This window comes from Notamacropus eugenii, chromosome 7, assembly GCF_028372415.1.
Source record: "Notamacropus eugenii isolate mMacEug1 chromosome 7, mMacEug1.pri_v2, whole genome shotgun sequence".
Classification (NCBI taxonomy): domain Eukaryota; kingdom Metazoa; phylum Chordata; class Mammalia; order Diprotodontia; family Macropodidae; genus Notamacropus; species Notamacropus eugenii.
In genome coordinates this window covers 154,989,651-155,133,829 of record NC_092878.1, presented here as the reverse complement: position 1 = coordinate 155,133,829, position 144,179 = coordinate 154,989,651, and the positions used below count along the sequence as shown (strand labels likewise).

General features: G+C 40.3%; 2 protein-coding genes across 3 annotated transcripts; both read left to right on the top strand.

Annotated features, from left to right (window-relative positions):
- Positions 1-33,166: 33,166 nt before the first annotated feature.
- On the top strand, positions 33,167-86,847 carry MOB1B (MOB kinase activator 1B). Its single transcript, XM_072624449.1, has 6 exons — positions 33,167-33,299; positions 72,664-72,830; positions 76,652-76,745; positions 84,217-84,350; positions 85,220-85,383; positions 86,618-86,847. The coding sequence occupies exons 1-6, from the start codon at positions 33,286-33,288 to the stop codon at positions 86,693-86,695; spliced, it is 651 nt and encodes a 216-aa protein (XP_072480550.1). The 5' UTR covers positions 33,167-33,285; the 3' UTR covers positions 86,696-86,847.
- Positions 86,848-100,552: 13,705 nt separating this feature from the next.
- DCK (deoxycytidine kinase) lies at positions 100,553-128,977 on the top strand. Of its 2 annotated transcripts, none has more exons than XM_072624448.1 (7): positions 100,553-100,739; positions 112,439-112,554; positions 117,986-118,179; positions 118,693-118,840; positions 121,008-121,123; positions 124,466-124,556; positions 127,419-128,977. In XM_072624448.1, exons 1-7 carry the CDS (start codon positions 100,649-100,651, stop codon positions 127,443-127,445), a joined length of 783 nt encoding a protein of 260 aa, XP_072480549.1. In that variant the 5' UTR covers positions 100,553-100,648; the 3' UTR covers positions 127,446-128,977. The 2 variants fall into 2 exon arrangements, with proteins under 2 accessions (XP_072480549.1, XP_072480548.1); XM_072624447.1 differs by lacking the exon at positions 100,553-100,739 and adding an exon at positions 101,663-101,782.
- The last annotated feature ends 15,202 nt before the right edge of the window (positions 128,978-144,179 follow it).

The following is a 144,179-nucleotide window of genomic DNA, read 5'->3' as shown; positions in this document are numbered from 1 at the left end:
CATTATTTTGCTTTAAGGAAAATGTTTTACAAATCTGATTTTTTAACCACTTCATTTTGCTTTGTTTATTTTAGTTTTTAAATTCTTTTCCTCCCAAAGATCCTTCTCTCCCTCCCACTCCCTCCTCCTCCCCCGTTGAAAAAATAAGAAAAAATAAAATCCTCTTTTACAAACATAGAGTCAAACAAAACAAATGCCCACAGTGGGCACTTCCAAAAATATGTCACAATCAGAACAGTGAGTCCATACCTCTCTTGTCAGGAGGCAGGCGGCCTGTTTCATCATGAGTCCTCTGGAATCATGGTTAGTCATTTTGTCGATCAGTGTTCCTAGGTCTTTCAAAGTTGATTGCTTTCCCAATATTATTGTTATGGTATAGACTGTTCTTTTGGTTGCGTTCTCTTCACTCTGCATCAGTTCCTGATGGGCAGCTCCTTACTTTCCAGTTCTTCTCCTCTAAACAGACCTGCTGTAAATATTTTTGTACATGTGTCACTTTCCTTTTTCTTTGCTCTCCTTGGGGTATAGACCCAGCAGTGGAATCTCTAGATCAAAAGGCATGCACAATTTAAAAGTGTTTTGGTGGGAGTATTTCCAAACTGCTTTCTACAATGGCTAGAGCCAAACTATTTTCCATGGTTTTTCTATGGTCAGGTATCTATAAGCAAAGAAAACATCTGTATTTTAAAAAGCAAAGGAAAGGTTTTTTTGGTCACCTTTTTTTACTTTTCCTTGGTGGTAAATACTCCTCAGGACCAGAGCTGTTCCTCCCTTAGGTATCTATTAATAGTTTCTTGCCTTCAACCCAGAGGCAAGTTACTGTTTATGGTGGATCAACAATAAAGTAGAGTCTTACACTCAAAGATTTCCTTTTCCTTAATTATAACTTGATGTAATTTTCTTTATCTCTTTCTTCATCAGAGTTAACCTTTTAGCACATAGTATGGAGTCATGTCTGCAGTGGGAACTTGGTAGATTTTCAGGTCAAGTCTTTATCCCAAAGGTCAGAGAGAGAGAGATGTCATAAATCTGTGACTGTCTTTCTGGAAGGATGTAGCAGTGGGATGGGAAAATGAATTTCCCCGGAAGGAATGGCCCAAAGAAGCCTCCAGAAAACATGAAGTTACATCCTGCAGAGTTAGACATGTATAGACATTTTTGATGATTCATGAATGATCATGATAACATGTAAATTATTTTTTCCATAGTATATTTTGGAGAAATGCATAGAACCACTCTGTTCTTTGATAGATCAAGCTATCCTAAAAGGTTTCAGGTCCTACCAGCTGGTCTGCATTTGAAAGAAACTGAAAAACATAAACCCTCCCTGTCAACACAAGAGTGGGATGGCAAAAGAAAAGGGGGAACTGAAGTGCTGGTACCATAAAGAAATGGTAATGAATCCCTGTGCGCCCTAAAGGTGTCTACAGTACTATTCATCAGCCAAGATCAAAGGGAGAAGATGTTTAGGCTGAAGAAAATTAGGAGACCAATAGTGGTCGGGTAAGACAAAGAGCTGAATTTTACTGCTTGGTTACAGCCTCGTTCTTTTTATCTGATAACAAATGGACCCAGCAAAACTGCAAGCTCAAGTATTTTGTTTCAAACCTCTGTGGTCTGCCTCGTGTTCAAGCCCTCCCCTCTATGCCTGTGCTAGTGAACAGCTCCCTTCCTTCTCAGCACTAGTTGATACCAGCCAGCTTTCTCCGACAAATCACAATTTAACTCTATTCAGATGAAGTGCACCTATATATTCATTCTGTCTCTCTTTAAAAACATATAATAAAATGTTCATTTGGGGAAAATATTATGAAATCTTTTTATTTTGCCTAGCGGATTTCTAAAGTCCCTTACTAGCCCTAAATGAATGATGCTGTAGGTTTGTGATTAAATCATCCAGGCTATAGGAGCACATCATTAAAAGAGTTTATCTCTTATTGTCTTGGTAATACCCAGAGATGGAGCAAACGCTGTTAGACCCCTTTAACAAATAAAGACATTCAGGCCCAGACCTTGATGGCTGATACTCTCTGCATCAGAACTTGAAGCAAGCAGAGAAGACTTACTTTGTGGAGTAAATTTTGTGGAGGATTAAACCTAACTGACTTCACAATCTCCAAATACAGGATCATAGATTTAGAGGCAAAAGGGACCTCAGGCAGGGATCATTTGGCCTAATCCCTTCTTTTTACACAAGAAGAAACTGAAGCCAAGAGAGGTTTTTAAGGACTCCACAGTCACCAAGGTAGTAAAGTAGTAGTAAAGGTAGTTTTAAAAAAATGACAGAGGTAGGCTCCTAAGCCAGGTCTTCAGCATCAAGTTTGACATGGCTCCCAAACTTTAACGTAGTGGAAATGACAAGGCTTAGGGTGCTGGGGACCCTAAAACACCGACAGTCCGGGTCCTGCTCGAATGAATTCTACTCAATCCTTCTTAAAGTCAAAGAAAACAAAGTTTATTAAAGAGTCACCAAATTGGGTTAGCTCTTAAGGAGCCTAAGCATTTGTAATGCTTGTATTCACAAGTGGGCCAGATAGAATCTCAACTAGACAGAGTCTGAGCTGGATTGCATCTGAACACCTTCATGGAGGGGAGATGGAACTAAATACAGAAAAGACTATAGGAGGGATCTGGGGGGTGGTCTGGTAGTCCAAGGGTAATGGGAGGAGGGGTTTAGGGAGGGTCTTGAGGAGAAGTCCAAGGAGGGAATCCAAGGAGAGTCAAAGTCTGGAAACAGCTGGAGGCAATCAGGAGATATCAGACAATGAAGGGTTTGGGTGGGAAGCAGGTGGGGCAATCTAAAAATCTTGATGGGGTAGTCTGGGAATGAATACAGATCTTGATGGGAGTGGTCAGCAGCCTGGGGAATGGGATTTTGATGGGATCAAAGGTGGGGGGGTGCCATGGCGACCTGAGCGGAATGAAAAGCTGATGGGCTTCCTGAGACTGCCGGAACAAATGGGAAGATTAGATTTGAGTAAGCAAGGCCAGATTAAGTGGGAAGATTCAAGGAGGCTCCCAGAGTCTGAACTCCATCAGAAAGAAGGCCTAATTTGGAATGAGGAGGTAGCTGTTGTTGAGTCGTTTCAGTTGTGTCCAACTCTTTGTGACCCATTTGAGGTTTTCTTGGCAAAGACACTGGAGTGGCTTGCCATTTCCTTCTCCATCTCATTTTTACAGATGAGGAAACTGAGACAAATAAGGTGAAGTGACTTGCCCAGGGTCACACATGTAGTGAGTGTCTGAAGCCAGATTCGAACTCATGAGGATGAGTCTTCCTCATTCCAAGCCCAGTGCTCTACCCAGTGTACCACCTAGAAGATTTCAGTTCAAATCCTGCCTCAAACGCTATTCTACATGTCTCTGAGCAAGTAATTTAATCTCTTCCATCCATAATACTCTCCCATGATAATAATAGCACCTACCTTCCGGGGTTGTAGTGAGGATAAAGTGATACAGTAGCTGTAAAGTGTTTTCTAAAACCTTTAAGTGCTATGTAAATACTAGCTATTCTTATTAATATATGTTTCTGAATACTTAGAATTGGATGGATATTCATGTATTTATTATGGTTTAGATTCTTTTGATTTCATGCCTTTTATTTCGAATTTTATCATCTTCCCATTTAGATTGTAAGTTTCTCAAGAGTAACGAAGGACCTCTTACTTGTAGCATCCAAACCACAGACTCTGTTGGGGAGAGAGGGGCTTAGGTCCATGTTATCCCAGAGTTTACTCTTCAGTGAGTCATTTGGAACTTGGATTTCTGTGACTGTTTTTAGAAGGTTTCTGGAAGAGAGGAGACAGGATGAAATAGCTTTTTGATTCTTCATTACACAGGAGGAAGGTGAACAGGATTGAGCAGAGTACCTAAATTCTTGGGGTTGGCTCTCCTCCCTTCTTCATCTACAACTCATTGTACTCCAGTCATAAACTGGAAATTCGAATCTGGGGATCAAAGGCCACTCTCCTCCCACCCTGGAGACTGAGAATTCATCCTGCTGGTGAGACCATAACATTTGGTAGGGGGAATGTTCATGTGCCTGTTAGAAGGATATTGGCTCAAAGTTCATGTGTTTGGTAGCTAGTGAAGGAATTCTCCCTTTGGGAGAAGGTTTAGCTCAGACAGAAAAGATGACTCCTCTAGACCTGCCAGCAGCATTAGCACCCGCTTGTTCACATCCAAATGAACCATTCCCCTTATTGCTCACTGTCCTGTCACTGCTGTCATTTCATTCCCTTCTTTATTTAAAAGAAAATCTGGCAATTGTGCATTTTTATCTGTGTGACTAATGCTAGTATGGGCAGAGATCTGGGGAAAGGTTTAGCTCTTCAGAGGGAGAAGTGTAACTGGGGCTTCAAATTCAGCCTCAGACAAACTGACCCTGGACAAAACCACAACTTCTGTCAACTCTGAAGTGGAGATCTTACTATCTTCTGCTTCCCAGGGTTGTTGTGAAAATCAAATGAGAAATTTGTTCTTAGCATGCTAGCTGGCACATAGTAGGTGCTTAATTAATTCTTGTTCCCCCTATTGTGTCTGAAAACTGTCCCTTTGTGCAAACATTTTATGTTTTTAATGTGGAAAAGCTCTTTTCCTGCTCTTTTCAACCACTTCCTCCAAATTACTCATATATAAAATGGCCATCAACTTACATACTTTAGGAGGAATTTCAAGCTTTTAAACCCTGTCTCAGCTTTGCTTTTAGGAATTCTTCAGGGGTGGGAAAGAAGGAAAGACAGAAAACATTTCCTTGTCTTTGACTTTGCCTGGTTCAATGTGCTGGCAATGTGTTGTGTGGAAGTTTAATGAACAGGCCTTGGTTTTTATACTAATCTTAGCATCTAGCCCTCTGTAGATGGGACCCCAAACACTTTGCATATTTCATCTCCTGGATACCTGTTTAGGGAAGTAACCATCAAAGAAGAAAATCTTTTACCTCTGGGGAAAAAAAAGAAAACCAGATAATCTTATTTGAAAAGGATTTATGGATGTTGAATAGTCATTAAGATGTGCTACCTTTAATGTGGAGGCATGAGAAGTAGAAAAATTGACAGTGGTATCTCCTGACCATGAGGATGGATAGGGTTCCATTTATAAAATTAAAAATTAGTTCTAATTCTATTTTTAAAACTTAATCAAGATGGCCCAGGTTAATACTCTCCCATGCAATACAAATCTAAACTCTAGCCTTGTAACTTACATTCTGAAGAAGCTTGCCTAAAGGGTAAGCTTTTGTCTTATAATTACCTCCACTAAGGACAGCTGTGAACAAAGCAGACCTGGAGTCAGCAACGCTCATTTTCCCAAATCCAAATGAGGTTCCTCCAGAGTTACTAGCTGTGTGACCCTGGGCAAGTCACTTCACCCTGTTTGCCTCAGTTTCCTCATCTGTAAAATGAGCTGGAGAAGGAAATGGCAAACCACTCTAGTATCTTTACCAAAAGAACCCCAAATGGGGTCAAGAAGAGTCTGAATTAGCAACTACAATTTCTACCTTTGTAGCTTCACCCCTCACTCATGTGCCTCAAATTCAGGTTGATTCAATCAAAGCCATTGCAGACTATATTCATGTTACCTGAGAATTAGTCCCATCTCCTAACAAAAAAGTAATGGGGCAGAGCTGGGATGACTCAGCCCATCTCCCCATTAAAATGTCTGCTAATTGGAATTGTCATAATGTAATATCAGAGATCAAAGAAAAAAGGAAAAGGGCCCATCTGTATAAAAATACTTGTAGTAGCTCTTTCTGATTTATAAACAGACAGTTACCAATGAGGAATGATTGAACAAATGATGGTATATGAATAGAATGGAATACTATTGACAAAAGGATTGCCTTCAGAGAAACCTGGGAAGATTTGTATGAACTGATACAGAGTGAAGTGGATGGAGCTAGGAAAACACTTTATATATAATAACAACACTATTCATATGAACAACTTCAAAAGTCTTAAGAATTCTGATCAATGCAGGGACCAATCACAATTCCAGAGGACTTTCCCACGTCCTGACAGAGAGAGAATGGACTCAGGGTGCAGAAGGAGACATGTTTTTTGACAAGGCGTGTGTGTGTGTGTAACTATTTCTTTTGTGATGAGGATTTCATTTTTCTGTTTCATTGCTGGGAGAGTGGGAAGCCAGAAACATTCTTGAACTTGAACAGTGATTCAAGGGTGGTCAGGTTTCATTTTTTTTTTTTAATAGATTGTTCTGGGGCATTGAGGACATTTTTAGTGATAGTCTCTTCTTGGAAATGAGAACTCAGCCAGTCATTAACTGACTTTGTTTTGCAAATACAATCATATTTGGGAAGCTGGATTGTTTTGTGAATTCCACCCTCGTTTCAAACAAGTAGTGGTTTTACTTTGTTGTGAAATGAATAATGTTTTTCTTATGAATTCTCCAACTGGCTTGGAGACTTACTGTTTGTTGCATGAAAGGAAATGGAAAAGTAACCAGACCTTTCTTATTTTTGCATCTAATTCACTTAACATGGAAATAGACTGTCTAATTTCTAAGGAGAAATATCCATTGAGATGATAGCTTTTTATCCTGAGGTTCTCAGAGTGTGTAATGTTTATTGGAGAAGTCATGCCTGGAGACAAGGAAAGTACTACTTGAGAGACAGTTATTATTTTCATTCAGAGCAACAACTATTAAGAAATCATTGATTCGTTTCCTTCAGGATTCTAATATTTGAAAGAGATAATAAACCCATCTGACAGATTCTTGTCTACTGTCAGTCAGTGATAATGAATGATCATTTATGATGATTAATGATCAATAATAATATTCAACGATAATTGGCCAATGAGTATAAAACATGAGCAGAGCCTCCATTTTCTCGTGGTTCCCCATTGACTATTGAGTACAGCCCAGATCCTCCTGATCTTTTAATAACTACAAAAGAATGGTCTATCCCAAATACTCCAGTTTAGAAGTCCTGGTGATAAAAATGGGACAGATTTGGAATCCATTATGATTTACAAGATCAGAGAATATGAAAGTTGGAAGGCACCTTAATGATCCTCTAGTTCATCACACAGGACTGGAAGCCCCACTATAACATATCCAAAAAGTGGCCATCTTGCCTCTGTTTGAAGACAAACAAGTCCACTTCTCTAGGTAGTCCAGTTCACTTTCAGACAACTCTAATCATTAGGAAGTTCTTGCCATTGACCCCAAATTAGCTTTTTTCCAACTTTATCTGTTGCTTTCTTCTTCCCACTGAAGCACAATGGAACAAGTCCTGTTCTTATTCCACATGACCACCCTTTGACTACTTGGGGACAGTCATTACATGTCCCCTCTCCTCAATAGCCCCCCTCTCCCAGCCCCTCCAAGTTTTCTCTTTCCCGGGCTAAACAAGCCTAATACCTTCAACTAATATATATGTAGTTATATAACATGGACTTTGCCATCTTGGTGGCCTTCTCTGGACATTCTCCAGCTCGTCATTGTCATGCCACTAGTCCCTTCCAAGTCCAGACCTTCCTCTACTCAGCAGTCAAAGTGATCTTCCTAAAGCACAATTTGGACCACATCATTCCCCCACTCAAAAAATTCCAGTGGTCCCCTGTCACTTCCAGAACCTAATACAAAATCATCTGTTTGATGGTCAAAGCCCTTCAGAACTTGTCCTTCCATCCCATCTTTTCAGTCTCTTATAATTCTCCTTTCACCCAAGCTATTCAAAGATCCAGTGAGACCAACCTCCTTGCAGTCCCTTGAACAAGACTATATATCTCTCACCTCCAGACATTTCCCTCAGAAAGGTAAATTTGAATGGCCAGAGGCTACCCGGTTAACTTGGGGTTTACTGGCTAAATTTCTTTTCCTTCCTTCTTTCCTTCCTCTTCTTTCCTTCCTTCCTTTCTTTTTTATTTTCCCTAAAACCTTAAACTCAGTGCACTCTGAAACCCATAGATTGGACAATAGGTCCCCAAGCTCCACTTAATGGTTGTTTTCTGAACCCTCCTGGCTTACAGTTATTATCAATAGTAACTGTTTCTCTTTCCCTCCCAGCTTGATTTTGTTGCTTTTTCTTTTTCTCATTAAAGGGGCCATTCCCTGACTACCTCTTAAAAAGGCCTATTCACTGAATGGATGTTACCTCACCCTAAGTGAGTTCCTGAGTAGACCTCAGCCTAAAGGGGCCAAGGTCTCTTGTTGCATCCTGGTCATCTCCAGTCATCTTGATGAATATCTGGTCACTGGATTCAGATGGCTCTGGAGGAGAAGTGAGGCTGGTGACCTGCACAGCCCTCCCCCACTCAAAACAAAGTCAAGTGCAAGTCATGTCATCATTTCTCTGATGGCATGGTCTTCTTTGAAAATGAAGGATGAACACAACAGCCCCCATCCATACAATGCTCTTCCTCCTCATCTCAAATTCCTGATCCTTTCGTTTCTTTGAGTCTTCATTTTTATCCCAACATAGACCCCCAAATCCATTGTAGCTTCTCTCACCAGCCTCAGTGTATTCTGACCTTTGGCATTCCTCAAACTATTTTAAAAGTATGGCATGCTTTTATACATATTCATCTTCTCTTACCTGCCTTTGCTTCCATTTTCTGAACATTTCATTTAAAAATTGAAATTGGTTGGTGAGTTTCCTGTGTATCTATATTGTTTCTTTTTTGACTAATCCCATTTTTTCCTCCTCATTAAAATTGTTTCCCTTTGTGTATTCTGAATTTCATTCTTGAGCACCTTCTATCCCTTCTAGGCTGATTTCCCCCGAAGCCTCTCACTCCATGAGATCCTACCTCTTTCTTCTGAACACTTTGAAATTCCATGCCCAAATTTCCTATCCTTTCTCACAAACTGGAGGATAGAGTGGTCGTTCCCTCTACGTCCCCATTCTTCTTACTCCCAGCAATCATTTCCTGCAATGGTATCATTCTCATTAATAGTGGATAGAGGGTAGAAAAAGATACATTTAGACTGTATGCCAGGAAAAAAGCTTCTTAATAACTAGGACCGTCCCAAAGTGCAGTGGAGATGTTGTGGGAGGTGTTGGGTTGTCCCTCCTGGAAGTCTGTCTGCAGGGGCTGGACAACCACTTGCCAGGCAGGTTATAGTGGGTACACCTTTCAGGTAAGATAAGTTGAGGCCAGACTGTGAAGAGGTTCCACAATAAAGTAGAGGAGGCAGTAGAATACAGTGTAATAACGATAATAACTAACATATTTTATATATGTGTGTATAGGTATATACATACACATATATGTACACATCTATGTATCTATGTATGCATGCATGTATCTAGGTATGTATCTATCCATCCTACTTTGGTGTAGCTAGATGGCACAGTATATAGAGTGCCAGGCCTGGAGTCAGGAAGATGAATCTTCCTGAGTTCAAATCTGGTCTTGGACACTTATTAGCTGTATGACCTTGGACAAGTCACTTAACCCTGTTTGCTTCAGTTTCCTCATCTGTAAAATGAACTGGAGAAGGAAATGGCAAATCACTCCAGTATCTCTGTCAAGAAAACTCTGAATGGGGTCATGGAGGATCAGACAGGACTGAAAACAACATAACACTTTAGGTTGGCAAGTGCTTTCCATGGGTTGTCTTGTTTGATCCCCACTGCAGACCTGAGAGGTAGATGCTATTACTTTTCTGACTTTATAGATGAGGAAATTGAGGCAGATGGAGGTCACATGACTTGTTCAGCATTGCCCAGCTGATGGGGGACTCATCAAACCGATCAAAGTTCTCCTCATCTGCTACCCCTATATGAGAGACCACTTACCAACATCATCTTGAGTAAAAGAAAAAAAGCAAAGAACATGGAGTGTAGAGTCAGAGGATGTGCATACTGTGCTACAACAACAACCTACTCCTTATGCATCCATGGACAAGTTACTGACCTTCTCTGAGACTTAGCTTCCCCATCTGTAAAATAGAGGACTTGGGCTGGATGACCTCTAATGGTTCTTCCAGCTCTAAGTCCTGTGACCTCCTAGGACAGATGTCCTCTCTAAGGTACGAAATGAGCTCCACAAGCCAGGGATTGGAACACAAAGCAAAACACAAACAAAACCATGTTTTGGGCAAAAACTAGCTTTTTAGTTTTTCTTTTTCAGCCCAACAGTCTCATTTTCTTTTTTTTTTAATTCAATTTTATTTTATCTTCCTATCTCATTATCCCCCTCTCTCCTTCTTCCCCCAAAGAGAAAGCAAGGGTGGGGGGGAGCATTGCAAATATGTTTAATCACACAAAACAAATTCTAATATTGGCCTTATCAAAAAAAAAAAGTCCCAACTTTCACCCTATCTGGGGACTGACAGCAGGTTTCATCATTTGTTCACCAGAATTGCGGCTGAGCCATTGTGTTGATCAGTTCCTAAGTCTTTCAAAGTTTATAATGTAATCCTATAAGTTAATTCTCCTCATCAGGCTTCTATGATACCATCTCTTTAATCATTTTTATAGCATAATAGCTCATCATAAACATATACTATAACTTGTTCAGCCATTCTCTAATTAATGGGAACTCTCTCAATTTCCAAATCTTTGCCATTATAGAAATCACAAAAAGAGAGCTTTCTCTCTTTCTCTCTCTTTCTCTCTCTCTCTCTCTCTCTCTCTCTCTCTCTCTCTCTCTCTCTCTCTCTCTCTCTCTCTCTCACACACACACAGACACACACACACACACGTATTTGTATGTATGTACATATGTGTGTTTATGTCATTTTATTCTTTGATCTTTTTGGGGTGTAGACCCAATAGCAGTATTTGTGGGTCAAAGGGTGGGTGTGCCCAGATGAGTAGCTTTTGGGGCACAGTTCCAAATTGCTTTCTAGAATGGCTGGATTAGTTCATACCTCCACCAATAATGCATTAATGTACTTGTTTCCCCACAGCCCCTCCAAATTTGCCATTTTCCTTTTTAGTCAACTTTGTCAATTTGATGAGTGTGAGGTGGAACCTTAGAGCTATTTTAATTTGCATTTCTCTAATTATTAGTGATTTAGAGTAATTTTATATGGATATTGATAGCCTGGATTTCTTCCTTTAAAAACTGCATATTCAGATCCTTTGGAGAATGACTCTTATTCTTATAAATTTGATTTGGTTCCCCATATATCTTAGAAATGAGATCTTTATCAGAAAACCTTGTTGCAAAGATTTTTTTTCACAGTTTTCTGCTTCTCTTCTAATATTAGCTTTATTGGTTTTACTTGTGCATAAACTCTTAAATTTTATGTAATTAAGTGTCCATTTTATATTTTCTATCTCCTTGTTTCAATTGCTTCATTTTACAGATTGGGAAACTGAGGCCCAGGGAGGTTGTGATTGCTTAAGGCCATACAAGAATTTAGTACCAGAGATGAAATTTGAACTCATGTCCTCATCTCCAAAGCTACTGCTCTTTTCAATATACCACACTTTTCAAAACCGAGACCCTGAAAAGTAAAACACTTTGTTCCCAGGTTATTATGATTAAAAGTTGGAGCTGCTATAGGATTTGTCATGTTCAGACTATTACTATTCTGGATCGATTCCTTTTCAAGTATTTTATAGTCAATTTCCAGTTATAAATTTGGCCAACCCACTTTAGGTGACCACATTTATTGAGAAGTCACTATTGGACAACTTCCATTATCCACAACATTGTTGAAAACTCGTAACAATAATAATAGCTAGCTTTTAGCAATAGCATGCTTTACTTATATTATTGTATTTGATCTCCATGACAACTCTAGGGGATAGGTGCTACTGTTATTCCCATTTTACAGATGAGAAAATAGGCAAGCAGAGGTTTGGGGTGGCTTCTAGGTCCTTCAGTGTGGCCCTTTGACTGAGTCCAAGTTTTACAGCACAAATTCTTTTATGAAGACGATTTGTTCCGTGAAGTCTGGATTCAGTCAAAGGGTGGAACTTGAGGACTTAGAGGGCCACATGTGGCCTCGAGGCTGCTGGTTCCCTATCCCTGGGTTTAGTATTTGGTCACTGTCATACTGCCAATAAGTGCTGAGGTAAGAGTAGAACTCAGCTCTTTCAGCCTCCAAATCCAGTGCCCTCCTCACCCAGCTAGTAAGTACTGAGGCAAGATTAGAACTCAGGTCTTCCCCACCCCAGCACTCTATCCACAATACTATCTAGCTGCCCAAGTAAAGTAAGTAGAAAAGTGGTCAAAATTGAGGTCATAAAGTTCATACATGAACACTTCAGGATCTCAGAGTCTACTTCCTCTTTTTAGAGACTACATTAATGTAACTCTCTTGCCAGAAACTCTTAGGTGTGAGCATAACTTGGGGGATTTTTTTTCCATACTGCCTTGGCTCGTAGCTTCTACCCAGAGTAATGAGACTGACTCTCCACTTGTTAGTACACACTTTGTACTGTTACAGAAAAAAAGATTTACTAAAAGGAGGAGGAAAACAAAACGAGCATTGCTCCTTAAGATGTACACATATACATAGCGTCACTCCTAGTCCTGGATGGAGATGCCTCCTTCTATGCAGTCCTGTCTTGACCAGCAGGGAAGTGCCTGTCATTTGGGGCAGGGGTGGGAGGATTCCTAGGGTTTTTCTCTGACTTGAGGCTATTTTTCACAACCTGCACTTACATAGTAGAACAGTGGCACAGGCCACTGTACCTGTGTTGGGATCCCAGGTGACCCCTGAGTCTCTGCTTCGGTAGCAGTAGCAGCCCACACCTACCTTGTATCCTGCTTTCTGCCAGCCTGTAGAAAATCAGGCTGTCAATGAATTATCCAGCAAAGAAGCGTCCGATATAATATGGTCAACACGTGGTGTTTCACTCAAGCCCTGGACTCCTTAAATCAGCTCTAGCGCATCCTCTCTGGAGTTCTACAAAGGCTGCAGTATCCCCACTGCTCACCAGAGGGCACTCCGCCTCCAAACTTTGCTCCTATGCCTGGATGTATGGTTTCTGAATTGATATTACCTAGGATTATGAAAACGTGCAGATTATAGTTTTAAAACATTAAAAACAAGGACATCTCAATACAGCTTAATCTTCCAGTTTTTCTATGAAATATTATCCCCAAACACCCAACTCATGCATAAAGCTCAGATAATTGGCTTTTTCAGTTACCATGTAGTTTATTAAAATAAAATACAGTAAAATCAAACCTATAAAGGAACTCTCAAGGCTGACTGTCCACCCCAGCTCTCCTCACAGACAGGTTTTGTGGGAAAGACTGGAGAGAAGGGATTGTACATTTGGAACCTTTCAAGATCAGCCCTGCAAAGGAGGATGGGATCAGTTTTCCAGCATGATCTCTCTAACCAAGGGCTTGAGTTCCAGGCAACTGCCACTTATGTCCAGCCCTGCACTGTTCCTGACTCCTTCATAGATCAGTCTCACCACCCAACACTTTGTTCCCGTCTCCAACCTCAGCCATGAAAGATCTCCAGGGTCTTAGTGGTGGCCATAGCAGCCACACATAGTTAGCCAGTAACCATAGTGGTCTGCTCTAACACTCCCCTCTTCTCTCCATTTCTGCTCCCAGTGGCATGGAAAGTGGGATGGTGAGCCTTCCCATGGCCCAAACTGTAAAAAGCCAAAGGGAGAGGGGGCTGATTTTTCTGACCAGATGCAAAGTTTTTCCTTCTTTTTAGACTTCTCATTGGCTTCATCCCTATCCTAAACCCACAGTCAGGCAGCACCACATAATATATTCTGTGGATTTGGACTCCCTGGGGAGCACTCAGGATCCTTTAAGATCCTACAGACAGGAAACTGTAATGTGAGGGCCATGGAACATGGAACATGGAACATAGGAAGTGGTAACCCACTTGGAACAGGAGCTCAGTCTACAGGTCAGGGAGACTAGGTTCCAGCTTTGTGGAGAGTAGAATGTTTGTAAGGATTGGGAAATTACTTCCTTGATGCCTATTCAAGGGAGTATCAAGCTTGGAATAATATCTATTATACATCAGATACTTGTAGTCGAAAGGTATAATTCTGTTTTGGAGTTCAAGTTCAAAGCTACTTTCTCCAGTCGTTGGGGGCAGGGGAAATAGTTTCACCTCAAATCTGAAGGGTAACAGCATAATCTCATCTAGCTTTGTTCTCCTTCCACCAAACACTTCTTAGACCAAAGACAATGACAAATAGTAAGCAAACATTTATTTAATCAAATAAGAGGGAAGTAGTAGTTTTAGGGAATAGAATATATAAAAATAAAGGGTGGTGGGGAAGGGCCATGCGAACTGGGAGGAAGATGAAATTTTGACTAGGGAGAGAACAATCTTACCCAAGGTTTGCTTTCAGAAGCCTCTAGGTGTGCAGATGCAAGATACAGACTCAAAGGATATTATTGGAGAACTAGTCCCCTCCCACATGCCTACAGCTCCAGGATCTTCCCATCTACCATTCCAAGTCCACACCTTCTCTCCTTTCTCCTTTAGCTCTGCTTCTCTTTCCCAAAGTCTCTTAGTCAATCTGGAGTCACATATCCTTTCACATAAGAAACACCAAAGGGTGGTACTTCAAAAGGTTGACAAGCCTCCCTTTCCCAGGGTGGGGTGCCACAGAAGCATCACAGACTATGACACATATAGAATGTGACACTTTATATATATATGTATATATTTTTAGAGGATTGATCATTTCTATTAAACATGAAGGTATTCCTGATTTTCATTTAATTTTCAGTTGACAGTTTTCCCCCCTATAGAAATCATTTTGGAGCTTCTTACAGATATATTCTTTGTAGTTCAAGGCTTCATGAGGGCCCTGAAGATTTCTGCTGACAATTTTTTAAAGACATAGGTCCAAGTGAATGAAATACAAACAGCATGCTAATAACAAGTATTGCTATGATATCTTAAAAATTGTAGGCACTTGGTATAGATATCATTTGAGGAAGTTAAATTTATATTTAATTATATTATCTCAATTTATTCCAATTTTATTTTATTTTACATTGTTTAACAGGCATTTATTTTCTTTTCCTTCTACCTTCTTCCATTGAAAAAGAAAAAGAAATACTGTAACAAATATTCATAGTAAGTAAAAACAAATTTCTTAATTAGCTATATCCAAAAATGTGCCTCATTCTGCATCTTGAGTCCATCACATCTCTGAAAGTAGAGTGTTTATATATATACTATATATATAAACATATGTGTGTATATATACATATAAATATATATTTAATCTTTTTTTCTGGAATTATGGCTAGCTATTACATTTATCAGAGTTCTGAAGTCTTTAGAAGTTTTCCTTACAATGCTGTTGTTATTGGATAAAATGTTCTGGTTCTGCTTAATTCGTTCTGAATCAGTTCATAACAGGATTCCAAGATTTCTCTAAAACCATCCTTCTCATCATTTCCATTACATTTATATACAATAATTTGTTCAGTCATTCCCTATTTAATGGCCATCACATTAGTGTCCAGGTGGGGTTTTTTTGCCAGTACAAAAAAGAACTGCTACAAGTATTTTTGTACATAGAGATTCTTTTTCTTTGATTGCCTTTTAGAATAAAAGTTTTTCCCCAATAGGTATTTGGTTGAAAGATATAAAAACGTAGTCTTCAAAGGAAGAAATCCAAACTTGCAACAGCCAAGTAAAAAAATGCTTCAAATCACTGATAATTAGGGAAATAGAAACTTAAAGTAATCCTGAGATTCTACCTCCCATGTATCAGACTGGCAAAGCTGATTTAAAAACAAAAAGAAAAACAGGATGTTAATAAGTATTGCTACAATATCTTAAGTTGTAGGCACTAGAAATAGGCCTAATGATATTATCTTTGGGGACTTTTATATTTTGGTGACTTCGATCGTTCCAAATTGCTTTCTACAATGTTTGGACAAATTCACAGCTCCACCAACAGTGCATTCGTGAATCTGTTTTCTTGAAGCTCCTCCAACATCTGTCATTTTCCTTTCTTTTTTAAAAATCAAACTATAGTTGTTTTCATATAATTCCTGAGTGTGTCTTGGGTAGACTCCTAAGTATTTTGTATATTTTGTGGATATTTTACATAGAATTTCTCTCCCTATCTCTTCTTGCTGGGTTTTGTTGGTACTACACAAAGATGTGGATATTTATATCCTAAAAGTTTGCTGAAGTTAGTAATTTTTCAATTAATATTAATTGACTCAATAGGGTTTTCTAAGTAAAACATCATGACACCTGCCAAAAATGATAATTTTGTTTCATCTTTGCCTATGTTTATTCATTAAATTTCTTTCTCTTGTCTTATGCTATGGCAACCATTTCTATCATACTAACAAACAGGATTATAATGGACATCCTTACTTTACTCTTGATCTTATTGGAAAGGTTTTTACTGTGAAGCTAAACTCTCAAACCTGACAATGACTATTTTTTTTTCAAAGTTAGGGGTGATTTTTCCCATCTGTGGTTTAATTCTAAATCCTAAGGGCTTGGGGGTAAAGTCAAGATGGTTGAGTGAGTGTGAGTATTTTTGGCTTTCTTTCCCAACACATCTCTACAACAGCCTAGAAATCATACCAGACAGAATTCTGATTAGGAAAGTCAAGGAAAAGTCACGGTGAGGTGTTTTTCCAGCCAGGGCAGGTTGGGAAAACAAACTGAGAGGTCTGTGGACATTCAGGTGGGTGTTGGCCAGGAGTGCAGAGTGATAGAAGAAGCAGTAGTTGCTTGGAGGCAGCAGTGGGGAAAAAAGCATTCCAGTGTCCAGGGACAGACAAGGAACAGAGAAAGAGCAGCAGAGCATAAAGAGATCCCAGAGGACCCCTGAACTAGTGCTGGGAGCAGGAATGAGTACCATCCATTACCCAGTTCTGAACCACAGAGAGGAGTATTCATGACCCAGAGAAGGGACCATGCTAAGTATTGAGGACAAAACAAATTGCAGAAGCTTAACTGTGTGGCTCCGAGCCCAGGAGTGGGATGGTGACTTAGTTCTAGCCTTTAGCCCAGCACATAAACCTGTAGTGGGAAAAACAGGGCAGAAGACCAAGGTCAACAGGAAGCCAGTATTTCAGTGACTCTGAAGTTGCAGAAATTTGCAGCAGACTAACAGTGACTGAGTCTAACAATAGTTTACTGAGATTCAGCTGACATAAACTAACAGACCCAAACTTGGTATAGGAACTTGCAAGGATCAGACCAAGAGGACAGTGAATATACCTCTCTCTGAATCATACAACTGTTGAAGCACTGAAAACTCGTAGGCCCCAAGACTGAGCTGTGAAAGCAGTTGAAGCTCAAGTCAAACATTTCTCCTTCTTCTCAAAGTGAGCAGAGTTCAACATTAACATAAAGTACAAAATCAAGAAGTAGGCTGGAAGAATGGTCAAACAAAAAAAGAAACTGACCATGAAAACTATTATGATAACAAAGAAGCTCAAAACACAAACACAGAAGAAGAGAATGACTTGAAAACATCTATAAGCACAGCCTCAAAGAAAAATGCAAATTGGATACAAGTCCAAGAAGAATTTTTAGAAGGGTTAAGGAACAAATGATTTTAAATGACTTTAAAAGCTAAATTAGAGCAGTAGAGGAAAAAATGGGGAAGGATCAGAGAAATTTTACCAGACATATAAAGAACAATTAATTCCAATACTACATAAATTGAAAAAATAGTTAATCAGTCTTACTAAATTCCTTCTATGACACAAATATGATCCTGATACCCAAACCAGAGAAATCCAAAACAGAAAAAGAAAACCATAGACCAATTTCCCTTATGAACACTTATGCAAAAGTTTTAAAGAAAGTATTGACAAGGAGATTACAGCAATATAATACAATGATCATGCACTATGACCAGTTTAGATTGATGCTAGAAATGCAAGATGGTTCAGTATTAGGAAATCTACAAGCGTAGTTGACCAGGTTAATGTCAATCAACAAAAATCACATGATTATTTCAATAGATGCAGAAAAAATTTTGACAAAAAAACTACTTCTCTTAAAGACATTGAAAAGCACAGGAATAAATGGATCTTTCCTTAAAATGACAAACAGCACCTGTCTAAACCCAAAAGTAAGCATTATCTGTAAAAGGAACAAGCTAGAAGCTTTTCCAATAAGATCAAGGGTGAAGCAAGGATGCTCATTATCACCATTACTATTCAACAGTATACTAGAAATGCTAGCTGTAGCAAAAACAGAAGAAAAAGATATTTAAGGAATAAGCATAGGCAATGAGAAAACTAAGCTATCACTCTGCAGATGACATAAAGGTTTGCTTAGGAAATCCTAGAGAGTCAACTGAAAAACGAATTGAAACAACTAACATCAAAGTTGCAAGATATAAAATAAACCCACACAAATCATCAACATTTCTTTATATTACTAACAAATCCCAGCAGGAAGAGATAGAAAAAGAAATTCCCCCTAAATAACTGCAGACTGTATGAAATACTTTGGAGTCTACCTGCCAAGAAACACAAACAAGAATTATATGAATACAACTACAAAACACTGTTCACACAAATAAAGACAGATATAAATATTAGAGAAATGTTAATTGCTCATGGGTAGGCCAAGCCAATATAATACAAAATTACAATACTATTTAAATTATTTTAACTATTCAGTTCCATATCAATTAAATTACCAAAGAGCTACTTTATAGATCTAGAAAAATTATAACAAAAGGTCAAGAATATTAAGAGAATTAATGAAAAAACAGGAAGGAACTGGGATTAGTAGTACCAGATTTCAAACTTTACCACAAATCGGTAATTGTTTTTTAAATTATTTATTTTCTCAGTAGTATTTTATTTTTTCCCAATTACATATAAGCAGTTTTCAAAATTCATTTTTGTAAAATTTTGAGTTCCAAATTTTTCTCCCCCCTCCCCAAGAGAGCAATTAATCTGATATAGGGTTACACGTATAAGCATGTTAAGTATATTTCTACATTAGTCATGTTGTGAAAGAAGAGTCAGAACAAAGAGAAAAACCACAAGAAAGGAAAAACAAAAAAAGTGAAAACAGTATACTTCGATCTGCATTCAGACTCCAGAGTTCTTTCTCTGGATGTGGTTAACATTTTCCACGAGTCTTTTGGAATTGTTTTGAATCATTGTATTTCTGAGAAGAGCAGTCTATCAGAGTTAATCATCGCACAATGGTGCCATTATTGTATATAATGTCCTTCTGGTTCTGCTTACTTCACTTAGCATCAGTTCATTTAAAACTTTCCAGGTTTTTATGAAATCCACCTGCTTATCATTTCTCACATATACCACAATTTGTTCAGTCATTCCCCAACTGATGGGCATCTTCTTAGTTTCCAACTCCTTGCCACCACAAAAAAAATTCTGCTATAAATATTTTAGTACATGTGGGTCCTTTTCCCATTTTTATGATCTCTTTGGAATAGAGCCCTAGGATTGGTATTGCTAGGTCAAAGGGTATGCACAGTTCTATAACCCTTTGGGCATAGTTCCAAATTGCTCTCTAGACAACTGAATCAAAGCTATAATTGTTAAAAAACAATTTGGCATTGGGTAAGAAATAGAAATCTTGATCAGTTGAACAGATTAGGCACATAATCTACAGAAGTAAATATAAATCCAAAGATCTTAGTTAATTTGGGGAAGTCTGGGGGCTATTGTAGTCTCTGGACACACACACAAACACACACAGTGTAAGGAGGTAACACATTCCTTGGAATGCATCCAGCACAGATGGCTTACTTTGTACACATACAACATGAATACTGTCTCCTTCTTAAGGGGCCTCCTTTGATCTGTCTCCAAAGTCATCATATAACACATATAGAGTAAAATTATATGGGACATCACCAGCTGTTTCCTGGTACCCAGTGTGGGCTAATTGGCTGATTTACCAGTTATGAATGGAGTGTTATAAAAGTTTCATTCTTTCTTAGAGCATAATAATATTCCATTAAGTACACATCCCACAATTATTCACCTTTTCCCAATTGATGAACATGCCTTTAGATTCTAGTTTTTTGGTATTTTTTTTCCTTTCTTTTCCCTTTTTTCTCCTCTTTTAATCCAGGAGCAGGAAGTTCAGTAGCTTGTGGCTGTTCCTTCCCTGGGTATTCCCAACGTGAAGGGAGCCTTCATTCTTGCTACCTTCAGACTACATATCTCTGACTTGTCACTGGTCCTGGAAACATTTTTCAGCCTTTGGGCATTTGTTCTTGCTGGCCTATACACCTGTCAGGTGTGACTGCTTCCTAGAAGAAGGTGTTAGCATCTGTCAAACTGGGCAGCTAGGGGTTCCTTGGGATAGGGTATGGAGTATCAGTCAGTCTTTCCACTCTTGCCCTTCCAGTTACATTGATCACAAATCTGGAGCAGACTGATAGCAGGAAGGTGGTCTGGGGGACAGTGCCAGGAGGATAGGCATCTCTGGATTGGATCGGGGAGGATTGGATTTGTAAGTATTAAGCAGTCATCTAAAGATCCCAGTCAGTTTCACCTAGCTGCAGACTAGGAGGGGATGACTGGTCTCCTTACATGCAAAGAGAGAGGGAGCTGGAATATAGTGAGACTCTTTTCCAATCTCTCAGAGATGTTAATATGGCGTATGTTTATATTTCATATACAGGAGTCATCTGCTTCCTCTTCCCTGAAAAAGCAGAGCCATGACACAGAAGGGAGTTGACATCATTCCCCAACTGATAAATGGTCAAAGGACATGAACAGGAAGTTCTCAGACAAAGAAATCAAAGCTATCTATAGTCATATAAAAAATGTTCTAAGTCACTATTGATCAAAAATGAAAATTAAATAATTCTAAGTTCTACCTCATACTTATCAGATTGGGTAACATGACATGAAAGGAAAATGATAAATGTTGCAGGGGATGTGGGAAAACTGGAACACCAATGCACTGTTAGTGGAATTGTGAACTGATCCAACCATGTTGGAGAGGAAATTGGAACTATGCCCAAAGGGCTATAAAACTATAAAACATCCTTTGATCCAGCAATACCACTACTAGGTCTGTGTCCCAAAGAGATTTTTTTTGAGGGGGGAGAGGCAATTGGGGTTAAGTGATTTGTCCAGGGTCACACAACTAGTAAGTGTTGGGTGCCGAATTTGAATTCAGGTCCTTCTGACTCCAGGGGTGGTGCTCTGTTCACTGTGCCACCTAACTGTCCCTCTCTCAATCCCAAAGCCATTTTTTTTTAAAGTGAAAAGAACCTATTTATACAAAAAAAGAACTGTTTTTGTGGTAACTAAGATTTGGATATTGAAGGGATGCCTATCAATTGGGGATGGCTGAACAAATTGTGTTATAAGATTATAAGGAATATTATTGTGCCATAAGAATTGATAAGCAGGAAAATTTTAGGAAAATTTGGAAAGACATATCAACTGATACAAAGTGAAGTAGAACCAGGAGAACACTGTACACAGTAACAGCAATATTATCCAGTGAAGAATTTAGCTATTCTCAGAATACAATAACCCAAAATAATCCCAAAGGATTCATGAGGAAAAATGCTATCCATCTCCAGAAAAAGAACTGATGTTGTCTGAATACAAACTAAAGCGTGCTATTTTTCCTTTCCTTCCTTTCTTCCTTCTTCCTTCCTTCCTTCTTTTCTTTTTCAGTCTTCTTGAACAAAATAACTAATATGGAAATGTTTTACATGATTGCATATGTATAATCTATATCAGATTGTTGACCATCTCAGAAAGGAAAGAAGGGAGGGACAGATAGAATTTGGAACTTAAAACTTAAAAAAAAACAATGAATGCTTAAAAATTGTTTTTACACATAATTTCAGGGGAAATAAAATATTATTTTGAAAAAAAGGAGTTGAAATTTCAATTGTATTCAGAGAGGATCAATCACTTTGGACCTTACTATTTTTACATTTTACTTTGTTGATTATAGTAGACACATTTTACTCTATGTGTTGAGTGAATTCTTTGGGTTCATTCTGAGAAGGATCTGAGAGATTCCAAGACACTGGGATCCAGTTGGTGAAAACAGTGACTTGTGAGAGATTTATGAGCTATTTTTGAAATATCCTTTTCCTTAGAGTAGGGGTTCTTAAAATTTTTTTGTATTACTCCCTTTGGCAGTATGGTAAAACATATGGGCCCTGTCTCAGAATAATATCTTTAAATTCATACAATAAAATACATAGGATTAAAAAAACCCAACCGATTATATCGAAATAAAGATGTAATTTTGTCCCTATCCAAGTTCATGGACCTCCTGAACTATCTCTTTCTCTGTCTCTTTCCCTTTATCTATCTCTGTGTGTGTGTATGTGTGGACTCCAGATGAAGAACCTTTGTCTTAGACTTTAAACAGTGTCCAAGAAAGTTGGGTCAGCTGGTGTTACCTGCACGTGCACAGAATATGTGAGTTAGTTACTTAAGACAGGGATAGCCAGATACACTTGGGCAGGTCCAGCGAGTGAGCTGGTATAGCTCGAGCTTGCATTGCCACCTGGTGGCATGCCTAGTTGTCGTACCTTATGAAGATGCTCCAACCCCACTCAGCACTGGGGAGATGAAAGGACATGGCAACCAGTGCTTCAATAATGTCATAATATATGAGATGGCCAATCAATTTAGTACTCTCACTTGTACTGAAAATTATGATGCTTCATAGATATAAGGAAAAGAGATTTTCAAACTATCACCTCTTTCTAAGTACTTAAAAATCATGCAAGACAGACTAGGACATACTGGCATAAGTTTCTACATGTGCTCTTGGTCCTGCCCATCTTGTGTGTGAGTAGCCAGATAATTCTTTTTTTTTTTTTATTAATCATACTTTTTATTGCACTCTTACAATAGGAATTAAAATTTATTTTAAAAAGAAGCATATAACAACAATATTGTTAGAGCAATAGAACAGTGTTCTTTTACTAATTGTTATAATATCTGAAAAGTTTGCTTCTACCCATTTCACATTCACTAGTGCCCTCCTCCAAGAAATCATTGTGAAAGGGAGAAGGAACTTGAGAATTTTCAATGTCTATGTACCAACAGAATACCAGTCCTGACCAATTTTACCTCGATGGACAATATTTGAATATAATGACAGTGATGAGCTACGTATCTATTGTCATTCAATCTAAACTCAGAGAAAGTGATCATCATCATCATCATATTCTCTATAGCAACTTGTGAAGGCCATCTGAGGAAGGCAATATGGTACAGTGGAAGGAATCCTAGCTTTGAAGTCAGAGCAGGTGGGTTCAAATCTCTCATTTGATTTGGGACAAATCACCCGATTTTTCTTGGCCTTAGTTTCCTCACCTATATAACAAGGGTTTAGACTAGACAGTCTTTTAAGTCCTTTCAGATTTAAATCAACTATCTAGATCTTATGATCAAATAAGGAAAAAAAAAATGAATTGTTTGATGTAAGGTATACCCACACTAACAAAATCACACATTCCCAAAATATTGAAGTATTGCAAAGTATATAGAGAAATTTTTAATGCTTTAGTAACTAGAAGCTTGAGAAGTTCTTAGTCCTTTACTGACTTTACTTCACCAATTCCATTCTGGCATCATTTCCTGCAGTATCTGAATAAGATACCAACTAGTCATTTAAATACTTCCTTCTCTAGTACTTGTTCCACTGATCTTTTATCTTGCTTACTTTGCCAGCCAGGGAGGTTACCTCTGCCATGATGTTTTTGCTTTTATTTTTGTTTTTTGCTTAGCCAGATAATTCTTGCTCAAACTGATCCTCAATGGTATTTAAGGAAAAATTAGACTCAGGAGTCTGAGGCCAAAGTGGAAGTGAATAGAAATATACCCTGATAAATGGAAGGAGAAGGTTTAAGCACAAGGAGAGGAGTTTGCACCACTGGTCGTTATGAGCTGTGACTGTCTAGTTTTAGGCTGGAGTATGGGGGGGCTATTTACTCCTTTCCTGCTCTTCCAGCTAAGCTTTGGATTGAGATAGTTCTCACAAGCTACTGCTGTGTCCTGAATGGAAGGCAGGTATATCACTGCAGCAGGAGATTCCTCATTTCATATTTCTTTATAATTCTGCAGGCTTTATTGCTATGGGTCAATTTTTCCTCCTGCCTCTCTACTTGCTCCTTCTCTGCTTCCCCTTGCTCTTCTCACTACCTCTGCCTGGTAATATAGGCCATTTGCAACGTCCTGGCCACAGCTCTCTTCTCTCTCTCTCTCTCAAATCATTCCCCTATAAATCTCATTTACCTTCTCAACTTCAATATTTACTTCTCCCAGATGATTCCCAAATCTTGGAATCACAAACTCCCTCACTTCCACAACGGCATTTCATTCACTGAACAAGAATTTAGTAAGCCCTTTCTAAGAATACAAAGACAAAAATGAAACTACCCCGTCTTCAAGGAACTTATACTCTACTGAGTGTAAACAACATGGATACCCAAATTCAAAACATATACAAGGGATATGGGAAATAATTTCAGAGGGAAGGAAATCCATTGACCATTGAATCTTGTTTAGGCTGAGGCACATGAATTGAGCCTTGAAGAAAGATAGGAATTCTTAGAAGTGAAGGCAAGGAGGGAGTGGATTCCAGATATCAGGACACACAGCCTAGGCAAAAGCCTGGAGATAGGAGATGGAATGTTGAGTGTAAACAAGGGAAAAAAGGTTGATTTGGCTGAACTCAAGAGGGTGAGATGGATTAAGGTCCTGGAAAAGAAGGTTAAAGGCCATGTTACAAAGGACTTGAAAGACCAGAGAAATGGACTCCTATTTTATCTTAGGCAATAGAGAGGAAATGAAATTCCTTGAGCAGGGGAAGGACAGGGTCTTAACAGTTTGCCAGCCATATGGAGGATGGATTGGAGAGGGGAGAAAATAAAGGCAGGGGGGTTAATTCAGAGATTCTTGCAATAAACAAGGTGAGAGATGATCAGGGCAGAGAGTATGTGAATGGAGAAAAAGGTACGAATGTGAGAGATGGAAAGAGGGAATTGACAAAGCTTGGTAACTATTTGGCATTGGGACTGAGGGACATCAAAGAGTAAGAACGCCTCTGAAGTTACATACCTGAATGACTGGAAGGGTGGTGATGCCTTCAACAGAAATAAGGAAGTTAGGGAGGTAGACCTTGTGTCTGTACGGGGGAAGGGAACAAGCTTTTATCAGTGCCTATTGTGTGTCAGGCACTGTGCTAAATGACTTCAATTATTATCTCATTTGATCTTCACCACAACCCTGGGAGCCAGGTGCTCTTATCCCCATTTCACAGTTGAAGGAACTGAGGCAGGCCAAGGTTAAATGACTTGCCCAGGGTCACACAGCTTAGAAGCATGTGAGGCTGGATTTGAACCTGAGTCTTCCTGACTCCAGGTCCAGAGCTCTATCCATTGTGCCACCCATCTGCCTCTTGTAGATGAAGGCAATGACTTGCTTAAATACATTAAGTTTAAGGTGCCTAAAAGGCATCTAGCTGGAAATGCTATGGATATTAAGAGGGTGACGAGAGCCAGACATATAGATGCAGAGGCCATGTGTATGAGGATGATTGTTGTAGCCATGGGAGCTGCTCAGGACTGGGCCTGACTCAGGCTGGTCTGGTGGTTCAGCTCCAGACTGGAGAGAAACGAGATATCTGCCGACTGTTTTATAACAAAAGGCAATGTGTTCAGTGGCAGCCTGGAGACAATAATCAGCAAAGACACAGCATTTATTCACTTGGGTGTAGTTCTCTCAGCCTCCATACTTGTCATGATAGGACTCAGGTCAAAAGGTATCTTGAATTCGGTGGTAACTGCAGACGTACAAAGTCCATTTCTTGTTATTTAAAGTAACTTAACAGAAAAGGGAATGACTTAACCAAATCTTTTCACATAGTATTCACCTCTCTAAAGAAATAAGCTATTATTATGAAACTAAGCTTAAATAAAAAGGAGGTTGATTTTTACAGAAATGGGAGGTCTGTCAAGCCTAAGGAATACCACCTACTCACATACTGAGCTTTATTCTTTAGGCGAGCAGAAAGCTATGTCAGTGGTTCAAACCTGGACCAGTTAAGTCTGGAAAATGATCTCATTGTCTTTTCAGGGAAAAGCTAGGGCTTTCCCAACTTATTTCCATGGGTATAATCCACATTAGATGTTGTTCCTACCACATTCCACCCCATCCTGGCAAAGTCCTAAAGGTCTTGTAAGGTAGACGCATCAAAACATGGTGGCCTACAGGACCTGAATCAGATTCAAATGTAATTCAGAAATATTTAACAAAAACTACAATAAAGCGGAGATAACATAGTTTAAAACTAAATCAATATGCAGCCTGCAGGGATTCTTATGCAGGGTTAGTGACCCCTATTTCTATCTGCGTTGGATTCTACTGTTCCCTGGCACGTATAGAGTCCTTGGAGGGGGCATGAATTTAAAAGCCTTGGGGAACTTTGAATACAGGATGAAACAAGGAAGGGTTGGGAGTTGTTCAAAAAATGACTCATCCTGGACAGTTAAGTTTTTGTGGAGTCTGAATCCCACAAACTGTTGTCCCAGAGGGCCCACTCCTTTCCTATGGTGTCACTAATTCATTGTGGACATGGTTCCTGGGCTGGGGGACCTCCAATGTTGACAGCCAAGGGCATAATAACAAAGCAATTGTTCCAGAGTTCATTCCAAAGTTTGTCCATATTCTACCTCCTCATCTGCCTAAGGGTAGAGAGCAATCGTGGGTTTGACCACTAGGAACTGTACTGGCAGCAACATGGCAAAGCTCAGGCACGCCTGGCCTGCTTCCTGTGCTGGTGCCCACTCTTACAGGGCTCCCACTGCTGCTGGGACTTATAAGACTGCCCACTTTGTGGAGTCTGCCCATTTTACTGACTTTTACTTCTGCTGCTGCTTTTGGAGGTATCTGTGGCCTTGATGCTTTCCTCCTGTTAGGGACTGCACTGGCCCTGGCTGATCACTTTTACCTGCCAGGTCAGGAATGGTCCCAGTAACTGGCATGATGACTTAATGTAGTTTGCCATAAGCTGTCACATGCTACCTTCCTTCCTCATTGGCCACAGAGTAATCATGAGAGAAGCTAGTGTATCAAAGCCCTCCAAACCTCCTTCACCTCCATCATGTAGAGTGGAAAGTTTTCACTCCTCCAGGGCCACAGTATTACTTGGTGGTAACTACATGGAATGACCTGACCCAAAGGTTTCTATTTGGCCCTACCCACGACATATGGCATAGAAGTTGTCTTATGTGCTTGGTATAAGAAACAACTTTTTTGTGTGACCAGCATCACAACCAGTTAGTAGTTGGGCTGGAAAGTTGGGCTCAACTGAATCAACTGTATCCTCAGCGAAGATTCTTTCCTTGTTTTGAATGGCTTTCCTTCTTTTGTTAACTTTTTGATCCATTTCCAAACCCGAGGTGCCCAAACAGCCCAGTTAAGCCTGGTTCTCTTTTATCAGTCTTGGTCTCTAACAGGAGCCTTCTACCCTTTTTCACCTGAACAAGGATATTTGTTACCTCAGTAAAAAAAACAACAACCTGACAGACCCATCATGGGTCCTGTGGTCTAATGATCACTTGGCTTCCTGTGTTCCAGACACCCTCTTATATTTGGCGAGCCTCCTTTCTTCAGGTCAGTGTGACTTGGACATATGATCTCATGTGTCCATCTCACACCCGTCTAGAATTAGCATGTCCTGAACCACAGAGAAACTTCAGGCTTCACCCTAGGGAGATTCATTGCAGAAGTTCCTTGAGATTACATACAATGCTTGCATATCTTTTGACCACCAGGTGGAGTCAGGGCCTTAGAGGATGGGTGCCTTATGCTTGTGTGGGGGGCTTAGTTACAGGGGTCCCTACATGGCCCCTGATCCTGGATGATGTGGTACAATTTCATTAGCACCCCTGTAGGTTAGCCATTGATCTCCTTATCAATCCCATGTTTCAGGAGCCATGCCCAGAGATCCTCCTTTCAAGACAGAGTAACTTTACTCACTGCCTCCTGAATGTGATGATTGGAGTTGCACCCCATGTAGCAGCTGCAGCTACCACTCTATCTCCAGCTCCAATTTCACCAATTGGTCTGTCCATGCCTGTGTGATGGTGTGGTAGGGGAGGCCTGGGGTTAAGCCTTGACCATCCTAGTGGGGCTCCTCCCAGCAAGTGGAATCCAATTGCTCCTGAGGCCTGCTGGGAAAAGCTAGGGTGGGGTGGAGTAAAGCCAATCCAGTAAAGCCAATTCAGGAATTTCACTCCTTCCCTTAGAGATCCCCAGTAGGAAACTGGTTGGGCCAGGTATGAACAACTCCTGATCTTCGACACCTGAAAAGGAACAGAGGATGGATCCTTTCTGGGTCCTATAACTGATTTAGCTAGTTGGGCAAAAGCAAGCCTTCCGTGAGATCTCCAAACTTTTGTTCTAGTGACTTAATGTGGTTGTTATTTAAACTGGTTCTTCAACCTCCCAAGTTCCCTGGTGGTGAAAGATCAGACCTGACTCAGTCCAACCAGGCTCAGGATTGGTATGAAATGAGACACTGGTAGATCATTAAACCTTTAACAAAAGGAAGTTGGTAAAATGATACCAAAAGATATTCTGCAGAAGGACATGGTTGGTACAGTTGGCCACAGATCCCCTCACCTCCACCTTTGTCAAGATGGCAATCTTGGTCAGTAAGGCATGTTGACTAATATGACAGTAAGCCAGTAAAAAAAAAATAACAAAACCAAACAAACTTTTCCTTAAATGCTTACTATGTGCCAGGTACCATGTTAAGCACTAGAGATTTAAAAAAAGAGAGAGGCAAAACCACAGTTCCTGTTCTCAAGAAGCTCATACTGTAACAGGGGAGACATGTCAGTAAATAACTGGGAACATATAAGAAAGTCATCTCAGAATCTAAGAACAAGAGTTCTTAGACTAGGGTATGTCACCTTGTTTTTAAAATATTTGATAATTATATTTCAATATAATTGGTTTCTTTGGATAACTGTATTTTATTTTATGCATTTAGAACCATTATTCTGAGAAAGAGTCCATAGGCTTCACCAACTGCCAAAGAAGCATAGGACACAAAAAATGAGTTAAGAATATCTGCCCTGGAAGCTGGAGAGCCTCCTCCAGAAGGTGAGCTATAAGCTGAGTCTTGAAGGAAGACAGGGAAACTAAGAGACAAAAGTGAAGAGAAAGAGCATTCCCAGCATGAGGGACAGTCAGGGCAAAAGTAGAGAAATGGGGGATTAAGCTATATAACCTGGGACCATCTTCCTTCTAATATAGCACAGGAGATTGGGCACTATGTTGCTGCAATTAAGGAAATCCCTATTACAGCAGTGACCACGGATGTCCCTCATTAATGAGTCTCCCAATGAACTGGATAAGATTACAAGCTATGCACCTTTGTGAGTGGGGTACCCTTCACAGAGGTAGATGTGTCCTAGCCCTTTACTGAGAGAACATAGGGAACTTCTCTTATTGGTTCCCAAGCAGTTGGGGCTAGCTCTTGATTTGCAGACTGAGGTTCACAAGGATGGACTCATGTCAGAGTAACCATCCCCTTCCTTCATCCTTTCCCCATGTTTTCTCTTTCTTGGGCTTCTAGACTGGAACACAGCATGGGAGGGTGGGGGCCTGATATCAGTTGTCCTCTCCTGATCTAGGTGGGACTAAGAGGGGAATTCTGGACCTTTAGGTCCTAAATGTCTTCTACCCTTTTTCCCTTTTCTGAACATAGGACAGGGATAGAAAATAGTCAGAATGAATGTTTCTGACCTTACAGGTTATCTCATAGGCAATTGTGAGTTTAAGAGTACCACAGCTCTAGATCTGCCAAGAGATCTAGAATCCCTGAGTTTAAGAGTAGGGCACTGGCCTCTCAGAGGGAGATTTCTTTAGCAGTGTGCTTCTCAGAGCATTGCCCTATAGCTGAAGATCTACGCCATGCCATGAGGAGGTCTGGACCTTGCCAACCCTCTGTGATTTTGCTGTGAATTGCTCAGAGGGTTTGGGAAAAAAAGAAGGGGGGCAGCATTTTTGCCTAGCAGTTCCATAACTTGTCTGTCCCTTCCAGAGACGGGGAGAGCCTAAAGAATGTAATGAGTTGTCATTTGAATTTGTGTTGCTGAATTTGTTCACGAGTTCTTATACGTATTCTACTATGGAGGAAATAAATACCCAATATGCACATTGTACATCAAATTGCACGTGTAGGAGAGGACCCTGTTTACCTATGTTGAGGAAATTCTAGTAAGATGCCATACCTAAACTTTATTTTAGAGGATCCTCTGGAGTCCTGTGCTAAAGGGAGAGCAATGAACCAGAGAAATGAGAACTATAGATCTTTAAGATAACATACTGTTTAGAAGCTGGATGGGGAACAATTTCCAAGAAAAGAATTTTTTGTTTCACTTCCATTCTGCCCTCTGTAGGAGAAGGTTATGCAACAAGGAACAGAGAAGAGGGAAGGTCTAATGCTTTAAAAGATGAAGGATATCACCTAGGTGATTTGGAGGGACTGGAAAAAAGTTGAATTTGGGGAGGAGAAATGGAGGACAATTGGGGGAAATTTGATAGATAACAGTCTTTAGGTCCAGATTCTCCTTCAGTTTCTTGGAGATTAAAATAAAAAGAGAAGAGCAAGATTAAGAAGTATGTTCCTGCAGAAGACTCATGGACAAGGTAGTTGGTAAGAAAAGAGGCAAATGGAATAAACTAGTAGGTACAATAAGCTGGTAGAGGGTGTTGGTGAGTGGGCAAACTGGTGAAGGGGGGGCAGAGGGAAGTGAGAGTGAAAGTGTGGTGGGCACTGTGGAATCTTAGATTAAACAAAGGAAGTTAGGGGAGGTGGTCAATTGACTGAGAGGTGATTAGAGTCTGTCAAGGTCTTAATGTCCTGCTTAGGAGTGAATTATAAACACCTGCAGTTAGTTAAAAAATACACAAGGCTAAAGATCTAAATCAGCAGAGGACAGATTTTGAAGAGGTTTGTATTTCCATCAAAACCAAGTGATTGCTGTGCTCCAGGTGTAAGAGGTTAAAAAAGGGGGGAAATACCAATCAAAGGAGGTGGGAAAGGAAGAGGCCACATGTAGATTTATGAGTTAAAAAACACAATTCAAGCATCTTCCTAAAGAGGAAGGCACTGGATCCTCAGAGGAAGAAGCAACTGCTTGTCCTGCAAGACATGAACTAATAGCAGCCCAGAAACTGTGGAGGAAAGAGGGTATCTAGGAAGGTTCAGAGGAGGAGGTAAAGGATAGTGGGGACTGACAAGACTGCTCTTTGCCCACCTGATGACAGCTGAGAGGTCTATTCTCAAGTCAGGGCATGTATGGAAGATATAATAGAGATCCTTATCAAAACAGATCACTTTATTTGGACATGAATGATACTGCTAGAGAGAGCCCCAAATGTACTGCTGTTGATGACAAAATCTTGGACAAGAAAGTGAAGACCATAGGGGTATAGGTTGTTTTCCTCACTGATGCCAACTAAAGGCAGAGAATTCAAAAGAAAAGATTGGTTAGGGAAATGTCTCACTGGCTAAGAATGGAATTTACATTTTGGGACCATAGTTATCCAATGATGACAGACAACAGACCAAGCATGGAGTGCAGGCAGATGAGAATGTACTTGTTGGATGTCTGGAAACCTAACTTTAAAATAAAAAGGCAAGTAGGAAATTCAGTGCCAAGGGTGGTGAGTTGGGTGGTGAGTTCTTACTTATCTGGGTCTTTAAAAGCTGTGGCTACTAAGAAGGTACGGTGTCAGTACCTAGAGAGGCAGTCCTATTTCTACAGGGGTAGATATAAATATTCCAGTGTTCTGGAGAGGTTGCTTCTCCACAGGGGTTGATTCCCTAGATGGTGGCTAGGCTGGAAGCAGGGCCAGTGCTGTGGGGGAGAGGGAGGCGGTATTGCACTTCCTGGGGTTCTTGGGCCCAGGGTCTTGAGATGTCTCCATTGCCATGTGAGGGGAGAAGGCAGTAGTGGTGATGATTTATCCGCCCATACCTATCCTTCCCTCAGGGTACCTTGCTGCCTTAGCTAGGCTGGCTCACCCCTCCCAAAGGAGGCAGTTGCTGGGTATGGCCAACCCATTCTCCGCAGTGGCTTCTCCTCTGGATGATGACTGGAGGGGCAGGGGCAGTGGTCTAGGGGGACTCTACTAAGTCCAGCGCTCCTGGTCTTCCCCTGTCTATTGTCCTCAGCAATTAGTGTTGATGTTGTCAAGGATCTTGGGGGCAGAATTCAGAGCATGGGAAGGCATGTGAACCAATGCAGAGAGAAGTAAGCAGGACCAGAAAACAATATTCGCAATGATTAGCCAACGCAAACCACACTGCGCAGTGTAACTGTAACAAGACCAAGACCAAGCCCAACCCTGCAGAAGAATTGAGACAATGTATCTCCCTTGGTCCAGAGGGTGCAGTCGGGCTTTGAAACAGTTACACTGCGTCTTTCTTTGCTTTCTTCTTCATGTTACCAGGCAGACCGGTAGAATAGATGGGGGGGATACAGTTGGAAACAAAGATGAAATAAAACACAAGACAGTAATAAAACTAGGGTGTTAGGATTTCAGTCCCAGAACCCCTGAGCCATCCACGGTAATGAAGGGGGAGGGGGCACAGAAACATTGCCCTTGGCTTGATTTTTTTCTTTGAATACCGGCTATTATTCTTCATGCCCAGGATCCTGGGGTGCGCTCCCTGAAAAATAAAATGCACTTTTAAGGAGGATCTGCACCATTTTCTCCATCACTTTAAGTCGGGACAATCAATAAAACAAACCAAGACCCGATCTGCGGCCTTGGCAGGATTTCCGAGAGGTTAATACTCACACTGAACATTTAACGAGAGGCTCTCCATGAGCTAGCTCCGGCACACCACTTTCGGACCTGGGCTTGAACTTTCCCAGCACTTCTCACCACCACCTTCCCCCTAGAAAGTTCCCTGGGCCAATGGGATCACGGGGAGGGTCCTTCCTTCTTTTCTAACCACGCCCTCCTTCCCATTGGGCTCTGAGTCTGCGCACTCAGCTGGCCTCCACGCCAAACCCTCTTCTCACCCCGCCCTCCGGGAAGAAGAGGGGCGGAGCCTCGGGGAGGTCAGGGTGACGGGAGCGCGCGGCCGCTCGCGGATCTCGCGAGAGCTTTCGAGGAGGCGGGACCGGCCAGCTGCGGCCGGGAAGGAAGCCGGGAAGGACAGAAGGAGGCGGCGGCGGCAGCGATTGGAGTCCACGGCCGCTCCTCCTCCTCGGCCTCCGCCTCCGCCCCCTCCCCAGAGGGACCCGGGCCGCGCTCTCCCCGCTCCCCGCCCCGGGAACGAGCCGAGCCCGAGCCCCGGCCCGGAGCTGCCGCCCCCGCCCCGCCCCGCTGCCGGTACCGCCGCTCCCCCGCCGCGTCCGACATGAGCTTCCTGTTGTGAGTAGCAGCCCCGCCCCGCCCCCGCTCCGGCCGCCCGCCGAGCCTTTGTCCGACGGCCCCTCTCCTCCCCTCCGTTACTGCCCCGCCCCCAGCCCCTCCCGGCGGGCCAGGGACGTCCCCGCCTGCTACACGTGTGTGTGTATGTGTGTATGTGTGTATGTATGTAAGACACCTGGACCGGGGACGTCACCGCCTGCTACACACGTGTGTGTGTGTGTGTGTGTGTGTGTGTGTGAGTGTGTGTGTGTGAGTGTGAGAGAGACACCCGGACCGGGGACGTCACCGCCTGCTACACACGTGTGTATGTGCACCCATGCACCCATCAGTCACTGTGAGCGCTGGTTCATCATCTGTATGCGTGTATATGCATATAACGTGTCCATACGTGGTCTGGGAGGATGTAGATACATTAATAGATGCATGCACATTTATACAGAGAGACACGTGTGCATGTGTATAGATCATACATCTACATGCATGTATAGGGATGTGCATAGCCTTCGAACACCCCGAGCCAGGGCTACAAAGGAAGGCAAAGACCATCCCCTGCCCTCGCGGACCTCACAGCATGCAGACAGTGACCTTCAAAGTAGACATGGATGGGGATAAACTGGAGAAATAAACAGACTAGTTTGGGGGGGTAGTGTTGGAAAAACCTGCTTGTTAGTCAGGAAGCCAGGCCACTCTCATTTTTAACATGGTTCGTTAGTAGAAGTAGGACTCTAAGACACGTCCCTGGACTCAAGAAGCTCAAGTCTAACAGGAGAGTCCAGGCAGACAACCAAGTACATAGGTAATCCACTGCGTGGAAATGGCCCCTCAGGAACCATAAGTTGTCCAAGGTCGCTGGGTTGGAGGGTGACTTCAGGACTGGAAGCCATCTCTGTTTTCGGTTGAAAACACCCAAGAAGGTGGGCCAGTTTGCTCAGCCCACCAAGATCACAGGGTTTCCTGATACAACTTTTCTGTGCTATTTGCAGGCTCTCTGTCATCAAGGCAGCCTTCCTATTTTGGTTGTTGCTGCTCATTACTTCTTGCTTATTTTTTTCCTCTTAGAATTTGGCTAAAAGTTTGTATGCTACAAGTATAGGGAAGGGAATATGCTTTTTGCTTAGAGTGCAGAGTGGGCTGTTCTTGTTCAGTTGTGTCTGACTCTTTGTGACCCTGTGCACCATTGCATGCTAGTTCTGTCCTACTTGCTTTTCAAACAAACAAACAAAAACTGTTCTGGGATTGAGGCAAGGACCTTTAGAAAATTTTTCAGGCTCTCAATTTGAAAGCCATTGGCTTTGATGAATGAATTCCAGTTTGCCCATGATTAGTCTGTGGTTTTGAAGTGCTAATAGAAAATAAAAAATTGAAACCCTTCCTCTTGTGCCTAAGTGCTCAGAGAAGGACTTGGGGGAGAGTAGCTGAGAAGAGTAGTTTCTGTTACAGTCTCTTCCTTTTCCCAGTTTTCAGTAGATTGGCATCACGTAACCCAAAGATAGTTTCACTTCTCTTAACCTACAGCATTCCTATCTAGGGTATAATTTTAGGGGACATCCAGGCAAAATTTTAAGTGTGAACCCTTGCTACTACTTAGTATTGTGAAACAAACATAAAAGTGATAAACATTTCTAGTGAACAAAACTTCACTAACCTCTCTGGGTTTCCCCCAGTTTTTTTTCATCTGTCAAATGAGTGGTGTTGGACCCAATGACTTCTGAAGTCCCTTTTAGTATTAAATCCACATATAATCTTCATGCATGGCTCTGCTTCCTTAATTTTGTGAAGATGTGTTTGGCGTCCTTGATTGTTGGGCTCTTAAAACCTTTCTTTAAGTGTATTTCCTATTCAGGCTTCTCAAGTAGAAACTGCTCAGTCACAGAATAGCACTGGATTTTAACTTTATATAAAAAGTTTGCTGACTCCAGATGTGATCAATATAGCCATGCCTCTTACCTTAGAGGCTACTTGCTAAAGTAGAAATTTGGAGTCCTGATTGCTTTAGGAGCTGGAAGGTTCTAAAGCTGGGTGGCTGATGTGACGGTGACCATTATAAGTTATAAAAGCTTAATAGGCTGAAACAGTAAACAGTTTTTTGGCTGAAAGTAACAGTGAAGGTGATGTTGTTGCCATTTTCCAAATGCAGATAGTCAAGTAAGCAATCATTGATTACATGCTGGGGATACAAAGATAGGCCCCGCTCTCAGGGGGCTCACAGTCTAAAGGGAGAGACAAAGTTCAAACAAGTCCTTGTAAAGAAGCTATGCCCTGGTAACCTGGTGATCCTCTGAGGGGAAAGGCTTCATCCAGAAGGGGGGATTGTAGCTGGGATCAAAAGGAAAGCAGGGAAGCCAGTACAATCTCATTTTAAGGTGGCTCATTTATTCATAGGATTATGGAGCTAGGAGAGACTTGGGGAATTCCCTAGTCTTAATTTAGCAAACACTCCCCCAAATGATCACTTCCACATACAAAGTAGAGCACAAAAAGAGGATTGCATGAGAAGAATGTCTGTGAAAGAACACCTGATTCCACTCACGACTTTTCAAACTTCCAGACTAGTCTCTACTTCCTTCTGATCTGCCTCCTCTCGTTTTTCTTTTCTTTTTTTTTTTTTTTTTTTTTTTTTAGCATCTTTGCCATTCTTCTTCCCCCAATTCAAAACAGGAGGAAAGCGCCTTATGAACAAGTAAGCACAGTCAGGTAGAACATCCAGAGTCACCATGTCTGGCAGTGTGTGTCTCCAGAGAGAGAAGGGCTTGCTTGCAGCCTCGGGTGCACTTGGTCTTTGCTTGGTCTTAAACCTTTCCGGGTTTTTTTTTACAGTGTTGTCATTGTGTAAATTATTTTCTGGGATTTGTTCCTTTCACTCGGTATCAGTTCTTGCTTTCCAGGATTTTCTGAAATCATCTTTCCTCATTTCTCACAACACTATTTAATTACATTCACATACTGCAGTTTATTTAGTTGCTCTACAATTGAGTGGATTTAGAGATCTCCGACTTTCTGTTATTGATGCAGAGAGGCCTTGGGAAAAGTCATGACTTGCCCAAGGTCATACAGTCAGTGCCTGAGCTGGGAATGGAATTCTCTTCCCTTGACTTCTGGTCCAGCAGTCCTACTCCACTTTGGTCCTTAAAATGCCAGAGATCAAATCCAGGCCTCATAAATCCTCCCAGCTACCCATAGTAAATAGCATTATAGGACATATTTCGTTTCTAACATAGTATTAGTCTTGGACCGTATGCCACCATTACGGTCAGTCAGCTACAGTTTTACTTGGCTCTTCATATTTACAGCTAGGTAAAAGGAAATATATAAAAACAAATCCCAAATAATTGCCTTTGTTTTTCCTCAGCCTCCTAATGCTTTATTGTCTAGTGTTAAGACAACATAGAGGCCCCTGAAGTGTGGTAGCACCTTTGAAATCCTGTAGTTAAAAACTCTCTTCATGACCCTTGGCCCTGCTGTGCTCTCAGTGACTTGCCCAGAGGTACTGAGGAGCACCAGACCTGGGTCTTGTTCTTGGGTCTGTACTCATTCCATTCTTGCTGATACTTGATAAAGAGTGGTGCTAACTTCAGTTGGGAGTGGGGGATGTGGGGGAAGAGGGGCATTGGAAGAGGAAAGGTTTTCCACATTTTTGTTGGCCCTTTTAAGTACCATTTCTTATATATTACTACTTCCGGCCTAAGAACTGGGCAGAAAAGAAGAGTCTTCAGTTAGGTTTTCGAACGTTAATTTATTACTAAGCAAGGTTAAATCCTTTAAGTATTCTACAGCAAAGATGAAAAGCTTCTAACCAAGTCAGTCCTGTGCTTATAAATCCCAGTGGCTCCTTATCACCTTTAAAATCCAACATAAGCTCCTCTTTTTGACTTTCCATGCCCTTCGCAGCTTGGCCCCAACCCACCTTCCAGCCTTATTGCACATTTCTCCCCTTCCTTTACTCAGTGATTGTCTTGGTGGTGTTCAGACATCTCCCACCACCTGCCTTTGCCCTATCTAGTTCCCATGGTGTGTCGTCCTCGCCCCTGCTTCTGAGAATCTTTTATTGTGGTTAAAATCCAGAAGCCTTTCCCGATTCCTCCCCCATTGTCCTATGTTTATTGTGTATGTGTTTTGTACACACTTCTCTACGTATGCGCTTCCTGTTGTATTCCCTCCACTCCATGAGTGCTGAAGTCGTTTCATTTTTGTCTTTCGTTTTGTCTTGTACCTGGAACAGGGCGTGGCACATAGTAGGTGTTTAATCAATGCTTGCTAACTGAATACGAATACATTCTGACCCCTGGGAGTGTATAACAGGCTGTTCTGAAAATTTTAGTGCAATTTAAAGCTTTAACAGGGTATTAAAATTTGTTTCCTAATTCATGTCAAAGGGTGAATCCATGGGAAAATGGCCGAGAGGGTCTGAGAGTGCTGGAGGGAGTCACAGAGGGAGGGCTCTTCACTAATACATCTCCTTACAAGTGTGCTCTGCTGACAGAGGAGCATTCCTGCCAGTAAGCTGCCTAGTTGGGGTATGAGGCCCAGGAGGAGGAAGGGAGAAGCTGCTGAAGGAACTGATGCTTCGTGACCTGAGAGGCTTCCAAGGCCCAGGGAGACACTTGGCTCTTGAGTCAGAGTCCTGTGGGGAGTGGGCAGCAGGAGCTGGGGAGATGAGAGTAAAGTGATTTCGAGGGGGGCCCAACTTGCAGGGTGGGATCTGCATCATTTCTTGTATCATTGGAAGGAAACAAGCAGAAGAAAGAAATGGTGAATGCGCAGGTAGCAGAGGTGGAATTTTAGGAAAACCTTATTTATTGAGCCTTTACCAGGTAGGTCTTGTGCTTTTTATTCATCTCTGCAGAGACCCTGTAAGGCTCTAAAATGTTTTGTAAAGAATTAGTGGTGGCAGAAAAACTTGACTTCAAAAAGATTTGTTATTTATGCCACAAAGAGAAAATGTCTGGTGCCATCGAAGCCCAAACAAACTGATCTGGTGACCCTCCCGTTTGCCAAGATAGAATAGGGAGGAGCTTAAAACTCAAGCAGTTGTTTCACCTGTAACTGGCAGAATGGGGCATTATATTAGGAAACCAACCTCTGCTTTTATGTGTTTGAGGAAACTGAGGCCTCAGGGGTTAAAATGATTTGTCCAAGGTTACCTACGTAACATAAGTAGGTACGTAAGTAATAGCTGAGATTTTAACCCAAGGCCTCTCAAGCCAAATTCAGTGTTTTTTCCATAGCAGTGTGTGGGTGTGTGCGTATGTGTGCGTGCTTGAGTATCCATATGTGTCCACATGTCCTCACTTAGAGGGTGAGGGCAGCAGTAGCCAGGGCATGAAAGTTTGAGAAGGCAGATGAAAGCTAAAGCCATAAGTCCAATACGTTCTTATTGGGCAGTGTGGGTTAGTGGAACAAGCTTGAGGATCCAAGGTGGGGAGGTCGAATTCTCCCTGTCCACAGTTTCTGAGCTGGGTCTGTGCCTTTGGGCACGTGGCCCCTCTGGCTGTAAGTCTGTGCCGGTGAGGCAGGAAATGTGAGAACAGAAGGAAACAGCAACCCCTGGAGGAGCCCAGGGTGACCCCAGAGATCGCATTTTGGGCCCAAGATCGCATCCTGGGCCATCGAGCCATGACGCCAGGGCAGCCTCTACATCAGCTCAGCCTGCGGGGCAGCTTTTGGGGATGGTGGGCATTGAAGAAAGACTGTGATTTTTCAGGAATTTATGTAACTTTCCCCCTCTTTACCTTCTCAGTGGTGTTAGGGGCTCTCCCTGTTGTGACTTGAGCATTCGTTGAGTGCCTGCTGTGTGCCAACTGCTGTGCTGATTGTTGGGGATACAAAGACAGCAGTAAAAGAGCACCTGCCTTCAAGGACCTTACATTCTAATGGCAGAAACAACAAGCCTGTGTGCAGGTATATCCAAGGCATATGCAAGATTGCCTTGTGGGTGAAGTCTCTAGCAGCTGGGGATGAAAAAAGGGAAATTGGGAAAGACTCAAGTAGAAGGTGTCATTTAAGCTGAGTTTTGGAGGGAATCAGGAATTCCAAAAGAGAAAAATGAGGGAGTACCTTTCAGGAAGGGAGGACAAAGGCATGGAGAGAGGAAATGGAGTGCTGTGTGAAAGTGACCGAGAAAAGCTGGTTTGGATGGACCACAGAGTGAGGAAAGAGGAGTAATGTATAATAGGATGGGAAAGAAGGCTAGGGCCAAGTTGTGAAGCGGCTTTAAAAGCTAAATAGGATTTGTGTTTGATCCTAGGAGCAATAAGGAGCACTGGAGTTTTTGAGGAGGGGAGTGACATGGTCACTTCTATTTGCTTTGGCAGCACTGTGGAGGATGGAGTGGAGTGGGGAGAGACTTGAAGCAGGGAGACCATTTAGGAAGCTGCTGTAATAGGCCAGGCAAGAGGTGGTAAGAGCCAAAACGGGGACACCATCTCTGCGGGTGCAGAGGAGGGGGCCCAAAGAGAAGATGTGGCAGTGTATTGAATGTATGAGACGAATGAGAAACCAAGAGTGAGACCAACGTTTCCAACATGGGTGACTGGAAAGCTGGGGACAGATAGTGAGTTCTCTTTTGCTTGTGTGGGCCGAGTTGTGTATGGGATGTCCACTTCAGAACAGCTGCATTCGGAAGTTGAGGCCTATAGGAGAGATCAGGGCTGGGTGTAGAGATCTGGGAGTCATCCTCCTGCAGAGTTCAATTAAATTCATGTCAGTTGATGAGATCACCAAGGAAGACCCATGTCTGGGGTTTCATAGGCCCTTAAAATATAAATACTTGTTGATTGCTTCTAGAGTTGAGTGGGTCAGAGTTGACTCTTGAGTTTGAACCCGGTTTGTCCTTGATAGACACATGGGTCTATCTGTAAGAGACTGTCCTCCCTCCCCCCTCTTTCACATGGGGCAGCTGGGAACCTGACCCTGATCTGTGACGGATTGTGGGGGTCTGGAGTCTGACCACTCACTGGTAGCTTGTCACTCAGCCTCAGCCTGCAGTTTGACTTGTTGCTATGTATTTAATTTATGAATCCCCACCTTTAGAACAAACTAGGGATATGTTTGGACAATTTATTTCTTAGGTAATTAGCTTGAACTTTTACCCATTTCATTAAATATTATTTAATGAAATGGAGAGCTCTCCTTTCTCAATTTGCTTGCTCAGTCCTCAGTTGCTCTATTTGTCTATTATTAAATATTAAAATTATTGAATATGTAATTTTATTTTACAGAGTCAATAAATATAGACATGCAAATAGTATGTGTATGCATATATTGTTTCTTCTTAGAGTCACTTCAGACAATTAAAATATCAATAGTTGTCTTCGCTTGTCTATTCAGTGTTTTCCCATTTAGTGTCTTAAGATTTTAAATGAAATCTCTTCCACATCCTCTTTGAGAGATAAAGTTGAAAAATCTTCCCCAGCAAAGATCCTCCTCCATCTCCTTCCTCTTTGTCCCACCTTCAGCTACTTTGTATTATCTCTTTCCACAATTCATTAAGGAAATCTTTTGAGATAAAGTAAAAAAAAAAAGCAGGCCCCAATGCTGGAGGAAGAGATGGTCCCCGTCAGGCCACTGAGCAGGTGGCACCTTGACAGTGTCACACCTCCCCAAATTTCATCTCCACTCTTAAAGCCATGGGCATATCTGCTTATCTGACACTTAAAGAAGAGTAGTAATATCTTAGTCTCTGTAACTTAGATTCAAGGGAGATCTGTCTGTCTGTCTTTCTTTCTCTCGTTAAAAATATGATAAATATACAAGAGAGGGCCAAAGGGCTAGGAGAGATTCAAAGAAAGATTACTTCTATCTTGGAGGATCAGAAAAGGTTTCATAGAGTGGATAACATCTGAATTCGACCTTGTATTTATTTTGTATAGATTTGTCTATATATATGTTGTCTCCCCTAATAAAAGGTAAGCTCCTTGATGTCAGAAACTTTAGTTTATGTTTTTGTGTCCCCAATATTGAATGGAGGGGTTTGGAGTGGGGCGGTTAGTGATTTGGTCAGAACTGTCCCTTAAAGAAATCAGTTTGTCAGCTGCAGTTACTTTTGATGCTTTCCACAAGGGGATCTACCTGAATGGACCTCTTTGGAGTGACTCTTGGCCTTCTCATTGAGGAAGGGGGTATCTTAACCTCTGGTCTAATCATAATCATGGAATCCTGTAACATCAAAAGTGGTTAATTTTAACCTGTACCAGAGGAGGATTGTCCTTTATAGCATCTTTAAGTGTTCTTCCAGTCCCTATTTGAAGACCTTCAGTGATGGAGAACTCATTACTTTTTGAGGCAGTACATCTCTGTTTTCGGTGGAAAGAGCATCACTGGAGTCAGACAACCTGGTTTCAAATCTCACCCATCCACTTGCTGCTTGGTGGGAGTAACCTTGGGCTTTATGAGGCCTTGGACTGAGTCTGTCTCTTACATGGAAAATCAAATACCTATTAGGAAATATTTTCTTTTATGGAGCTCTAACTTCTTCCTGTTTATTGTTCTAGTTCTGTGTTCCACTTTTTATGTTAAAGTATTCATTGTAGGTAACTTGCAATATTGAGTTATCTGGAATATTTTAACAATACATTTTGGTTGTGATCCTTGTGGAGGAGATAACTTTCTGGAGCATTAGCTTTTTGGCTCAAGCCCTGGCCTAGAAATATCTAGATTGTGCTGGATGACTCGGTTCCCCCCACAAAAGAAGTCATTAAAGAAGCTGAGGCAAAAGTAATTAGTAAAGGAAGACCTTTGAATTCAAAGTATGACATCTCAAAAGGCACCAAGTATGAGAAGCATACGTATATACGTGTCTGTTTTTTAATTTGATTTTAGGACTTACTCTTTTTTACTCTATTCTTTTTTTCTAATAAATTTAAATTAGAAAGCTAAGCTTAGCTTTTATTTTTTTTCATAATTGCCATTTTAACTTCTGGGAGTCATTAGTAACTGCTTGGTTTCTCCAGCGTTGATTTATAGGCCAGTCCCTTCTTAGTGCCTTATGTAATTGTGTGATAATATTCAACATGTGATTAGTCAGTCTTCCACTGACCAACACAAAAGTTTGCAAACATGGTTGCAAAGTTTTTCTATCTGCAGGGTCTTGGTAACTAAGCAACCCCTTGTTCCAAGTGCTGCTCCTGGCTTTATTGCTTTGCCCCTAGATCTATGCTGGGGAGAAATACTCATTCATTATTCCTCAGAAAACTTAGTGCTTTCCAGATGTCACACTGGGCTGTAGAGAGTGCCTCCCACCTGTCACACAGGAGTGGGGATCCCTACGTGCTCCAGTGCCTGACTTGACTCAAAGCTCTGGATTTCAGCTTCTGGTATCATTGGCGTCTTTTTCGATGGCTGCACCCCACGACACTCCTCTGTCTCCCACTTTGGCTGCAGGGCCTTGCTCTTTTCTAACTGTGCAAGTCCTTTTCTGCTTATTAACTGAAGAAGCATTTAGAAGCTCTTTCAACTTAGAATCACCCTGAAAAAACATTGTAAATTCAACATTATTGAATTATCTTAAATTAGTTATATGCATATTAGCAGAGGGACCACAGTGCCATGCAGCTCCAGCACATTCTGTACCCTTGAAAACTGTGTTTTTAAAACTTGTATTTTATCAGTTTTTAATAAAGTTTGTTTTACCTCCTTTAAATCATTAAATTGTTCACATACAAATGAAACATCTCCCTCAATCTTTTTTTACGAACCGACTCTTTATGTTTATGCATTTCTCTGTGACCCAGAAGGCTCAAATTCCATCTGAAAACTATGTCTTTACAAATATGTTCTAATACAAATATGTTCAAATATGTTCTATATTCTTCTCATGAATTGAAATATTCATCCCTGAAAGACATTATATTACATCCTTTACCAGTTGATGGAATTTTTTTCCTTTTTCATGAGTGTTTTTCTGCCCTTTTCAGCACAAAATTGTTCCCTATGAAAATGAAGTACATGAGAGAGACAGCATGTACTCACATAGAAATATCAAAATACCTTGATAGTTTTCCTTTTTTCTTTTTTTGTAGGGGTAGGGGGTTAGTAATTGTACCTGTGTGCACCTTCCACAATTTTCCTCTGCTTATTTCCTGATGTTTTATATTAACTCACGGCCCTCTTTCAAGAATAGGTTTAATTAAGGGTACTAAAATTTATTTGGTACACCATATGGCAGCGAGCGTTCAAATGCTTGTGTCCGCAGGGAGAATTTGATTTTGTCTTGGGTAATTTAGCAGTGATCTGACATGTTATCAAATACAGTGGCAGTTTTAGTTTGGGGTTATATTGATGAAGAGGCATGTCTGAACAAAGGCAGCTATGTATGTATAACTCTTACATTTGAGTATCGAGTGGAAATTACCCCCTCTAATAATGATAATAACTGATAATTATATAGTGCGTTAAAGTTGAAAAAATCCTTTACGTGACATTATCTGATTTGGGCCTTATGACATTGTAAGGTTGGTTTTTCTCATAATACTGAGTCATAATATTTCTATTTTACAGATGAGGAAACTGAGGCTTAGCAATATTAGGTGGCATAGTGACTCACAGGGCTGGTAAATATTGGGAACCACAGCTGGTTTATGTAGATAATAACGTGAAGCCTTATATCAATGCCCTGTTGATTTGCTAAGGCCTGAAGCAAAACTTGTGATGACCTCGAAAGTAACTGGATGTGTCTGACAATCCGGTTAATGGTCCCCAGCTGCTTGAGAAGTGTAACAATACAGTCAGCTGACTGACTTACACAAACGCTGAAAGATCAGTTGGGGCAACATTTTTGGGGGTCATAAAGTGAATTGGTCGGATTTTCTCTCCATCTGACCCTTTGTGATGCTCTCTGTGAAATTTGATGAAAAGTAAGCAGGCAGGTCTTTCAAGGATAAATAGAGACTTGGAATTGAAAGAAGTTTGGTGGTGGAGGGGAACAGGAATAGACAACTGTCTTACTTTCCTATTTCTTCTTAAACATTTATTTCTTTCTAGAGTTCCTGTTTTCAAACTTTTTGGTCTCAAGTCTCCTTTACACTCTTAAAAATTATTGAGAATCACACGTCCCCTCACCGCCCCAAGAATCTTTGTTTATATTGGTTATACGTATTTGCAGTTGATGTAGTAGAAATGAAAATGTTTTAGTATTATTAGGAAAATCATTTTGACCTTGGAGACACTGGCTTTGAGAATCTGTGCTTTAGAACAAGGAGTATCATGGACCCCTCTGGCTATTGTCTGGTGAGGATTCTGGACCCTGTCTCAGAAGAATAGCTAGAAACCATTCATATTAAAATGCACTTATTAAAATATTTTTTAAAACAAGTTGGCTTAGGGTTAAGACACTCTGTTCCTACAAAGTGTTTTAAATAGAGACCGACAATAGAAGTTCAGGGGAAAAACGTTTCCTGGCGGTGAGTTGAATCTCTTCCGATATTTTTGGTGAATAGGCTTTAACTTCTTCACTAGCTGAAAAGAAGCTCCTTATGGCTAGAATTTTTCTGTATGCTTGCTGTCTCCCCGCCACCCCCAATTTCTTCTTTCTTTTTTGGCAAATTCAGCTAGCTCTCTCTTCATCTCTTGGATATCACGCTTTTGCTTATGGATCATGGCATACTAATTGGCCAAAGCTGATTTGTGTAGTCTAAGCATAGCATTGTGCTGAGACATTCTGTGTGTCGAGAACTCACACTGGAAGTCTAGGAGAAGACAGTTTTCAGAACTGATTTTTAGATTGGGGAAAGGCAAGCTGTCAGGGCTAGAAGCTGTAAAGCAAGGTACTTGTGGGTGGGATAGAACCCAGAACTGGCAGAAAGTAGTCTGTGTGACCCAAGGAATGCTTTCAGAACTTGATCCCTGGCCTTGTCCTCTCCTGGCTGTGACTGGTGCTTTCTTCTGTGTGGCTAAAGGTGGTGTGGAAGTTTGGGTGGAATTATATAGTTCTGGCCAGTCAGTAGTTAGTTGGTATATTCAGGCAACACGCAATAAATGAAATAGCCTTTCAGTTGAATACAGTTTGTTGTTGTTTTAAATTAAGGAAAGGGGAGAGTGATCTTTATCATACTTCTTATGATATATCACACAGTGTTTGGCACATAGTAGGTGCTTACTAATTGCTTTTTGACTGATGATTGAACTATTTTCTGTACTTCATTATTTTGTATCAGATTTCTTGTAAGGGTTTGGTATTCAAGCTGTATAGACAGCACACACACACGCGCACACGCTGCTAGACTATGTGATTATGCCGTTCACTAGTTGTTCTGAAGAAAGCTGCCAAAATCTTCCTAAGCTGGTTCTTGACAAAGTAAGATATCAGTTGTACTTTGTGGGTTGTTTCTGAGCACAGTCCACATTCCCACTGGTGGTGCATTGAGAGCATATCTGTATTGATCTCAATATTGATGTCTATAGATATGTCTCTTCTTGTCCTGAGCTTTCATTTCCACCCACACTGCCGTTCTCATGGTACTAGAGAGTCACTTGTTGAGCTTGTTATGCTGGACCTATGAACAATCACCGATGAGGCCATGCTGCTTTGGGGTTCTGGGATCATCTCCATTTCTGATTCTGTTTCATTTTTTTCTTTGGGATCCTTTGAGATTTAGCTTCTCCCATCAGGAGACCTCTTTTTGGGAGACACTTAGAACTGTATCCTGTATCCTTCCAGACAGAATGTAATCCTGCTTCTTTGCCTGTACTGAGCCAGAGGTGTATCTTGATGTAACATGTAACGCAGTGGGTAGTGTTCTAGACAGCTCATCTGGCCTCACATGCTGCCTTCCTGGGGTGACCCTGGCCAAGTCTCTGGGCTACTCTTAGCCTTAGTTTCCACACTGTAAAATGGGGATGAGAAGAGCACCTATGTCCCATGGTAGTCACAAGGATCCAATCCAGTAAGATATGGGAAGCACTCAACTAAACTTAAAGCCGTCTATAAATGCTACCCAACTGTTCTGACCTTGGTTTTTGTCACCTTTCCTCCTTGCAAACTGGACCATTCAGTCAGTCTTTCCACTCCAGATATTTTGTGGTCTTTGGACCTCAAATCTATGCCCACATGGATAGGTGGGGCTTCCCAATAGGAATCCTTAGCAGTTTTGTGGTTGTTTTCATTTACTTGTAATAATTCTACAAACTCTTTAAAACTTGCTAGCTTCTAAAGGAGCTCTCAGTTGCCGTACTGAGCACATAGTCCAGCCTACCATTGTTCACTTCAGGTCTTTCTGATCCTTCTATCAGTCTTTATAATATGAACTTAACACAAATTATAAAGGTAGAAGAATTTTCCCCTTTATTTTTTATTTGAGGAATAAAACAAGCATTTCCATAACATAGAATGATAAAAAAATATAATTGTACATGAAAGTGCAAATCTGTTATGTACAATTTGTGATTCCTTTTAAATAATTTATAAAGTTATGTAAATTTCTTTTTCTTTTCTCTTTTTTCTCCCCCCACACTCTAGAGATGGCTGTCATTATACACAAATAGGTGTATATATACACATGTGTGTGTGTATATATATATATATATATATATATATATATATATATATATATATATATATATATACACACATACATTATATACATGTAAAATTATTCTATGTAAACTTCTGTTTACCAGTTCTTTCTCTGGATTCAGATAGTGTCTTTCTTAATATGTCCTTTTAGTTAATTTGGATATTTATAATAATCAAAATGACTTATTTGCTCAAAGTTGTTCTTAAAACAACATTGCTGTTACTATTCTCTTGGTTCTGGTCATTATACTGTTCATTGTTTTGTGAAAGAAAAACATGGAATTTTCTTCTTTATGTTACAGTGTAGATTCAGTGCCTATAGCACATGCTTGCTCTGCTATTTCCTCACTGCCAATTTCCGTCCTTTGTACAAAAAATGGAAAACCTCTCTGGATAGGATGTGTATGATGCTGGAAAGAAACCTGTTCTAAGCTTTACCCTAGAAATACTAGGGTGGCGTGGTCTTCTTTGGCAACGAAAGATGAACACAACAACATTGCTGTCCACAGTTTTGCAGTGTTTGTGATACCACGGATGGTAGACTCAGACTCCCTGCGAGTCCCTGCCTCAGCTGATTCTCTGAGGCTGGCCGTGACTATATAGGTTCCATGTGTGGCTTTCTAGAATGCTCCTGACACATTCATCTAAGTTTTCCCTGTGCTTTTTGTTTTGTTTTGTTTTGTTTTCGCTATTACCAAACACATGGCTGTGAATATCTTGGTTTACATGGAACCTTTTTGTTACTGACCTTAGGATAATATGCCAGGTAGTAAGACCATATACCCTGGAATCAAAGGATATGAACTGTTTAGAGATTTTTCTCACATAATTCCAAATTGTTTTTTGGAAGAGTTGGAAAGCTTCAGGCGCCAATAAAAATGTGTAAGGTTCCTGTTTTCCCATAGCCCTCCGACACGATTTTTATTTTTGCCACTTTGATGGGTATGTGGGGAAACCTCAGAATTGTTTTAATTTTCTCCTGTTAGTAATATGGAGCATTTTTTTTCTTATGGGCTAGTTAGTTCTTTTAAAAACTTTTCCTATCCTTTGACCCCTTATCTTTTGAGAAATATTTATTTATATCATATATTTTGGTAAATTACAGCTATCTATCAAATATGTTGTTACATTAATTTTGTTTGTACAAAGACCTTTTAAATTTTATGTAATTGAGATTGTTTTGCCTTTTACGATACGCTCTGCTCCTTGCTTAGTTAAGAATTACCCCCCTGAGCGTGGTTCCCTTCTCCTTTGCCTCACTGGTTCTGTGTTTTAAGTCACATCCACTTGACGCTTCTTGTGGTACGTGTTGTGAGCTGCTCCTCTAAACCTCGTTCCTGCCACGCTGCTTTCCAGTCTTTCCAGTAATTCTGATTTATGAGTCTAGGGTAGTTTGTGTTCTTGACTTCTTTGGACACTAGGTTTCTCTATTCAATTTCAGCAGCTTAAGTTTAAAACTCTTTAAATGTGTCAGTTTTTTCTGCTAAGAGTGTCAGATGGTATTTTGACTGTACTGATACATTTTTTACAGTTCTTATTTATATTGTAATGTATTTTTATATTTATTTTAAGTAAATTTAATAATTTTATATTTATTTATTTATGACTTATGAGAAAATGTTTTTTTTTAGAAAATATAAAACTATTTGATGTATTATAAATTTGGTTTTTCTGGTCATCCTCATGTACCCTTTTCCTCTCTTTCTGGGTCCATGTTCTCTTTTATATATCTGGTACAATACAGGGTAAGTCCAGGGATAGCAGGTTGATGAAAAGATTTAGGAAAGAGCAAAATTTGAAAAATCTATTTTAGAGAATGCTGCTAATTTTGAAGTTGCCTTCTTAGGCTTGATTGAGCACCATTAACTTTATGTACTCATGTGTAAACAATTAGACATTGTGGTTATGGCCCAGTTACTTCAGAGCATTATTAAATGTTCTATTTTTGAAGACAGTTGATTTGATGTTGCCTGTGTAAATGTTGGACCCTATTCTTCATTCTCCATTTCCTTTTGGAAAAAAAAACCCAAAACAAACCACTTTTTTTTTTGTGTCTAGAAAACAAAGATGTGGTTATTAAATGTTATGAAAAAATGTGCCATATTGGTTGGTGAAGTATGGCCTTTGTCATCTCAGGGGCTGAGGTGGAGGAAATAGAGTAGATGACCATACTCCAAGTATAGTCTGAACAAAGCAGGACGGAGCAGGCTGTGGGTGCTGTAATTATATGAGGGAGGCCTAAGATTGTCGTGGGATTTCTGGCTGCCACATCATACTGCTGCCTCCTCTAGGGCTCACTTTAACCCCTCAGGGCCTTTTTACCCCACCTGCTTTCCTGCCACATCTCATTCTCTTCCTCTTCCCTTGCCCTCATCCTGTACTAATGCAGGTGATTTTTTTAAAAATCCATACGTAGGACTTTGCATTTCTTCCTGTTACGCTTCACTTTGTTAGCTTCATCCTATCATTCTGTTTGTCAGGATCTTTTTACATCTTGTTTCCACTCTGCACACTGTGCACTCTCCCTCCCACATTAAAAATCTACAGATAAATGAGGTGACCTACGTGAGTATGTTCTTAGCTTCTTAGAGGTAAAGTAAAATAACTGTAAATCCATGGAACAAGTGTTTCATACCTTGTGTCCTGGTCCCTCTCTTACTTTGGGCTTTGCAGATCCTGTGCCTTGGAGGAAATGGCCTTACTTCCCTCCTGCAAATAGAGCATTTGTCATTAATCTTTTACTGTGGTTCCCACACTACGTTGTACATGTAGAAGTCCTGTTCTAAGCCATGTGCTAACATTTGTTACTGTTTTCACACAAGGGTCTGGAAGAACAGAAAAACAAAGAAAATCGTGTAACCTGCCATTTTGGTGATGAAATGACATTGAAGACCATGGGCAAACTGGAGTGATACCAACTCAACAGGACTTTCTACCTTTTTCTGATTTGCTTCCTAGTGTTGATTAGATTGTAAACTAGAATAGCTTTCTATCTCAATATAACAAAATGGTTATCAGTATTGAAGGATCTGTGATTTTGTGAGTGTGGGAAGTCCTTTCACCAGTGCGGATTATGGTTGTCCCTAATTTAGCAGGCACACATCTCCTTTATTTAACAGAATCTTAGGGAGCTGCTTGAGTTTGAGAGAGGTTCAGTGACGTGTGGTAACAGGCATCAGAGGCAGGGTTTGGATCTGTCTTCCTGACTCCAGGTCCTGCTGACTGACTTCTTGTACTGGACAGCCTCTCTTAAATGAGATTGTTTTCAACTGGAATACCAACTTTTCATTCTGAGTTCCTAGGTGCTGTCCTCACTGGAAATTGACTCAGGTCAATTTTAGCAAAAATATATAGAAAGCATTACCTTCTCTGCTCATGTGGAATTTATATGCCAGACTCTTAGGGTAATGAATTTCAGTTGTTAATATTGCCCAAAGAGCCAAAAAGAATTAAATGCTAGTGTTTATGAGCTACCTCTGAATGAAATTTACAGCCTCAATAAAAAGTGTAGGTAGCCAGAGGAATTTGATTCTGATTTTTTTTTCTTTTACTTCTTTCAGGCTAAGCTGACTTCTCTCTAAAGCATTGAAATCATAAAACTGCTGTGTCCCTGATTGCAGTATGTGCTTACTCTGTGTCTCTGCATGTTTACCAGCCACACAATTCAGGCTAGAGGATGTGTGGGCCAATCTTTTTCTTAGTGTTGTTTGGAGATTAGAGATTTGTAACTGATTGCAGAGCACTCATCATTGTGCTGGTCTAGGAAGGAAGAGAACCCGGATTTATCTTGGGCTGTGCTGTTCCTAATGGGCTGTGGGTTGGGATTGAATGCCAATTATGAGCTTGTTCTCTTGGCTTTTTAACGACATTGTAAGTAATCAGTGCATTTTAACTGCAAGGAAGTATGCATTAGTTTTAAAGTATGGTTAAATTACTTTAATCTGTGAGAGGAAATTGGATCTTACTTAGTTATGAAGGAAAAACAGCCGTCTCTCATTTTCAGTAGGAGGGAATATAAGCAAGTATTAGAATTGAATGTTGACTTGTAGCTTATAGCAGATTGGTTTGTTCTCAGTTGAGAATTAACAAGTCAGGTCTCCATACAGTCAAAAATTGGAAATTGTATGATGTATTTATGGAGAGATACAGAGCAGATTTAGGAAAACGCCCTTGCTGATCTTCTACTTAACTTCTTGGTTTCCTTTTCCTCCTCCCTATGGCTAATAATGCCAACTGCCATTAAACCATGCAACATCAAACTATAGCTCTGGAGCTAGAGGGGGCCATAGAGCGACATCTAATACAACCCTTTATTTTTACAGATGAAAACAGTTGGACCCAAGGAAGTAAGAGATCTGTCTCTGAATTTGAGTAGTTTCCATGTGGGATTCGGTAGCCTCAGCATCCTTTAAGAATTAAGACTAATATCTAATTATTTCTGTTTTATGAAGGAAGAAGTCAATGAAAAATTCCAGTCCTCTGAAAGGCCTCGTCAAGGTTGTATTTATTGTCAAAGGCTTTGAAAATAAGTAGAATATCATAAAATGCCAAATTATAGTAGACAAGGGCCCTCTCTCACCAGATATCCCAGACTTTCCAAACTTTGACAAAGGAAAAGATTTCTAGTCTCTTCCTATGCTCTTGTGTTGGTTTTCATTTTTTCATATGGTAACAAAGCTATAAGTTTCTTGAGAGCGGGATCCTGTTTCCTGCTGTTGTGAGCACTCAACAGTGCTGAGCACACAGTAACTCTTTAAATACTTGTCTTAATTTTATGGCCTGATGCATCTCTCTGTCCATGGTTTTATCTTACTTGTGTTTAATAGAATGCTTGGGTTAGCAAGCTAGGGATGTTATTTTCTTGTAGTATTTGTTATTAAGTGAGCAGACTTTTTGTGTCAGTGGCTCTATATGCAGAAGACTAATTAGCTAGTGACAGGCATGCCATCAAAGACATTTGACTTTCTAGCAGGTAACTCTCAGGAAATTTCTCCCTACTGGTTCGTCCTTCTCACCTAAAAGGTCAATGAAACATCCTCAAATGCCTGAGGGTATTCTTTGCTCCTGATCTCTCTTGTCCCAACTCAGCCTGCCCTCTCTATCTGTGGGCACTTTATTATTTCCTAGAGGAAACCCCTTAGTGGCAGAGACTGGTTCATTTTTGTCTTTGTAGCTCGAGCGTAGTAGTTAGTGCTTGGGCTTTGTGGTTGGATTTTTTAATTTTCTAGACACAGCCTGTTTATAGAAGGGGTGATAAGTTTAAAAGTTAACATTGAAATGGGTCAAATGGTAGCATGAGTGGCTTAGTATCAACATTTAAATGGTTTCCTACACCAATATGAAGATGTCCAAGGTTCTTTTACGGATTTCAGTTTGATGTAGGGAATATTGGAAACTAGCATTAGAAACCTGTTGTCTTAGTAAAAGTAACATACAGATTGTGTAATAGCTACTCTGTAGCGTTAGAATTGTTGTCTCTGTTGCGAACTGGGGGGAATTTGTGAATAATTTCCAGCCCACTGGTCTAGATTGGTACTATACCTTTTACTAACAAGATTGGTTATACATTTCAGTCACAGTTAATAAATAGCTCACAGACACTTGGCTCTTCGAGCGTCATGGCCAGAAGAGATCCTTAGAGGCTTAAGAGTTCATACTAGCCCCACTATTAAAGATCTGTCCTTAAGAGAGTTATCCGTCCCTGTTAACCCTTCCTGCCTGTACACATTCCCCAGGGCAGTTCTGGGTTATTCTCCCATTTCAGAACAGTAGTATTCTGTATTTTAGGCTTTCACCAGTGTATAAGTATCTTCTACATGAAGATGCCAGGCAACCCTAGCCCAGATGGGACCCCATTTCTGAGGTGATAGACGTTTGCCCTCATATCTCACTGCATTTTGTTAATGTACTTATATCAGATATTATATTATAGTTATCTGTTGCTTAACCCTCTACCAGACTGTAAATTCCATGAAGGAAGGGATTAACTTTCGCCTAAATTAAAGAACTGTCGCAGTTCCTAACAGTGCTGTGCATGTTAGGCATTTGATATTTGTTGGTTGAATAAATGAATTCATCTGGACCTCTTCTCACTAGGTATTATCTGTCTCTCTTAAAAAAACCCAAATAAACCAAAAGCAGGAAGAGAGTTTAGAGCAAATTAATTAGTTTCTGTATTTGTAGGGATTTGTGAGGCAACATTAGACTGTATCATTTGATGCCTTTGAGTACAGGATGATACAATTAATGACGTAATGAGTCAGGTAGTGGACTGAAAGGTGGAGGTTTGATGTGTTTACCCAGAGAACATCTGAGCGGTATTCCCTGGTACTCCTTATTTCATACCTGCACAGAGATTACCACAAGTTGGCTACCAAAAACTCTCTTATTTATGGAGTGTGGTACAGAGCTTATTGTATACATTTGTATCAAGTTCCTATGTATCTTAGATATCTGACTTTTATTAGAGGAATTTGCCACAAATATTTTCCCCTAGTTAACTCTTTCCTTTTTAATTATAATTTGGGTTTTCTTGTACAAAAGCTTCTCAGTTTTATGTATTTAAAGTTGTTCATTTTATTTCCTATGATTGTCTCTATTTCATGTTTAAATTTTCTTACCCTGTTGAGGCAGCTAGGTGGCTCAATGGTTAGAATGTTGGACCTGGAGTCAGGAAGCCCTGAGTTCAAATAATACCTCAAATACTTGCTAGCTTTGTGACTCTGGGCAAGTCATAACCTCTGCCTTAGTTTTCTCTTATGTAAAATGAGCTTAATAGTAACATCTCTTAATGTTGTTAGAATAAAATGAGATGAGACTTGTAAAGCACTTTGCAAAGCTTAAAGGGCTACATAAATGCAATTATTGTTATTATTCGTAGTGGTAGAAGGTATCACCTTCCCGTGATATCTGTAAACCCTTTTATAATGAGTTTACGTGTCTGTTTGGACCTTATTGTGGCATATGTAAGATGTGGGGTTACGCCTAATTTCTTTTAGATGACCGATTCTCGGGTTTCCATCAGCTTTTGTCATATGGGGTGCCCTTAATCCATTAGTGGGTGACCTTGGACTTATCCAACACCTTTGTTATGGACACTTGCTTTGAGGGCTTATTTAATTTCTTCGCTTGGTTGACTAGTCTGTTTTTCACCACTGCCAACACACAATTTCCATTGCTTACAGGTTTGTTGCCTGGGGCAGCCTTGGAATGCACCCACCTGGTCGGGTTCTTTTCAAAGCAGGTATACATGAAGTTGCTCAAAGCTGGACATTACTTAGGGCATTTGAGGCTGGTGGTACTGAAATGTGCTATGAGAGATAGAGGCCTAAAAGTTACATGTGAAACTATGGGGGGGAATTCTGCTTCTGAGTATTAAGGTTAAAGTCAAAACATCTTGTCGTTATTGTGGCTGAGTATTGATAAAGGTATTAATTTTTGTTGTTGTTAAAGTGTCAGCAGATACCAGCCTGGTAACTACTGTTTGAGAACAAAAAGTGCCCCTGTTCATTCTCTGAACTTGCACAGACATTGGCCTGGGAGCTACTTCCTCTTAGTGTCAGCAGTTAAGAGGAGCTGTTTTCCTTCTCTCAGGCACATAGGCAAACCTTGAGGTACTGATTGGTGTTACTGAACCAGAGAAGAAAAGGGAGGAGTCCTGCATTTCAAGCTCTAGGGGAGCCCATGGGAATTCTCCCCTTCCTGCCTGGTTTTGTTTCTAGGGTCTCACAAGTCTCTATACTTACTACTTTTAAATGATAGGTATATAATAATATATCTTGAAGCAAGAAAAAAAATGTGAATCCCTACATCTCTCTTTCCCCTTTTTTATCTACTTCATAAAAGGACATTTTTGTTTATTCTTGGATTGGTGGATTGACTTAATTGGAGGCCTTATATTTTTCCTGGTCCTTTTTATATATGTGTGCGTGTGTGTATTGTATTATGAAAGATTGATTTTTTTTATATGTATGGACATATTCTGTCTTTGTCCTTGAGGACAGGGACCTTTTTATTCATCTTTATAACCTATCATACCTGGAACAGACACAGAAAGTGTGTACAATTATCCCTTCCACATCATGGCTTTCCACATCATGACTTTCCCCATCATTCTTTTGAAATGTTACAGGTTGGTGTAAGAAATTAAAGGGGAATTATGGGGAAGTTTTGGGGAAGCAACAGATGACACATGAAGGCCAGCAGATGACACTGAAAAGTTTAGAAACTCAGAAATGCATAAAGTATATGTATACGAGTGTATAACGTCAACATACTTTATCTTTTATTACCATAGGAATTCCCTGGTATGGGGGGAGGGTCAACAAATTTTACACGGACTTTCGAGATTGCAGGATGCTGCAACCCTGGCCCCCATGATGTGGAAGGGAGAGCTGTACAAGGGTATATATGTATACTTATCCATATATAGGTACACATTCTGAACTGAGGAAAATCGAGTTTCTAGGCCAGATGAGTGAATAAGGGATCTTGTCTGTTTGCCTCAATGCCATAGAAAATGGGACGAAGACCATTTGTATCTGGGCAGCATATTCATTGTAGATGCTGTAAACAACAGATCACATGGCTTTTTCATACGGATGAAGGTCATGTGACATTTAAAACTTTTTATTCAGTTCAGAACTAACTTCATCTGATGTTGGGTTGGCTTTGTTGCACCCCTCAAAATAGCTGATGACATGATAGGAGTGAACAGGAGCTCATGACTTCATCTTCTGAGTGAGACAGATGTTGAGAAATCTTGAACAAGTCTTGTTTATCCAGTGTGTAAATTAATGAGGACAATTACTGCATTTTCTCTGGGTGGTCAGGGGCAGAAAGGTTCGTTCTAATTAGTTAAGTTGACTACGTATTAGCCGAGTTTAAGCCTAGGCTAATGGTATCACAGATTCTGATTTAGGGACCTCAGATGACGCGCAAACCCATCTCTACACACGAACCCATGGTACCAGACGGCCATCCTGCCTTTAGTAGCCCTAATTGTTCGGGCTTGTGCTTTTCCTTATCTCAGATCAAAATATTTATCTCTTTGCAGTTTCTGCCCGTTGTTCTTAATTCTTCCTTCTGGGGTCAAACACAACAGCTCTTCAAGTATATGGAAACAATGGTCACGCTTCCCTTCACCAAGCCAAGTCCTAATTCTTTGAGCCTGTTCTCCTGTGCTGGTGAATCTGAAGCTGTCCACAGCTGAGTTGCTGTCCTCTGGATACTCTCCAAAGTACCGTGAGGGACGTCACTGTCTCCCGCATCCTAGACATCACACCTGTTGAGTTTACTTGTGATTACATTTGCTTTCTTGACTGCTGTAGCACACTCTTAACCGACTTAAACCCCACAGATCTGGATTTTCGTTGTGGGGGTGGGGAATGATGGCTGCCTAATCAATCCTTCCTCATTTGTATTTGCAGAGTGGATTTTTGAAAACTCGGTTATAAGGCTTTCCATTTATGCTTTTTCAATGTCATCTTCTAGGATTTGGCCCAGTGGCCCCACCGGTCAGGGCTGTTCTGAATCTTTTTACCCTGGCCTCCATTGTGTCAGCTATCCCTTCTAGCAGATTTGATAAAAACACTGTGTATACCTTCATCCCAGTCATTGATAAACTAGCCAAACGGAGATACCTGGGGAACTCCTAGAGCGGGTCCTCGAAGTTGGCATGGAGCCCTTCTTAACTTCAGAAGCTTAATAGCTGTGTGACCCTGGGAAAGTCTCTTTGTCTCTGTTTCCTCGCCTGTAAAATGCGGATAATTATAGGGCCTACCTCCCAGGATTGTTGTGAGGATCAGTGAAGTATTTGTCAAGCACTCCGCACAGTGCCAGGCACCTTCCTTCTTAGCTAGTTAGCATTTCTGTAGCACTTTGCATGTGCCTGGCCATGCTGAGCACTTTACAAACATTATCTCATATCTTCACAACCACCCTGGGAGGTAGATGCTGTTATTATCCTTTCTATTACAGTTGCTGGTATAGCCTCTTCTTGATGAAGCGGTACTGCCTTTTTGTGGTTACGTCTTCCTTTTCTAAATGGTCACTTGAATAATGTCTCAGAGCTTTGCATGAAGGGCAGTCCGTCTCTTTGGTATGTAGCTTTCCGACTCCCTTCTCTTCCTTCTTTGAAAATCAGGACCACATTGTATGTTTTGTAATCTTTTGTAATCTGTCGTACTTACCTTGTGCCAGGTGGGCTCTGGGCTAAGCTCTGGGGATTTACATAAGAAAAGGAAAGCCAGTTCCTGCTCTCAGAAACTTTACATTCCGATCAGGGAATTACTTAAAGAAAATGGAAAGGAAGGGGCACAAGAAGATGATGGTGGAGTTGAAACCTAGTAAAGCAGCTGGTAGCAGATGAAGAGGTGACTGGCATTTAGAAGGGAGACTATGGGAAAAGTTTTTGGTTCCCCCCTCTGGGCTTCCAGTCAGAGGCAGAAGTAGCTGAGGGTGCCGATGAGCTGATGAATGTATTGGAGGAAGGGGGGATGTTGAAGATGAAAATGGAGATGAAACCAAGCAGAGCAGCTCGTGGCAGGTGAAGGCTGAAGATCCACTCAGTGGTTGAGTGATCAGTTTTTCATTGCCCTGGAGTGTAGATCTCTGGGCCAGGTGATTTGACCTCTTCAAGTTAACCATCCTGCTTTCTCCATTCTAAATATTAACTTTTGCAGATAAATCAGAAGAAAAATGTGTTAAACAGCTCTGTCCTTTCTCCATCAAATAGTGTTGCTCCATCTGCCTGAGTGAACAGTCCTTTTCCTTTTTTGTCCTTCTTTGAACCTCTTCTTTCCCTCCAGCTTAGTTTTGTTGTCATTGTTAACCATCCACTAACCACAGTTCATTTTGAACTTGACTGCTTATAATGATCTTACAGAACATCACACTTTTGTATTTATCCTCTCTTACCTGTCCCCTTTTGGCATCGAGCTCAGTGTGCTGTACCTGACAGTCTCTTTGGAGGACTCCTTTCTTTTCTTCCTCATCAAAATTGCTTTACATTGTGTCCTTAGAAGTTCACCAAAACTTTCTATTTCTCCTAGGCTGATTTTCACTCTGGATGCTTAGTTCCCAGGAATTCTGCCTCTCTTTTCTCTGAATCCTTGGATGTAGGGGAAAGAGTGCTGCATTTTGGAGGTTGAGAAGCTGGGTCTTGGAATCCCTGCTTATCTAGAACTTATTAACCACATAGCCTTGGACAGGTCGCTTTGGAAGAAAGGAAGCAAGCATTTATATAACAGGGGTGGGGACCCTGTTACTTTGAAGCCACATGTGGCCTTCTAGGTCCTCAGGTGCAACCTTTTGACTGAGTCCAATTCTTTTTAGAACAAATCCTTTGATTAAAGGAATTTGTTTTGTGAAGTTTAGATTCAGTCAAAGGACTGCACTTGAGGACCTTCAGGGCCACTGATTCCCCACCCTGATATAGCACCTTTATATAGTACCAGCACTGTGCTTTGTTTTGTAAGTATCTCATTTAACTCTCACTGCAACTCTGAGAGATAGGTGCTATTACTTTATCCATTTCACAGGTGAGGAAACTAAGCCAGACACAGGTTAAGCAGCTTGCCCAGGGTCCCAGTTGTCTGAGGCTAGATTTGAACCTCCAGATTTCCTGATTTCAAACTCAGAGCCCTATCTACTGTGCTGCTCAGCTTTTCTGAGCCTCAGTTTTCAAATGAGAAGGTTATATTTCCTGAGGTTCTTTCCAGTTCTAAATCTATTTCCCTATACAAAATTCTAGGGTACATGTCAGACTCTTCCAGACTTTCCTGACCTGGTCTGTTTCAAAGTCTGAAATGAATCTGTCCTTTCCCCCTGTAACCAAAGTTCCTAGAATTTCTACCCCAGCAACCATTTCCTCCTGGTGAGAATCTGATCCAGAACAGCAGTTTCTTTTGTTGGTTCTTCCTCTTTTTGAATGATGGAATGATTTCTAAGGCACGTCAAGAAATGTGGTAGTTGCTCTGCTTTTGGCAGAGAGAGATCTTCATAGTGTGTAATAGCAATGATGTGTTAATAACCTCCTAGGAGGTTTATTTATTTTTTTATATTAATTTTTGTAATGTTTATTTATTTTTAGTTTTCAATATTCATTTCCACAAAATTTTAAATTCCAGATTTTCTCATCTCTCCCCTCCCCCCACCCCAAAACACCGTGCATTATGCCTTTCCCCAATCTGCCCTCCTTTCTATCGTACCCCTCCCTTACCTTATCCCCATCTTCTCTCTTTTTTTGTAGGGCAGGTTAGATTTCTATACTCCATTACCTGTATTTCTTATTTCCTAGTTGCATGCAAGAACAATTCTCAACATTCATTCCTAAAACTTTGAGTTCCAACTTTTCTCCCTTCCTCCCTCCCCACCCATCCACAATGAGAAGGCAGGCAAATCAATATAGGCTATGTATGTGTAGCTTTGCAAAAGACTTTCATAATAGTCATGTTGTATAAGACTGTATTTCCCTCCATCCTATCCTGCCCCCCATTGATTCTATTCTTTCTTTTCACTTTGTCCCTCCCCAAAAGTGTTTACTTCTAATTAGTCCCTCCTCCCATTTACCCTCCCTTCTGTCATCCCCCCATCCCATTTAACTCCTTTTCCCCTACTTGCCTGTAGTGTAAGATAGATTTTCATACCAAATTGAGTGTGCATGTTATTCCCACCTTAAGCCAAATGTGATGAGAGCAAACTTCACTTTTTCCCTGTCACCTCTCCCCTTTTCCCCTCCATTGAAAAAGCTTTTTCTTGCCTCTTTTTTGAGAGATAGGTTGCCCCATTCCGTTTCTCCCTTTCTCCTCCCAATATATTTCTCTGTCATCCCTTAATTTTATTTTTTTAGATATCATCTCTTCCTATTCAACTCACCCTGTGTCCTCTGGCTATATATATATATAATCCCTCTAACTACCCAAACACTGAGAAAAGTTTCAAGAGTTACAAATATGATCTTTCTCTGTAGGAATGTAAACAGTTCAACTTTAGTAAATACCTTAGGATTTCTCTTTCCTGTTTACCTTTTCATGCTTCTCTGGATTCTTGTGTTTGAAAGTCAAATTTCTATTCAGCTCTGGTCTTTTTATCAAGAATGCTTGAAAGTCCTCTATTTCATTGAATGACCATTTTTTTCCCCTGAAGTATTTTACTCAGTTTTGCTGGGTAGGTGATTCTTGGTTTTAATCCTAATTCCTTTGACTTCTGGAATATCCTATTCCATGCCCTTTGATCCCTTAATGTAGAAGCTGCTAGATCTTGTGTTATCCTGATTGTATTTCCATAATACTTGAATTGTTTCTTTCTAGCTGCTTGCAATATTTTCTCCTTGACCTGGGAACTCTGGAATTTGGCTACAATATTCCTAGGAGTTTCTCTTTTTGGGTCTCTTTCAGGAGGTGATTGATGGATTCTTTCAATATTTATTTTACCCTCTGGTTCTAGAATATCAGGGCAATTTTCCTTGATAATTTCATGAAAGATGATGTCTAGGCTCTTTTTTTTGATAATGACTTCCAGGTAGTCCCATAATTTTTAAATTGTCTCTCCTGGATCTATTTTCCAGGTCAGTTGTTTTTCCAGTGAGATAATTCACATTGTCTTCTATTTTTTCATTCTTTTGGTTTTGTTTTGTAATTTCTTGGTTTCTCATGAAGTTATTTGCTTCCATCAGTTCTATTGTAATTTTTAAAGAGCTATTTCCTTCAGTGAGCTTTTGAACCTCCTTTTCTATTTGGCTAATTCTGCTTTTTAAAGCATTCTTCTCCTCATTGGCTTTTTGGACTTCTTTTGCCAATTGAGTTAGTCTATTTTTAAAGGTGTTATTTTCTTCAGCATTTTTTTTGGCTGCCCTTTAGCAAATTGTTGACTCACTTTTTATGATTTTCTTGCATTGCTCTCATTTCTCTTCCCAATTTTTCCTCCACCTCTTTTACTTGATTTTCAAAATCTTTTTTGAGCTCTTCCATGGCCTGAGACCACTGCATATATTTTTTGGAGGTTTTGGATGCAGAAGCCTTGACTTTGATATTTTCCTCTGATGGTATGCATTGTTCTTCCTCATCTGAAAGGATGGAAGAAAGTACCTGTTCACCAAGAAAGTAACCTTCTGTAGTCTTATTTTTTCCTCTTTTTTGGGCATTTTCCCAGCCAGTTACTTGACTTTTGAATCCTTTGTCAAGAGGAGGGAATATTCTAGGCACCTGTAAGTTCTCAGTTCCTCCAAGGTGGCACAATCAAGGGAGAAGAGTTTACTCCTCTCCTGGCCTGCGCTGTAGTCTGGGAGCTACTGCTAGCTTTTCTGCCCAGGATCTGCGAGTAGAGTTCCCTGTCCAGAGCCTACAACAACTTAACCACATCAGCACTTTTCCTCACTCCAGGACCACCACTCAGGGCTGAGATCTAGATCAGGGGCTCAATTCCCCTGGGGTCTTTAGGTAGAGGGCTCCAAAAATGGATGCTGCAGTGGCTGCTGCCAGCAGGGCTTGACTGTTCCCTTCTTACCCAGGTGAAAGAGCTTTCTTACTGACCTTTGAAGCTGTCTTTGTCTTTTGTGGGTTGAGAAATCTGGGAACTGCTGGGGATTCTGCCCCCTGAGGCCTGCTCCCATCCTGTCCCTGCCGTACGATGTGCACGGCCAAGGCTGGGCTGCGCTCTGCTCTGTGCCTGGTGCACTAGACCTTTCCTATCTGCCTTCCAGGCTGTCTTGGGCTGGAAATCTCTTTCACTTTGTTGTTTTGTGGCTTCTACTGCTCTAGAATTTGTTTAGAGTCATTTTTTACAGGTATTTTATGGGCTATAGGTGAGAGCTTTTACAGGTTTGTCTTTCTACTCCACCATCTTGGCTGTGCCCCCCTAGGAGGTTTATTTTTAAAAGATATTTTAACTTATCCTTTGGTTTCACATCCCCAAGATTTCTCAACTTGTTATTTCCCCCAGCCATCCTTTATGGAAAGAAGAAGAAAAATTATTCAAGAAACAGTAATGAACATCAAACAGTAATGGAGGGTTCCGCATTTGTGTTCCACTTCTGCCAGGAAGAAGGGAAACATCGTCTCATACCCATATTTCGGGTCAGAAGAGACCATGATCATTTTTGTAGCATTCTGTTTGAGTTTGTTGTTCTTCCCATTTGCATTGTGGGTAGGCATTTCATAAACTGACTTTGCATCAGTTTATATGTCTTCCCCTGCTTCTCAGTGTTCATCACATTCATTGTTCCTGTGCTTCTAGCACTGACATATAGTCCCATTATTTACGTGATACAACTTGCCTAACCACTCCCCAATTGGTGGACATTTATTTTGTGTGTCATTCTTGTTACTCCAGAAGGTGCTGGTGTTGATGCTGCTCATGCTTCTGCTGGGGTGGAGGGTGTGTGTGTGGGTGTGTGGGTGTGTGTGGGTGTGTCTTTGGCCTATATGAAGTGATCCATTCTTGCCATCACTTGTTAAGCACATTCCACCCTGGGCCAGGAGCCTGTTAATTTCCAAGCCTGTGGCCTTGATTTTCAAATCCTCTTCTCAGACACCATCTTTTTCACCCAGGTGATAGTTTAGAATGTCTTCTCCTTCAGGAAAAGCCAGAGCTATGTTGGGAAATCTAGGGCAGGTAGGGAAGGGGAGGTTGGTTTTCTGCCCAGTACTTCATGCAGGGTCTTTATCAGAGCTTTCTACATTCTTTCTGACTGTGTCATTTGTGGCCATGTGAATCATCGTAAATAATAGTCATCCAGTTTGTCAAGTCTTTTGAGGTTACCTGTCACAACTCGTGTATGTTCTCCACCCAAGAAAAAAGCATACTTCTCTGTGGGTAGCTACTCCAGTGCCTTAGTAGGAGGCCCTTACTAGAGGATTTGTCACTGGGTAACCGCTATGGAGTCACTGAAATCCAGCCTTGCAGGGGCAGAACACAGATCTGGAATCTCCATAGAGCATCAGCCTGTTTGGATGCATTGCTTAGTCTTTTTCTGAACCTTTGGTTTTTTCTTTTTTCCGAAAAGGAATGAAGGAGAAGTGGGGAACAACACGTTGAGAACCTTGGTGATGTGAAACCAAAACGTTGGTAAAGGTGTCTATGAAAAATAAACTCTCTGTGAGGTCAACTGCATATTTTTGCATACTATGCAGGCATCTCTCTTTCTGGAAACTGTTTGCCAAAAGCAGAGTAACTGCAGTGTTCCTTGGCTTGCTGTAATGAGTAGATGCCCCCTTTCAGAGTGTATAGCTCATTACGGTTCCAAATGTTTAGTGAGCTTCTTCCTCTTCTTCCCTGGGTGACATTTTTTTACCTTCTCATTTCCCTAGCATACATCAGGATTCCTCTCTGCCACTTCAGAGTCATTTTCTTAATGACCTCTTTTCCATTTTCTTTTTTAAAAAATGATTAATATTTTTCCCAATTACATGTAAAAACAATTTTTAACATTCGTTTTTTAAAATGTTGAGTTTCAGATTCTCTTCTTCACTTCCTTCCTTCTTCCCTCTGAGATGATAAGCAATTTGACACAGGTCATATGTGAGAAGTTGTGCAAAACATATTTTCATATTAGTCATGTTGTGAACAAAAACACAAACCAGAAAAACCCAAAACCCCCAAACCAAACAAACCAAGATAAAAGTAAAGTGAAAAATAGTACGCTTCAGTCTGCATTCAGACTCCATCAGTTCTTTCTCTGGAGATGAATAGTATTTTTTATCACAGGTTCTTTGGAATTGTCTTAGATCATTGTATTGCTGAGAATGGCTAAGTTATTCACAGTTAATGCTTGTACAGCATTATTCTTGCTCTGTAAAATGTTCTCCTGGTTCTACTCTTCAGTTTATGTAATCATCCTGCTCTTCATTTCTTATATCACAGTAGTATTCTGTCACAATCATATGCTACAACTTTTTCAACCATTCTCCAATTGATGGTCATCCCCTGAGTTTCCAGTTCTTGTCTACCACAAAAATGGATGTCATAAATATATTTGCACAAATAGTTCCTTTTCCCTTTATAAAAAAATCTCTTTGGGATATGGACCTAGTAGTGGTATTTGCTGGATCAAAGGGTACGTATGCATTGTTTTATAGCCCTTTGGACATAGTTCCACGTTGCTCTCCAGAATGGTTTGATCAGTTTATAACTCCACCAACAGTGCATTAGTGTCTCAATTTTCCCATATCCCCTCCAACATTTATCTTTTTGTGTGTATGTCATATTAGCTACTCTGATAGGTGTGAGGTGGTACCTCAGTCGTTTTAATTTGCATTTCCTTATCAGTAGTGATTTAGGACATTTTTTATATGACTATAGATAGCTTTGATTTCATCTGAAAACTGCTTGTTCATATCCTTTGACCATTTATCAATTGAGAAATGACTTGTGTTCTTATTAACATAAATCTGTTCTCTATATATTTGAGGAATGAGGCCTTAATTAGAGACAGTTGGTGTAAAAATTGTTTCTCAAATTTCTGCTTTCCTTCTTTTTAATCTTGGTTGCATTGGTTTTTTGTTTGTGCAAAAACTTTTTAGTTTAATATAATCAAAATTGTCCATTTTACATCTAGTAATGCTGTCTGTCTCTTGTTTGGTCATGAATTCTTCCCCTCTCCATAGATCTGACATACATACTATTCCTTACTCTCTTGATTTGCTCATGGTATCATCTTTTATGTTTAGATCATGGACCCGTTTTGATCTTATGTTGGTATAGAGTGTAAGATGATGGTCTATACTAGTTTTGGCCATACCGTTTTCCAATTTCCAACAATTTTTGTCAAATAGTGAATTCTTGTCCCAAAAGCTGGAGTCTTTGGATTTTTATATACTAGATTATTATGGTCATTTACTACTGAGTCTTGTGTACCTAATCTAGTCCACTGATCCACCACTCTATTTCTTAGCCAGTACCAGATAGTTTTGATGATTACTAGTTTATAATACAGTTTGAGATCTGATACAACTAGGCCACCTTCCTTCACATTTGTTTTCATTAATTCTCCTGATATTCTTGACTTTTTGTTCTTCTGGATGAATTTTGTCAGGATTTTTTCCTAGCTGTATAAAATAATTTTTGTTAGTTTGATATGTTACTGAATAAATTAATTTAGATAGGGTTATCATCTTTATTATGTTGACTCAGCCTTCCCATGAGGAATTAATATTTTTTCATTTTTTAGATCTGTTTATATGAAAAGCATTTTGTAATTGTCTTCATATAGTTCCTGGGTTGGCCTTGGCAGCTAACTCCCAAGTATTTTGTATTGTGTACAGTTTTTTTTACATATATATGCAGTTTAATAGGTTGATAAAATACAGAAATGCTAGTGATTTATGTGGGTTTATTTTATATCCTGCAACTTTATTAAAGTTATTAATTATTTCAATTAGTTTTTTAGTTGATTCTCTAAGTATACTACCATTGTATCATCTGCAAAGAGTGATAGTTTTGCTTCCCCATTGCCTAGTCTAATTCCTTCAATTCCTTTTTCTTCTCTTGTTGCTATGGCTAACATTTTTCTTTTTTTTAAAGTGAGAGTTTATTTTATTTTTTAAAATTAAATTATTTTATTTGTTTTCAATGTTTGACAATCACTTCCATATATCTTAGGTTTTTTTCCCCTCTCTCCCTCTGATTCTCCTCCTCCCTACCCACTTTCTTCCTGAGACAGCGTACAATCTTATATAGGTTCTACACGTATTTTCCTATTAAATATGTATTGCATAGAAGGATCAAAATGAATGACAAACCATAAAGCAAAACATAACACAAAAGAAAATGGTCTGTTTGTATCTGCGATCCAGTTCCATAGTTCTTTTTCTGGATGGGGAAGACATTTTGCCTCAAGTGTCCATTGGAAATTTTTTAAGTCCATGCATTGCAATAAAGTATTGAGTCTACCAGAAAAATTCCTCTCACACTGTGGTTGTTGCTGTGTACAAAGTTCTCCTGGTTCTGCTCCTTTCACTCAACATCAGTTCATATAAATCCTTCCAGGCCTCTCTGAAGTCTTCCTGTCCATCATTTCTTATAGCACAGTAGTATTCCATTACATTCATATACCACAACCTGTTCAACCATTCCCCAATTGATGGGCATCCCCTTGATTTCCAGTTTTTGGCCACCATGAAGAAAGCTGCTATAAATATTTTTGTACATGGGGGACCCTTTCCAATTTTTGTGATCTCTTGGGGATACAGTCCTAGAAGCGATATTGCTGGGTCAAAGGGTGCGCACATTTTTGTAGCCCTTTGGGCATAGTTCCAAATTGCTCTCCAGAATGGTTGGATCAGCTTACAGCTCCTAGTGTTCCAACTCTCCCACATCTTCTCCAACATTTATCATGTTCCTGTTTTGTCATGTTAGCCAGTCTGATAATTGTGATGTGGTATCTCATCAGTTTTGATTTGCATCTCTCTAATCAAAAGTGAGTTAGAGCATTTTTTCGTATGACTATAAATAGTTTTGATTTCTTCTTCTGAAAACTGCCTGTTCGTATCCTTTGATCATTTATCAGTTGGGGAATGACTTGCATTCTTGTACATTTGACTCAGTTCTCTATATATTTTAGAAATGAAGCCTTTATCACAGACACTTGTTGCAAAAATTCTTTCCCAGTTTTCTGCTTCCCTCCTAATCTTGATTACATTGGGTTTGGTTGTGCAAAAACTTTTCAGTTTAATATAATCAAAATTATCCATTTTGCACTTCATAATGTTTTCTGTCTTTTGTTTAGTCAAAATTTTTTCCATTCTCCGTAAATCTGATAAATACACTATTGCTTGCTCCACTAATTTGTTTATAGTATCAATCTTCATACCTAAATCTTGTACCCATTTGGACTTTATTTTTGTGTATGATGTCAGGCATTGGTGTATGTTACCTAGTTTTCCCAGCAGTTTTTGATGAATGGTGGGTTCTTATCCCAGAAGCTAGGGTCCTTGGGTTTATCAAACAGTAGATTGCTGTATTCATTGACTACTGTGTACCTAACCTATTCCACTGGTCTACCCCTCTAAACCACTTTTTCTTTAGACATGAGAAAGTCTTTCAAATAATATTGTGTATTCCCCAAATAATTACAAGCCTGGGACGAATAGTTCACAAACCAATGATCCATCCTGAACTTACATTCTAAATTAAACCATTTGGATATACACATCAGCACTGACCATTTGGCTGTACATAATTAGGTAAACAAACTTGGCAGAAGCACACAGTCAAAAAGTAAAAATATGTTAGGACTGGTAAAACTGATAAGGATCTTTGGGGCATTTTGTTTAGTTCCTTATTTTGTAGATCCTGAAACAGACTCAGAAATTTAGGAGTAGCTCAAGCCAGGACATAGAATGAGGCTAAAACCTAGGTCTCCTGTAATAAATGCATTATGTGCACGTCTTACAATTTATGACGTTAGTTTTCTTAAACATATGAGTTAGTCTTTTCACCTGCATATCTGTGGGTGTATGTGGGATCTTGCATGTGCCCCCTCCCCCCCACATCCCACATATCTTTAGTCTGTCTTTTTTCTTTTTCTTTTGTTGAAGGCAGAATTACAGGACAGTGGGGAGGAAACATGTAGGAGGAAGCATAGCTAGTCTAAGAAAAGCCATGTGTGATTCTAATATTCTTGGAAGAATGAGAAAGATAACACAGAGGAAGAAGAGGGCTTAAAGACTGGGTCTTGAAGTTGATAAATAACATATGTGTGTGTACACACACACACACACACACATACATATATATATATATACACATAAATACACATATATACACACATATGTAGTTATCTGCTTGGCTTCCCTAAGAATCTAGGTAGACAAGTCAGAAAGTATTTGAGAAAGGGTTGCTTAATCCATTGGTTAATGGAGGGTGGGAGAGCTTGGACAAAGTCTCCTGACTAACCTTAGTCTAAGCCATTCTGGCTTTTTTGTTTGGAAACTCATCCTACCAGTTCTTCCCAGAGCCTCCTGTTGATGTCATGGGGGTTGTATCCCTCAGAGCCATGGAGCCATGTGTTGGGCCAGATAAAGGGGGTGCAAGATGTCTGCCTAAAGGGAAGACACGTTACTCTTCAGGGACATCATATGAGTCATTTGTTGTTGTTTAAGGTTTAAGAAGCTGGCAAATGATATGTTTGAAAGGAAAGTTTTAATAGAATATGAGAAGTCAAGTAGTTCTGAAGTGGGAGAGGGTGTGACAGCTGCCAATTTAAAAAAAAATGTGTTTTGGCTATCTTAGGCGAGTTTTTGTTTTCACTGTTTCCTAAGAAGGTGGAAGAGATGTTCCTAGGAGGTAGCTGGCTCTTATGGGATACTAAAAGGAAATTTGTGCATCTAGAACCCTCTGTGACTGGCATTTTGATCTTTGCATAGCACTCGCCCACTTCATATACATGTACAGGTCTCTTTTTCCCTAGTTAAGAAATTAACACATTAAGAACTCCAGGCATCCAGAGTTTAGGCTCCAGAGCTGAGCACCCTTTGCATACTACTTTTGCCCAGCCTATCTCCCCTTCTCCAAGCTTGGGAGCCCAAAGAGTTTGGATATTGGCTTCCTTTATAACTCTTTTTGAGGCATGGCTCCTTGCTTGTTAATGATTCAGTTTCACCTGTCTTGTTTCCAGGCCTATAAATAGTCCTGCTTTCCATGGAAATATCCCCTTGGGTTTCCCTCACCCACAGCATTACACCTGTGTTTCTGTTCAGGTGATTTTCTGTTAGCCTGCCTAATAGACTTGAGGTGAGGATGGGGCTGAGGAGGGATCAGGGCACCTCTAACCTAAAGTAGCATGACTTAATGGAGATTGATGTCCTTTATCTCCTGTGCTCATTTTGTGGTACAGGTGCAAATGAGCTCATTGGAATGATCACAGAGGCAAGCAGCAGGCAGTCACTAGGAGAGGGGTCATCGCCTGGAGAATACGAGCTGGGCCAGTTATTTCTTTGAAATTACCCTGTGCATGATTTCTGAAGGTTAATTTGCAGACTAGTTAATATTTGAGAAACAACTGCTAAGCTCCAATTTTAGGTCACCTTTCTGTCTTCTCTAGCTTCAGTTTTATTTGCTAGGCCCTTCTTTGCTGAATTTCTTTCTTGTTCATTGTCTATCCTTCTCTCTTTATTAAATTTGGAAAGTCATCTACTCATGACTTAGAAAATACATTTTTTAACAGGTAAGTGACTTCATTTCTTTTTGTTTGAAAGAAAAAGGGATGAATTTCTCATAATGGTTTACTATTTTCCTCTCCCCATTGTTTGTGCTCTGAGCCTGTATGCTATTATTTAAATAAACCAAGTCATGCTTTTTTTCAGCGAAGTTCCTCTCTTCTCTCCAACTCCTTTGTATCATTTCCTTAAAATACTTATCATCTACTAGTGTAGGCTGACAGTTTAGCTACCATTTCCTTTGATAATATGCATGATTTACTCTTCTCAGTCCCAGATACCTCCATTAAAAACCCTATCTTGTCATGGTTCCTAAAGCTTATTCCCCCTGAGTCTGAGCTCTGGTAGGTGCTATAAAGTTGGAAAGACTTTGAATATTAACCTGAAGAAAAAATTGTGTTTGACATCCGAAGAGTACCCTAATGAAATCTGGAAAAGCTTATGGCCAGAAGAAAGGCTGCCATGGATGGCCTCAGGTACTAGATGGAGTTAAGATCTGACTTGGTGAAAGGAGTACACCAGTGAAATAAATCATTAAAAAGTATGGAAGTAAACATCCTGAATGCTCATCTTTCTTTAAGTAAGCTTAGTCATTGGCAGGAAGACCTGAATTCAAATTCAGCCTCAGATGCTAGTTGTATGACCCTGGGCAAGTTACTTAACCTCTTTGCCTCTGTTTCCTCATCTGTAAAATGGAAATAGTAACAGTACCTACCTTGTAGCATTGTTGCAAGGATTAAATGAGATAATATTTGTAATGTGCTGGCACATGGTAGACACTATATAAATTCTTATTATCCCTCCTTTCCCCCATTGATACTTACTAAGGGTATCGCAAAACAAAGAAGAGATGAGAATGCTCAGCACCAGAATTATCAGACTGAGAGCATTTATGAATATAACTGATAAAAGAAAGGAAGGATGGTTCTGTTCTCTTTTTCCCATGTGAGTTAATTTATCTACATGTCCACAACACTAGCATACAGAAATCTGGCACTTTCTCTTTCACTCCTGTTTAACAAACATTTGTTGAGCGTCTATTCTGCATAAGGCACTGTGCTAAGATAAGTGGACTCAGGTCCTGACTGAATCTAAACAAGTGGCAAGATCAATTCTACAAGTAAGCTTTGTTAACATGGGAAAACTCGATGAATGCAAAAGAGTTCAGTCACTGTGCTCTGAAGTCTGAAGAGAGTTTTCTAAGATGGCCACTTGAACAGGGGAAGATGAAGAAACAGCATCAGATGACTGATGATGGAGAAAGCCAGTGAAATGATGTCACTTCAGCTCCAGAACTGCTCAGAGTCAGCCAGAAGCCCACAAGCAGTAGGAAAGGGGGCACAGTCAGTGCAGGCAAACAGGCTGGTTGCCTGCCCATGCTACCAGCCAGGCCAAAGTTACATGTAGCTGGCAGAAGAGGAAAGCCTACAAGAAAGCCCTAGGAAGCCCCCAGAAGCAGCAGAGACCTAGAAACCACACCCCTCTCTTGTTCATAATATATTGGAGGCCCAGGAGAGTTAGGTGATCTGCCTAACATCACACATTGAGGCACATCTATCACCATATATATCACAGTGAAGTGTACAGGAGTTCAGCTCTGAAAACTTAGCAGTGCTTAGGAAGTTCATTTCCTTTATAGTTTTCCAAGTTCAGAACATTTATCATTACTCCAAGACTGCTAGCTTCTCAGTGTGCTTGATTGGAAATAAGGAGCTGAGGGAGGATTGGGGAGGTGTTGACAGATGTCAAATGATAAAAATAGCTAATTCCTGTTCTTTGGTGGCCTGAGATCTAATAAAAGAGATATATAGACAATGGGTAGACAGTATACACAAGAGAGCATACAGAGGACTACAAAGATATGTATACAACATCCAAGACAAAAGCTTCTCTATACCTCACTGGGTAAAAGTTCTTATTCAAAAAGAGCAATAATAAAGAATTATTTAAACATCTCCTACAGATACCACAGTGTAATTGAAATCATTTAGACTGTTGTTTTTCTTAGGGGTCATCCCCTAGGAAAAGAGTGTGACTACACAGTAAACTTTACAAAGAGTCCTTAATGTGGGGGAGCTGGAATCCTGAAAATGGAAATGTTTGGTGATTAAAGAGTGGGTAAAAAGTTTTATAGCTGTGTTCACATAGTTCCAGAATTTGTCTTGGCAGGTAGACTACTAAGTATTTTATATCGTCTAGATTTATTTTAAATGGAATTTCTCTATCTCTTGCTTCTGGTCAGTGATCATTTCTAAGCAGATAATTGTTACATCTTTTTATCCAGCTCATACTTATTACATCTCCAATTGATGGAACATTCTGAACTAGATGTATAGTAGACATCTTAAACTCAACATGCCCAAACTAAATTCATTATTTTTCCCCAGATCCTCCCTCTTCCTAATTTTTCTGTCACTATAGTATTGCACCATCCTCTGAAGCCCCCAGACTCTCAACCTAGGTGTTATTCTCAACCCTTTTCCTCCTCCCCCTACATGCATTCAGCTGCCAAGTCTTGTCAGTTTTCTATAGCATCTGTTGTATACAACCCTTTCTCTCCCCTGACATTGCCACTTCTGAGGTACAGGCCTCACACCTGGACCATGACAGGAGCCTGCTGGTTGGTATGTCAGCTTCAAGTCTCTTGTCCACTTGGCTAACAAAGTGAACCTTCCTAAAGCTGTAGTCTGATGGAGATACACACATGCAGTCTGTCTGTCTGTCTGTCTGTCTGTCTCTCTCTCTCTCTCTGCCCCCTCCTCCCCTTGACATCCATGATCAAATATACGTCTTCTGCATAGGGAGTGCCATTCATTCACTGTTCCCCATGCCTGGGACTGTCTTCCTTCTCATCAACACCTCCTGGTTTCACTAATTTCTCAGTCAAATTTTCGCCTTCTGCATTTTTAAATATATTGATTTATGGCCAGTCAAGGGCACTTGGACATTGCAGCACATCAAACCTGCTGAAACCCTCTGGTTGCCTGCAAGCAGTGAGATCCCTTTATGCTTTCAGAATGGGTGCCATAACTGGTAGATTACTTTGCTCGTAGCTATCATGCATCTTGTCCATATACTTTTAACCCTTTACAGAAGGAGGCATGATTCACAAGCCAGTGCTTTTAAGACAAGAAGAGAAAATGAAAGAAGTTGACCTCAGCCCATCTCGTTTTGTTTTGTTTCATTTTTGTATTATAGTCTGATTAGAACTATAATTTGTTTTCAATGGTCACGAGGCAGTCAGACTTATTAAGGGTTTCCTACAAATTCTCCCCAATGGAAAGCTGCAAAAGGAAGCAAGATGTAGGCTGAAGCTTCGTGTAGTTACAGATGCATTTTCAATGTGGAACAGCACTAAAGGCCAAATACATGGCCACTGTTTGCCTGGGAACTCTGTAATCTGGACAATTTATTAATTTTAACAGCTGGGCAAACAGTCACAAATATTTGTTAAGTCCCTGCCTTTGTCAGCCCTGGTGCTTGCTGGACCCTTGGAATGCACTGATACAAGGGAAATTGATTTGGCCTTCAGGGTGCTTCCATGGCGGGGGGTTCCTCTGGAAGGTGTACATTGGTATCACCAGAGTGGTAGCCTGATGCTACCTGAGCCCTTCAGGCTTGCTCAGGTATTTATTGTGCAGTGAGGTTTAAAAAAGCTCTGTCTTAAATACTGACAGTAATCTTTTTGTTTTCCTACTCATAGTGGTAGTCGCTCCTCCAAAACCTTCAAGCCAAAGAAGAACATTCCAGAGGGTTCTCACCAGTATGAGCTCCTGAAACATGCAGAAGCCACCCTCGGGAGCGGCAACCTGAGGACAGCTGTCATGCTTCCGGAGGGCGAGGACTTAAATGAGTGGGTTGCAGTGAACAGTAAGTGGATGCTCTCATCTCTCACTCTCCCATTCACTACTGTGAACATGTGGCTTTGCACTGGACTTTCTTTAATAGGATTTTGTCCTTATGATGTGTTTAGGAACAGATGCCTGAAGTTTCTTACCCGCTGCAAAATAGCAGTTGTCTGAAAGTGTGCTTCAGATTTGAAATTAGATAGCTATGTTACAAAGATGAATTACGTGCATGGCAGGTACTTGTAGTTTCTTGGTGGGGGGATGAGGGAGCAATGTTTTTTTCAAGCACAGAATGGTGATGTTTTTGATGGATGATGGTGAAATGATGTGAAGAAAGGATAGAGATGTAAGGGAGTTAAGTGTAGAGGTTACTTAAGTTTCATGAATGAATTGATTTTCTTTTTACCTCATAGAAATTGGTGTGAGCCTTGTCACAATAAAACTCAGTCCAGTCAAAGGAGGAACTTGAATTATCTAATCTCTAAATTAGGAAAAGCACTACAATAAAATAATATTATGATTTGAATGAGAGTAGTGAGTCTGTTGACAGTGTTGTTGTCCACTGAGAGTTTGTGGGAATTGCAAAGATTGTCAGGAGATGGACAGGTAGAGAAAGTGAAATTTGGAACTAAATTCCCCCAAATGGAATCATAAAATCTCTAAGTAACTCTGAAGCAGTTCATTGATTTGCGCATGGACAGCATGCAGCATGGACACCCAGATCAGTCAGAGCCAAGGTACAGATCTCCTACAGTGCTGTTCTTGGGTTCGTGATTTGCTTCACTGGGAGGACTCCCAGCCGTCATGCTTCTCATAGCCGTCTTCTTTGTCCTGTAACAGAAATGTTTATGTTTATGACCTCTTAACTTAGATGAGAACTTCCTTTAAAATGGAGCTGGTATGGTCTCCTGGACTTTGTGTCTAGTAGGTGCCTGGTAATGTGTGAGAATTTCCTCTCCCTTGGAAAGGATTTTGTCCTTCTTCCCACTTGGAGAAATGTGGATAGAGTAGAATTCCTACTTACATTCAACGCATGTATTGTAGACCATTTATGCATAGACCAGTGAGCTGGGTGCTGGGGAGTCCAATGGCTGAGTACAATATATATATACCTCCTTATAAGACCAAGTGACATGTCGTCCTGTATGAGAAAGGTGAAAGACAAATGCTATGCTGAGTCCCAAAGGGAAGGGAAAGGATTGCTTCTTAGGGGATATCAGAGACTCATGCAGGGGGTCATTTATTCTGACCAGAAAGCAGAGTGAGCATTTCCACAGAGTTGTTAGTTCCCCATTCTAGGTGAAGAATCAGAGCCTCCAAGGTGGGGTATCTATGGAAAAGAGATTAGTGAAAGTGTTTGTGGAGCGGGACAGTATGACACAAACCTGGAAAGTTAAGGTGAAGCCAGACTAGGTTTTGGAATCTGTGAATGCTAGGCTTAGGCATTTGAATTTGATTTAAAATTTGTTGAAGGGTTTAAGCAAAGGAGTAGATCCATTTTGCCCTGTGCACAAGTTAAGATAAATTTTAATACCATATACTTTAAAGGATTAATTGGAGGCTGGAGACTGGTTAGGGGGCCACTGAGAAAGTTTGGAAGGAAGTGGAAATAGAAAGGAAGGGATAGGTTGGAAAAGTAATGCAGAAGTTTTATTGGATAGGACTTAAAAATTGATTGTGGGTAGGGGATGAGAGGAAAAAAAGGTGAAAGATTGAACATCAAGGTATTGAACATGTGACTAGGCAGTGGTGATTTGAGTAATTAAAAACAAAGAAGTCAGAAGGGAGAGTAATTTTAGGTAAAAAGATACGACTGTGGTTTTTAAATACATTGAAGTATTGGTTGGAGCATCCAGCTAGAGATACCCAGTTTTAAATGTTGATCTGTGGCTCCTCAGACATTTCAGACCTAGCAGGAGAGAGGATAAAGCTGTGAGGGTGAATGAGATAATCAGGGTAGATGGGAAGAGGGTTGGGGACAGAGCCTTGGGGAGAACCTAAGGGCTGGGAAAAGGAAAGGAGGCTGGTTAGGAATCAGAAGAAAAACTGGAGTGTGTAATGTCTTACAATCCACAGGAACAGTGTGGTTACAAGCATACAACTGGAGAGAAAGAAAGATGGAGAAGGATTGAGCAAAAGGCATTGAAGGTAGATTTGATGACAAGGCAGCCCCAGGTCATTGGTGTCCTTTTGAGAAAACAGTTCAGTAATATGGCAGGGTTGGAATCCAGATTGCAGAAGAGTGAGGTGGGAGGAAAAAATAGAAGTTGGTCAGTAAAAAGGAGCAGGCCGAGGAGATGGGAGGTGTAGAAGAATCAGAGGAGGACTGAGCATGTGTTTAGGCAGATGGCACAGTGCCAGTGGATTTGCAAGGATTGTAGATGCCTCCATGAGAAAGGAGGCAGGAAAGAAAGGGCAGAGAGTAGTCAACTTACTCAAAAATTCTGAGATTTGGAGGAGGCAAATTGAGGGAAGTCATGCTAGGCTGGCTCTGTCTTTTGAGTGAAACACATCTAGATTGTCTGCAGGCAGAATGAGGGCTTGGAAGAGGGAGGCATTAGAGATCTTTACAGATCAGCTAGTCAGGCACCAGCATTTATAGGTGCTGAGGCTAAGACCCAGAGAGGTGAAATCATTTGCCAAAGTCAGATGGAAGTTAGTGGCAAAGATGTCTCCTGATTTTCATTTGGTGCTCTCTTCAGACTCAAAAGAGTTTAAATGTTGGGCCTGGAATAGCATTAGGGGCTGAAGGCAAATGGGGAAATGTTGATGTCCACGTAGTTGGCTGGAGATGTTCAAGGCACGCCTCTTGTGCATGTCGGACTGTTTGGCTGCTGTAGTCTTTTCCAGCGTGATTCTGTGATGGATCTGTGATTTTGTTCCTTTGGAAGCTGCCTCCCCCTGGTGCAGTGGGTAGCGCACCAGGCCTGGAGTCAGGAGGATTTGAATTCAAATCCGACCTCAGATACTAACTGCGCAACCCTGGGCAAGTCATTTAGTCCTGTTTGCCTCAGTTCCTTATCTGTAAAAAAGAAACTGGAGAAGGAGATGGAAAGCCACTTAAGTATCTTTTCCAGGAAAACTCCACATGGAGTCATGAAGTCTCAGACACAAATAAAATGTCTGAACAACAACAGGTCCTCTGACAAAGCTTCTGGTACATCTGGGCCTTCCTTCCAGGGTCACTCTTATTTCTGTGTTCCACCAAGTTTGCCATGGACAGTGTGATGGAGGCCTTGTTTGTTTTTCCTCGCCTGGAAGATATAGTTTTTGAAAGACTTCTTATTCCCTACTAGTGCCATTTCAATAGATAAAAGTAACAAGCTCATTTTAAAAAATGATTATAGTGTTTTCTGTCATTGAGCTTCTTATGATCAAGATATTTGGAGTGGAACATGTCTTTGAAAAGGATTATATGTTGGGAAAATTACTTTGATTTTTTGTAAGTATTGCCATTTTATTGAAGAAAACCTTATTTATGATAGCAGTCACATAAGCCCACAAAAATAATAAAAGATTTTTCTAACTTTATCTCAAAGGGCTATCCAAAAACAGTGCTTATAGATACATTATATAGACATTAACTGTCTCTCTGTAGACCTGACGAGCAGACATTGCGGAATTTAAACTAGACGAGGTGCCACTTGTTGCTTTATTTCAGACTGTGATGACTGTGCCGTCTGGGTTACTATTTCCATCCTCATTTAGTTCATAAAGCTGAGGGGGGAAAACGTATTTGACACTTGAGGAAAACAAAAGGTATTGGGATGAATGTGATTAAAATTTAATTTAACTTTTCTCTTCATTTCCTTTCCATGAACTAACTCTTGAAATACTTTACAGCTGTGGATTTCTTCAACCAGATCAATATGCTTTATGGGACCATCACCGACTTTTGCACTGAGGAGAGCTGCCCTGTGATGTCAGCTGGCCCAAAGTAAGTTATGTGGGACCATTACTCAGTGGATCTTTTCTCTATTTCATTACCCTTGGGAGAGTGAAACATGTTAAACATCAAGACAAAAGAGAAATGCTTAAGTCTGTGTGACTATTCCTAGTCATGTTAGTCTCTTGCTCCAAAACTTGCTGTGACTTTTTTTGGGTTGCTAAATGCTTTAAATTTAAACTCCTAAGTCTGCATTCAGGGGCCTCCATGCCTTGTCCTTGGCCTGAACCTGCCTTTCCAACTTTGTCTCCTGCTATGGGGTGTGGTGGAAAGAATGTAGACTGAGGCTTAGCTCTGCCTGGCAGCACCTCTGGGCACCCCTGCTCCCTCCTCTGCGAAATGGTGGCTGTTGGACAAGGTGACTTGGGAGCTAAGCTGGGTTTCAATGACTGTGTTCTCCCTCCCTGCCACCACTGTTGGGGCAGAGGAAAATTTCATGCAATTAGAAAAATACTTTTTAGACTAAGCCATGGAACAGTTTGCAGTTGCCAATGCAATTTGAATGAAGTATATTAACAAAATTCACAAATTTTTCTCTGGGAGATTTGCAGAAATAGTTGGGACACTTGGAAAAATCATAGAGCAAAATAGAATCCCTTTAAAGTTATTTTTATATCCTGCCAATGGAATGTACTCGAGGGCACCAGGGCCATTTCAGTTTTATCTTTTTTTCCGTGGGCCTCTTGAAGTGCTTTGCATCGTGCTCAGTAAATGTTGAACTGAGTCGGATGCTCCACTTCCTGTGAATACAGGACTCCTGCTAATCTTCCTTAAGCAATAGAGGACTTCCTTCAGAGAATTACTTTAAGCATAAACTAATAAATCATCAGGAAAAAGTGCTAACTTTTCCTAGAGTTCATACTTCTTGGTAATTACCTATTTCTCTCCAAGAAAACTAAGTTCACTCTACCGTAGATAGCACTGTCAATGAAAGAAGTCAATGAAATATTCTTTAGGACTGAAATTTCCCTGCTGCTTCTTTTCATTACTCCTTTCTGACCGTCACCTACAAGTTACATCATGGTATGTTTCTTCTGGAGTTCTTCTGTGGTGTACCAGGTGTGGAGGGGAAAGTGTAGGGGTTGGTGTTTGATACCTTGTGATAAGGGAAGACAAGGGGTGGGGCCATCTCCAGGCATCCTGATACGTGTCTGGCCGCCAGAGCCAGATGGCTCCAGAGGAGAGAAGGAGACTGGTCCACCCACTTCAGTCCAGTTCACTTGCAAGTCCTGATGTAAAGTTCCTGTTAAAGAATGAATGACAAGGGTGACTAGAAATAACAAAGGAAAACCAGAGAGAGGAGTCCTAATGTGGAGATGTGGGGCTTGAGTTCAAATTTGTGTCCTCTTGGGCAAGTTGTTGAAGCTCTCTGTGTCCGAGTTTCATTGTCTGCAAGATGAGGCATGCCTCCTCAGGTGTCTCCAGCTCTGCATCTTTGGTCCTTACTGAATACATAAAAATGGCTTGCCTGATTTTCAGACCTGCCCAGTCTCCTGATGGGCACTTGCTCTTCACTAGCAGTTTTGCTTCAGAGTTCCCTCAGTCTAAGATGAGATGCGATTTATTTGGCATCGTTTTTACTTTGCAGAGTCAGAACATTTTGCCTCGCAGTTGAAACATTTTTTAGGAGAGGTGCCTGGAAGGACACTGGAACATCAATTTTAGGACATCTAAAAGCCATTCATTGCCTTCCGTGACTGCTTGAACAGTTTAGGTCGTGTTTGTCAGCCTCTTTAAATAGTTCTGCCTTCTCAGCAGGATAACTAAGCTATTTCCCTTTCCTTGTCTTTTCTCTGGTCTCATGCTCCGTGACTTTGAGAAAGCAGAATAACCTTTGTCTTGATAAAGAACAAAAATTTGGACTTATGCAATGATTTGTTCTAATCCTATATTTTTAATAAATTTAAAATTTTTATCTTTGTTGCCTAAGGAGGTTGTAGGCTTGGGCAGTTTTCCATTTAAGTGTGGCCTTTTGAAAGGTAATGGGTTCGTTCAATAACAGATTGCCTACAGAGGGTATTAGGCAGTTGACTCGGATCTCGAGAACAGGCCTATTTGGTGTGAGATAGCGGGTGTGTCAACCTTCTAACATTAGTCCTATCAGTACTACTGTATGTGGGTGTTTGGACTCATCTTCAGTTTATCTCTGGAAGCAGGTATTTGTCTTCCTGCCATTCAAATATCCTGCTAGGGTTTTCTGAACATACATTTTGGAAATTAAAAAGCACCTGCTACTTAACGAGAACAGGTTTCATTTAATTGGGAAGCCATATTTCTGTGCCTCAGAACTGTGTGCACATGAGCATCGTCTAGGTTGTATTTATCTTGTTACTCTCCCCTTTCTCCTTTCACTGGTGTCCCTTCTAAAGTATTTTCAAAACTGGGCTTTTTCTTTTCTTAGATTTGCCTTAAACGTTAGGAGAGACTTGGTTTTGACTTATCCATTTGGTGGTATCATTTACTGGTAAGGCACAAATAGCATTATGATCAAAACCAGTGGCTGGATGTCAGTTGCTTAGCATCAACACCAGGTGAGAGAGACTGAGTGTTGTGATGGTCTGGGGGCTTTCTTAGGACTATTGCTTCAAACTATTATTATTTAAAATATCATCACATAAAGAAAGGGGAGCATGCTTTTGTGAAGTATCACTTCTCTGGCCTCTGAGATGAATAGAATACCAAGAGTTTATTGATAGTAGGATAATGCAGATATTCTTCAAGATGAGGGGAAGCAAAACAACCCAGCTCCCTCACAGTACTTCCACAGGAATTTGATTTTTTTAAGGCATCAGGCCAAGAATCAGGAAATCCAAGGAGCAAACTACAGTAACTGGATTTTGCCAGCCCAGATACACATAAAGATACATCTCCCTGATGTCCTAGTCCTCTTCAAGAACAAAGGACAAACCCAACCTGTGAGGAGTTTGAGCTGCCTGAATGGGGACCCAGCTGGTTGGGTCACTCAGCTCAATGCCTCTGCCTTACAAAGAAAAGTAAATTTTGACGACTGAAAGCTGCCTAGCTAACTTGGGGTTTACTGGCTGGATCTCTTTCTCACTGACCAAGCCTTAAACCCATTTCACTCTGGAGCTCATAGATTAGAGCACAATTAGGTCCCTGCCCAAGCACCACTTCCTGGCTATTTTCTGGGCCCTCTTGGCTCATAGTGAATGTAAATAATAACTGTTTCTCTTTTGGCTAGCAACCCTGGGGGTCTTTCCCTCCCCCTCCTTTTTTTTTATTAAAGGGGCTATCCCTTGATTGACTTCTTAAAGAGACCTATTCACTGAATAGGCATTACCTTACTCAAAGTGAGAATCCAAAAACAACCTTCTAAAAGAGCCAGGGTCTCTTACCGCCTCCTGGGCCATCTCCAGTCATCCTGATGAGTATCTGGCCACTGAACCCTGACGGCCCGGGAGGAGAAAGTGAGGGTGGTGACCTTGCACAGCCCTCCCTCACTCAAAGTCAGCTGCAAGTCATGTCATTATCTCCCTGATGTCATGGTCCTCTTTAGAGAATGAAGGAGAAACATAACATAAAGAGACAGCTAGAAGTCTGTGGACACTAAGGGATGGGCACAGCCAGAGAAACCTAGAACCTGAAACTGTGTGATGGGGGCAGGGACAGCCTACAACTGTGTGACCCTGACCTGAAGCCAAGGCTCAGAAGCCTATATTGGTTTTGACCAGAAAGGTCAAAGTTAAGAGTCATGGAGGGATTAAAAAGAGAGAGGACCTGGGAGCAGTTGCATAATGCAGTGATGATCTTAAGAGAAAAAAGAAAAGGAAAAGGAAAAGAAATACATCAGAGAAGAAAGAGGGAAGAAGGGAATGGAATTTACTATCCTGCATAATCACGTTTGGTGTAGAAGTATATTAAACTCAGAGAATCAAGTGGAAATGAAGAAGAGAAGAGAGGATTGAGAAGGAGGACAGATTTGAGAAATGGTTAATCTTAAACCAAAGAAACTCTAACTCTGGCAGGAGCTCACACCTGCAATCAGGGACTGGGTAAGGGGAAGAAAAGACTAACCCAAACAAATTGCCTCACATAGAGATCACCATTGCTCAGTCATGTCTTGTGTCTCAACATCTTTTTCTTCTTTCTAACAGTGGGATTAGGAGAATAGAGAAAAATATAAAGGGATAGGATGGAAGTTCACACAGTAATGATAGCTAGTATTATCAAACATTTAAAAGTTTCAAAGCACTTTGCAAATATCATACAATTTTATCCTCACAGTACCCTCAGGAGAGAGATGTTATCCTTGTTTTTCAGATGATATTTAAGTGTTCAGGCAGGATTTAAACTTAGCTCTCCCTGCCTTCCTGCCCAGCAGTACATTTATGCTCCAATGACCCCACCACAAAAAGGAGGGCAGCGGAATGTGTTAGCCAGTACAATCCAATATAGTATTATTACACTTGAAATGCAAACTTAAAACAAAATTCATCTAGAAAGCAAAAATAAAGTCTAGTACACATCAGGCAAACTCAGAAAAGTAGGGGTAGGAATCATGGTGTCGGACAAAGTGGTGACAAGAATAGATCTGAGTCCAAGAGCCACACAGAAAAACAACATTATGCCGAGAGGCACCGTAGACAGTAGCAGTGTTTGGTACACATTTATGAAATGGCATCCCATCTGAATATTTAAAGGAAACACTGATTGATTTACAGAAAGAAATAGATATTAAAACAATAATCAAAGTACTCTCAGACCTACCGTACCAAAATCTAAGTGAAATATCTGAACAGAATTTTAGAAGAGTTAAGTATGCTCGGTCGCTGGCAGTTACCAGGTGGGATATAATGGAGTAAACACGGGGTTCATACAAATCGATCCCCAAGTAGTTCCTGAGAACTTCAAAGAGAAATGTAAAAAGCAGCAGTATCAAACACAGGACAATGAAAGCGCTCAGCGAGGGGCGTTGGAAGGAAGCCGAACATTAACTGGAGACTAAATAGTCCTGAAGGATGTGTGGATTAACGAACACATTCGAGAAACAGTGCAGAACTTCATCAGAATGACAGTGCGCTAAAACTTGGGCAGAGTAGCCAAAGCGCTCTGTAGGGGAAAGTTTATACCTGCACAGACTTTAATCCACACAGGAAAGAAAAGGTCAACGACTGGGCGTGCAGCAGTCCAGGCACAGGGTGGCGAGGGCTCTCCTCTGGTGGTGGCAGTGCCAGAGTAGAGGAGATGGAAACAATAGAACTTGGCAAACAGAATCAAAACAGTCAGTCACGTTATTATATCAGGTAATGCAGAAAAAGATTCTGACAAAATAGAACGCTCATTTCTTTTTGAAAACAAAACGACAACACTAAAAAGCATAGAAATCCATGACCCTTTTCCTTAATATGGTAACTAGTATTGTTCCCAAATCAAGAGCCAGCATAATTATGTAAAGAAGATGAACCAGAGGTCTTTGCAGTTAGACCAGGGATAAATCAAGGGGGTCCATTATCACCACTCTGATTTATCAGAAATGGCAATAAGAGGGGAAAAAAATGGAGGCATAGTCTTAAAGATGATTTTATATAGGAATAGATATAGAACAAAGTATAAACCAGGGAATGGTTTATAAAGCAGCATTGTAGAGAGCGAGGACTTCCTGACTCATCCTGACTCAGCAGGGCTGATAATGAAGTACACACACCTGCAAGAGATGGAGGACATGGCTGATAAGTTGATTTATTTTTCTTAACTTTTAGTTACTTTTATATACTTTTAGTTATAGTTTTGGTATATGGAATTTTGGAGGTGTTAAATTAAAAATTAATTTTTAAAAAAATAAGATGTTAGGAGGATCATATTAAAAAAGTGAATCTGATCAGGCATAACTGTAGCTGAAAAAGACCTGGAAATCCTAGTGAATTGTAAAATACACACAAAACTAGCAGCACACGCCTTTACAATTTTAAAGTGCTTCACAGATGCTATCTTAATTGAATTCAGCAGATGAGGAAACTGAGGCAGAGAGTGCTTAAGTGACTTGCCCAGGGTCATACAAGTTAGTATCTGAGGCTGAATTTGAACTTATGTCTTTTTGACTCCAGGCCCAGTGCTCTGTACACTGTGGTGCCCCCTCATCACTATAATGTTATTTAAGAAAAAAAAAAACTGATCCAACAGGTGGAGTAAGGTGTGCACAAAGTATTCTTTCTGCTGCTGTCATCTCTGACCCCTTCCTTTTAGAAGGGTCATAGAGAAATGGAGAGACCCAGAGCTAAACAGGGCATATCACATGAAGAGGAGAAGGCAAAGGTGTGCTGGTTCTGAGATAAACGGTGAATGTTAAATGGATGGGCTAAACTAGATCCTCTCTACGCCCTCAGAGGATCAAAGCACTCCTCTGTCACCTGGAGTTGGGAGTAGGTAACGTGGAGTTGGGAGGCACTTTAGAGGTCATCTCGTCTTACAGACGAGGAAGCTAGTGACTCAGTCATCTTCTGGTGAGCTTTGTCTTTTCTCTGTTACGTACTTTGCTCCTGTTATGTCATTAGACACGTCATTTTAATCAGGCAGTACATGTCTTGATTCTTCCTCCTCAAATTTACTTCAGACAGTGCTTTCATACTTTGAATTCAAAACAAGGGGGGAGGAATTCAAAGTGAACTTGATAGCTCTTCTGGTTGTAATTTACCAGCAATAGTTGTGTTATTCACCTCAAATTTATGAAAGTGGAATGGTGTATTTGAAGGTAGCAAGAATCTCATTTGGGACAGTAAGAAGGCTATCTGGATTAATTCCCTAACCAATTCAGATTAGAAGTAGATGTTAGAAACATTGTCTTGGGACAATGACATCAGCGTAGAATTGGAGCTTTCGTTTGTTCCTTAGTGAAACATCTGGACTCTCAAATGTCATGTTTCAAAACAGTCATTCTGAAAGTCAGTCAATTCTTTGCAGGTTTCTGTATTGCCAGTAGTGATTATTTTTTTTTTGTGGCAACTTGTATAACTTTAAGTCAGAGGTTTTCAGATAAGTTTGTTGGAACATTTCCCTTACCTATACCTTACCTGCAAAGGCCCTAAACCCAGCAACAGATGCCTTATAACAAATACCTTAAAACCAATTGAAAAGACCTAACGTATGTGGGAGGAATTCTTTTTAACTCAATAAACCTAGTGAACTTAGAAAGAAATCATCATGGAACAGGGGAGTAAACAGTTCATTTTAACTGACATTTATATAATTGTCTGACCTAAGGGATATGAATGAAAGGGAGTCAAATGGAAATAACAAATAGGGAGTGGGGAGACCTGGCCTTGAAGTGGGAAGATTGACATTACAGCAGCTGCCCAGGAATAGTTGGTCATAAAACCCTAAGCTAAATGTAATATGAAGATGGCAATGTCTGTCCTCATAATTTTTTTTTTATTGTTTGGGTAAGAAAAAAGGGTTCCTTTTAAAGCAAGTATGTGTGTTTTGACATTTTGTCTTTTCTATTCAGATATGAATATCATTGGGCAGATGGAACCAACATAAAGAAGCCTATTAAGTGCTCTGCACCAAAGTATATTGATTACCTGATGACTTGGGTACAGGACCAGTTGGACGATGAAACATTATTTCCATCCAAAATAGGTAAAATCACTGGCAGAGTGTAGATAAGGCGATGTCATTTGGAATTCTTTTGAGTCTTTCCTCATTCTTTTGTGTCTGGTTCCTGCTTTATTTTTCTCCTGCCTTGCTGGGGGGTGGTTTGCTTGTATTGATGTGAGTGGAGTAAGTCCAAAGGAAATATTACCTACTTCCTAATCTGAAAGGTAAAGTTTATAAAACTATTAGGTTTTTAAGAAAAAGTTGGTTGGTAGTTGTTTTGGTTTGGACCTGTGATTTCATTGGTGTATAGAATATCCAATACACAAATTCCATTTGCTGATGAAGATAGGAAATGATCTGTAATTTGGTTTTATATTGTTGTTTAGAGCACCAAGAAGTTAGGTAGCAGCCAGTTAGTACGTCAGAGGCCAAGTTGAATCCCAATCTTCCTGGTTCCAGTGCCACCAAGATATATGTGCCCAGCTGTCTCTCACCAAGATCCATTTGTTTCAAGAAAATGAATGTGAAGATTAAGTCAGATCTGGGGAGGTTTGTATGAACTCACGCAGAGACCCGGAAAGTGAGATATACCGCGGCTCGGGCAGCCTAAAGATCCCAGATGAGAACCAGCACAGTGGTCGTAATGACCAGGAGTTTTGTTAAAAGCATTTTTATTTTTATTTGCTTTGGGAAAAATTCCTTGTCTTAGGGGATGGCTCTCGCAGTAGAGATGAGCGGAAAGATGTATTTGGAAATAAAGGTCATACTAAAAAATAGAAGTGATATTGGTAAAGTAAAAAAAATCGTGCCCTCAGCTGCTTCCAGTGTGATTGTTGTATTTCTGCGCATCATGCTCCCCTGTCAGCCCCTGGGTTCTTCTGGTAACTCACTTCTGTACCTTCATTTCCCAGGTGTCCCCTTCCCGAAGAACTTCCTCTCAGTGGCAAAGACCATTCTGAAGCGTCTCTTCAGGGTGTACGCACACATTTACCACCAGCACTTTGACCCAGTGATCCAACTGCAGGAGGAGGCCCACCTCAACACCTCCTTCAAGCACTTCATTTTCTTTGTGCAGGTGAGTTGGGTTGGACATGACATACAGAGCAAGGTTTCTTAAACTGTGGGTCACAATGACTGAATGACCTAGAGCTGCCTTGTGCTGTCATCCCCCTCCCCTCACACACCCCTACACTCCCATACACAACACTATGTCTCCATGGCCATTAGTATCTTGAGCCCTTCTAGTCTAGATCACTTTCCTGGAAAGACCCCAGCCAGCTATGAAATTTATCTTGGCAACACCAGCCCTTAGCCCAGTTCCTGGCACATAGTAGGCATTTAATAAATGCTTACTTGATTGTTTCTTGGCCTAAATAAGCTCTTAGCACACAACATGGCAGTCCAAAACAGTTCTAGAAGGTCCCATCTTCTGTGTACCAAGGTCAGAGAATGTGTGAATCCTCCTGGAAAGGTGAGAACAGTGTGCTTAAGGCTTAACTGACTTTTCTGAGAACCTTCTGGCATCTCCTAACATCAGCCTGCTCTCCTGAATTGGGCCTCCTAGGCTAGGCAAGCAAACCAGCTGTGATAGCAGCCATGTCTAGCAGATACAGTGTTCTGCATTTTAGCGTTTGGTTTTTTATAAGGAGGGTTGGTTAGGCAGTTTTTGTGCCTGCAGGTGTATCTGTTATAGTGCCCTGCTCTAATATGTCCTTTAGGAATCAGGTGGGTATTGTTCAAATGATCTGGCTCCTGACTTCACTGCTCAGCTGAAGCTCCCGTGACTTTTTACCGGCCAGATCTCCAGGGGTTTTCTTGATCCTCATCCTTCCTGACCTCTCCATAACATGTAACACTGCTGACCATTCTCCTCCTGCGTAGTCTCTTCTCTGGGTTTGTGGCACTGTTCTGCCTTCGTTCTCCTACCTTCCATATCATGTCCCCAAACTGTGAGTGTTTCCCAAGACTCTCTCTTGGGCCCTAGTATCTTCCTTCTATCTGTTCTCACTTGGTGACCTAATCAGCTTCCATTTGTTTAACTATGTCTATGCATATGAGACTCCTCAGCTCCAGTCATGTGCCTCTACTTGCCTGTTATTTCAAGCTGAATGTCCTTTCTCCTCAATAACCACCCCCCTTTTTAAAAATTTTCCTGGTTCATCATCCTTCTAGTCAGCGATGTTCACAGTCTTGATGTTATCCTTGTTTCCTCCATGAACCTTACCCCAGATATATAAAAAATTTCTGTAGAATAAAAATACATATAAAATGTTACCCGTGTCTTTTTTTCTCTCTTCACATATATACAGGAGTTCAACTTAATTGACAGAAGAGAACTTGCTCCTCTCCAAGAACTGATTGAAAAACTGACCTCAAAGGACAGATGAGAGGATAGAGGCTGTTCCAATCCTGTCTTGCTTAAATCAGGCTCTTAGGAGTATATTTGGGGTTGTTATTTGGTTGGGTGGTTTGGGGATTTATTTGAGTTTATTTTCCTTTAATTTTTTTCCTCCTAAATAAATGAAAACTTTTTCTGTTATTTTAGAGGCAACCAAGATCCATTCTCTATGCTTTTGGTGGAGCACAATCTTTTCTCTTAATGACATACAGTGGTGTGGACATTTTTGTTTTTGTTTGGGATTTGGGGAAGGGTTGGATATGGGCGTCTCCCTCCTTGTAGGTTTTTAGCTGATGCTGTGTGCTTGACCCTACTGGGGGATGGGTTTCCATGGTGTAAATTGTGGCCCATTCCTGACATAAAAGACTTACCTTCTTAAGTGCCTTGGCAGAAGGCCCACTTCTGAGGTGTAGTAGACTGAGCATTGCTGAACACAAAGAACTCATCACTACCCACAATGCTTGGTGATGATGATATTTCTGTTAGATTACCTAATTCTTAAAAAGCCATAGTTTGCCTAAATTGATGATCTCCAGCTTTTAGTACATGAAGAAACAGAATTCTTGAAGGTGTGAATATAGATCTTTAAAAAAAAAAAGCAGAAATAACATTTGTCAGTCATTCATGTTAGTAATGGTGGTGTTGACGTGTGTTACTCTGCTTACCAAATGATGAACGTTCAGTTACGAGCAGGTCTTTTTCCATCCCTTAATGTGTTCCCACTCCAAGGTAACTCCTTCATGCAGACACGTGCCCGAACTCGGGTCATCAAGTATTTATTGCCACCTCCTGATGTGAAGAAGCAGCCCCCTTGGGGAGGTTTCTCACCAACTGCCAAATGAGCCATAAATCTCCTTCCACTGTGAAGAGAATCAGAAATATTTCCACTGAAATAACGTTTAAGAAAAGCCCATGAAAGCAGCAACAGGGATGAACCTCCTTGTAAACCCAGTCTCTGAGAATCCCTCCTCTTGCACTTAGAACCAACTCCCATTAGTAGAGAATGAAACACTTTCTCACCATAGACATAAAAAAGGAGTTGAAGGAGTTTTTTAGAAGTACAGGTGATTTTTCAATGCTTCCATTAGTGGATGGAACTGTTATATGACTAAAGAGTGACTACCACATTTAATGACACATTCTCTTGCTTGCTGCTGGCCCTTTTTGAAGGTTGGCTTTTTTTTTTTTTAAACTCCAGCTAGTTTCTAACGGGAAAGGAAAGTCTCTTATTATGTGGTATAATCAAGTATTCAAAACAGTGACTAATTTTAAAAGTAACATAAGTTTTCAATGAGTTCCATCCTTTTATAACACTTTAGTAAACTGAATGTTTTGTACATTGTGCCAGTAGCTTAGGTACTGTTCTTATTTCACTTAGGTATAGCTGTTCTTATGAAACCCCCAGATTTCTCTGATTTCTTCTCTGATACCAGTGTCTGCCTGCTGGAGCTGGCCAAGTCCAGTCCTCCCCTGCTTCCTTCTTGCACAATAATTCAGATGAAGAGCACTTTGGGTCACTTTCCCATTGAACAGAGCAGTGACATGATGAATGTCACTAACATCACACTCCCCAGAACTGCCTTTGCTCTGTTTCTCAAGAAAGTAATGCCTTGGCAGAGATGCATCCATCCATCACAGACTGGCATAGCAATGAGGTGCTTCTCCTTTAAGGGAAAAAAAGTGTCTTGTAGTTATCCAAATAGATATTACCTGAATTAGTTCATTCAGGAACAACTGGGTGCCAGGTGGTTTAGGGTTCTACCAAGGATCCCATCTGCACAGAGAAGTAAAGCACAAGGTCACCCAAGTGGTCTTCCATGTCACATTTCACCTTATGTAAACCCACTAACAGCAGGGCTGCAGTAGCCAAGTGGAGAGAGAACGAGGAATTATTCTTGCACCTGATAAACGTTATGTAGCACTGTTATGCTGGAGTATAATGATTCTCTAAGTCTAAGCTAATGTTTCTAAGTATACATTGATTTCCCAGTGTTTATAGATAAGCTTTTGTTCTCATTGTGCCAGAACCTCAGGTACCTGCCTCTGGGTACTCCTTTCATCAAAGACATTGGGATTGGTGGATGCTGCTACTGTTTCTGTGTATTTTAAGTAGAGAGGCTCTCATTAAGAAGGGGTCTGGCTTATACTCCTTGGTTTTAAATATGGCTAGAAAGTAGAAGTTCCCATAACACATAAAATCAGTTACTTTAAAGATAAATTGTTTAATATTGATTTTTTTTTCCACGAGAGGTTGTAAAATCTACGTTGGCATCACATTTTGCTTTTGCATCTGTACTTAGTGGTTTTTCAGGCTTCTTTCTTCCCTTGACCTGAATCAAAAACATTTTTCTGTTCTCAAATATTTAAACCCTTAAATTCCAGTTGAAAGTTTAAGAGAACACTACCAGTGGTGTTTGAAAACAAAACAAAATGTAGGCTAGGTACCCTGGTTAAGTTAAAACTTGACAGGACAGAAAATTTTAATGATTAAAAATTGTGGGAGTAGTTAGCCATAGATGGTGCTACTGGCTGTAACTTTTTAAGCTCTTTCTTTCCTTTTCTTTTCATAGAAGCCATGCTGTTGAATCATAGCATAGGCTTGAACTCTGAAAAGTTGAAGCAGCTGTTTAGATGAGTGAATGTATTTCGTTTATCACACAAAGAAAGTAAACACTATAGCCCCACGCTTATGTTGGAAACAGATGGCATGGACATTTTGAAATTCAGGAGATTTCATTTTAGTTGTTAGTTTTAAGCTCCTCCTCCGCTTGCTGGACAGCTATCCCACTAGAAGATAGGTACTTAATGCTTTTCTGCTCATCGATGACTGTTGAGGTGAGAACTATAATATGTGGAATCTAATAGTGTATGACTCAGTTTTGTTTTTTTTTTTAAACTCCAGACATCTCAACTATTTATTATATGCAATAATGTATTCATCCAAATGAGTGTTTCCTTATTTTGGGAGGCTACCACGATCACTCAAAGTGTCTTTGGAATTCCTCCTTTCAAATTGCCTTCAGAACCAGTTTACCAGCCACACGAGAAAATCTGTGTTATCACCTTACATTAATTACATTACAACTGCACCTTCATTTGAACTAAAAATAGTATCATCCAACTTAATTATCTTATTCATCCTGCTTGCCTCTGGATGAGTTTTGGCTGCCCCCCTAAAATGACATCCATCCTTAAATTTAAGACAAAGATAGGTGAATATGGATGATGCTCAAAAGAGTGTTACAGGCTCTGAAGGCAACTTGAGTTCTGAAAATGGTTTCAGCACATGGCAGGATCATTTGAATCATTGTATGGCCTCCCAAATACACTTAGCCTTGTTTGACTAAAGAAATTCTGCTAATATTTGTTTTTCTTTAAAAAACAAACAAAACAACCCTTTCTATTACCTTCTAGTCCTGCATCGTAAAAATAAGTTCTCAAGGACTTTGGTGTTCAGGGACTTCTGGGACAGAGATTGTAGATCCTGCTTGACACTGTGGGACAGTTTGGATTAGGAAGTGCTTTGGGTAAATACCTTTATGGTTAAGGCAGAGGAGTCCAGAAGAAATCCATTTACTGACCCTCATCAGTCCTATCCATGTCCTCATTCACACAGAACTGTAATGAGAGGCTGGAGATCACTGGATGTGAGAAGTCCGTAGCATAAACATTGTTCTGTTAGTTGAGCTTGAGATTGAATCCACAGCATTCCTGCTTTTACTTTTCCATGGCTTTTAGGAAAGATGTGGACCATACCTGTGGTTTTTGAAAACATGGGCACAAAAAAATCAAATCCAACTTGTTTTGAAACTAAACTGGATCTGTAAACAAAATGATCCTTTGAAACAGTTCTAGATTTCTGTTGTTTTTTTTAACATTAAGTTTTGTGTGGTAATCATAAAGTACAGAACAGGAATCACTTTAGCTACTGATAAGTTTGTCCTTTAGTTTTGGATGGCAATTTTTTGAGGTGAACCTACCTCATGATTGAAGAGGAAGTTTACATTGTAGAGATGGAACAAGAATTCTAAACACAGATCATTCTATATTTTTTAAGATTGTCAAGTCAGGGATGTGAATTCACTTAGGAAGTACACAACTACTAAGGCTGTTGCTGGTAGCTGAAGTAATGTTTAATAACTTAGGAGGGAGAAAGATAATACAGGTTAGAGTGACAAATAGTCCATGTCTCAAGGTTCTTTTTTCTATATGGCACAAAGGAGAACTTGGAAAATTGCCCTTCCTTAAGACAGGAAATAGAGGCACTAACTGACCTTCAGTCCACTTTCTCTCTTTTTTCTCCCTTCTCCAGGTAAGTTGTCTGTGTGCTGCTATTAATTTTCTGTACCTTTCTTCCCCTCTCTCCTCCACTTACGTATCTGGTTCATGATAGCCAACATTCTCTGTAGTTCTGAAGTATTATTGATAAAGGTTTTGGGTGTTGTGTCAGAAGAGGTAATTAACATCCTTACTGATTTTTCTAAAGATGACTTGTTTGGGTTCTATTTAGAACTCTTCAAAGTCTGCATTACTGACGTACCAGCCACTGGTGATAAGATTGTTAGTGATGCAATGATGTTTTGTCTTATTTTGTTGTTATTCTTTAAGATAACACTTCCCCTCATAGAGAACGAACGTTGAACTCTTTGGCTGGGTGGTTGTTAGTTTGCACATGTTTTCTCCTATGGCTGAAATGCAGTTCTTCTGAATGTTTCAAAATAAATTTCAGGAAGTGCATTTTCATTTTGAGAACACTTTCTCTCTTAAAATTGTTCTTCATAGATTATTGTATTTTTAGGAAATTTTTTTTAAACATCCACTAAGTGTAGTTTGTTATTTTTGTACATGTCCAACTAGGATTCAGGGGGCACCGTTTGTCCAGGGAATGCTTCTGTTTGAATTCTTGCTGTGTTTTGAGAGTGTGTTTACTCTCAAAATCTGGGACAAGAAAAGAATGTAATAAATGCATGTGTCAGTTTCTGAATAAATGAAAATTTCTTGAGGTGAAAGTAGCAAGAAAACTACAAGTGGAAGATCATTCTTATTTGAACATACGTGTTATGTTTACAGTATGTTAGACAATTGTAAAACCTATAAGGACATGGTCCCTGTTGTCATGGAGAGAGTCATATCCACTTTATATTAAAGCAGCTTGAAAAAATAGATGTAAAATATGAAATGCATTATGAGAACTTGTAAGCTAACTGTGCCAATCTGACTTCAGTTTGTAGTTGTTAATGATTATTATCTTAGGTGATACCAGTACATCATTTTGATTTTGAAAGAGAGGGAAAAAATGAATGTCAGAAAAATTCGTAACATGTTTTATTTGAGAGATGTAAATATTATATACAGATTGTGGTATGTAATGGTCTGAGGAGGTATTTAAATTCTAGGATTTTTTTCCCAGTAAGAAACTGCTGTTTAAAAGAGGAAAAAACATGAATAAATAGCTATGTTTGGCCATGATTATTGTGCCTGTCTTTTGAATGATTATACCTGTTTTTATGTACACACACACATTAGTGGGTTGTTTGTTCTGGTGGGGTCTTCATGGGAACAGATTCTAGTCCTCGGCCCTTGTGGGTTCACAGGTATTCAAAGATAATCAGGCTGGCTTTGGAGAACTGATTCAGAGCTAACCAAATTCACTAGAAACTGATTTTATAAAGCAGTGCTAATTTACTATAGCGGATATGCCTGAAAAGATTACTAGAACTGGTTATTTTCACACGTTATTTCTGGCAAGTTCACTCCACCAAATTAAAAGAAAAAGTACAAAGCTGATTAATTGTCAAGTAGGAAATCAGAGACTTGGAGAATCATGGGAAGTTAACCCATTAAGCCTTGATAAAATTTCTCTAGGGATGTTTCTGCCTAAAGAACCAGTATCAACCAGACTTAGATACCAGTATCTCTCTGGTTCAGATACAAACTTGAAAATCCTTTCACTTTGGCCAGTGTGGGGTGGGGGAATTGATCTGTTGAGACCTACCTACCACCTTTCTGTTACAGCACCTTTACCTTAGATAAAAGGTGTAGTACAATTGAGGGACTTACCTCAATTTGTTACAGTTGGTTAAGCATTTTTAAGGGACTGTTAATGCCCCAAGTACTACTGGTTATAGGGAATACCAAGGCAAGAATCCATTTCTTGGTGCCCATCCCCCAAAGTTTACATTAGGCAGCTCATTCCTGAGTTAAAATCTGGCCTCAGACCCTTAATAGCTGTGTGGCCCTGGACAAGTCACTTAATCCTGTTTACTCCAGTTCTTCCTCCGTAAAATGAGCTGGAGAAGGAAATGGCAAACCACTCCAGTATTTTTTTTTTTTTTTGCAGAATGTCAAGCCACTTTCTTTCTTTCTTTTTTTATTTAACTTTTGACATTTATTTTCACAAAATTTTGGGTTACAAATTTTCTCCCCTTTTATCCCCTCCCTCCCCCCAAACCCAAGCATTCTAATTGCCCCTGTGACCAATCTGCTCTCTCTTCTAGCCTCCCTCTCTGCCCTTGTCTCCGTCTTCTCTTTTGTCTTGTAGGGCCAGATAGCTTTCTTTACCCCTTAACCTGTATTTCTTATTTCCTAGTGGTAAGAACATTACAGTTGATCCTAACACTTTGAGTTCCAACTTCTTTACCTCCCTCCCTCCCCACCCACTCCAGTATTTTTGCCAAGAATACCAAAAGTCACCAAAAGTTGGACACCACTAAAATAGAAATAACGTGCACATCTGTGAAGGCAAACAAATTTGTACAAACTACAATTTTGCCGGAGCAGGAAAGGCCTCATGTAGGAGGTGGTACTTGGGCTGAGCTTTGAAAGAAGTCAGAGATTTTGAAGAGAGATGGGGAATTGGGGTGGGTGGGTGACTGCAGGCTTGGAAGACTGACTAAAGATAACAAGATGGAATTAGCATGACAGACGGCAATTAGAATCGTTTGGCTAGAGGCTGATTGCAGGTTGTGAAGGGCATTATATGACAAAAGAAAAGTCCGTATTTGGTTCTAGTGGCAATAGGGAGCCAACTGGAATTTTTTGAGCAAAGGAAGTGACGTGGATGCTTTGCAAAGCCCTTCAAGAAAATCCTCTGGGTGAATGGTAGTGGATGAATTGGAGAGAGGAAACACGGGAGATAAGATCAATTTAGAAGCTATTGGAATAGTTCAGATGAGGGGATGGAGGTCTGGACTCGGTGGATATGCAAGTGAAAAGTTGAGATTTGAAGGAGACCATGGACATAAAATGACAGATCGGGCAATTGATCAGCTATATGGAGGGACTGAAATTGTGAACTGCTAGTCTTCCAGTCTTCTTACACCTTACGAATGAATACTCTTTAATTCAGTGATACTGAATGTTCAATGAACAAGACACTCCCATCTCTCTCAGCTCTGGGAATTTTCTCTGGCCATCCTCCAAGCTTCCAAGTTCCACCTAAAATCCAATCTTTTAAAGGAAGCCTTTCCCAACCCCTCTTATTTCTAGTACCTTGCCTGTTAGTTATCTCCTATTTATCCTGTATATAGCTAGCTTTGTGTGTGTGTGTGCGTGTGCGTGTGCGTGTGTGTGTGTGTGCGTGTGTGCGTGTGTGTGTGTGTATATATACTTTTTTTTTTGCTTCCTGGGCCATCTCCAGTTGCCTTATATCTGATCACTGACCCCCAGACGGCTCTGGAGGAGAAAGTGAGGCTGGTGACTTTGCACAGCCCTCCCTCACTTAAATCCAATTCATTTACAAGTCACATCATCTTCCTGATGTCACAGTCCTCCACAACCACAACTTGTTTGCATGTTACCTCCTTTAGATTGTAAACCTGAGGGCAGGGATTATCCTTTGCCTTTTTGTATCCCCAACTCTTAGCACTTGGCTTCTAATAGGTTCTCATGTTTATTGAATGATGGGGACAAAAGTCAGGTAACCAAAGGTGAAGAAGTGTGAAAGGAAAGTAGGTAGAGACATATATGGTGACAACTTTTTCAAGGAGTTTGAATAAGAAATGGAGAGATAAAGAAATACAGTTTGAGAGTCTAGTGAGGATTACTTGAGGATAAGAAGGTCTGAACTAGTGGTAGGTGGCAGAGGAGACTATAGATAAGAAGACATTGACGACTGGAAGTGAGAATCATGTAAAGCCAGTTTCCTGAACAAGACAGGAGCTTAGGGGATCAATGGCACAAGTAGATGTCTTGACCTTTGTGGGGAAAAGGGCCACCTCTTCCTGAGATTGGGGTAAATGAGAAGAAAACGGAGAGTCATGTCAGGGCTTCTGAAGTGTAAACAAGGGGAGAAGAGAGAGCTCATGGCGAGTCACCTCTTTTTTCAATAAAGATGAAAAGATGTCATTGTGAGAGGAGGGGAAAAGAAGGAAGGGTCTGGGAGTGGGGGAATTGAGACATGTTTGGAATGAATTGGAGGAATAAAGAATTGCCTAGTTGCAGTGAGCATGCCTTTCTCCAGCTCCCTTCAGGGGCACATAAGCAGGAGCAGAGGAGAAGAAGATGGAATTCAAGGTTGAGGTTTAAACAGTAATAGGAAAAGGGAGTGAGGGGTTTGAGAAGAGAAGATTTTGTAACTTTTAAGTGGCTAACTAAAGGATGGAATTGAGAATGGAGGAAAGTGAAGCCAGAGAAGGCATGAGATTAGAGGGCACATTGAGGATGGAGAATGGGTTGGGAGTGAGCTATAGGAAGAGTTTGAATAATGGGAAGTTATCATCAAAGGAATTTCAGAATTCTTGACCAAAGAAATGAAATACTGATGGGTAATGGTGAGCTGGAGGGTATAATCTTCTCTGCGTATGGCAAGAATTCATGAAAAACCTATTCAGGCTTGAAAAGGGGACACAAATGAAATCATGGTTCTATTTATTTGAAGTAAGGTAATAAGAATGGATTTAGGAAGGCTAGGGCACAGGGAGAGAGAATGAAAGGAGGTTATGATCAGATACAGGAATTTCAGCGTTCTGAATCATGGAAGCAGGAGAGTTCTTGGGGAATGCCAAGATTAATGATGTGTCTGTCCTTTACCATAGCAGGAACAGTGTGAGAATAAGTCATAGGAGTGGAATAGATTGAGAAATGGGATGTTAGGGTGTTTGAGGGGATAAAAGAATGGAAGTTAGCTCAGCAAGCTAATTCTTTTAGGCTCTTCTTAAGGGCTAAATTCCCTAAGTCAAATCTCTCATTCTAGCTTAAGGTGATTGCCCAATTAACTTGTCAAACTTCCATCTCTTCAGACCAGCACATAAACCAAACAGTGGTTATTTGTTTAAAAATGATCAAACGTGGGTTGATATAAGGAAAAAACCCAAAATATCAAATAGTTAGTCTGGTGATCAAAAGCAGATCTGGTGTATTACTGGGTCCATACTCCACTGATATCATTTCTTAGGAAGAAATAAAACCTCTGCTCCATGGGATAAATATCAATAGATATTTAAGAGAAGTGAATCATCCCCTTGCCTCAATAATCAGAGAGCTTGGACTTTTCTATTGAATTAACAATCAAAGGCATATTAACTAGGTGTGAAAAAATCCTTGATTAATTTGGAAAAAGTGAAGGCCACTGGATGAAGTATAATAATACCACACAGGAAGTGTTTTTGAATTGCCCTGTTATTTAAAATCTAAAAAAATAACTAGCAGACCAATTCAGATCCCAGGAAATTCCAATCTAGAGCCAGGATAGAGTAGTAGTTCCAGCCAAGTCACTCAGAGGGAATCAGTTTGGGTGGGGGGAGAGGGTGATGAAGATGATCCTCATTCTCCCCACCTTGACTGAAGGATCTTCAGAAACTTGGAGGGGTGAAAATTTTTTGTCATCAGCATCCCAGCAGCAGCCCCAGGACAGCAGCAGTTGGTGATAGTAAGTGCTTTGGGAGCCAAAAACAAATAGACACACTGAAGAAACACAGCTTGAAGATGGTATAAAAAACTTAGCATACCCAAGGGGAGCTCCATGAGTATCCCAAGGACTTGCAGCAACTAGGAACTGTTGAATTACCCTTTTGCAACATGGGCCCTCTAAGCTTGAGCCCACTTTCCCCCAGACTCTGTCTTTATTGGCAGGAGAATTTGTTAAATAATTTTTTTTTTTTGGTGGAGTGGGAGGAAAGGAGATGTTTTATATCAGTTGTTTTTATTATACTATCTTTGTTAATACCTATTTTTAAAAGCTAATTAAGTCTGGCTAAGTGATATCAAATGAAAATCAATGGGGGGAAGCACACCAGTGGGGGCTCATGAGATTAGAATGATACCTCCACCCCTTCAAGATCTCCCCTAGAACTCTGGGGGTGGGAGCAGCTACGTACTGGGACCTCACCTGAAAGTGCAAGTGGAGAATGGGAGAGTGAGCCTAGAGCCAAGGGAGAAGTCAGAGCTTCTCATTTCTTATTTCAATTCTGTTTTGTTCTGCAAAAGAGAATGAACTTTATACTCAATGACAGAATGAAAATCTCTAGTAGAGTTGATACCTAAGAGAAATAAGGCCAGGATAAGAGAATACCTACCTACTCTTGATGTAAATCAAGCCACTTGGCCCTGATGAACTACACGTTGAAGGACTTAAAGAACTGGCCAATACAATGACTGAGCTGTGGAAAGATCTTGGAAAATTGAGAACTGTCATAAGATTGGAGCAAGCATAATGTTATGATTTTCCAAAAAGGAAAGAACAGTCTATAAATTACAGACTATTCAAGTTGTCATGGATTCCTGGGAAAATTCCAAAACAGATCATTAAGAGGATGCCTGGCAAACATCTATACAGGGAAGCATATTGCAAAGAGCCAATGTGGCTTCCTAAAGAAGCCATGTCTGATGAACCTCATTTGCTTTTCTGACAGGATTACTAAACTAGTGTTGTTCAGGCATGTTCAACTCTCCATGACTACATTGGGGTTTTCTTGGCAAAGATACTGGAGTGGTTTGCCATTTCCTTCTTCAATTCATTTTACAGATTTTACAGAAACTGAGGCAAACAAGGTTAAATGACTTGCCCAGGGTCACAGTAAGTGCCTGAGGCCAGATTTGAACTCAGGAAGAGCCCTTTTCAGGACTGCTCAGCTGTCCACCTGATTCACCCAACTCTCACCCATGGCTCCAACAAGTTGTAGCATATACAGTAGCCACACCTGGACAAAAACATCTGAGCAGAGGGGCTAAACCAGGTTCAGGATAACCAATAGGCCTCAAAACCCTTGATGAGTTAGGGGGAAGTCAACCCCAAGCATGTGAAGACTTCCCCTAGTGGAATGAGCAGATGAGAACAATTTGTTCCAAGAGCGATGAAGGAGGCTGAAGCAGGAACTATGGTGTGCCTAGAGCTCAATCAGACACTGAGGACAACAAGGTCATCCACTGCATCCTGGACAGTAGCCAGATGTCCTGACTTTTGTCTTGCCCCTGGATTCAGGACTTCTATGACTCTAGAAGAGAGAAAGTGAGGCTGATGACTTTGTGCAACCCTGCCCCACTTACATCCAATGCACATGCAAATGAAGACATCACCTGCGATGTCACTGGTCCTCTTTAAAATGAAGGACAAACAATTGTCAAGTGCTTAGCACCATGCCTGGTATACAGTAAGAGCTCTGTAAAAGTTAGCTATCCTTATTACTATCCCCTTGTCAGATCTCCTCGCTAGTACTGTGCTCAGTTGGGAGCATCTGTTACCTGAACTTGTTTCCATCTTCTGTATATTTCTCCTACTATTAAGAGTGTATTTAAGTTGATTGGTAATTTCCCTTTATCCACACTGATTCCTTCGGACAAATCTCATTTTTCTTTCTTATTGGGATGTGTCTTCATTACTTCATTTTGAAATTCTTCTTTTGCCATGAGTTCCTCCTTGAAACCTGCTTTCCAATAATCTAGAATGACTGTCAGACTATTTCTTTTAGTCTTTAATAGAGACTCTAGAATGGAGTGGTCACTTCCTCCCAGGGTTCCCTCATTTCAATTCCAGAACTCAATTCCTCTGAATTAGAATCAGTTCCAGAACAGAATTTCCCCTTGTTGATTTCTCCACCTTTGAGAAGATAAAATTAAGGCAAGTCAAGAAATTACTAGGTGCTCGGCAAACATATGGACAACTGATGGCCTTCATCAGTACTACGGCATTCCTTAGCGCCTGTCTTATGGTCTGTTTCCCCAAATCCTTCTCTATTTCTTCGTTCTGTGCAAGTGTACATATATTTCAGTGACAAAATCATGCTCTGGGGCAGGGAGGAAGCAGAATGTTTTATAGCTATGGTGTGTGTGTGTCGTGTGTGTTACTAAGCCATCTCAATAAATCCATTGGCTAATTGTATCTAATAACTGATTGTTGATGGAGATCCCACTGGTGGGCACTCATGTAGACCCACAGCGTTGCCCCTAAAACCTGAGGTAGCAGTCACCCCGTGGGGATGCAACCCGCCAGTGCTACTGCATCTTGGGAAAAGGGAGATGTTCTAGGTGTAGAAGGTCTGTATGTCCTGCAGGCCTTTGTCCACCACATGCAAAAAACTCAAAACTGCTCAAAGTCAGCTCTTGCCCTTCTTCTGGGGAGGCTCCTTACTGGATAGTTTTGGGGTTCCCTCCTCCCGGGAGGCTCCTCAGTGGACGGTTTTGGGGCTCCGACCTCCAGGGAGGCTCCTCAGTGGATGGTTTGGGGGCTCCGTCCTCCCGGGAGACTCCCCACTGGATGGTTTTGGGGGTTCCCTCCTCCCAGGAGGCTCCTCACTGGACGGTTTTGGGGCTCCGACCTCCAGGGAGGCTCCTCAGTGGACGGTTTGGGGGCTCCGTCCTCCCGGGAGACTCCCCACTGGATGGTTTTGGGGGTTCCCTCCTCCCGGGAGGCTCCTCAGTGGACGGTTTTGGGGCTCCGACCTCCAGGGAGGCTCCTCAGTGGACGGTTTGGGGGCTCCTTCCTCCCGGGAGGCTCCCCACTGGACGGTTTGGGGGCTCCGTCCTCCCGGGAGGCTCCTCACTGGACGGTTTGGGGGCTCCGTCCTCCCCGGAGACTCCCCACTGGTCGGTTTTGGGGCTCCGTCCTCCCGGGAGGCTCCTCAGTGGACGGTTTGGGGGCTCCGTCCTCCCGGGAGACTCCCCACTGGATGGTTTTGGGGGTTCCCTCCTTCCCTCCTCACTGGACGGTTTTGGGGTTCCTTCCTCACTGGACGGTTTTGGGGGTTCCCTCCTCCCGGGAGTATCCTCACTGGACGGTTTTGGGGCTCCTTCCTCACTGGACGGTTTTGGGGTTCCTGGGCTGTCCAGCAGCAGGCGGTGGAGACGAAAGCGTGCGCAGGATCAGGGTTCAGGGACTCGGGCAGGCTGCGTGGCCCTGAGCCGGTCATTTCACCGCTCGGCGCCTCAGTTTCCCCGTCGGTCCTTTACTAGCCCCTTTCTGTGACTTGTCTCCCCCATTAGAGCGCAAGCTGCTTGAGGGCAGGCCTGTTCTTTGGCTCTGTTCCTTCATTCCGTATGTCCGGGAGCTCGCACGGTGCTCGGCGCTCGACACCGGCCTTCGGCCCCCTCCCCTCCCCCGGCCTCTCGCCCAGAGCGCAGGCGCGGCTGCCAAGGAGAGCGCCCCTCCGCGAGCGTCCATCGATCATTCGGAAATCGGCCACTTCCAACTGGCGTCTCTCGTCTTGGTTCGTTCGGGAGGAGGAGGGGCCGTGGCGGAGGCGGTGGCGGGAGGAGGCTCAGCCCCACCCCCAGGCTCCGCTCTCGACGCCAGCCGGGGTTCGGAGTGAGCACGCGCGGCCTAGGCCGGGGGTGGGGGGCGGTGGAGGGAAACTTCCGCGGAGGGGCGGGGCAAGAGGAGGTGGTGCTCTGACGTCATCGTCCCGCCCCCTCCCCTCTCCCGCGCGCCAAAATCAAAAGAGCCTGGCGGCGCGGCGCGAGCGCGGTGAAACCTTTCCCGCGTCCCCCGCGCCCGGTCCGAGGAGACGACATGGCCACCCCGCCCAAGAGGAGCTGCCCGTCGCCCCCCGCCGGCGCCGGGGGGGCCCGCATCCGGAAGATCGCTGTCGAAGGCAACATCGGTGAGGGGCCGCGGGATCCCCCGGATGTGATGGTCGGGGAAACCGAGGCTGCGCCCCCTGGCCCGGAACCATTCCCCGGTGGGGTGGGGGAGGGGGAGGGGGAGGATTCCTCCTCCCCGAGGAGTCCGCGAGGCCTCCCGCGCTGCCGCCCCGGCGAAGTGCCCTCCCTGAGCAGGGCCTCAGTTTCCCCATCTGTCAGAGGGCGCAATAACCGCGCAGTCCTTCTCTCTCGGGGCCGGCCCCGTTTCCTTTCTGGGCAGAATCTTCATTCAACCGCCCCCCCCCCGCCCCGGGAGTTACCGCAGAAGCCGAGGTCACGAAGGCGGGCCTCGTAATGGAGCCCGAGGCGGCGGGGCGGGGAGCCGGGCCTGGGCCTCTGAGAACGGCGGCCCGGGTTGTTGGGGATCCGGCTGGTTTAATAATGTCGTTCTGGTTCCGTCACGACCCTTCCCGACCCCGCCCCCCGTGCCCCGGATCCGGGTACGGGTGGGTAAACTGAGGCACGCCGGGCCCCTGGGCTTGTGTGCCGGCCGGAGGGTCCCGCGGGGCGCCCCCATTCTCCCCAGATCACCGGATTGGCCCAGTTTCTCCCAGATTTCTCCTCCGTCTCCTCACTTTTACAGATGAGGAAACTGAGGCCTTGCGAAGTGAAATTCCTAGTTCCCGCAGTAATTGTCAGTGACCCAGAAACCCTCCCCGAACTCCGACCCCAAGTCCAGGGCCTTTCTTTGCAGGCCGTGTTTGCTGTCGTTCTGTGCTCGCACAGCCCTCACCTCCTGCTGCCCTTCGGTGGAACGCTCCGTTATGCTTTGTTTGGGGTGCCTTCACCTCCAGCCCCTGGTCTTAGGGTTCTGTGCAGAATGGCCTTTGGCACGGTGACCTCGGTGTGAAACTGATGGTTAGGAACTTCTCCGTTCCCATGACTTTTTCCCCATTTTTTGGTCTTGGCTGCGTTCCTTTTTGCCTCCATAAAGAATATTAATGCATTAGCTTGTTCCAAAAAAGGCTGAAAAGCTGGATGTTGCCCAGGCTGGAACATAAGAGTAAGTATTGTTCTTCTGCTCCAGATCGGTGGTGAGGGAAGCATTTCTTCCACTTTTTAGGATGTGACCAGCATGAGCATCCCTTCCTCTTTGGCAGCACCAAGGGAAGGAAGGCAGAATAGTCCAATAGTCCGGTGTGAGAGGCTGGGGGAATGCTTTAGAATGCACTTGGTGGCCTGACCTTTTTTTTAAAGCATATCTTTGGATGATTTCTCGTGAACACCATCTATGCTTTTCACTCCTCTGATGAGCATTATGGTTGTTGACTTTTTCAGTGTTTCCTTTCCTGCTCTTTGCTTCTTCTAAGTACCATCCATTTGTTTTCCACACACACAGTGACTTGTGATCAATTTTGGTCTTCTCATCAATCGCACTTGCCTATAGATCATACAGATGAGGAAACGGAGGCTGGGGGAATCATGTGACTTGCCCAAAGTTATACAGGTAACATGTATCTGAACTCCAAGTACAGCCCCCTCTTTTCACTGTATAAGTAGCCAAGAAAAACACCCAAGTCTGGCCTCCCCTTCCAGACTGTCCTGCTCTGTGTCCTCCCACTTTTTGGGCATCCTCTAAGTTTCTTGTTCCTTACTTAACTCTTCCTTCGTTGCCAACTTCATTTTTAAAGATCTTTTTTCTTTGCGACTTTCCCTTTGGAGGAGGAAAAAGAAAGGAGCTGTTTTCTTACTTATCCAATAACATGCAAAAGGACTGATTATCAGTTCTCCCTTGATCCCTTCCCCTTCTATCTTTTTTTTTTAATTTATTTATTTGACATTCATTTTAACAAAATTTTGGGTTCCAAATTTTCTCCCCTTTTGTCCTCTCCCCCCCAAACACCAAGCATTCTAATTGCCCCTATCACCAATCTGCCCTCTCTTCTATCATCCCTCTCTGCCCTTGTCTCCGTCTTCTCTTTTGTCCTGTAGGGCCAGATAACTTTCTATACCCCTTTACCTGTATTTCTTATTTCCTAGTGGCAAGAACATTACTCGACAATTGTTCCTAACACTTTGAGTTCCAACTTCTTTACCTCCCTCCCTCCCCACCCCTTCCCTTTGGAAGGCAAGCAATTCAATATAGGCCAAATCTGTGTAGTTTTGCAAATGACTTCCATAATAGTTGTGTTGTATAAGATTGACTATATTTCCCTCCATCCTATCCTGTCCCCCATTACTTCTATTCTCTTTTGATCCTGTCCCTCCCCATGAGTGTCAACATCATATTGCATTTTCCTCCCCATGCCCTCCCTTCCATCATCTCCTCCACCCTGCTTATCCCCTTATCCCCCACTTTCCTGTATTGTAAGATAGGTTTTCATACCAAAATGAGTGTGCATTTTATTCCTTCCTTTAGTGGGATGTGATGAGAGTAAATTTCATGTTTTTCTCTCACCTCCCCTTTTTATCCCTCCACTAATAAGTCTTTTGCTTGCCTCTTTTATGAGAGATAATATGCCCCATTCCATTTCTCCCTTTCTCCTCCCAATATATTTCTCTCTCACTGCTTGATTTCATTTTTTTAAGATATGATCCCATCCTCTTCAATTCATTCTGTGCACTCTGTCTCTATGTGTTTGTGTGTGTGTGTGTGTGTGTGTGTGTGTGTGTGTGTGCGTGTGTGCATGTGTGTGTGTGTAATCCCACCCAGTACCCAGATACTGAAAAGTTTCAAGAGTTACAAATATTGTCTTTCCATATAGGAATGTAAACAGTTCAACTTTAGAAAGTCCTTTATGACTTCTCTTTGCTGTTTACCTTTTCATGCTTCTCTTCATTCTTGTGTTTGAAAGTCAAATTTTCTTTTCAGCTCTGGTCTTTTCATCAAGAATGCTTGAAAGTCCTCAATTTCATTGAAAGACCATTTTTTCCCCTGAAGTACTATACTCAGTTTTGCTGGGTAGGTGATTCTTGGTTTTAGTCCTAGTTCCTTTGACTTCTGGAATATCCTATTCCATGCCCTTTGATCCTTTAATGTAGAAGCTGCTAGATCTTGTGTTATCCTGATTGTATTTCCATAATACTTGAATTGTTTCTTTCTAGCTGCTTGCAATATTTTCTCCTTGACCTGGGAACTCTGGAATTTGGCGACAATGTTCCTAGGAGTTTCTCTTTTTGTATCTCTTTCAGGTGGTGTTCTGTGGATTCCTTGAATATTTATTTTGCCCTCTGGTTCTAGAATCTCAGGGCAGTTTTCCTTGATAATTTCAAGAAAGATGATGTCTAGGCTCTTTTTTTGATCGTGGCTTTCAGGTAGTCCCATAATTTTTAAATTGTCTCTCCTGGATCTGTCTTCCAGGTCAGTTGTTTTTCCAATGAGATATTTCACATTATCTTCCATTTTTTCATTCCTTTGGTTTTGTTTTGGAATTTCTTGGTTTCTCATAAAGTCATTAGCCTCCATCTGTTCCATTCTAATTTTGAAAGAACTATTTTCTTCAGTGAGCTTTTGAATCTCCTTTTCCATTTGGCTAATTCTGCTTTTGAAAGCATTCTTCTCCTCATTGGCTTTTTGAACCTCTTTTGCCAATTGAGTTAGCCTGTTTTTCAAGGTGTTATTTTCTTCAGCATTTTTTTGGGTCTCCTTTAGCAGGGTGCTGACCTGCTGTTCATGCTTTGACTGCATATCTCTCATTTCTCTTCCCAGCTTTTCCTCCACCTCTCTAAGCTGATTTTCAAAATCCTTTTTGAGGTCTTCCATGGCCTGAGCCCACAGAATATTTAGTCTGGATGTTTGGGATACAGAGGCCTTGACTTCTATGTCTTTGCCTGATGGTAAGCATTGTTCTTCCTCATCAGAAGGGAAGGGAGGAGATGCCTGTTCACCAAGAAAGTAACCTTCTATAGTCTTATTTCTTTTCCCTTTTCTGGGCATTTTCCCAGCCAGTGACTTGACCTCTGAATATTCTCCTCACACCCACCTTGCCTCCTGATCCTCCCAGCCAGAGCTTGGGGTCTGAGATTCAAATGCTGCTTCCCAGCCTCCTGGCTTCCTCAGGGGCGGGGCTGCTATTCAGTGTGAGATTAAGTTCAGGTACTCAGGTCAGGGCAGGGCCACCTCTCGAGCTCAGTTCCCTCAGGGGGTTTATGCAGAGACCTTCAACAATGGATCCAGGCTCCTGCCTGCTTGGGGAGCCCTGGTCTGCCGCTGCGTCAGCTACTGCCTCCCGAGGGGGCCTGAGTTATGGGGGCACCTCACTCCCCTCTCAACCTGCCAAGAAGACCCTCTCACTGACCCCCGTCACCTGTGGGTGGAGGGACCCGCGCAACCACTGGAGATCCCGTCCCTGAAGCCCGCTCAGATCTGCTCCTCTCCGTGTCGCCGCTGCGGTGGGGTTGGGCTGGGCTCCGCGTCCGCAGCGCGATGGACCTTTTGCGAGAGGTTTGCAGGTCCCTCTGGAACAGAAATCTCCTTTGCTCCACTGTGCTGTGGCCTCTACTACTCCAGAATTCGCCGTGAGTTCCTTTTTACCGATGTTCTATGGGTTGTGGGTTCGGAGCTATGTGTATATGCGTCTTTCTACTCCGCCATCTTGGCTCCGCCCCCCTTCTATCTTTATAGTAACCTTTTCTTTGCTCTTTATGCACTTAACCACGTTATTTGGTATTAGGTTCTTTGTGTCAGTGTCCTCTCTCTCTGATAGGCTGTAAACTCCAGGAGGGCAGATACTGACTTCTCCTAACTTTACATCTTCCTTAGATCCAAGCACTGTGTTTACTTAGACCCAAGACACTTAATATAATATTTGTTAAATTGAGGTGAATGGAGAAAACCTCCTTTAAACTTGCTTTCTTCTACTTTGTGCAGAAAAGGGAGACTGGAATGACAGAAGAGCTTTTAGGGTAGGTGGGAGGCAGACCAGAGATGTGCTGGAGCCTATGGACACTAGCTCAGGATTGTTCAATTCAGTATGAGCCATTTCCTCCTTGGAAATCAGCAAAAGCTACAAATCAGGATTGGATTTATGGTTCTGTTGATTGTCCAGATTTAAGAAAGTCGTGGAGAAAATGTTAATGCAAGTTAGAAGTATGTCATATATATGTTTTCTCCTCCTGGAGGGCTGGTTGTTAAATACTGATGAGCGTGCCACCTAGGCAGGCCCCCCATAAATCTAATATAAAAGAAAAAGTGATGAGTTGGAAGTCTACAGTGATTTGGAACTAGATGAGTGTCTCGGAACAAGGTTCTCTCTAGCCTGCAGAGTGAGGATCTCTCCGTTGGAATGACTGATTTTGAACTGGAGATATATGTCACTTCCCAAGGCCTCAGCTGTCTCAGTGATAATAGCTAGCTCGCATTTACTTAACCCTTTTTTATATTTTGCAAGGTACTCTACAGGTATTATCGTCTCATTCTCAGAGCAATCATGGGAGGTAGATGCTGTTACTGTCTCCATAGGTGAGGAGACAGAGGTAAAATAATTTGCCCCAGGTCACATACTTAGTAGATATCTGAGGCTGAATTTGAACTTAAACTTCCCAATTATGGATCCATTGTTAGGCTTTCTATAAAGAGACATATAATTAAAATATTCAGATGTTTAGAATATTTGTTTATTTAAATCATTTTGACATTTAGAATATTTATGTTAAATTGTCTACTATCTTAGGGAAGGGGAGGAAGAAATTTGGAACTCGGAATTTAAAAAAAGGAATGCTAAAATCTATTTTTACATGTAATTGAAAAAAATAAAATATACTTTAAAAAAAGCCTTGAAAAGAACATTTACATTGAACGTCTTTAACTTAAGATAAATCTGTTTTGGTTGTTATTAGTAGCATTGTTATTGGTACATACAGGTCTCATTTTAGATAGCAATGTCTTGTTCTACAGTTTTCCAAGTACTTTCACATTCTTTCTTATAAAAGTTTTGTGATGTAGATAAAGAATTACTTTACTCTTTTACAGATGAAAAAAAACAAGGTTCATGGAAGTGATTTGCCTAAACTCACACAATAAGTATATTCAGAAACTAGGGAGAAACACTTGGATAGACCAAGTATGCACAAAGAGGGCATCTTTGCTCTGAGTGACATAATTTTAAGGGCATTATCTCAAAGAGGGGAAGATAACCAAATACTGCTGCCTTCTCCCCCACTCCCTACCAAATATATTTAGGTCCTCTACAGATTTGTTATGTAATGTCAATGTGACTCTTTGCTTCAGGACAATCCTTTTATTATTCTTTCTTGGTTGACTTTTCCCAAAGTGTTTCCAAACCTCTTCTCTTGGCAAGCCTCCTTTACCCCTCTCCCTCACCCCTAAATTTCTCACCAGAGAACTCTGCCTCCTGCTTTACTGAGGAAAATAAGAGTCCATCCTTCTCCTTTTCAACATCCATTCTTTATTCTTTGCTGTAGGTTGAGAAGTGACCCTTTTTATGAAACCCACCCCCCTCTCCTTGTGCCCTCAATCCCATCCCTCTTTCTCTTCCTAGAGCTTGCCATTTTGACCCTCTTTTTTTGTCATGATCTCTCATCTTCAAACTCCTTATCTCTTGGCTGCTTAAAACATCCCTAGTTCTCATCCATTCTTAGTCTTTAACTAGACTTTGTCAGTTCAGAGACTGAGAAAAGGCTATTGGATTTAGCAATTAAAATATTGCTGGCAGGGATGAAAAGAATATTTAAGTTGAACTGTGTAGCAGAAAGTCAGATTGCCAGGGTGTGAAAAGTGAGTTGGATGGCAATGAATATAGATTTCACATTCCTCAGCGTTTTGCAATCTGGATTTAGCAGCAAGAAATCATTGATTATATTGGAGAGAGGGAGGAGTTGAGAAAGTGGAGGCAATAAGTATGGAAACCTAGAAAGGTGGTGCTTTGTTTTAGGAAGAAGCTAAAAGCACTGTGTGTTATTCACTGGCGATCTAGCCCATACCTCTCCAGTTCTTGGCCCATCTAGCTCATTGTCTATCTACAGTGTTTGTCTACTGATGAACCACTTCTTTGGATTGTTTATTTAATAATATAATCTGGACCACTGAAGTTCTTCATTCACTTGGTTTCTCTACTGGGAACAATTTGTCTACCCTCTTTTGAATGATTTTAGATTTCCAGGAGACTCTGGTGTGGAGCATCTAGAGGACCTTGCCATCTATCTATGACAGTGGCAGATACATTTTAGCATGTACACACTTTAAATATGTCCAACTACCTAGATACTGAGAAGAGTTTCAAGAGTCACAAATATTATCTTTCCATGTAGGAACGTAAACAGTTCAACTTTAGTAAGTCCCTTATGATTTCTCTTTCCTGTTTACCTTTTCATGCTTCTCTTGACTCTTGTGTTTGAAAGTCAAATTTTCTTTTCAGCTCTGGTCTTTTCATCAAGAATGTTTGAAAGTCCTCTATTTCATTGAAAGACCATTCTTTGCCCTGAAGTATTATACTCAGTTTTGCTGGGTAGGTGATTCTTCGTTTTAATCCCAGTTCTTTTGACTTCTGAAATATATTCCATGCCCTTCAATTCCTTAATGTAGAAGCTGCTAGGTCTTGTGTTATCCTGACTGTATTTCTGCAATACTCTAATTGTTTCTTTCTAGCTGCTTTCAATATTTTCTCCTTGACCTGGGAACTCTGGAATTTGGCTACAATATAACTAGGAATTTCTCTTTTCGGATTTCTTTCAGGAGGTGATTGGTGGTTCTAGAATGTCAGGGCAGTTTTCCTTGATAATTTCATGAAAGATAATGCCTAGGCTCTTTTTTTGATCGTGGCTTTCAGGTAGTCCCATAATTTTTAAATTGTCTCTCCTGGATCTATTTTCCAGATCAGTTGTTTTTCCAATGAGATATTTCACATTATCTTCCATTTTTTCATTCTTTTGGTTTTGTTTTATTATTTCTTGGTTTCTCATAAAATCATTAGCCTCCATCTGTTCCATTCTAATTTTGAAAGAACTATTTTCTTCAGAGAGCTTTTGAACCTCCTTTTCCATTTGGCTAATTCTGCTTTTTAAAGCATTCTCCTCCTCATTGGCTTTTTGAACCTCTTTTGCCAATTGAATTAGCCTATTTTTAAAGGTGTTGTTTTCTTTAGCATTTTTTTGGGTCTCCTTTGGCAAACTGTTGACTTGCTTTTCATGATTTTCTTGCATCACTCTCATTTCTCTTCCCAATCTTTCTTCCACCTCTCTTACTTGATTTTCAAAATCCTTTTTGAGCTCTTCCATGGCCTGAGAGCACTGCATATTTATTTTAGATGTTTGGGATACAGAAGCCATGACTTTTATGTCTCCCCCTGATGGTAAGCATTGTTCTTCCTCATCTAAAAGGATGGGAGAAAATACCTGTTCACCAAGAAAGTAATCTTCTATAGTCTTATTTTTTCCCCTTTTTTGGGCATTTTCCCAACCAGTTACTTGACTTTTGGGTCCTTTGTCTAGAGTAGGGTTAGCACTAGTCTGGGAGCAACCAAAAACTTGTCTGGATGTGCAGTGCTCCTCCTCACTCCCAAGGCTGAGCTGTGCTCCGTGTCTGGTGCGATAGACCTTTCCTGTTGGCCTTCTAGGTCACCCTGGGCTGGAAATCTCGTCCACTCCATCATTCTGTAGCTTTTGCTGCTCTAGACTTTATTGAGAGTCATTCTTTACAGGTATTTTATGGGCTGTGAGGGAAGAACTAGAGTATGTGCGTCTTTCTATTCTGCCATCTTGGCTCTGCCTTGTTTTCAGTTTTCTACAATCACTTCCATAAGTCTTAAATTTTCTCCCCCTCCGTCCCTGAAACAGCATGCAATCTTATATGGGTTCTACACATACATTCTTGTTAAATACGTTTTCACTTTAGTCATGGCAACTGATTTTAGGTTGTTTCAATTTCCTCAGGCAACTCTTTAAAACTTGTGGGACAGTTGCATGTCTGCATTGGAGAGGAAGTTTTTTCACCTGGAGTTTCCTACATGGAAGAAATTTTCTTGGGAATAATACTAGTCTTTGTCATTGTTTCTTCTTTTATCTATTTCCTATTTTTTTTGAGTCAACACAGTTGCCCACATAGATTAGATGAGAGCAGTATCAATTGTACATCTCATGTATTGTTTTAGTTTGCTGTTAATATTGGTCTTTCTTTGCTCTTAAAAGACAGTGATCTGCCAGTATACAACATACAGTCACTGATTCAGGAGTGACTGCCACATCACAAACGGGTCATTCCAATTTCATTTTTTTTAATCAGCAAAATTCTACCTTCTCTCTCTTCTCTCCCTCCTGATCAACCCCGCCCCCAAATTGAGAATGAAAGGAAAACAAAACCCCTTTTACAAATATGTTTAGTTAAGCAAAATATTTCCCCTATTGTCTACAGAAATGACCATATTTCCCCGCTTGATCCTTTCATCCCTCTAAACTATTATCATATCTCTTCTGCTTTTTGTAGCTAAAGTTATCTAGAAGGCTGTTTACGATAAATAGATACTTGTAGAGGGTCTAAATTTTGTATTCTGTCTCTTCCACTTAATACTTGGTGACTTAGGCAACTCACTTAATCTTCTGAATCTGTAAAATGATGGTCTGTCATCTCTTCCAACTTTAAAATTATGAACCTCTGATTCCAAGATATACATAATCCTTTGGCTCTTCATTCCTCACTCATTTCTTACTCTTGTATCATGCTTTTCACTGGTTCTCTCCACCTCCCCATGTTTACCTTTGTAAAGAAGTCATTCTGTATTAAAATATATGCTGATCACATTTAGAGGGTCTCATTACTTTAATTAAAGAAAAATTAATTAAAGAAATTTCTTCTTTATTCTAACCACAACAAATAATGCGGTCATTTTCACAGGGGTATTTTTCTAAATCCTTATCAACGTAAATGTCCCATGAAATGTTTTTTGTTACTTTTGACTCTACGATAGAACTAACTACACCAACTTCTTTGTTAACTGGAATATGGCAAACATGTGGGCTGCCTTTTCATTTGGTTACAATTTTTTTTGTCTTGTTTCATTTATATTGTGTCAAGACTGATGCAATTCAGTTCATCCAATAATATCAACAGTGTTCAGAGAAGATCTAAAAACACAGTGTCATTCTCTCAATGCTTTTCTTTTCTACCCCTGCTCTCCCACCATATGGGAGAAGCTTAGGGCCTGGACAAAACTCGGGACCATTTTGTATTTTTCTTTGTTTCATGGATGGAAGACTTCTTACCAAGTGGCTAACATCCTGCTGATGAACATCTCTGTATTCACAGCTGAGTTGATTCTTGGAAATCAAATGTAGTCCATTGCTAGAAAGGCTTTCAGTCTTTCTAGGGTGGTGCGACCTGTCTGAGCTTGTGTCACTTGCCATAATCTTAGAGAAGTCCTAGAGTAGGACTCTGTGGAGAAATGTACAATGTTTACTGAAATTCTCCTTTTAAATTAATTTTTAGTCACTTAAAGCATAATGATCCTAGATCATGTTTGACCCGAGAAAAGAGTCTAGAAAATGCATGTGCTCCCTTCATTTTTGATGTGGGATATTGTTTGGACATACTGGCAGGAGTATGTTGGTTTTAAAAAATTACTTTTTTCCTTTTTTTTTTTTTTTTTTTTTACCCCTCCAGGTATGGAGGGCAGAATTTTGGGAGAGGGAGGTTCAGGTATGAAAGAATTCACTTAGACCTTTGCTGTTAGCCAATGGGAGCTTTTTATTTTATGTGAAAAAAGCATCATGGGCCTCCTTGGCAAGAAATATGAGATGCCAATATTTGGATTGTTTGTTTTATATAGATGATGTAGTTTTAGAAGTTTTTATGAGGGTTAAAGATTAAAGACAGGAATGGATTTTATAACATAGGATGAGAGAGACAAAGGGAATTCTTTATGGTTTAAGGACTTAAGGACAGGACAGAAAGATACTGTTTAAAAAAAATTAAAAGACCTAGGGAACACAGGATAAGGGAGACAAAAGCAAGTGTTTTGGTACAGGTTCAAGATAAGGGGGAAGGGACTTTAGGATGCCTTCAGGTTACAGAGTAAACTAGGGGCTTCACAAAGAATTGTAAAAGCAGCTTTTACCTCTTAGGGCACATTTGTATCCACATCAGTTGTCATCTTTGATCACTTTTCTGGCTGGTCACATCCTGGTCTTATCTCCTGTCCCATGTCCTGCTTGCTCCATCTGCTTTTTCTATTTCATCAAAGGGAGTTCCCTGGGGGGAGAGGAAAAAGATATATGCAAATATGTGATATAAAAAAGTCATCAATGAAATATTAAAAAAATATGTAAGTGGTTTTGGAGTTAACAAAATTGTCCTTTTTAGAAATTGCTATAATACTAGTTTGGAGAAGTAAATTTGGCCAATTGGCCAAGTGGCTATGTGTGAATCACAGTTAAAAATATAAATAAGTGTCACAAAATTAAATTGTTAAAACTTAGAAGGTAAGTTTATGACTAACGCCCTCTTTCTGTCACAAATACCTGTATCTCTACTTTTCCCATTCTTTTGTTCTTTTACATTTAAAATCAAAACTAGAAATCTACGAAAAACGTCATCTTCTTACAGGTTTAGCTTACATTTTTAAAAATGGAAAACTTCAAAGAAAATTCTGGAAGTTGGTTTGTAAAAATGTGTGTCATAATATACCTTATTTTAAGAACAAGTTTATAAAGGCAAATGAATGCTCTTAGCACTTCTTTCTGATTCTTGTATTCTTTTACCTTTTGACAGCCTCAGGGAAGTCAACGTTTGTAAATCTCCTTAAGCAAGTCTCTGATGATTGGGAAGTGGTTCCTGAACCTGTGGCCAGGTGGTGCAATGTTCAGAGCACTCAAGATGAATTTGAGGTAGGAAAATGGTACATTCCTTATTCAGTGGTCAATGTGGTCATTCACTCTTTCTTTGGTTTGTGTTCAGATGAAGTTATAACCTTATAGTTCAAAGCTACAGCAATGTTTTATCATTTTTTGTTTCCGATATTTTTCCTAAGTAAAACAGAATTTAACTTCAAACAAAGTCAGTCTGCGGGGCACCATGCTAAGTGGTAAGGTGTTCTGAGAGACTTTATGTTTAGTGGGTTTTGTTTTTAAACGACAGTCAAACCTCTTGCCTAATTTTTCAGTCCTGTTTTAATGATAACTAATAGACTATTTTTCATCACTGTCAGAAGGTCTTTCCTTTTGAATTCAAGTTGAAATTCCATCTTTCCCTGTGAGTCATTTTTCCCATACAATGTTACAGAGGGGAAAGTGAGGGGAAAACCATGAAATTTTGTTTTTTCCAACATAGTTTTGATAATTTCTTCATTATAAATTTCTCTTTTGTCATAACTACTGTGTTTCTGGAAGATGAAGGAAGCTTTGATTAATAATTTTTATGTAATTAAAAACAAAAAATAGAAATATGTGGCAGAAATTTATTGTTCAGATCTTAATAGGATAAAACACTGGAAGATGGTTAATTTTAAATCTTAGCTGCTGGTATGAGGGAAGGGCAGGTATAATTGTGTCTTTAAAATGCTGACAGAAAATTAAACGAGTACACCCTAAACTTTGGGCATCCAAGGGAGAGTAGCAAAGATGGTAAAGGGTTGTGTTGGCATATGGAGATTGATTGAAGAAACTAGAGATCTTTATCCTGGAGAAGAGAAGGGGGGGAGCAGGCTGACTTGTGGCAGAGGGAGCACACTTGTTGTGTTTGACTCCAAATGACAAAGCCAGGAGTAAAGGGGAGGCAAATTTAGGCTTGTAGTCAGGAAAAATTTCCTATCAATTAAAACTATCAAAGAATGAAATGGAAGAGAACTGGGTTTAGGGGGAAAGACAATTGTGTTAAAGATGGCTCCAGCAGCAGTTGGTGCGTGCTATTTTTTCTTCCTTCTCGAAGAGGACCATGACGTTAGGGAGGTGATACCATGACATGCAAATGGATTGGATTTAAGTGAGGCAGGGCTATGCAGTCACCAGCCTCACTTTCTTCTCCAGAGCCGTCCATAGCAGTTGGTCACGTGGGAGAGAGGATGTAGAGATTGTGAACACAGTAATGTGGTATATGTGATGATGTGCGTAGAGAGATTTGGGAATCGGGCTGCTCTGCATTTGTCTGTGCACGCTGTTCTAGCAGAATGAAAGGCCCCTGAGAACAGGGATGTTTGTTTTCTTTTTTGTATCACTGACACTGAGCATGTAAGAAATGCTTGCTGAATGACTGCTTTTTAGTAAGATGGGCCTTAGCTTTATAGCCGCTGATTTGAAGCTTTCCCCTTTCTTTTTAGGGCTTTGTTCTTTTGCCTGCCCCCTGGTGGCAGGACTATTGTGAGGCGCTCAGGATAGCTCCCACTAATTTTGATGCAGAATGAGAAGGTCAGATAGTCTGTTTGTGCCATCTTTACTGTCTCTGGGCAGGACCAGTTGCTAAACCTTAAATACAGCATTGTCCATGTTTATGTGAAAAGTTTCTTTTCCTCATATTTTATGACTTACGTTGCTGTTCAGGACCAGAGCACAAGTTGGTGAAGTCCATTCTGTGTATCCTGTTCTTGGCATACAAAATGCTGAATGCTTTGCCTTTGTTTCTACTGCACTGAATGTCTTAGTTGGAAGGAAACTGATCTTGAGTTTCTCTTCCCAACTCCTTTGGACACCTACATTCCCTCCTGAAACCGCAGCAGTGAATGAAGGGAGGCTGGCTTCTTTCTGAGCTGCTAAGAAACCCACTATCCTAGGAAAATGGACTCTGGGAGCTTAGCTAAGTACTGGTGGAAGAGTGACCTTGGAAGCCACTCTTGACCTTTTCTTAGTGACTGACAGGCAGATATGTGGTCTTCTTACAAGGTTTCATTTGGAGCTCCAAGAGTCTGTAGCAAAGGGGCAAATTCCCAAAGTTCATGTATCGTCCACTTTTTAAAACAGTACAATTAAATTTCTATTCTGCCAGTCAGTTTTCAGTTATTTTAGAGGGGAAGTAGCATACAGAGAGCCTAACAAGTTATATATAGATTTAATTATTTGTAACTAACTGGTCAAGGGTCACTGGATATGAAGCTTTCCCTTTGGAGGGGAATGAATTCCACCTAAGTACTCTTCCTATGCTTCTGATAGCAAGTGAATAGTGAGGACTCTAGACAGTAGTTTGTGTCAAATAGGTTCTTTTCAGACTTAGACAATAGAAGCTAGCATGTCACATGAACCACTTGTCTGTTAGTATGGAGGGTCCTTGACCGCAAGCACTGTTGCATTTTTGTCTTTGTGTGCCTAGTGCCTAGCACTGTGCTTGGTTGAAGTAGGCAGGTTATGCTTATCGATTGACCTACAAAAATAGAATTTTCTATTAAGAAAACAATCCATTTATTGATTTAATTCTAATTTTTATTTATGCAGTACGATTAACTTAGAGTGAGTCCTGAAATAAATTCAAAACTTTGAATTCAAATTGGATACTTTGATTTCTGACTTCCTTCTTAGAAGCTCTGTTTGGCTCAAAGCCCTTTATCCTTCCACTTCTGAAGTTGTGCCTTAAGATCTTTTCAGGATTTCTTGTTCTGACTATTCTAGGTTACTATTCAAAGTAAAGGTGTTAATTTTCTCCTCTCTATCACTTGGCACTTTTCTTTCCCTCCCAGACTATTCTTAGTCTTTCTCTGTAGCGCTAAGCCCTTATGTGTTATCTCTGCTGTGGTCTCAGAAACTGCTTTGTAAAAATGGAACCATATAAGGTTTCATGGATGCTTTCCAATTGACTCAGAACCTCTTTTGCCTTGTGAATGAGTCCTCTATTTTATGACCTAGAAACTTAAAGTTATCATATTCTTTTCCTTATAAATACCTTCAAGTTATGATTTTAAAAAATCCTGAGCCAGTTTTATAAAAGGTTATATTCTTTTTTCACGTTAGTTTCCTGTTTTTCACAAGTATATTTTCTCATTGAAGTTTCTGAAAAAAGTCATACTTTTATGTTTTAAGATTGCCACTCATTCTTTATTTGGTGGAATACCACAGTCTCAGGAAAAAAATTGTGATTTATCCAAAGGGCAATGGAGAGACATGTCATCACCTACGTGGTGGGTGCTCTACCAGCAACTGGGCAAAAAGTATCGTGAAAGAAATAAGAGGTCTGTGACCTCGAAAAGAGAGGAGATAGTCCTAACAAGAAACAAGTATGGACTCCATTGGTGTCTCCTTCGTGTAGAAGACTAGAAAGGCCCCCTTGGGAGGATTTCCAAGAGGACGGGAGCTGGAGAGAGGATGAGAACAACGTCCGTGTTTGTGATATTAAACTGCTTACAGAAAATTGAATTTAATGAGCGTTTAAGAAATTCCTCATACAGAAGGAACAGGAAAAGGAGGTTGTGCAGGAAACTGCAAATCTGCTTTGTGTGTAACTTGTTTTTTGTGTACTGTATTTAATATATTCACAGTGGACCTTTCAAAGCTATTGCTCTGGGCTAGTTCAAGCCTTTCACTTAAAAACTGAGGTCCAGGGGGAAGAAAGAAGTAGCCTCCAGGTCACCTGGGGCTCAGTCCCAGGCCTTCTGATTTCATAGCATCTGCAGACCTAGAGTGAGCAGAGCTTTGGAAAAAGTGCTTGGCCATGGAAGTCATTTGGATATGAGTCACGTTGACAGACAACAGAAAGCTGAACTGCTCATCTGGTTTTGGCTTTGAGAAAGTTTGGATTAAGATCAGCGAGCTTAATGTTGAGCTCTCTGCTAGTAGTATTTGGTTCCTGTTTAGGATTTCATGGATTTCAATTATGTTCCCTCATCTCCCTCTTTCCAGATTGAAGGATTTACTCTTTTTGGCCTATTCTCCTATGCCAGTTTCCCCAATTTCCACTTGAGTTTTCCTTCTCTTATACACAAAAAGACCTTTCCTAATCCTGTCTTTGGCGTTACGTGCTGTCATGGAATGCTAGTTTAATTTTTATTAAAACTCTATAATACTGTTAATAAGGGGGAACTTGACAACATAGATCTTTTTATTTTGGTCCACAGTAATCCTATTTTTAAAATCGACCAAAGTTGCTGAATTTTTTTTCCTGCGCACATTTCTTCTCTTCGCTTTGCAGGGGGCAGGTGGTGAAGTGCGTACAGTGCTGGATCAGGAAGACCAGAGCTCAGGTGTGGTCTCAGAGACTTCCTAGCTGTGTGACCTTGGATAAGTCATTTAACCTGTCCCTGCCTCAGCTTCCTCATCTGTAAAACGGGGCTAATAGTAACACCTGTCTTCCAGGGGTGTTGTGAGGTTCAAGTGAGATTAAATTTGTAAAGCGCTTCAGCGCCGTTTGTGGCACAGAGTAGATGCCTAATAAACTCTTATTTCCTTTTTTCCTTGGACACCTGATCCAGGTTTCGACATGAATGCTGGCTAAAGTCTAAAGGATTATGAACGGTGTAGTAATGTTGTACAGCTGTGTGATGACATAGGTGCCGGGTGGCCTGAGTGAATGAAATGCTCGGAAAATCCAGGACACTCAGTCGCTACATTAAGCTTCCCTAGACAGATTACAGGGATCATCCTGTGTTCTGTGACTTACATAAAGTCCCTGAATATTTGACCTGTGAAATGTGTGCCTTCATCACAGTCTAAATTAAATGATAATGCACACCTGGGAATGAATTCCTTAGGGAATTTCCAAGTGACAGTGATGAAGTCTGCGTGAACACAGGGTAGGTTTCCACTTCCCTAGAATAAACGCCAATAAAAAGAATATATTCAGAGGAGCATCACATAGGCAGCTGACGCTGATCTGCAAGTTTGCTAAGAGTCTGCTTCATGGGGGTTGGTCAACAAGGGCCCTGTCAGAGATTGTAAAATGGGCCCAGTTGCTTGGGCAGGATCCGTGGTTCATTTGTGCCTGGTATGTTTAATTCTCTTTTACCTCTTACAACACTGTTTCCTTCAAGGCCTACTGTGTCCTCTTGCTTCCAGCATTACTCTCTTGCTGGGCAGTATGCTTGTAAGTCCTTCAAGTGCAGGCCCTGTTGTCTTTGTATCTCCAGTGCTTAACAAAGCAGGTGCTTATTCAGTTTTTACTGAAAGAATGAATGATTTAACATTTTTGTTGATAGTAGGGATGGATTTTTATATACCTTGTGTGCTGTAGCCTTGGGAACTGGTAGCATTAGCTTAGGGAATTATAATGGGCAACATTACAGAGTGAGAATTTAACTACTTTAGTGTTGATAACAAAAAATAGTTTTGCTTTGTTTTTTTTTTTTTTTGAGAAAATTTTAATTTTAAAAAAGCCAGCTCTATTTGGTTTCTTATTTTAAAATAGGAACTGACGACTTCTCAGAAAAGTGGTGGCAATGTGCTTCAGATGATGTATGAGAAACCAGAGCGGTGGTCATTCACCTTCCAGACCTATGCCTGCCTGAGCAGGATACGTGCCCAGCTCTCCGCTCTCAATGGGAAGCTCAAAGAGGCTGAGAAGCCTGTAGTGTTCTTTGAGCGCTCCGTTTACAGTGACAGGTACGCCGTTTGTTTCCTTAGCTTTGGATAGAAGCCAATTTGTTTGTGCAGCTTCTTTGAGGTACAAGTCATGTAAACAGTTGAGGTAAATTGGGCACATGGAGGTAATGAATGCTGGGAGTACCTGCCACAGCTTGGTGCTAATAAGGATCCCAATCCTTGGGTAATTTTGGGCAGGACCCTCCCTCCTATCTTAGAATTCTGATCTGTTTTTGTTTATTTTAAATGGAGATTATCTTATATGTCCTTTCTACAAATCAAAACCCTCCTCTCTCCCAAGGATTCTAGACCTCCCAGATTCTCTGCCTCTCCAAGTCTTTCTTAAACAGATTTGCTAGAGTTGGAGTAAGTCTGCCTTTCCTGTCCTTGATCATTTGAATAGTTTGAGGTCAGAACTCTGGATTGCCTGCCTGGCCACTCCTTTTGCCTTTTTTTGGTCATAGCCTAAAAAGTGATTGGTGCTGACTTTTATCACAGAGAAATATGTTGATATATATCCATATTATCTTTCAGGTATATTTTTGCATCTAATTTATATGAATCTGATTGCATGAATGAAACAGAGTGGACAATTTATCAAGACTGGCATGACTGGATGAATAACCAGTTTGGTCAGAGCCTTGAACTGGATGGAATAATTTATCTTCGAGCCATTCCAGAGGTGAGATCTAGAAAAGCCTTTCTGTGTGTCATAAATCTTTTGAATTTTAATGTGTTTTACTGGGGCAGTGGATGGAGGGCCTGGCCTGAAATCAAGAAGACTCTCCTCTTCATGAGTTCAAATCTGGCCTCAGACACTTTCTAGCTGTGTAACCCTGGACAAGTCACTTAACCTTGCCTCAGTTTCCTCATCTGTAGAATGAGCTGGAGAAGGAAATAGTAAACCCTCTAGTATCTCTGCCATGAAAACCCCAAATGGGGTCACAGAGTCAGACTAAACAGACACTAAACAACGTCAGTGTTTTATCATTTGTTACTCCATTTAGTGGCACAGATTGAAGACTATCCATCCTAATTTTCCAATTTTTACAGAAAACAGATGAGGTATACAGAAAATATACATTTTCTTTGACAAAACTCAAATCCCAGGTTTGGCACATCTTCCGATCAGGTTGTTGAACAATCCCTTTTTGCGTACACACCGCCAGCTTTTTCTTCCTCTTTTATTCTTGTCTGTCTCCTCTTTCCTCCTTCCATTCCCATCTCCCAACTTTGCCTCACCTTTTTGGGCTTCCAGGCCTATTGCTGCTGATGCTGAGGAGTTTGTTCTAGTCCCTAAATGTCTCCCAGGCCAAAGAAATGATAAAGATAGTGGGACCTTTCCAAAAGGGCTTGGGTGGGAGCGTGGGCTTCTAGTGAATGGGATTGTCTAGGGTATGGGAGACAATACAAAGTGGCTACTGAAGGAAGGAGGGAAGCCAGGAAATGATTTCATAGTCATGGGTGGAGCCACTTAGAGAATGTGACTTTGGTAACACCGCTGTTGCCCTTCCCCCTTCCCTATTCTTGTTATATGTGTAACTAGAAATAGGACCCTAGAACAGCTCTACCTAGAACAGAGATTGGCTGCTTCCTATTTAAGGAAAAGGATTAGGGTTTTGTCTTCCTTCCTACCCCTACCAACTTCCAGTCCCTAAAATAAACAGAAATATTATGTTGTAAAGGGAGCTCACTGCCTTTTTCAGTACTGTGTGAAAGTAATAATTTTGTTAAAGAAAAAGGACCTCCATTTCTAGTTAGAGCTGGGAGAGAGACTTCACAGAGTGTTCAGTCCAAACCTCTTATTTTACAGATGAAGGAATTGAGGCTAAGACAGGTGAAGACCTCTGTGTTTGTGATCCTTGGGTTCTTGAGCTCTGGTCCTCTGGCTCCCAAGCTATCTTCTTCTAGGAATTATCTGTTATTGCTGCCTTTTAATCTTTCTAACGTAGTCATTTCCCTTCTTTCCCCATTTCCCAGCCTTGTGAAAATGAAAATAATTAAGGAAATATTTTCAGTAGATCCTTTCTAACAATACATGGTGTACTGTCCCATGAATCCTTTCCCTCTGCCATGAGGAAGGAGGTCTGTTTCTCATCTGTTCTCTGGGATTAAGTGCTAATGTCTTAACTCATACACTTTAAGTAGTTTTATTGAAATCTGTTTCACACTTCACTGTAATAAATTTAGGTAACATAGAAGTGGACTTTGCATGGACATATGAGTATACCATTTAGCATTAAACAGTTTTAAATTTGATGTAATTTATAGTGCTATTTTTGTAATAACTTGAAATAACGCATTCTGGTCATCAAATGGCTATAGATTTAGCTCAGGTTCTGACCCATAAAATCCATGCTTGATTTTGAGCCATTATATGTAAGAAATAAGATAATAGACTGCAACTGAATCTGTTCTTTAATGGTCTCTCTGTTGTTACGAATAAAGAAAAAAACTAGGTTATGCCATAACTCACTTATGTGGCTGTGATCTTTTAGGTCTTGAAGTATTTTTAATGTAAAAAACACAAATGATTTGAAATCAGGTATGTAATCCAAGCTTTATGATAAGTGGCAGAATTGCAGTTACATTATTATTTTTCTCTTTTATGAAATTCAGTGGAAAAGCCAAGTTTTGGTGTTCACCAGATTGCACAAAACAGTAAAACATCTCCCCCCCAAACAGCTAAGAACTAAAAACTGTAAATAATAAAAATTTGTAAATATATAGGAATTTTACTGAAGATGAAACCTAGAAACACCAGAAAGATGTTTGCTTGAGCTTTCTATTTTAAAATTAGCAGATAGTGAAACTAATAAATTTTTTCCTTATTGTTTTTGCTCCTTTAGAAATGTTTAAATAGAATATACTTGAGGGGAAGAAAAGAAGAACAAGAAATTCCTCTTGAATACTTAGAAAAACTCCATTATAAACATGAAAGCTGGCTCCAGAATAGAACACTGAAGTAAGACTTTGAAAAATTACGTTCCACATATATCTTCAAATGGTTGGTTTTCTAGATTTTAATCTGAAACCTGGCAGGTGATAGCGGCAACATGTAGAGTCAGGACTTTTTTTTTGGCACTGGTGAGTGATTGAGAGTACCTGGGATGACAGCAGGATGTTTTAACAGGTGGCTATTTCCTTATCCTTTCCATTCATAAGAACAACAAATACAGAAATCTCCATGAACAAATAAGGGAATGGCATTTGTGTGAGTTACCTAAGGTACCTCCTTTATAGGAGAATCTTAGGGTAACAAGTAACAGATTTATTCTATTATAGTTACAAGGTTCCAGGCACTGTATCATAGCAGAAGCTGGCAGGCTTTCAAAAATGATGCAGCAGTATTCCAAGTCCAAAGTTTTTGTTCATAAAGTGTAGAGAAGTGCGACATCCTGAGGGAACTGGAGAATGGCCTGTTGTTTGAAGAGGGCATTGACTCATAAATTGGGGATTACAGATTCTTATTAGAGATAGAAAGATGAATGAAAATCTACTTGCCATTTTTATTATGCATGTTATAGGTTGCTAATGACTAAAATCTATGGACGGCAGAATACTATCAGCTTTTTACCTCATGGACAAGGTTGCTGTGCACCCAGCTGCCCAACCTTACCAATCTGACCCAGAGAAGCCTGGATTTAGAGCTGAAAAGGACATTATATCTCACTCAAACTGCCACACCACTGCCCTCCAATTTTATTTATTTTTATTTTTAAAATGTCTTAAATAATAAAGAGTCATTGTGGCATGGTGGATAAACAGCTGGGCTGAGTCAGGAAGACCTGTTTTCAAGTCTCTTTCTGGGGAGCTGACCTTGGCCAAGTCACTTAACCTGTCAAGGCTCCAGGCCTCTGTCTTCGGATCATAGATTTAGTGCTGGGAGCCCATCAGTTTTAGGACAGTTGTGTATTCTCTTTGCTAGTGAGGTTTCTTCACTGGGAGTTTCCATCCCTGATAAAATCATTGGATGGTGCCTAAAAAAGTCTTACTGATGCCTTTTGTTTTTACATTATGGTTGTCTACTATTCTTTCCTTCCATTCCATCCCAAAACACATGGTGAACCCTCTCTGTTAACAGTAAGCAAACCCAAGCAACTGTGTCTGCTAACTGTGTACCATCTTGTATCCAAAGGCCCCAACACTCCAATGAAAGGAAGAAAGTGCATCTTCTTATCACTCTTCCAGAGCCAAGAATATAGTTGTAGAGCATTTGGTTTCATTTTAGTATTCTTTTCATCTGCAGCATTGTGGTATTGCAGTAATTGCATCAAAAACTTATTTCCTTGTTCTGTTTATTTCTTTCTGTGATATTTCCTACAGGTCTTCCCATACTTCTATGAATCTCTCATCTTTTTCATTTCTTCCACCACGGTGATATGCCATTATATTTATATATCACAATTTGTTCAGTGGGTGCCCATTTTATCTCCAATTTTTTTGCTACTACAAAAAATGTCGCTATGAATAATTTGGTCCATATGAATCTTTCTGTTTTTATTTTCTGGAGAGTGTATGTCCAGAATTCAATGCCTTCATTTTACAAAGGAAAACACTAACATCCAAAGAAATTCAAACCTGGCCAATACCATGCAGATTATTATATGTAGAGCTAGGATTTAAAAACAGGTTCCTTGACTCCAAATCCAGTGTGCTTTCCAGTATGCCACACTGCCTTATGTGCAAAGCACTGTGCTAGATACTGAAGGTGTGAGTACAGTGATTCAGAGTAGGGCATGTTCCTAACTAGTTTAACTTGTGAAGTAACAAGGATGCCTTGGGATCTGCCTTTATCTCGTAAGAAAGGAAGAGGTATTATGTAAAGCTAACTGACTCAAGGTAAAGAATTTGTCTGTATGGACGTTTTTAAGGAATATTTTGCGTGTCAAGGTATGTTTCCAGTGTGCCTTTCACACTTCTCCAATCCCTCTGTCCTGTAGATTGGCAGACCTCTGAAGCAAAGTATGTGTAAATTATGGAATGACAGAAGTAACTTCAGAGAACTAAAATGAAACTAGTACTTTATACTAAAAAGAATGCTTTTGTTTACTTTTTTTGAAGTTTTTGCAATGTATCACATTCTATCTTTGTAACAGAAGGTAGTGGGGATATGGTTAACTCGTTTTTACAAAGGAGTTAGTAACTGATTTCAGTGACTCGTCTATTGTTAGTTTTAGAACTGTGACTAGAATCGATGACTCCCAGCCCAGTGTTCTTTCGAGTAGACTGAGATTTCCTTGATAAAACCTTTTTTCCCCTCCAAAAATACTTATTATTTATTTTTAGCATTTTTTTAAACTTTGAGTTCCAAGTCCCCTCCCTCCCTTTTGTCCCTCCCTCCCTCATAGAGAAAGCAAACAAGAGGGTATCAATTATACATATAAAATCATGCCAAACATTTCCTTATTGACTTGCTAAAAAAAAAAAAGTAAGAAAAAGAAAGAACGTGAGAAAGTTATACTCCAATTTGTGCTCTTTGGAAGTAGATGGCAGTTTCATCGTGAGTTCTTTGGAACGGCTTTGAATCACTGTATTGATTAGAATAGCTAACGTTCCTATTCCTGTGCACAAGGATCGCCTGGTTCTGCTCACTTCTCTTTGCATCAGTTCATATAGATCTTCCCATGTTTTCCTGAAACCATCCCCCAGTCATTTCTTACTAGCACAATAGCACTCCATCACAATCACGTGCCACGGCTTGTTCAGCCATTCCCCAGTTGATGGGCATCCGCTCAATTTCCAATTTGTCACCACAAGAAAAGGAACTAGATGAGTTCTAAGGTTATTTCTAGCCCTAAAATCTATTATCTATGGTACATTCTCACAGGAACTCAGAATAAAAACCTAGTCTTTTTCAATTCTCCCATCTGCCAAACTTTTCCTATTTCCCCTAAATCAACTAAGTCCAATAATTTCAAATTATCCTGTGTATGGTCTCCTTCTCTAGACACACACTGCCACCACCTTGACCAGGCCCACCTTCCATCTTGCCTGAATTCTTTTCAGTAACCTTTCTGTCTTCAGTGTCTCCCACTAGATTTGTCCTGCATCCTGCTGCCCAATTAATCTGCCTAAAGCATAGTTCTGATCTTGGCCCCTCCACTCCTGTTGATTAGAAGTCTTTAGTGGCTCAGTTTTACCTACCCAACCAAGGCCAGACTCCTGTGCTTGGAATTCAATGCCATCTACAGCTTGGCTCCAGCATCCTTTTCATGTTCCCTGCATCTTTCACATACCTCACTTCGCTCTTGAATAGTCTCTGCTCTCCTAATTCCTTTTTTAAAATACATTTTATTCAAAACAGAACCAACTTTGATTATCTGCAAGAGATACCCATCTTAACACTGGACGTTAATGAAGATTTTAAGGACAAACATGAAAATCTCGTTGAAAAGGTAAATGATGGCAAGCTCATTTTTATGTTAACTAGAAATCATTTATTTTTCATTGTGGTTTAAAGAAGAAATCATTCAAGATTAAATTGGCTTGATGTTAATAATAATGCAAAATGTTAAGAATATGAATTCCACAGAAAATTAAATATGAGATTACAGGTACTCATGAATATTTATTAGGACATTATTAAATTTACACACTACCCGGTGCAAAATCAATTTGCATTGTCTTTTAGCTAGTACTGAAGTTTTTAGTTTTTTGTTTGACCTGTACCACTCTCATTCCCTATACCAAAGAAGGAGGGGGCAGAATTTTAGCAGGCTTGAGAGTAGTCCTGGGATCTCATAGCATGGATCCCCTTCTTCGCTTCTGGGCCTCAGGGGGATGTAGTTGCAGAAAAGGAGATCCCAGGAGCAGGGAAACTTACTTAGCAAAGGAAGAATGCTCTATGAGTGGGCCACTGGCTTGGTTTCTGTTTTTCTGTTTGTTGCCAGAAAACTTCAGTTCACTCTCTTAGGGGAGATGCAATTTTAAAATGGAAATCACTGGGAAAATAGGATTTTCTTAATTAAATTCAGCATTAAATTCATTCTGTAACTGTGACTCTGGTCCATTCATTTAACTTCTTAATGTTCCAGGCACCTGTCCAGGGCTATAAATTGCTGAACAGTTTTAGATTTGCGTTAGTCAAAGGAACTTCACCAGGTTGTAAGGTGTTTGGGAACAGATTTACAGATCCTATGAATGTCCTTCTAAGTATGTAAGCATTCAGTACTAAAGTTTAATTAATATCCCTGAGGAACTAATTGCTATGGTTATATGGTAGTTACTTCGCAGACTTTGGGGTTTCAACCAATTATGTATTTTGAAATAAATCCTCATGTTTAATTTTAAAAGTTAGAATTAAATTTAGTGTCTACAAACAAAACCATAATTCAAAATAGAATAATATTTTTATATCACTGTAGCAAAAGGACAAGACTATTTTAAAAAAATGTTATTTAAGTGAGACAAGCATATTTTTGGACTTTAGCAGCATTCTTATAAAAATTTTAGCTCTTGGAAACCTGGCATACGATGTTATCATTTTTTAAATCTTTGCAACAACCTTGTTTAATATTTGAAATACATTTTCACAACTGGAGAGAATTGAATAAAGCTAATCAATAGTATAAATTCTTATTTATATTCTTTGTTAGCATAAGAGATAGTAAAAGAAAATGTTAATGTGCCTAGAATATGTAAAAACTTAATGAATGTGCTTGCTATAAACTGTTAATTTGATTCATTGACATAATTGTATCAATTCTATTTTTATAAGAATTGCTGACATATAAAGGTGAGTTTATTTTGTGAGTATAGGGAAAGGGTTTTACGTTTTGCCTTATTTTAAAGTGAATATGACTAGGAAAGATTTTCATTTATCTTGTGGTAATCTAAAAATTGATCAATGCTCATCCAGGGGCAGTACCATTTAGTGGATGAAATACTGTCTCTCCAATGCCCTTGCCATCCAAATTTCCGCAAGCATGGCCCTTGCTCTCCTTTCCTGTTTCCTCTTGTCCCTCCCTTAATTGTCAGGTCCCTTAATCTGAATGGTGTCAGCTTCCTTCTTGTCCCCCAGCCTTAACAGGCAGCATGATCCAGTGAACAGAGGGCTAGCTTAGGAGTCTGGGAGAGACTGCTTTAAGACTTGCTTCATTCATGTACCAGCTGTGTTACTCTGGACCAGTTTATTGCACCTCTCAGAGTCCTAAGCAACTCACAAAACCTACAAAGAGGAGCAGGAGATGTACATCATGGGAAGGAAGAGGACCCAAATGATGCAAGGAAGCCCTGAACTTGTTCTTGACCTGAATTTCAGAAAGCCTAACTTGTTCCAGGGAAAAAGAAATTCACTGTGATTCTTACCAGAAGAACATTTTCTAGTGAAAGCAGACTAGATATATTTGAGAAGATATTAATTTCAATGAAAAATAAACTGCTGCACATTTAAAACATTTCTAGTGAAGTACTTTTTCTTTAATTCTAGTAATTGCTTTTCATGCTTAATGTCATGTTTCTGGTCAATTCTTGATATACATATCTGTAAGAATAAATTGATTTTACAAATAGCTTGAGTAATGTCACATAAATGCGACACGTACAAGACAATGTAAGATACTTAGTAGCAAAACCTTTTCATAGGAGAGAGATCATTTTTCTCTGTCTTCAGGTGTTCTAGCCCTTTTCTAGGGGTGGAGGCTTTTGACCTGAGTAAAAAAGTACTGAGCTGAGATCCATAGCAGCCCATGGTGAGGTGAAGGAGAGAGACAGAAGATAGGAGTGTCAGCTCGTTACTCTCTTTACTTTATGGAAAAATCCAAGGCCAGCAAAGTCTTGGTGATTGTTATAGCCCTCGTTATTAAGTGATACTTTTATCAGCCTGTCATAGTTTCTACATTCTTAACTTTTGAATTTGTCGCTTGGAATGACAGCAAATCCTCAGAACTCCAAAGCCCTTTTTGGGCTTTATGATCTTGTTAAGATACTGAGGAGCAAATGTGATCAAGTTCTCCTGCTAAGTAGGAGCTAGCCTCGTTTGTCCTTTTCTAGCCTTAACTATCTTATTACTCCTGTTTCTTAGAATGCAAGTATTTTTATAAGTCATGATAGTCTCTCAGACTGAAGGGGATATTTGGCTTCTAATAAGTTGTAAAGTAAAATGATAGTATAATAATTCAAAATTTCCAGGATCTCACAATGAGTCAAGCAATATGCCTATTTTAAGGTCCATTTAGGAAGTAGGTTTAGGAAAATGTAAATGAAAGATCTTGAGGGATATAACATTTTATGAACATGCTTCTTTTTTTTCCCCTTAGGTCAAGGAATTTTTGAGCACTTTGTAATGTTACAGAAGACAGTTGGCAGCCAAATGATTCCAAATACTTCAGTTTTGTGCATTTTCATCTGTGCTGTAACTACAACAAAAAACATGAACCATGCATGAACTCTGCAATATTTTTTTCTTTCAAAAATCTGTGTAAAACTTATGACCACATTTTTAGCATCTTGTAACTATGGAAATCTTAAATGAAGTTACATCACAAAAACACTGACCTCAGTGTAAAGCAAGGCAACTTTCAACTATGATGTCAGAAATCCATAACAAGAAGGTCCCCATTTATTTAAAAAAATATCTGCAGTCTCTCCTCTGTCCACTAGTTTATAAGTAAAGTGAAATAAGGCTCAGTATTTCATCACGTCACTGGTATTTATTGTTGTGTTGTCTATGAGGTTGTTGCTAAACAAACAGATGGGTCTGCTCCCGTTTGGCCACTGACAGATGGAAAATCTTCCTGTATAGATAGTTTGCTTGATCTCTTCTGTGATTTTGTTTCTTCATCTGTAGCACAGGGGAGATTTCTTCCCGTCTCCCATGATCACAGGGATATTGAGGATTTGAGACATAACATTTTATGATCGAGTTTGATGAGTATAAGCTGTTCATATAGAGTCCAGGGATAGGTGCCTCCTACTTTCCATCTCATCTACCCTTTTAGAAGAGAAGATTATTATAGATATTGGATTATTTAAAATATGATGTCTCTTAAGTAATTCAGGGAACTAACTAGCTGTAGATAATTTTTCACTTCATGTAGGTTAGGTTTAATCCCACACACTTAGTCATAGATGTTGAGGGGAGGACGTCTCACTCCAAGACAGATAGTGTTTCTAGCCTGAAGATACCTGGGGTGATTGGGTAGTTGGTTAGGCTTTAATCAGTGAAAGGAAAGACTGTTTGCATCCGCACATTTCTATTTACTGTGAGAGTACTAAGTTCTCACTTCAATTTGCCTTGCTTTATTGTTTTCTTTCGCAAGAAATTACCCATGAAGCCTATCAGTTTTCTCTGCAAGCATTGTTCCTCTTTGTTGATCCAGGTGATGAACTAAGTGTAAAAGCTTCTTTAAGAAAGCACTTCACTGGTTATTTATATTTTGTTCTCTGCAAGATCGAGATTTTAAAAATCTGCACATGTTTATTTTAGGTGTATTACATAATTAAAATGTTTTCCTGTCGTCTAGGGAAGTAAAATGTTTGCTTTGCATATGTAGTATTTTCCTTTAGTGGGTTTCAAGAATATCTTAAGATATCATTTAAAAAAAAACTTCATTGCTTTATGGTTTTGATGTTATTTGTTTTGAAATTTTATCTATAATCTCACTATTCATTTTAATATCAAGGTGAGAGTTTAATGGATTAACTATTTCAAATGCACTGATATTTGTTTCACACACCAAGTACATTATTCAAATATCTACATATTGTGTGAGTTGTTTTTATTTTCCATAAATTGTTCTGTCTACTTAGGTTAGATGTTTGCACTGAGGTTGTAAATTCATGAAATAAAATTGGATTTAAAACTTTTTTTGACAAAGGAGGAAGTCTTCTGTATGAATTGTTTGTTTGTTAATGAGCTGTCCACTGTTTCATTGAATATATTGGAAGTCTTCGGTCTTAATGAGTATTGATTTTCCCATTTGAAGAAGAGATTGGAGGGGGATTCTTAAAGACTCAGATGAAAGAGGGAAGAGTTTCCCAAGCAGTGTGAGAATAACAAGATGAACTCCAGCTGTGAAATTCATCCCATCTTTCCCTGGGCCTCTTTTCTAGCTCTCAAGCACAGAAGGGTAACTAACCATGTGTAGATAATTCAGAATATGGACGAACTTCCTCCTGCTTAGTGATGTCTCAGGTAGTTGCCAACTGACTAACCGTGGCTTTTACGGATTCTGGAGCCAGTTCTTCAAGCTAGAGCAGACTTTAGCTTCCATGTGTACGTGGGTTTCATGAGGATCATTCACTGTGTCCTTGGTTACACCTTAATAACTTGTCCGTACATAGGTATCCTTCACCTTTCCTAGTTTTCTCCTAAGCACTAAATTGTCCAAAATATCCTTAACAGTTACTGCCTACAGTTGCCATGCATTCAATAGTTTTCCCTCTTAATATATATAGGATAGGAATATGGACTGCATGCTTTGGTTCTTCTAGGGAGTTTCTGGATGATGAAACTGGTTACAATGCATCTTCTCTCAATTTATGTTCCTAGAGAATTGTTTAGATCACCAAGTGAATGAATGAAAAAGCATTTATTAAGTACCTACTATGTGTTAAGTACTATATTAAGTGCTAAGCTAGATGGTCCCTGTTTTCAAGGTACTTATACTCTAATAAGAGAGGACAACAAATGGAATATCAACTGCAGGCCAGATGGAAAAACCCAGAAGTCCTAAGGGTTCAACGGCAGGACAGATGGAAGACTCAGGGTCCCTTAAGTTATGTCAGGAAGAGGATCTGTAGGAGGTAGAGACATGCCAGATGGTAATGCCTCGTGATCTTCTACCTTACCACAAGGAATGGAGTTGGTAACTCCCATGCCACTAACCCTGAATGAGTTCTTGAGGAGTAGGCAAGGGAGCTGGAGGAAGTCAGCAAGGATGCCATTGGTGATAGGGTTTTCTGCTTGTTCTGATGGGTCCTGGAAAAGCCTGGATTCCAAGGGGAAGGGAAAGTGATGGCAGATTGCTGTGTCCATTGCCATGGCAAGGGTTACACAGTCAATATATTTTTGTATTTATAGAATTAATAAGAGTGCTGCAAATTTTTCCTTTAGGGCACACTATTTAAACCTTAAACTACAGAATGCTTTGATAGTTTGGGGTTTTGGAATGACATGCAGATTCCTCCACACATACAACTTTTGTTTTCTTCGAAAAGAATTTATAATCTTCTAATTTGTGCATTTGTTTCAGGTTAGGATATCAGTTTAAGATTTGAGTTAAAGTAACCAAATTGGTCGTTTCTCAATCGTTTATATGCTGCCCTAGAATATTTTTTTCATTTCTAAACTCTGAACTTCAAAAGCATTTTCATATACTTTGTGGAATTATAGAGGATTGTATGTGAAGCTTAAAATCTCCATTATATGGAGTTTGCTTTTTTATTAAATACGTAATAAATTTAACTCAAAGTTGTCCTGCTTGTTTGTGGTTCCTTCTGACCTTCCTCCTGTTCACTTTTTGGGGGGATCAGATAAACACAATCCTTAGAGTTCCCTCTCTCATTGGTAGGATAGGTCGCTTCCCCATCCTTCCACTGGGGGGAAAATCTCTCTCTCTCTCTCTCTCTCTCTCTCTCTCTCTCTCTCTCTCTCTCTCTCTCTCTCTCTCTCTCTCTGTCTGTCTATGTCTGTCTATCTTATCTATCCATCTATCCATCTACCAACCAAAAACCTTTGTGACAAAAATGAATTGTCAAGACAAATTCCCACATTGGCTGTCAGAAAACATGTCTTCATCTCTCCTCTGGAATCATGGTTGTTCATTGTAATGATTAGAGTTCTTAGGGGCAGCTAGCTGGTGCAGTGGATAGAACACCAGTGGAGGAGTCAGGAGGACCTGAGTTCATATCTCACCTCAGACACTTTACATTCACTAGCTGTGTGACCTTGGGCAAGTCATTTAACCCCAACTGTGCCTCATCTTGGGTCATCTTCAGTCATTCATCCTGATAAATATCTGGTCACTGGATTCAGATGGCTGTGGAGGAGAAGTGAGGCTGGTGACCTGCATAGCCCTCCCTCACTCAAAACAAAGTCAAGTGCAAGTCATGTCATTATTTCTCTGATGGAGTGGTCTTCTTTGGCCACGAAGGACAAACACACAATTTAAAGTGTGTTACTGTACAAGTTTTTCTCTCAGGTTTGCTTCCCTCCCTGCATCATTTCATATAGGACTTCCAAGTCTTCTTTAAAACTGTTTCATAATTTAAGTTGCGTATTCTGCTACACCCCAATACCACAATTTGTTCAGCCATTCCCTAATTGATGGGTACCTCCTTAGAGTTTTTTGCTACAACAGAAAGAGCTAATATAAGTATTTTTATACACACATGCATTCTTCTTGATCTCAGGTATAGGCCTCGTACTGATATTGCTGGGTCAGAAGCAATGGACAATTTAGAGATTTTGGAGCATAGTTGTTTTTTTAAAATTTAATTAATTTGTTTTCAGTTTTCAACAATCACTTCCATAAGTTTTAAATTTTCCCCTCCCTTCTCCCTCCTTCCATGCAATCTTTATATGGGTTCTACACTTACATTCTTATTAAACACATTTTTGCATTAGTCATAGAATTAAAATTAAAATCAAAATTAGTCATAGAATTAAAATGAATGGGAGAAACCATGAGAAAAACTAAACCAAACCAAAACATAACACAAGAGAAAATAGTCTGCTTCATTCTTCATTCCGATTTCATAGTTCTTTCTCTGGATGTGGATGGCATTTTGCCTCAAGAGGCCTTTGGGAATGTTTTAGGTTTTTGCATTGCTATGAATGACCAAGTCTATCAAAAACAGTCCTCACACACTGTGGCTATATAATGTATAATGTTCTGGTTCTGCTCCTTTCACTCAGCATCAGTTCATATAAGTCTTTCCAGGCCTCTCTGAAGCCTTCCTATTCCATCGTTTCTCATAGCACAATAGTATTCCATTACATTCATATACCACAACTTGTTTTGCCATTCCCCAATTGATGGGCATTCCCTCGATTTCCAATTCTTGGCCACCACAAAAAGAGCAGCTATGAATATTTTTGTACACGTGGGATCTTTTCCCATTTTTATGATCTCTTTGAGATATAGCCCTAGAAGCGAAATTACTGGGTCAAAGGGTACGCACATTATTGTAACCCTTTGGACATAGTTCCAAATTGTTCTCCAGAATGGTTGGATCAGCTCACAGCTCCACCAACAATGAGTGTGTCAACTCTCCCACATCTTCTCCAACATATATCATCTTCCTGTTTTGTCATGTTAGCCAATCTGATAGGTGTGATGTGGTACCTCAGAGTTGTTTTGATTTGCATCTCTCTAATCAATAGTAATTTAGAGCATTTTTTCATATGACTATAGATAGCTTTAATTTCTTCTTCTGAAAACTGCCTGTTCATATCCTTTGACCACTTATCAATTGGCAAATGACTTTTATTCTTGTAAATTTGACTCAGTTCGTTACATATTTTAGAAATGAGGACTTTATCCCAGACACTAGTTGTAAAAATTCTTTCCCAGTTTTCTGCTTCCTTCCTAATTTTGGTTGCATTGGGTTTGTTTGTGCAAAAGCTTTTCAATTTAATGAAATTAAAATTATCCATTTTGTACTTCATAATGTTTTCTATTTCTCTTTTGGTCATAAATTTTTCCATTCTCCATAAATCTGACAAGTACTCTATCCATTGCTCCCCTAATTTATTTATAGTATCAGCCTAGATTGTGTGCCCACTTGGACTTTTTTCTGGTGTACGGTGTCAGGCATTGGTCTATTGCCAGTTTCCACCACAGTATCATCCGGTTTTCCCAGCAGTTTTTATCAAACAACGAGTTCTTATCCCAGAAGCTGAGGTCTTTGGGTTTATCAAACAGTAGACTGCTATGTTTACTGACTACTGTGTCCTGAGTACCTAACCTATTCTACTGATCTACCCCTCTATGTCTTAGCCAGTACCAAATGATTTTGATGATTACTGCTTTATAATACAATTTGAGATCTGGTATGGCTAGGTCACCTTCCCTAGAATTTCTTTTCATTAATTCTGTTGATATTCTGGACCTTTTGTTCTTCCAGATGAATTTTGATATTATTTTTTCTAGCTCTAGAAAATAATTTTCTGGTAGTTTGATTGGTATGGCACTGAATAAGTAAATTAATTTAGGAAGAACTGTCATTTTATTATATTAGCTCGGTCAACCTGCAAGCAACTGATGTTTTTCCAATTACTTAGATCTGACTATTTGTGCAAAAAGTGTTTTTTAATTGTGTTCATGTAGTCCCTGGTTTATTTTAGCAGATAGACTCCCAAATATTTTATAGTGTCTTCCATAACTTTAAAAGGGATTTCTCTTTCTATCTCTTGCTGTTGGACTTTGTTAGTAATATATAGAAATGCAGATGATATATGTGGGTTTATTTTTTGGAATATAGTTTTAATTGCTTTCCAGAACAGCTACACACAAATGCATTAATGTGGCCATTTCCTTAAATTCCCTTCAACAATTACCATTTTTCTGTTTTGTCCTCTTTACCAGTTTGATGCACAGGAAGTAGACTCTCATAGGTAATTTAATGTGTATTTCTCTAACTGGTGATTTGGAGCATTTTTCCCCCATGTGGTTGTTGGTAGGTTAGAGTTCTTTCTTTGAAAACTGTTCCTATCCTTTGACTATTTATCAGTTGAGGAATGACTCTTATAAATTAGAATCAGCTCATATCTTGCATATGAGGTCTTTATTAGAGAAACTTGATGCAAAGATTTTTTTTCCCCATTTGACTTTCTCTTCTAATGTGAACTTCATAGATTTCATATGTATAAAAATTAAAATTTTATGTAAGCAAAATTATCCCTATTATCTTCTCTGATCCTTTTTTTCTCTTCTTGGTTGTGAACTCATTCTCATCCATGATTCTGAAAAAGTAGTTTTCCTTATTCTCTACTTCATTTGTTATAGTACTCTATATGTCTAAATCACGTATGGATTTGGAACTCTTTTTTATATATGATGTGAGATGTTGTCTATACCTAGTATTTCCTAGACTGTCTTCAAAGTTTTTCCCAGCAGTTTTTGTCTCTTACTCAATAATTATGGTCTTTGGGTTTGTAGAATATCGTGTTACTGTGTTAATTTTCATCTGTGTGTTTGGGTACCTGAAGTTCCATTGTTTGGTCTCTTTATTGGTTATTGCCTGACTCTTCATGGCATTTGGGGTAAAGGTACTGGAATGGTTTGCCGTTTCCTTGTCCAGCTCATTTTCCAGATGATGAAACTGGGGCAAACAGGGTTAAGTGACTTGCCCAGGGTCACACAGCTAATGAGTGTCTGAAGCTGGATTTGAACTCAGGATGATGAGTGTTCCTGATTTCAAGACCAGTGCTCTACTCACTGTGCCACCAGTCCCAAATGGTTTTGATGATGACTGCTTTGTAGTATAGTTTGAGATCTAGTACTACCTTCCTACCTCTTTTGTCCCACCATTTTTCATGATTTCCCTTGAGATTTTTTGCATTTTGTTCCTCTGGATGAATTTTGTTACTATTTTTGTAGGCCTCCAGAGCAGTACTTTGGTAGTTTTATTGGCATGACAGTAAATAAATAATTTAAATAGTGTTATTATTTTTTATCACTCTCTCGTTGCCTACCCCTGAATAAGGCGTATGTCTCCAGTTATTTGGTTCTGGCTCTTTCTATAAAGAGTGTTTTGAGTTGCATTCATACAGTTCTTGAGTGTCTTAGTAGATAACCATAGTAATAATAATTGTCAACATTTGTATAGAGTTTGAAGGTTTGCAAAACACTCTACAAATAGCCCATCTTATCCTTACAACAACCCTGGGAGGGAGGAGCTATTGTTACCCTCACTTTACAGATGAGGAAACTGAGGTAGACACAGGTGAAGGCATTTGCCCGGGAAATGCAACTATTACAAGTCTTAAGATCAGATTTAAATTCATCTCTTTCTTATTCCACGTCCAATGCACTATCTACTTTACTACCTAGTTACCTTCAGATAGATTCCCAAGCATTTTATACATTCTGTTTTTATTTTGAATGGAATTTCTTTTTTTACCTCTTCCTTCTAGGTTTTCTTTTTTGGGGGGAATACATAGAAATGCTGATAATTTGTGTGAATTTATTTTATGTGTTGCAACTTTGCCAAAATTATTGTTTCAGTTAAAATTTTAGTTGACTCAGCATATATGACAGTTTTTTAAAAAATTAATATTTAGAGAGGGTATTTGTGGAGTGCCTTTTAATTCTGTTTTTGAATTAAAGTAACTAAAGTCTGATATACAATGCTTTATTCCCATTGCTTCATAAATTTAAGCACATTTAATATAGTATTCATTTTTTTTCAATTTTTTTCTCCTTTAAATCTCACTGTTAACAATTTTCAGTTCCTACCTGTGAGTTCCTCAATTTGGGGAATTTTCGGCGTGGAAATACCCCTGCAGGCCCATGGCAGCAACCCATCTGTAAATTTCAGCCTCAGAGTTAAGTGGTTAAATAGCCAAACATGGACACACAGTAGAGATGTTCTCTCAGAACCCAGGACTTCCTAATTCCAATACTAGTCCTCTGTCTTTTATGCCACATTTCTTCACCTGTTAAGAGGAGTATTTGAAAAATGGAAGTGTAGCAAAAATCATTTCATAATAAAGCTGATGAGTATTTTACAGTTGAAGTAATTTTCGGTGTTCACCACTTGAGGTCATGACATACTTATTGGTTTTTTTTCCCTACTGAACTGGCCCTAATCCAAGCATTATCATTTGGTGGTGAAAGGCCTGGGGAAGGGAGATGTTGCCAGAGTAAAAGCATTAACTGATTCATAAATGCCTCACTGAGTAAATATATCATTGTGTACAGCAGCAGCACTACCAAAAAATAGCCACCAGAATATCTATATGTAGCCATTGCATATCATTACATTTCTGTCTATCGGGAATGGAATTTCTCTTTCTATGTCTTCCCTCTAGATAGAAGTACAGCAGAGAAATACTGATGATTTATATGGATTTATCTTATGTCTTACAACTGCCAAAGTTATTGGTCAATTAAAATTGTAGTTGACTCTCTGAACCAATGTATGAAAGGTTTTCTAATTAAATATTTAGGGAGACTATTCATGGAATGCCTTCCAATTATATATGTATATATTTATATATTACAAAGTTATCAGACACAAACATATGCAAATATGTTTTGTATGGTGCTGATTTATATATCTATATCTCTATATATGTATACACACACACAAATGTGTGTATATATGTATACCCCCTTTAAAAAGGACTGTTTTAATATGAGAAGGCCTTCCAATTCTTTTGTATGAAACTTGTATGAAATGAATTCTTGGGTATCTGTGGTAACTCTACGGAGCTAAATAACGTCTGATCTAAAGGAGCTAATGCTTTAATTCTATTTGTAGTTACGTACCAAACAAGACACGTAGAGATTTAATTTCCACGTGTAGGACTTAGTGTTGATGACAATATGATGATACTGTTTTTTTATCATTTGCATAGCGATTCTGTGTATGTGAAGGACTTGATAGTTATTCTTATTAATCAACATTCATTTAAATATACCTACTGTTTGCTAGGCATCAAGCTTGGGACTATGTTTATACAGAAGATACAGTCACTGCTGTCAAGGAACTTGCATTCTCTTGGTAGATTGCATATATTATAAGTACAAGCAGATTAAATGCAAGGTAATTAAATACAATTAGAGAAGGGAGGGTGGAGGAGAGAATCAGGAAAGGCATCATGCAGAAGGTGATACTTGCATCGAGTTTTGAAGGAAGAGGATTCTTTAAGACACAGTGAGGAGGGAATACATTTCAGGCACGGGGGACAGCAGGGACAAGATGGAGATCATTTTGGGTGAGGCCAGTCTGGCTACTTTGTAGAGAAGGAGAAGGGGAACAATGTATAAAGAGGCTTAAAAGATATATTGGTGCCAAGTTACCAAGGGTTTTGGAAGCCAGATAAAGGAGTCTATATATTATCCTAGAAGCAGTAGGGAGCCAATGTAGCTTACAGAATAGGGGAGTGCCAGGGTTTGAATTGTGCTTAAAATAGGTTCCTGTATGGAGAATGTACTGGAGTGGGGAGAAACAGCAGGAAGGCCAATTCAGAGGCCACTGCAACTGATCAAGGAAAAGGTGAGGAGAGTCTGAAGAGGTAGAGAGAGGAAATTTTATGTGAGAAACATTGTGGGGATAGAAACAAAATTTGCCAGTTGCCAGGATATGTGAAGTGAGGGGGAGGGAATAGTTGAAGTTAATACTATGGCTAAAGACATGGGAGACTAGAAGAATGTTGGTGTCCTCATCAGAAACAGGGAAATTTAATAGAGGGGAGGGGTGGGAATGCGGTAGGAGCTACATCTTTTAGCATCCATGTTTTCCACTAAAAGGCAGGGACTTGATTGGTCTAGTGGACTGGGTCTTGAGCTATTGATTTAGCTTCTTGGTCATCTGGAGCAGAGGTTCAAACATGTGGCCTGCAGGCCACAAACAGCCCGCAACATGCCTGCGTGTGGCCTGAATCAGATTAAAATGTAATTGGAAAATGCTTAACAAAATTTTAATGAAGCATAGATAATATTTCATCTTAAAACTACCTACATCTATCCGAATCAGTGCTATATCCTTGTTGAATATTCTTTCCATGTTATTAAATGGATTTTTAAAATTAAATGTTGGGTGGCTTTCAAGTATTTCATTTTGTTCCAGGCCTAAGCCTTGAACCACTGTACTGACCTGAGTCAGGCCTGGTCCAGAACATTGGGAAATAAAATGAGCTCTGTTTTGGTACTGTTGAGTTTAATATATCTCTGGAATATACAGTTTGAAATGTTTAATGAAAAGTTAATGATGAGGGATTGACGTTCAGGAGAGAGAGTTGGGCTGAATATATAGCTCTGCAAATGGTGGAGGAATGAAATGAAATCCGCGGGAAATGAAGCGATCACCAAGAGGAGTCTATATGTATAAGAGAGAAGAAGGGCATTCTGTTAATAACAGATAATCAGGAATGTCCTTTACTTCCCAAGGAACAGAAAGGAAGATCAGGTTAAATACTTACACAGTGACAGAGCTGGGTAAAATAATTTTATTTTATATATATAAATATACATATTTATATGTATTTTACATATAAATGTATGTTTTATATTTATTATATATAATATATCTTAAATAAATATATATAAAATTTTTATTTTATTTAATTATTGAGACAAAAGTTGTTGCATGTTTATTTCATTAAAAAAAGGATAATGGTGATAACTGCCTCTTACTCAGTGAACACACAAGCAATGTGTTAAGCCAGGCCTGATTTGGACTGATGGGTTTTGGTTTGGAATTGAAATGAAATTACACACTTGTAGGCCATCTCCCAGACGACAAAAGGAATTGCAAATAGCACGAAAGGGATACTGGGCAAGGATACAGCTTTGACTCAGTTGAGTAGCCTCCTTGCATCTCTATTGGCCATACCTATGTTAAACCTGAGGGAAACTCATTGCTCCAAGTTCATGGCTTTTGTACCTTGACCACCAGGAAACCATGTTAATAGTTTGAGCCTCAGTATCCTGAACTAACTAAATTTCAAGGATAATTTCAATATCTTTTAAGGAAAAAGCAGCCTTGTCTATTTGGCAGACTTGAGGCAAAATTTTGTGTGGTTCTCGTTTTATCCATACATATCTTTGTGTGTGTGTGTGTGTGTGTGTGTGTGTGTGTGTATGTGTATGTGTGTAGATATCTACATGCTTTGCTTTAAAAAAGTACTTAGAATTTTCAAATTGAGAAACTCGTGATTAGCGAAACTTAACTACCATTTAAATGTGTAGAATGCTCTCGTCATCTTGTCTTAGCTACTTCTGCCAGTGAAAGTACTTTTTATGTTAATAAATGAAGTTTGAAACTGACCAATACTATAAAACAGTTTGTAATTTCCCAAACACCATTTTGGTACGTATGCTAAGAGTCATGAGTACACACCAAACGTAGATTAAGTAAGCAAGCCATTAGGTGAGAAGACTGATCCAAATAGGAATCATATACTGACTAATGATATTACATGGTTTCTACAAAAGTATATCAAGTTAAGTAATGAAATTTATTTTAAAAAAATATTGTATTTATAGATCCAAGTGGATGGTAGGATAGCAAGCAGGAGGTTATATATATTAGAATGATGCTCTTGAAAGGTAATCTGTCCTTATCAGGCTCCTTTTATCTGAAACAATTTAGTGATGAAAAGGACAGAAAAGGTATTTTTGTGTAAAGGAAAAGTTTTATATTAATTGCCAAAAGATGTAGGATATTACTGTCATTTTTATTTCTAAAGGGAGTAAGAAAAATTTCTGTTTTAATATTCACTGCTAATATATGTATGTGAAGAAACAGCTTTCATATACATTTTTGACAATTTAGACAGAAAATGTCCTGGGGTATAAATACAAGGATTCTTTGTGAGTGATGTAGAATGATGCCTTGTTTATGTGGTAACAGTTTAACATTATAAAGAGTCCAGTAAGATCTTTTGTAAGTTGAAAACCGGACAAAACAGAATGCAAAGAAACGCAGCTAAAAGGCACCAAACAGATGGAGGACTGTGTATAAGCCTTTACAGCTTCCAGGAATTAGATTACTTTAGCTCATTTGCACATATGACTTTATGACTTAAAGGAGGTAAAATGAAAAAAAATAAGAACTCAAACACAATCAGTTAGATGGGGCTTTTCAGCTGCTTCGGGATCCTGGTGATCTGGAATTAACAAAGATCATTTTTATGCTCTGTTCAAATGGAGAAAAGAAAAGGTTCCCCAATAGTGAGAAACCTCAGTCAAGCAGTGAGCAGAGAAGTAGCTGTATGTGGTGCTGATGGTCCTGAATAGATCAGTGCCATTAGTGCTTGCAGTCCAGAGTTAGGAGTTAGCTAAGAACATGAGTTTCCCTCCTCTCATGTATTTTGCCTGCTAATTTCTTTAAGTATGTACCCACTATTCCCCATAGATACTGGATATATTGGTATGAGAGTGTGATTCAGGTTTATATGTGTACTGTATATTATTTATGAATTGGGCTTAACATAATAATATCCAAAATATTATTACTTCTTTTGTAATATTGTTAAGTAGATGGTTATGTTTAAGATATAAAATTGTCCTCATGAGTAGTTAGTTGTGTAGATAGAAAACATATTGGATCAGGGCTCAAGAATTACAATAGTGAGTAAATGTATTTCTCTTTCATAGGACTATTCTTGGGTCCCTGAGAACATTTGCCTATAATCATGTGGGGATGATTATAGGCCTCTGGGAACCTGAATTTTTGGTGTGAGAACAGGTTAAGGGAACGAGCTTGAGAACAAGTAGGGTATTATCACATCTTGCAAATGGGGTGAGATAGATAAATGTTCTGTAATATTGTGGGGGTCATGTCAAGGGTCATCCCATGCCCCAAAGAGTTGTATTACATTGCCATTATGTGAAACATATTTGGAATTCCCCTTGTAATTGCCTTTCAAAGACTGCATCTCATTCTTTTTAATATAAGAATGGGTTTTATCTTTCATAAATGGATTTTAGTTTTGGAAAAAGCCAAAAATCCCTTAGACCCAAATTAATTTAGAAAATAAAATATACTGTACTTTTAAAATGTCCTTTTTTTCCCTTTTTATTTATTTATTTGACATTCATTTTAACAAAATTTTGGGTTCCAAATTTTCTCCCCTTTTCTCCCCTCCCCCCGCCAAACACCAAGCATTCTAATTGCCCCTATGACCAATCTGCTCTCTCTTCTATCATCCCTCTCTGCCCTTGTCTCTGTCTTCTCTTTTGTCCTGTAGGGCCAGATAACTTTCTATACCCCTTTACCTGTATTTCTTATTTCCTAGTGGCAAGAACATTACTCGACAGTTGTTCCTAACACTTTGAGTTCCAACTTCTTTACCTCCCTCCCTCCCCACCCCTTCCCTTTGGAAGGCAAGCAATTCAATATAGGCCAAATCTGTGTAGTTTTGCAAATGACTTCCATAATAGTTGTGTTGTATAAGACTAACTATATTTCCCTCCATCCTATCCTGTCCCCCTTTACTTCTACTCTCTTTTGATCCTGTCCCTCCCCATGAGTGTTGACGTCAAACTGCTCCCTCCTCCCCATGCCCACCCTTCCATCATCCCCCCCACCCTGCTTATCCCCTTATCCCCCACTTTCCTGTATTGTAAGATAGGTTTTCATACCAAAATGAGTGTGCATTTTATTCTTTCCTTTAGTGGAATGTGATGAGAGTAAACTTCATGTTTTTCTCTCACCTCCCCTCTTTATCCCTCCACTTATAAGTCTTTTGCTTGCCTCTTTTATGAGAGATAATTTGCCCCACTCCATTTCTCCCTTTCTCCTCCCAATATATTTCTCTCTCACTGCTTGATTTCATTTTTTTAAGATATGATCCCATCCTCTTCAATTCACTCTGTGCACTCTGTCTCTATGTGTGTGCGTGTGTGCATGTGTGTGTGTGTAATCCCACCCAGTACCCAGATACTGAAAAGTTTCAAGAGTTACAAATATTGTCTTTCCATGTAGGAATGTAAACAGTTCAACTTTAGTAAGTCCCTTATGACTTCTCTTTGCTGTTCACCTTTTCATGGTTCTCTTCATTCTTGTGTTTGAAAGTCAAATTTTCTTTTCAGCTCTGGTCTTTTCATCAAGAATGCTTGAAAGTCCTCTATTTCATTGAAAGACCAATTTTTCCCCTGAAGTATTATACTCAGTTTTGCTGGGTAGGTGATTCTTGGTTTTAGTCCTAGTTCCGTTGACTTCTGGAATATCCTATTCCATGCCCTTTGATCCCTTAATGTAGAAGCTGCTAGATCTTGTGTTATCCTGATTGTATTTCCATAATACTTGAATTGTTTCTTTCTAGCTGCTTGCAATATTTTCTCCTTGACCAGGGAACTCTGGAATTTGGCGACAATGTTCCTAGGAGTTTCTCTTTTTGTATCTCTTTCAGGTGGTGTTCTGTGGATTCCTTGAATATTTATTTTGCCCTCTGGTTCTAGAATCTCAGGGCAGTTTTCCTTGATAATTTCAAGAAAGATGATGTCTAGGCTCTTTTTTGATCATGACTTTCAGGTAGTCCCATAATTTTTAAATTGTCTCTCCTGGATCTGTCTTCCAGGTCAGTTGTTTTTCCAATGAGATATTTCACATTATCTTCCATTTTTTCATTCCTTTGGTTTTGTTTTGTGATTTCTTGGTTTCTCATAAAGTCATTAGCCTCCATCTGTTCCATTCTAATTTTGAAAGAACTATTTTCTTCAGTGAGCTTTTGAATCTCCTTTTCCATTTGGCTAATTCTGCTTTTGAAAGCATTCTTCTCCTCATTGGCTTTTTGAACCTCTTTTGCCAATTGAGTTAGCCTGTTTTTCAAGGTGTTATTTTCTTCAGCATTTTTTTGGGTCTCCTTTAGCAGGGTGCTGACCTGCTGTTCATGCTTTGACTGCATGTCTCTCATTTCTCTTCCCAGCTTTTTCTCCATCTCTCTAACTTGATTTTCAAAATTCTTTTTGAGCTCTTCCATGGCCTGAGCCCATTGAGTGGGCTGGGATACAGAAGCCTTGACTTCTGTGTCTTTGCCTGATGGTAAGCACTGTTCTTCCTCATCAGAAAGGAAGGGAGGAAATGCCTGTTCACCAAGAAAGTAACTTTCTATAGTCTTATTTCTTTTCCCTTTTCTGGGCTTTTTCCCAGCCAGTGACTTGACCTCTGAATATTCTCCTCACACCCACCTTGCCTCCTGATCCTCCCAGCCAGCACTAGGGTTCTGAGATTCAAATGCTGCTTCCCAGCCTCAGGGCTTTGGGCGGGGGCAGGGCTGCTATTCAATGTGAGATTAAGTTCAGGTGCTCAGGTTGGGGCAGGGCCGCCTCTTGGGCTCAGTTCCCTCAGCAGGTTTATGCAGAGGCCTTCAACAATGGATCCAGGCTCCTGCCTGCTTGGGGAGCCCTGGTCTGCCGCTGCCTCAGCTGCTGCCTCCCAAGGGGGCCTGAGTTATGGGGGCACCCCACTCCCCTCTCGTCCCGCCAAAGAGACCCCCTCACCGACCCCCGTCACCTGTGGGTGGAGGGACCCGCGTGGCCGCTGGAGATCCTGTCCCTGAAGCCCGCTTGGATCTGCTCCTCTCGGTGCCGCGGGTGGGGCAGGGCTGTACTCGGCTCCCAGTCCCGGCGCCCAGTCCGTGGTGCGAAGGGCCTTTTGTGAGAAGTTTGCAGGTCCCTCTGGAACAGAAATCTCCTTTGCTCCACTGTTCTGTGGCCTCTACTGCTCCAGAATTCACCATGAGTTCCTTTTTACAGATGTTCTATGGGTTGTGGGTTCGGAGCTATGTGTATTTGCGTCTTTCTACTCCACCATCTTGGCTCCGCCCCTAAAATGTCCTTTTAAAAAACTTGCTAGTTGGAGATCTTGCTTTTAACAAGCACGACTTTGTACATACCAATGAGTGTTGCTTTCAGGATACAAGATTGGTGTAAGACTCACTCTAAAGAGGATTAAACCATTTTGGACTTTCTGTTTTGAAACTGACTTTAAAAAGCAGCTTACAAGATTGAGAAGAAAATCAGTCACCTTTCACTCTATTGATAAATCTTTTGTTTTTACCTATATTCCCAAACCTTTCTTATACATTTCTTTCTGTACACTCACATAGGTTGCTTGCTAGTTCATGGCCGCATCACCTCTCACCTGGACAATTGTAATAGCCTTTCAATTATTTTCCCTACCTCATTTCTCAAGAGTCCGATCCATCCTCCACTCAACAGCCAAAGTGACTTTCCTAAAGTATGGATTTGATCATGTTGTTGTACCATTCAGTAAATTCTGGGGAATTCCTATTACTTCCAGGATCCAGTAGAAGTTCTTCTGTTTGGCACATTAAGTGCTCTTCACTTCCTACATTCATTTTAAATGTTCACTTCTCCACCTGGACTCCTCCCTCTATC

What these genes read in the sequence shown, in the direction of transcription:
- MOB1B (XM_072624449.1), top strand. An exon ending in TGAGTGGGTTGCAGTGAACA is followed by an intron (nt 72,831 to 76,651) that starts GTAAGTGGATGC and finishes AATACTTTACAG; the next exon opens with CTGTGGATTTCTTCAACCAG. An exon ending in GTGATGTCAGCTGGCCCAAA is followed by an intron (nt 76,746 to 84,216) that starts GTAAGTTATGTG and finishes TTTTCTATTCAG; the next exon opens with ATATGAATATCATTGGGCAG.
- DCK (XM_072624448.1), top strand. Translation starts at nt 100,649, where the DNA reads ATGGCCACCCCGCCCAAGAGGAGCTGCCCGTCGCCCCCCGCCGGCGCC. An exon ending in GCACTCAAGATGAATTTGAG is followed by an intron (nt 112,555 to 117,985) that starts GTAGGAAAATGG and finishes ATTTTAAAATAG; the next exon opens with GAACTGACGACTTCTCAGAA. An exon ending in ATCTTCGAGCCATTCCAGAG is followed by an intron (nt 118,841 to 121,007) that starts GTGAGATCTAGA and finishes TTGCTCCTTTAG; the next exon opens with AAATGTTTAAATAGAATATA.